Genomic DNA, 121896 nt, shown 5'->3' with positions numbered 1-121896 from the left:
ATGATCTCAACATAGCAAATACTGAGGATCAACTGTCAGGCATTTTTAATTATAAATAAACGACTATCAGATAACACGTAATGTACTATCATTATAGCAAACTGCGTTTAGGTACTGCGATTTCGGATACTGAAAGCTGTTATTAAAGTAACAGTAAGTTTGTGTTCTGGGGTGGCCGCTTTTCTAAAGGAGACAGCGGACAATCAGGGACGGTGGTCATGGTGTCTGTTTCTGGTGGAATAAGAGGACACGAATAATCAAATGTGTGGAAGGGAACACCGTAGTGAAAATAAAAAATTGCCATGTCTTGATCGGAGTTCGTCTTCCCTTCGTGTAGGTTGGTGGCTAAGTTAACGAGAGGCGCCGGCCGCTTCGGTGGGTCCCGCCCCGTGGCTCAGCGCCGGCCGCTTCCAGAGAGCCGCGGAGAAGCTTGCCGCTGCCGCTGCCTCGAGCCGAGCTGTCGTGGCGACCGGCCTTTATAAGCTGCCGACGTTTCGTTGCGCCTGCGGCAACAGTCAGTCGCTGAGGCAGTGAGAAAGCCCTGTCGACTGTAGGAGGCGGAGAATTCGCGGAGAAATAAATCCGGCTTATCTAGTTATAGTATTTCACACTTGTGTTTCAGGCAGAAATATTTGTAGCAGTGTTATCAGCGCAAAACCGAGCGATAGAGATTTCTTTGTATCATAAAAAGAGCTTTACGTTTTCTGTCATCAGAGAGGCCGCACAGATCAGATTTGGCAACAATAGTTTCAACTTGGACAGTGGCTGCTCTACACAGCAGTTCGCCGAATCATTTACGCCCCGAAGCAGTATTGCCAATTTAGCGACTTTGTCGCTAGAAATGGCGACTTTTGCCTTCGTCTTAGCGACCAAAAAAAAAAAAACTTTCCAGCGATAAAAATTACTTAGCGATTTATCTGGCGACTTTTGGAGTACTGACGACTTTTGAAGTAAAATTCAAAACTATTTTTGGCCAGTATTTTCATTAACAAAACTAAGATTTTAACTACAGAATGGGTACTACACTGACTTTGTTCTAGATTTACTAAGTTAAATTAAGTTCTTTTAGCAGATCATGTAGCATTGTTCAGCATTTAGTAAACCTGAATGTGGGAATTGCCTACAGAGTAAGAAAACCTTGACTATAGAACAATTCATTATTGATTACCCACTAGCCTGTTATAGTCGATAGCGTATCGATCTATAATTCTTCAACTTTTGAACTCCCTTTATTTTTCAAACTGACAAAAAACGTACGTAATGTTATGTATAATAAAATACATTTCTGTCCAGCAACCTCTAATTTTTCGAAATGTTATCTTGCAGTCAAATTATTACCACATGCACAGTGGTAACGCAAGAACAATTCGGTGGGGGTATCTCAGACATTATTACGTTTTAAACAATGAACAATATGACTGATATCGAGTTACCGAGTGAGTAGATTGTTTCATGACCTCTAGTTCTCCTGAGTTTTAATGTATTTTCAGTGATTACAAACTCGTGAAACTTATGTTGTGGTGCCTGACATAATGGATTTACCGCAGAAGAAGCAGTACGCTCAAAAATATCGGGATGCGTGGGAAGCAGAACCTGAATTCAGTGGGTGGCTGAAACCAGTCGCTGGAGACTTATCCAAGGCAGGATGTCAAGTACGTGCAACAGAGTTTTGTGATAAATTGTGTGATATTAGAAAGCATTCGAAAACTATTACCTGTAAAAATTCTTCCGAAAACTACAGTTAGAATAGCAGGCAGAGCTGAAGGCGCCCTTTCTTTATTTATTGCCTAACATTGTTCTATTTTAGCTCTAGATCATTTAGGAATACTGTGCAAGAAGGTGTTTTCCGGTGATGACATGCAATCACATGGTACAAAGTGGACTAACGTTATAACTGAAGTTTTGGCTCCATATTTTACACAATCATTGGTTGAAGATATAGGTAACCAAAAATACAGCGTACTAATAGACGAATCCACAGCTGTATCAATATCTAAAATGCTAGGTATCGTTATACGGTACTATAGTGAAAACAACAACCAAACCATTAGATCAGTATTTATCAAACTCGCTGTAGTAGAAACTGCAGATGCAAGAAATCTGGCTGCTGTTCTTGTGACTTCTTTGAAAGATCTCAAACTTCCAGTCGCTAATATGGTAGGAATTGGCACAGATAATGCTTCTGCAATGGTTCGAATAAACAATGGGCTTTTCGAATAACTCAAGAGAGAATATGGTTTGAAGGGTTTGATACTGATCCATTGCATTTGTCACTCTCTTCAGCTTACAGTTTCGCACGCCTCAGTGAATACCATACCTAGAAACATAGAGTTTCTTGTACGGGAAACCTACAATTGATTCTCCATTTCACCAAAAAGACAAGAGGAATATGTCTGTGCAACACGTTGGCTTTTAATTGAACCAGCAATACGAAGAATTCTGGAGCAGTGGGAAGAACTACAGCTACATTTTTTCATTTCCCATGGTTCAAGACAATTTTTACACTGCCAATATTTTGTACAAGATGTATTGTGACAACTCAAATCATCTTTACATGATTTATATTAAACATGCTTTAAAAGACGTACAAATAGCAATAAAAGCTTTTGAAGAAGAAGACAATAAACCCCACTAAATTACTAGACACGCTTGTATTTCTCATGCAGTCACTCGGACAAAACATAGTTTTTCCAACTGTTCATTTGTTGACAACACCAGTCCCAAGCGAATGTATGTACACAAGTCCGAAGCTTGGCTTTAAACAGAAATTGTCTGAGTCAAGTTTGTCTGAAGAAAATGAAGTTTATTTGAAGAAGAGATGCATTCAGTTTAGTCTGAAACTCATAAAAGAAATTCAACAAAGACTGCCGAGTAACGTTACGATCCTGAAAAAAAAATGTCTATGCTGAATGTTGAAGAAACACTAAAAGTCAATAAAAATAATGCTGTAGCGGATGTAGCCAAATAATTGCGTTTTAGTGGCGATTTCACAGACGGTATGCTGCAAGAATGGCATAATACCAACTTCATGAGGTGGAATAACACTACTAGTACTGTTCGACTTTGGAGTGAGGTTTTGCAGTATAAAAATGCCGCAAGGGAGAGTCCTTTTTCTTTGATTTCACAGCTAGCAATGACTGTTCTATGCCTACCGCATTCAAATGCAGAAGTGGAAAGAATATTCAGTTCTATGAACATTATAAAAACTAAACAACGTAACAGATTATCGTTGAAGACAATGCTTTGATCATATTAGGAGACCAGCTGAAGAAACAAAATAAAGATCGTGCATCTTTTGACATGTCGTCAGACGTATTGGAAATGTAAATAAAATAGCTAACATATGTACATATCCCAGGCCACTGATGATGCCTTGCAGAAAATAAAGGCGAAACGCGTATGGCACTAAAATTGTGTTTTATTCAGTTTCTGTCAGACGGTCGATAAGTAAAAATTATTAAAATACCGTAGTATTGGAGCTTATTGGAGCGAACAAAAATTACTCTTTTGGGACAAAACCAGTCGAACTGCAACATCATCTTTTGAGCGACGTTCAACCCTCTACATCAACTACAGTTCTGTCAGAGCATGAAACAGAAGAGTTATTCGATCTTCCGAGTGACGACGATGAATAGCTCACATACCGGTATGTGTATATTTTGTAACCTAATTTTAGTTCTTGCTTTCTTCTCTTACAAATATAGTTGTATATTTCTAGTTCTATTTGACTGCAGTGACTGAAAACAACAATTTATATGTTGCGTCAATTATGATAACATGTTTTATTAAACGTTAGCGTATTTTATATGTACGTTGTTGCAAGCGATGCGTCACTTAATTAAGACAATATAGCAATTACGTATGAGACACATATTAATATTTTATTAACCCCCCCCCCCCCCCCCCCCACTGGCTTATTGCACCATTCACAGCACGAAATTTTCAGTACACCCCTAGTAAAATAACTTTTAGCGACTTTCTAACTAATTTTGATATTTAATCTAGCGAGGCAACACTGCCCCGGAGTGTGGGCACGGCGTCGCAGAGATGGACATATTTCCTGGCAGCACGACGACAGTGATACGGTCCAGGAAGAAAAAGGTGATGGCCATTTTCAAAATAATCTTGAACTGTTACTAAACTCGGCGAGAAGACGGACAGCTTCTGCTGCAAGAATGCCGTCGCGAGCAACTCCGTTCCCAGATGTAACGGAATTTTCTGCCCACGGCTGTTTTCGTGGCAATTTATAAACACCGTCTCATCATAATTTATGAGATACTGAGTAATTGCGTTTACGATGGTGTGATGCAGGCCTTTTTGCAGCTGTAGCTTAATGAAAGAACGCAACATTTGTTATCGTGTTTTCTGTGGATTAGGGGAGACAACACAATGCAGTTTCAGTCTATTCTCCTAAGCAATCAAAGAAAAAAACAGAAGATTTACCCCGCGTTGGTCAAATCACTTCATTGCCTCGCTAGTAATGGTGACCTCATTTCACAGCGTCTCTGGTTTGGAAACGGAGATTCAGCTGTGGCCAAAAGTTTGCTACCGTCACTAACTACTTACTCACTTCCCAAAAGAAGCAGGTTTCTAGCCCTTCACTACTATCGACCGTCTCTCAGACCGCTGCTAATTTTTCTGCCGAGATATTTCTCACACCCCTGCAAAGCCAAATGGACCCTTCCACGTACCTTCCTATTGGCTGTCAAGCTACACGTGCCAGCATTCTTGCATTGTTGCTGCTCTTTGTTTCGTAATTATTAGCCTTGAGAGGTCTCACAGACGTACCGTAGTGTTTGCGTGCCGCGTTTTTATTGCATGCTACTGTTTCTCCATGGCGGGGAAAGCAGCGCTTTCTGTGCAACGTGTGTTATGTGAGACAGATGTCTTCACTTGCAAGATGAGCCTCAGACACTGAAAGAAGAATTCGAAAATCGAAAAACGTGCACCTTTTGCCCTCCTCGTCTGAAGAGGAAAACAAGGTATCCATGGCAACAGCGCGGTGTTCCGATTTGTTTGGAGTGTTCCAGGAAGGTCTGCGTGAAGTGTTTGCAGGTGGAAATTGACTGAAGTATGATTCAGTGGCACATGAAAACAAGTATTTAGTTTTTACTTGTAATTTTAGAAGTAAAGTGGTGGCAAAGTTTCTCCATTCATAGACTTATGGACTGAAATATTCGCTCTGCATTGCAAAGTGAGTCGTAAACTGAAAAGTTGACTTGACACACAATTCATCGTTAAGTCATGTCGGATTTTTCCACCTAGTTATATTGCCAGTTTGTAATATAATCCCTCTGATGAAAATCTAACTGTGAGTAGAGAGCTAACTATTTGCTGTTATTTTCATAACTCATAAAATAAAAATACACTCCAGATTTCGCTTTGTGTTAATTGTCGAAGTGTTTAAAATACCGCAGTGTTTTTAAAAATGAAATTTCTACAAAAGCCACTTCTAAGAAGTGTAATGAATGACTGGAAGTCAAGAAACTATATATATTCAGCAAAATTCTGGTTTGATGTATAAAATAGAAAAATGCGGTCTGTGAGACCCCTCCATAGTAATTGTGTTCCTGTGAATGACCATAGTAGTTAAGGGCTAGTACGGACTTTTCAGACAAGTCTGAGAGTGGACATCAAACTTTGTACGAGCACCTACTACTGATAAATTTCTTCCCTGTCGTCATCAAGGCAACTTTCATACTGATTTGATACGTGGCTTGAACGTGTAAGAAATCACAGCACTACTTTGCAGAGGACGCAAACTACAACGAAAACTCTTTGACAACAAAGGTTCCACGATTCGATTGTCGATGCAGAAAACAAAGCGATGGAAATTTGTGTGTTTCGCAAATGTAAGCCCCCGTGTTCCTAACGGTCTTTATATGTTTTGAGAGTACATTAAAGGTTTAGCTGAACAAAAAGTACACCACTTGACTGCTACAGCTTAGTAACCGAAGAATTTCTTCAACACTGGGGTGTAAATTTCATTCTCTTCAGAAAGCGGCGCTATACCCTGTTCGTCATAAGAATAAACCTGATGTAAACATTACGCCATGTATTCTTCCGCGTTTGCTCGAATCTCATTGGATTTCGTTTCACGTGGAGCGGAAGCCAAGCTGTGTCCAGTACAGTCAAGTGCGATCACAAGGGTACGTTTTATGCTGCGTTGCACAGACATACAGACTGAGCTATAACTCCGTACAACAGCTTCACCGGCGCATTAAACTCGGACAGCAGTGGCCAGCTAGCGGTCCAACTAACCTGCACTGCTGAGACCAGATGCAGTTGAGACGCAGAAAGAGACGGGCAAAGAAAGCATATAGCTTCAAATGTCACTTAATTTTTAAAACGAATGAAATAATATTCGGCAAAAGTCCGGCACTGCCGCTCGCTTCTTAGGCGGCGAGACGCAAAGCATAAAATGCTCTCGTTCTTACCTTACATAGGATTCTGATTACAAACTAGTGTGATGAAAATTCCCAACTCATAACGTAAACGCAGGGTAATTTTTCTGAGCGAACTGTGTGTGATGCAAAAGCGCACTGCAGCAATTTCACCGTAATGTTGAATACTGAAGCTAATGAAGGTGTTGATTGCAGTCCGTCGTCAGGGAGACTCTTAGCTCCTTCCCCACCCGTATCCGAGAAATTCACTACTCTGACGACGAGTCGATCAGCAACAGAATCCACGAAGCCAACCAGGCGCCGCACTTCTCCTCTTCTTTTCTGCCGTCCTGGATCCCTCCAGCGTTCGCCACTGACATGTGAAAAAGCTGCGTCTGTTAGTTCCAGTACGTGTGGCAGCTTAACAGTGTTTTGTTATTTCTCGGGACAAATCCCTTAACTTGGCTCCAGATCAGCTCTGTTGGGTTCATACTGTAATGGCACAGTGGAAAACGTTAAAAGGCAGCATTTGTATGGTGTGCTCGATGCTGTGAAAGTGATTGTTTTCCTTGTTCCCACGGTACTTATCTACATCTGTGGTATAAAACAATCCGGATAGTCCAAATAAAGAGTATTTGGCGTTTCATTTTTGCCTTAAAAATTACATTGTTATGATTTATTAACATTTATTAACAATGCTTCATAGAATATCGATAATTAATAATATGTATTTGAAATGAAAACAGGAATTTCGTGTGTAATAATGTAATTAGAAAGAATAAGGCGTGCATCATTCATAAAATATGACAATGAATTTTACAATTAAGAGATGTAGCTATTTCAAATTGAACAAGAAAAAAAAGTGACTTGGACGAGGCTTGAACCAGTGGACCATGATATACAGAGAATAATAATTACTAATCTGCTAGGTTACCGATATTTTTGATCTCATTTTGTTTGTTGTATTCGTTCGTGGCGGACGTTCCACGGCTCTTGTTCAAGTTCATCGTTTGTCCACTGACTCAGTTAATATTATTACAGACGGCAGATACGACGCTCACCGAACACACTTTTTTTTTTAATATCAGTTTGTTCGTTTTTGTTCGTTGTATCTGCTCGGGTCGTACGTCGCAAGACACCCGTTTCAGTTCGTCGTTGATCCATTGACTCAGTGTTTTTATTACAGGGGGCAGCTAACCCTTTGACCGAACACGCAGAGTTACCGTGCCGGCAACACACTGAGATACCATGCCGACATGGCTTTGAAACTGAACTGTATCTAATAGAGTATCTTGGATATCTTGGAAGCCGATTACTTCTGTAAATTTACGAAAAACATTGAGAACAGCCTATTTCTCGGCACTTTTTAACTGTGTCCCACACGCGTGTTTCACCACGGAACAGGAAGCAGCCTCGGCCACTAACAGCGCGGCAGTCAGGGCTCCCCAGTACAGAGGCAGTGACTGTACACGGCTTGTGGAGTAAAAACTACGCAGCTAAAGCGTGAGTAACAAACACATTGATGGCCGGTTAATGCATTTGAATATCTTGAAAGTTTCATTTAACGTAACTTGGTAATAAGATACCTGATACATAAGTAGGAGCTACTTCCAAGAGTGTAACAACACCAGTGTGTGCGTGCTGCGGCTTCTGACCAGTCATCCCGTTTGTGTTTGTTTACATCAGGTTTATTCTTATGATGGGGTACAGCAGCAACAAAGCTCTGTGGGCTGCAGGAGAAGGAGAATTAACTGAAAGGAATTCAGCTTCTACAACTATGTGCAAATGTGGTCAACGTCTAAATGTCTTCAAAATTAGTACAGTGTAATTATGCGGGTATGACGCTGGTTTCGTCATTTTGAGTGTCGCGTGCTGGCGTTCCTGTGACGTGGCAGGATATAGTCGGCCGACCGGGTTGGGAGCCATTCGGTGACATACAGGATGAGTCAGGAGCAAAGGTACCTGCTTTGAGGGGTCATAGTATTAGTGATACTGAATACTACTCCGAATGGTTTACGAGGTAGAACACACTGTTATTTATTTTCTGTAGTACCATACATTGTCACTGTTCACAATGTGCCACAGTAGTGTAGAGCAAGCTGAGACGAACCGTTTGGTACGGGACACTTGTGGCCTATCAAGTCAGGAAACGGCCTCAAATTCGTCTACAAAAACTACATAAACTACACCGCATGCGCGTCGAGCGACTTTTCCAACGTTCTGGCGCTCTCTTCGCACAAACCATTAGTTCTAGATAAAAAAAATGAATAGGAACTCTTCTGTAGGAAATTTAATATAGCTTAATTTTGTACTGCGACGCGTTTTCACTGGAGGCTGCGGTTTTCGAGTTATTCAGGAAAAACGTACAAAAGTGATATTAAACGTGTTCTATTTCGGAAACCATTCGGAATAGGGCATACGTCCGTATGAAGTTTTTTGTTGAGAATCACTAATACTGTCACACCTCAAAGCATGTACCTTTCCTCCTGACCCACCCTGTCTGTGTAGCGTACGTAAAAAATGAGTAATTTAAGCACCGCTGGTTGAGCGAGGTTTGCAATCCAGCTTCGTTATACAGGTTGCGGAGAAGCAATTTGACCAAAAGTGTAGGGTGAAAAGGCAGCGTGAAACATAGGAATTTGAGTAGAGCAACTAGGGGTCGCAACTGCGTATTTTCGGCGCTACGGGGACGTAATTCAAATCTCACACACGGACGTCTTTGCTGTAAATGATCGGTAATTTACAGAAAATGTGTGATTAATCAGGCTGTTAGGACTGACCAACCGTCACGATGGCAACAATATAAACTTACGGCATTATTTACACGTGTATCGTACTAAGCTGACGTAACATGCAGCACTTCTTCACAGACGAAGAGAATCAAACCTCCATGTTTCATGTTTGAACATGTCTTTAAGAGGTCAAAATGAGTGAAGAACGAGCCAACACTTAATTAATATAGGTATGTGTAGCAAATGTTCAGTATGACCACCGTTTTCATGTTGGCATAGTGCCGTAAATATTCAGCTGCCACCTCAACTCGCAATGGCGAAACCCCTTTACTTGATGCTCTCTTTCTGGCCTCCACTTTTGGTCGAGTTCTTTTTCCTCTTCCTGTATCTACCAGACGTGACACGACAGACTAATTGTCGAATTCTCAGAGGTGTAATACACTTCACCTGTGGTAGAAAGTGTCAAAAACAGCAGAGTGACAGAATGTGTTGGTAGAGATTTATTACGTTAAAGTTCAGTAGACGGAAGCTATGTAAAAGGAAATGCGATACATTTAGCCAAGCCGCCGTGAAGTAAGGTGTAAAATACGTTTGTTGGTTACAAAAAGTCCTCTAGTAAAGAAGTGAGTGTCGTGACAAGGGTGAAGGTCCCGCTACGATGCGGCGACATCTGAGAGCCTACAGCATCGGTGTTAATGAGAGGAAAGACTGCGCACCTTTGGTCAACTGTCTAAGCAGTGAAAATGAAGCGAAACTTTAATTGGGTTGATCACATCCCTCCTATAATCGGGAGTAAATGTGAAATAATTTTATAGCGTCTGCGATGTGGAAGTGATGTCTGAGAGACTGACGGCTAGGCTGATATTAGCTGCTCTTTGTATCTCGTCATATACCTACGACACAGCAACCTATGGAAGCAAGTAACCCTCATTTCTTCTCTTGACCGGAACCAAACCATAGTCCACTTATTTACCTTTTGTCTGTAATGAAATAGTAACGCAAATTCCGGAAACTGTTTTTCTCTAAGTGATTTTGTTACATTAGTCGATTCCACTAGGGTCAAGAGACGCCCCGATCTTTATGATTTTTGCACGCATGGTCTCTGCAATGCAACTGTGCTTGACGAAGTGAACTCGCCAGTCTTTATGTAACACGGAGAGGAGACACAGACAGACAATGCAGAGCACGAATTCCTTACGGACGCCAGAGAAATCGTGAGTTTGGGGAGTGTGAGAAGGAGGCTGGCCGTAGGGGGACGTTCAAAAGTCTCGCGCACGACCTTTGAGGCGTTCATAGGCGCTTTATTAAGCGGCCAGGATTACGCTGGTTGCGGAAACAAGTGCTGGAAGCATATTTCACAGGAAAACCTTAGGAGTTCAGGGATGGGACCAAACTCCTCATCGAGTAAAGACACATTCCCACCTGAGTGCAGAATTGCCACTGGCAGATCAGTTTGCAGAGACTGCCCCCTGTAGTCACACTACTTGACCTTCACAGAAACTGACTGAGGACCAGATACGCTTCCCTACGTACGTATATCACTGTAATCGGAAATTCGAATACTAGAGAACAATTGTATCATAGCAAATGTCTCGCAAAAGTCTTTCACTCACACTGAGGAATGATTTCGAGACAGTATGTAAACATACTTATCGCGCCGAATTGTGGAACAACTTTGCGAAGTATAGCATACTTTATAAGATGAAATGAAAATGGTTGCTATCGTTTTTGGTGGTCATCATCAAATTGCGGGACTGTTTTATTATATAGCAAGAATGTGAAACACACTACTGTAGAATTTCGAGATGGAAGACGCTACAGAAATATTATTAGCATGTTGTGAAAAGAGGACACGTGATCCGTTTATCGAGGAGAGAACAAAGCGATAAAAAATTCTAGTTTCTCGTCTGATGCCCGGTGAGCTACACACGATCGGACAGATATCGGCCATTTACACGCTTTCAAAGTGGATCAATAACTATACTCGAAAAAATGAGACGTATTAAATGGGCAAAAATTCTTCTCTTCAGAGAAGCACGGATCATTTTAGGGTACTTGTATTCTAATAAGAAGAATGTAAGGCCAGGCTTTCTCGATTACAGGGGTAGCATTTGTGGCAGTGCAGAGCCGTTCGTGATGAATGAGATGCGAGTGTCGATGTTACGACGTCATCATAGTGTAGCAGCAAGACACGCCTGCCGTGATCTTTAGTTAATGAGGCACTGTCGCAAGGAAACTGCAGAAATGTTCCCTCAGCCCTTCATAATACGAGATAAAATAACGACTTTTTCATTTCCATTATCAGCACGACAATTATAACAGCCGATTAATATGTGGACGGAATATGTAAAGGGCGACAGAACCACTTGGCAATGGAAGAAGCCGCAATAAGGAAAACATGCCAAGCAGTCAGCTTGTAAAACACAAATAAGGCGACAAAAATTATACGTAAGCCGCAGAGTTGCAAACGGTTATATATACACCACTGAGGTGTTTTTACAGTGTGTTGATGCTAGAGCCACACAAAAGTGGACCCTTGAAATTCCATAACTTCCTGAAATGACGAAACTTTTCGAGTGCTAAATGTATTTTCTTAGTGAGGTCAATAACAGACCAAGCTCTGTCGGTTCTAAAATATATGTAAACTTTCATAAGTAGCTTTCTACGTAAGCAAATTCGTCTCCGATGCTGGTTTGACGACTATTGTCTTAGCGTTAACAGTCTACAGTCATTTCCAAGCCTTGTTTACATTTCAAGCATGCTGGAAGCAGTGTCGCAGACATCGACACCCTCTTTGGCAGCACGGCTGCAGTCAGCTGGTCCAGAAGGAGACGGCTGAGAGTTTCGTCCGGATCTTGATTCGTTATTCACGTTTAACGCGGCAAGAACGCCGAAAGCGTGCGTCACAAGAATGTCGCTGCGAAATATTCCTTTTACAGTTGCAACGAAATTTTTCGGCACAGTGCTGTTTTCACGGCGTTTTATAAACTGCACATCTTATTAATTGTTCGTTTATGCACTGCTAGAGAACTGAAAACCCTTGAACTGAGGAAAAATGTAATTAGAATGAAGAGCTGAGCAAACGTTTAACTTTGGAGCGAGAAAAATTATTGCCGCTTACATCAGTAAGTATCATTTTCTAGTGAGGAATAAGGCAGGTAGTTTCTGCTGGAGTGAACGACCACTTTTGCGATACGCTTTCCACGTCTGCATACGAGCTCTAGCCGCTGTTTCACAATAATAAATCATTATCACGGCATGTGAACAAACCGCTGGTCGACGCTCAAGTAACACGTTTGAATGCTGACGTGATAATTAAGAAGCCAGGAGATGACAAGTTTTTATATCCCGTCCATGGCTACTGCGAAAATAATGAACTGTTTTTATATGCCGACAGATTGCGCAATAGAGCACACAACTGTTTGCTGTAGGGAGGTGGGAGTGTTATGCAAACATGACGCCACAAGTGGTTAGTGGAACTCAGTGTCGTTTGTCAGTAAAGAATACAATACGTAACCTCATTTGGGAAGAAAGATAACTTTCCCGAATTTGTCTGTGGAGCCATACCTCTAAATGTGTCCTTATGCAGCCTAATCACAATTTTGTGTGCCCCACCGACGTAATTTATCGTTTACAAGTTTACATGCTTATTACCGTGCTATATGTAAAGTCTCAATGCTGTTTGTACATATATTAACATTTTTTCCCGTTTTCATTTACTTCATAAAACGGCCATTGATCGCGAGGAAGTTAAACCGCCGACATTCCGGAGCGCTAGCAGCGACAGTCAGTCGCTTGAGGCAGCGACAAAGCTCTGTGGGCTGCAGGGCAAGGAGAATTCACGCAAAAATAAACTCGTCTTCTTCATTACTGCGATCTGCTAGTTCAGTTAAATGTGCTGAAAATCAAAACAATGTCATTACGTTTGTAAGTCATTCAGTGGCGTATCTGCAACATATATAACTTGAGCAGTGCTGGTTGAGCGAGGTTTTGTCATCCAGCACCGTTACACATGACAGACGTGACGGGACAAAGGTGCTGACCGCATTCTCAGGAGTTACATACTTAATCTTTGATAAAATGAATGTGCTTAAAACGGTAAAATGATGGAATGCCGTCGTATTGATTTTTACCTTAAAAACACAGTAGGAAATTCGGCATCGGTAATCGCATTACCAAAACCGATTTGATACTGTTTACAGGACGAACCAGAAGGGGTCCTTGCACATGGGTTTATGAAGAGTGTGTTTATTAGCCGTATGTAGGACTGTTAAGCAAGTTTCATATTTCCATTGAAGCAGTTACATTGAATATTAACATATCGTTCGTTTCCCAGAACGGGATGACAAAAAATATTTTTGCACTTTACGTTTCTTCTCTGTTCTATATTTATAATTTTATACGAAAAGCTATTAAAAGACCTATCGCCATTATAATGTACTTCATGGTTGTGTGACACAATGGAGACGTATTACTCTGTTTATTCTTTTTAGCGTCTCATTGTTACAGAAATTCCAGAGCCAGTACTGCGTAAGTAGACCACAGCCCCCTGTGAGAGGCTGGCTGCAGTTGGTACCTGCCGCCCTCTCAGCAGTTGGCAGCACTGGCAGCGTGGCAGTCCCTGCGCCTTCTGTTGTCTGCCGCATTTGTAGCGAGCTGTTTCCAGTGTGAAGACGTGCGTCCGCATTTTGTGCTGCAGCTTCCGAGTTGATATCTACTTCTCCGTTAATAAGGTAAAGGTGACCATTTCCATTCGTTCCCGCTATGTTGAATTATTTACGTTTGTTTTTGAAAGGCCGTGGTAGTTGTGCGGTTTCTGTGTTCTCCATCGAGGCTATTGCGTATAAAGAAGGTTACTATGTTCTCAAAATGCTAGCGAATTACGTATTAAAAATCTTGGTATTTTTAAGCGCTATCGAAATTCCAGTTAAATCTGCTGTTATACTGACTATAGGCAAGAATGAAAAGCACAGTCACGGACTAGATATTTTTGTCATTTTCGCGCCATTTTGTTGAATTGTTTTCTCGAAATATTGCGTTGTACTCGTTACGTCTGATGTATACAAGAACTACCCTGCTTGTAGGTGGGGAATAACGTAACGGAATGGAGCTTGTTTCTCCCTGTCCTGTATTTGCAAACAGCAAGTTGATATTTTTACTTTTGTGGGGTAATGTTTTCGGCGACAATTCCGCCTCTTGGGTAGTCAGTCAGATAAGGTTGTGCCCCATTTCGTCTCTATTGTATTTGTGTAATTGCAGAAATCAATGAATTCTTACGTTGACCTCAAAATGTTTGCCGTTATGGGTTTAGTACTGCATACACGTAGGCTTATAATCGTATATCTTCAGACTGACTGTGGCTTATTCTTACCAAACTGCAATCCTTTTTCTAACAATGTAAGTATTTGAATGAGGAAAACAATACCGTACATTAAGCGCCTAAACTGAAACATTTTTTTGCTAAAACCAGTCGTCCTCAATGTATTTTCTGAAAAGACTTAATCGTTGGTCAGAACGATATAGAAATACGTGGTGTGACGATTACAGATGTTACTGCAGCAAACTATTATCCATATTCGTGATGGAGCAGTGCACAGGCGAACTTCTGGTTCACAGTATGTCCGTTGGACTCACCAACTGGCAGTTCGCTCGTGGACTGATCTACAACAAAAGGTTGTGAAGTGTCTCTTCCGGGGTAGTATATTTATTTATTTCTATTTTTCTCATTAGTTCGGAGTCTTCAAATAGACGCGCGAGTGTAATTCTGTGGCCCAAGATGCAAAATTTGTTGAATGCATTATTAGCTTCGGCGTATTTGTACTTTCAGAGCATGGACTCAAATATTGAAATCATTCTGGACCCACGCAACATGTTCAGGCTGTGGTAGTCAAATCCTGGCTCTCGGCGTAAGCTGGAAAGTAAAATCTCAAAACTAGTCTTGCTCTCGTCTGCAGCTGACTGCTGTGAAAAAAATTGTTAAACGTTAAAGCGGGCTATCTGAGCTTCCGCATTATTTCGCATTATAGGGCGACGCGTAATGGCGTGTGTTGAAGCAGAGGCCGCTAAAATTGTGGAGCTGTAAACGTCTTAAGGAAAATTAATTCGATGCGAGGAACATGATGGCTCACTGTACATCGAAATAACGCACATTTAAACTTTAACGTACAGTATTAGCAACATCTAACTTACGTGGTACAGTATGTCTTCTACCTATTACAACAATAATCAAGGAGCGTTATTCTCCCGTATTAATTGCACAGAAGTTTACATTTAAGAAGTATACTCTTTGATACGAAGAGCAAATTTAATATTTACTATAAAATTTTACGCCGTCTTTGCGGTCGGTGATATACGAGGTTCGTGTGCATTTACTTCGTCGCGAGATAAATTTATCGTCCAAAGTTTTTTAAATGTATTTACGACACAATTGTCGCTTGGTAGAAACTGAGGCTTCACATATATATTGTTGTTACATAAAACCACAGGAGTTGAGTAACACTTCATTAGGTTAAGTAAGGAATTAATCAACTGCTGCTGCGGTTTTAACTAGAATACATTCTTATATCTGTAGTTGCCTAAAATGTAAAGTGTATTATTACGTAGAGCAAGCAGTGCAGTTTATATCACAGCAAGCGGATCTCTTGATACTAATACGCAAAGAGTAATTTCAACGTCTTTTGTTGAAGTAAACGAAAAAATAGGAATGCGAACAGTAGACAAACGTCCAGGTGCAAGGAGTGATATAACCTCCTCACTACGTCCCTGAAACCCTGGTTACGCTGATAGGTCAGTAGCACAGGTGTTCTAGGTTAGGTTGGAATAAGACGGTATGGTTGGAGACGAGTAATCCATTGGATGTGAATGGGCAACGGATTGCTATGCAGCATCGCCTGACGTCCACATTTGCAGTGTAATTAAGGCACTTTGCCATATACAGGGCGAGTGAGGAGGAAAGGTACATGCTTTCAGATGCGGTAGTATAAGTGATACTGAACAAACAACTTCAAGTGGCCATATGGCATATTGCGAATGGTTTCCGAGATAGAATGTTTATTACTTCTGTACTTTCTCCTTTAATAACTCAAAAAGTGCACAATCCAAGGAAAACGTGTGTTAGTACACAATTAAACTAAATTTGCTGCTAAAAAGTCCTATTTATTTTTTGTCTATGACTAACAGTTTGCGCGGAGACATCGCGAGAATATTGAAAACCTGGCGCGTGCGCTGTAGCTTTTTGTAGGCCAGTTTGAGGCAGTTTTCCTACCTGATAGACCGAAAGCGTCCTGTACCAAAATGCTCGTCTCCACTTCATCTGTGTGTGGCACGTTGTAAAAAGACAATAATACAGAACGAAAATAGAAATGTACCTTAAGTGTTCTATCTCGGAAACCATTAGGAATAGGCCATATATCCACATCAAGTTTTTTGTTCAGAATCACTAACGCCATCACCCGTCAAAACACGTACCTTTCCTCCTGACTCACCCTGTGTATCGTACCTTCCAAATTGAAACCTAAAATGCAAGGTAACTTCAGCAAACGTTAGAACGATAAAAGAATTCTCCCGTGAGTGCCCTGCCGATGCCAGATATTTACTTTGACCTATGTCGTAATTTCACGGGATGTCCTGCGTGCACAGACAGACCACATTTATTTTCCTCCTACATTCTTGCTTAGGCACAGTGTGCTGGAACTGTTAAGTATCTTAGACTGAAAGGGAAGCTTTACTTGGCAAAGCATGTGAATGTCTTGTAAGGGGAGTACATTAGTTTTTGTTGCTAAAGGTTTTTCACGCATACTGCATTTTGGTGATCGGTCAAACTAGATGGGTAGGGGTACTAACAGGTACCACATTTTTGAATTGCTAGTTTCGACACACCTTGTAGAGTACTGCTGGTACATTTTGTTTCACGAAATTCGTGCATCAATCATGTCCAGTTTAATATGTTTTCTGTCTAAGTCTGAGAACAAGATCTTTACTAGTCGTTCCTTACGTGTTTCTAACCGTATGATCTTCGACTGCAAATGTGTAGTGTTATAGGGAGGCCAGAATTCAGATGAGAACGTTCACTGGTCAGTATGTAGATGAATAGACGGTAATAAATTTGTCGTCGGGATGGAAATTTCATTGTTACCCACATAACGCACACGAAGCTGTACGGGGAATTTTCCCGTCATTAACAAATAGTGTGACGTCAGTGACTCTTCTCATGGCAACAGTTGTCCTGTGCTGTGATTGGCCGAAAACAGCAGCCAGAACAGAAGCCAGATTATATTCAATTTTCGCGAGGTTTAGGTGGCTTGTTTCGGAGTAATTGCTTATTAAATTGTACTCTACGAAATTAAGTTCGTGGTACGTTTTAATGGACATAGATACTGGAAAACGAAAACCACCTTCGCTTCCATGCACTCCAGGCACGCGATACGAGCATAAGACAGGGTTTCCAGTACGTGGAGCTGGAACAACGGTTCTGCTTACGTGGTCCTGTGTTGTGAAGACAAAAAATAAATAAATAAGTAAAGGAAACCGCGGAAGAGAAGACTTGATGTGGCGTCAAGGCTGTTTAATAGAACGACCCGTTCAGTGACTTACCATTTCTTTGGGCAGGGGGAGGGGGTTCATGGAAACCCATTTGCAGATTTCGTCTTTTTGCAAAACCGTTAAGAAAACATAAATACCGACCGTGTGGGAAGGTGTTAGGTACTCACCGCTGTTCTACAGAAACAACTCGTTAAATAATATGGACCCAGTTTTAAGGTTCGTCCTCTGTAAAATTGTCTCGTTGCTTTAATTTTTAAAAATTAAAAAGACCTTGGTCCTACTTTCTTTAGACCATTTACGAATAGGAATACCTATTTACTGTAGATTATGGATAACAATCGGGTAGAGAAACCTTTTATTATTATTATTTTATAAACACCGTGCATCACATCATAATGGAAGAAGAAAAACGTATTTTGAAATGGACATTTATTTTGTTTTTATTTAGACAAAAAATTTGTAGGTAAAATTTGCAAATGTAGTTTTCCTTTCTACGGTTCGGGAAACAAATTTTTTCGTGAAATGGATAAGATTAATTATTCCAGTCGTGTCTTGATGAATATGGAAGAGGAGTAAAGGGGTGACTGGATTGAGTCAGCGTTCATCTGAGGCAAGTTTTAAATCGTATCAAAGCGCCGAATGATCTCTGAGGATGGTGACGGGCAGAACCAGAATGATGAGGCAAATAACTTCCTGGAGGAGTTCTTTAACCGTAACAGGTTCAGCGGTAAGTTTTCTTTCAGTATAGGGTACGTTACATGGTTGTATACCAGTCGTAATGGTTCACATCATTTCGAGCTGTGCAGAAAACCTGTCCAGGTTGAAGTCTGTTGTATTTACTCAAAGCAATTCTTGCAAACGTCTTGTAGATGGAGGACGTACTTGGGAGAACGTAATAACCACCGCTTCAAGATGGAATAGTCTCTTTAAATCCTCTTGGTTGCCCTTCGATCATTTTTTCAGATTGAGATCAAGAATTTCGAACGAATCCTTTCTAAAATTTCGTTCCGAAGACAATTTTTTGGATACATGGTGTTTCTGTGTGTTGCAGTTCAGTTGGGTTCGAGTAGTAGATTCTCCCGCTTCTGGCTACAGGAATGTGGCTGTTGGCTGTGCAGGCAGTCGCAGCAAGCAGCTAGATGCTACCGGGAAAAGGGGGCGCCGAATTCATACTCCTGAGCAAGAAAAACTTCACAAAACGCCTAGCATCCAGCTCTCGTTGGTCTCTAAGATTACTCATATGATTTTGAAACGCGTCCCTGTTGGTCTTGCAACATTTTTGAACACATTTTAAATGGGTTTATGAATGAGTCATAAGTTGATTTTTGAATGCGTGCATAGTGTACGTGATGTGTCTGCCAGGAGAATCCTCGTCGCATCTAGAAATAAACTTTCCGCAGACAACAGGGGATGGGGCTATACGAGCTGAACGGAGTAAAGCGGAACGAATGAATGCCAATCGCTGTCTGATTATGTGGTTAATTGGGTTTGCGAAAGATCAGCGTTGTTACAATTACTAGCGAAATCCATAGATTCAGAGTACCAGAATGGAAATAAACGACTGACAGGAATAACAGATGAGAAACATTACGTATTATCTTCTCGGTGTATCCATGAAAATGAAATTTGGACAGAAATTTTTTGGCCAGATCGCTACAATAGTAAGGACCAGTAGTACAGTCCCCGGCTAGCAGCCGCCCAAGTTCTATTCTCGAAGTAACGCGGAAAACGTAAAACGCCTAACTGGAAAATAATCGCGGGATAAATAACCTGTGATTCTGGCAGGGTTAGTGGAGTTAATCGGCGAACAAATTTTGAGAATAGCAGGAATAGCTACAGAATTGGTGATGACAAGATTGTTTGTTAGAACGTGGAAGGAGAAGAAACGGGGACATCACACAATTTTAGAAGAATAAGACGAATCCAGATTTATATAAAAACTTCGTAATACTACTTTTCGATCTCGTGCTTGAGAATCCGGTGCGTATAAATAAAATGTGAAACTGTTTCCTAAAATGAAGCTTTTTGCTTGTAGTAGGCGTAATAGACGTGTGATAATGGTACTTCGTAAATTATATTCTTTCGTGTTATAAAAAATGGCCATTTGTGCCAAGACATTAGAAAGGCCTATTTTGTTTTATCTAGCAGACAATGTCAAAATAGACGTAATCAGATCGAAAAGCCATACCAGTCTTGGGTATTATTTGTGTTTAAAGCTTTTTCAGTATAAGCTAACGACATTTCGATTTTTCATGTAGCAAAACGTTTGATGAACTTTGAGGCAAGAGATTCTTTCACAGAAAGGAAAGCACGCCATGTGAAGCTAGAGCAAGTTTAGAGAGAAAAAAATGCTAGAAGAAATGTATACTTTCTTGCTTACCTCTTGTTTTTATTGGTTTTATGTATCCTATATTTAATTTTATGCCACACAAAACAGCAAGTTATTAACTAATAGGGAATAAAGAGTGTAAATTTTCTGGAGAGTTCTTGTTCTCCCTATTTCAAATAATCCCATTCTCTGTTAATTGCGAGATTTTTTTAAGAGAGGCAGGCTGTCAAACTGGGAGCAGAAGAGGCACCAGAGGACATTTCAGTTTCCACTGTCCTGAATATAGTTTGGTGGCATCCATTATAAAATATTCACGTTTCAATTCCACAGAGCGAAATACAGTGACGTGCGGTAGAAGAATGCTTTATGAAGAGGCGTGGCACTGCAATTTAGCACACTTCAGACCAAATAATGTCTTACGTTTCCTCGAACACATGTTCTATGTTTTTCATAAAGACGTGCGCTACAAGATGAACATATATTGACGACATGGACAAAACTAACAAACATCTAGAGATTTGTAAAGTAGATATAATGCAGGAACACGAGAAGAAGCCTAGCAACCTTTTTTGTCTGCTTTCTAACTAAAACGCCCTCAGAATACTTTTCGTAAAAGCAGTCGCATCTTTCATGAAAGAATTTTAAATAAAACCATCATCTTTACTCAGAATGAAAAAGTCCTGTTAGGAAAAGGACTAAAATACGTCAGGCCTAACCTTTTAGACAGAAATGTGAGAGAAAATATGCTTGTTGATTTAAACATCGGTCTCATTATGAGAAGATTGATAATGCTTCTCAAGCCAGAATTGCGTGTGATGTAACCCGCATGCTAGAGCAAAATACATCTACTTTGCCTAATGCTACGCATAACGTAAGAATTTTAGTAACTTCCATTAATAATAATCTTAAAACAGCAAATGCTTTAATAACTAAATCCGATAAAGGTTGTTGTCTAGTCATTGCTTATATTTCTGAGTATATTTCTAAAACTGAAAATTTCTTCAGTGGAAACAACATATCGGAGCTGCATGATGATCAGACTCCTAAATTACAGAAAGAAGTGAGGTCAGCCATTAACAATGCAAAATTTCTTATAAAACCTTTCCAAAAGAAACTACTCATTAATATGAACCCTCAGAGCACTAAACTTCGGTCCCAGTTCAAAATTCATAAACCTAATCACCCAATACGTCCAATTTCCAATAGCATGAATAGCGCATATCACAATTTGGCCCGATTTCTGCACGAAAGTTTGAAAAATCTTTCGTTTTCGAAAATAATTATTCTGTTCCAAACAGCTACGTTTTGGTTCTAAATATTAAAAACTTAGTATGCAGTTCACACACCAAGGTCTTTTCCTGAGATATTAAAAATCTTTATACCAATGTGCCAGTACATGAGATGCTCATCATTGTGGAAGAAAATTTACGTCAATTTAATAAAGACCTATCAGATGAACAGATTACCGATTTTATGAATCTCATTAATGTCGTTGCCAAGTACAACTACTTGGAATTAAACGGACAACTGTAGCAGCAGTCTGATGGGCTCGCTATGGGCAACCCTTTAGCCTGCATCCTTGCCCACATCTTTATCAATTCCTTGGGAAGAAAGATGTTTAACCGTTTCTCAGCCGCTTCACTACGTATCATTTCTTACACAAGATACGTTGATGATATTCTAGTCATCTATAACGGACCCGCCGATAGCACTGATCATATTTTTAAACTTTTTATCGACCTCCATGAAAAATATTCTTTCACTATTGAACTCGAAAACGAAAACCGCCAGTTACATTAGTTAGACTTCACGGTTGCAATAGAAGACAATATCACTTGCAATATTTTTCGGAAAGAAACGTATACTGACCAAATCGTGCCTGCTGGTTGCAACCCGTGTTCACTCAGTCAGGTACGAGCAGCCCTTAGCGGCTCGCCATCTTACCGTATTTGCAACTTCTCATGACGTCGCCTTTCCTGCTTAGATTTTTTAGAATGTGAGTTCCAAGTACTGCATCTCTTTCCAGTCAGTGCACACTTTCGTTTATTAATGTTTTATATACCTATTATGTTTTAGAACAGTTAGTTTAATTCTGAAGACGACGCTCATAGTAGCGTCGAAACCTGGTCAATTTTGACTTAATATTTGTGACCGAGGGCTTATTTGTTGTAATATAATTCTGACACGGTCACTGAACCTTAGCAGCTATGTTCAAAGTTTTACAATGAACTTACTTTTGTCTGCTCGCAAAAGAAATTTGACTTTTATTAACCTTTTCCGCAGAGGCAGTCGATGTATTTGAAACGAAACGTTTAATTCCCCAGTACTGGCTAGTTTCAACTGTTCGCTGCATTTCTGGTGCACGTTTTCACCCTCCTAGCACGTACGGCATTAAGTCATAATAATGAACCAAATGTGATACAGTACAGTACTGGTGCTCCAGGAAAATTTACACCCCGAAAACCACACCGCAAAGCTTAATATCTGGTCGAGGTCTGCTTCATTGGGAATCTGCACACACGAATGTGCATTTCAAGCATGCACTTCAAATGTGCACATTTTAGTATGGTTCACGAAATTCCGATGCTCTAGGAGTATCCTCTGATGTCTTGTTTCTTTGATGACATAATGTATGATCCTTCTGTGTTTTACACGTACGCACATAAAAGGGCTTCCTACATCATGGTAGCTGCGCAAGCGCGGTTTCTCCTGTTATCTGCGCTCTCTGGCAACTGCTGAAACGAACCTATTTCTAACAGGTCGCGGGAAAATATTGCGAATGATGGTTTGAAAAGCGTTACTTTCAGAGTAAATATCCTTTTACGTAAGTTCAACTAAGTGCGAGAATGTACCATGAATTTATTAAATCACAGAGCCTTTGACTCTCATTTAAAAACCAACTCTTCGATGACGAGCCATTTAGAAGAATTTCGAAACTTGAAGATCGGACATTTGTCATTATTAAAAATATTTCTGGCACATTTGTGAGATACATATAAATGTGTAACACGCGCAAAAAAGATCAATATATGTGAAAGCTTTGATTTTCTTGCAGCAACACTATGTATAGTAATTTAAACTGTTAACTTTCCCTGTTTGTGTGTTCGTGCTACTTCACAGTGGTGTTGCTGTTGGCTGACTACATCACGTGACCTACGCTCTGAATATCTGCTGTCATCGGCCGGCGAGATCACGTGACACGAGCTTCATGACAGCCTGCTATATAGTAACATCTCTGAACATACACCTCACTTTTCTGGTCCTGCCACAACGGTGGACTATATCTTCCCGTGGAATAAATGGATGATCCGTGTGTACTGTCATAATGCCTGATTTCATGACCAGCTGCAATGGGTTATGGAGGGATTTGTATGCAATACTACACCTGGCTCAAACGCGTGCGTCCAAATACTAATTTTCTTCCAACTTACAGGAATTATTCCATTACAGTTCTCGATACTGTTACATGTATATAGTTTGCGTCTTTCTGCAAGAATTTCTTATATCGTTACATACTGGTTACCGACATCTTTACGTCTGCTTGCTTCGTTGTAGTGGTAGGGAATGCTTATTCACCAATCGTTATTAATTTTTTCTGCAACATTTCTTCGCTTTCTCCTGCTTGAATCCTTGGGCCTGACCTGTTTGCCGCTGATACGGATGGTCAAGAGTTCTGATTACCCCAACGTAGATCCAACGACGGTTTTCTCCCGTTTGGATTCAGATTTGGTGCCCCCTTCAACTCAAAAGTATTTCCGCTGCATCGGAAATAATGACACCTTTTTGTAAAAACTTTCGTGTACGTCGTAGCTCCACCCCCCCCCCCCCCCTTCCCATAAAGGTCTGTCTGAGAAGTGGGAGAATATAGTTACAAAACCTGGATGAATTGGCTCTGAGCACTATGGGACTGAACATCTGAGGTCATCAGTCCCTAGAACTTAGTACTACTTACACCTAACACATTCATGGCCGAGGCAGGATTCGAACCTGCGACCGTAGCAGCAGCGCGGTTCCGGACTCAAGCGCCTAGAACCGCTCGGTCACAACGGCCGGCTCAGATTTCTTGACGCAGCTTATTTAATTCATTTTTTAAAATGTAATCCATTATGGAGTCGAGGTAGCAGTTCTCGCTGTACTGGTTATCACTGTTAGTATTCAACCGCGATTCTTATATATATATTTTAACAACTCGTTTCAGGAGACAGTGCTCTCATCATCAGGTTGTAAAGTCTGTCATGAAATTAAACGGACTAAAAAGACAAAATACCATCACAAATAGTTGGGAAGTCCATAGAGTAAAGCAGAATTAAAAGTATATTGGACTGTGGGTCCTCGTCTTACGTTGAAGTTGTTGACACAAGCCGCTGGCCGTCACATAGCTACCAAGTGTGCTGTCGCACTGCGCCGGCTCGGGAGCTGTTGTGGACTGACGTGCGTAGGTGTCGTGGCGTGGTTACAGCCGTGTGCTTGACGGTAACGCTATGCTATTGGGCGCCTTATTTCCTTATTGCATTGGTCTGCCACCGTTAGCCTCTCGCAACTCCGTCAGTGACATGCTAAAAGTTTAAGGTCGCATACCTACCCTAAAATAATTCTAAAAACACGCTAAAAATCATTTCTTTAAAATTATCTTGTGCATTTACAATATTGCTTCGTTTCTTTTCATGGATAGCTATCTCGAATTCCTGTAGTAAATCAAGTTTCCTCCCTTTCTTTTCTACGTGCAATATTTCTACGTTATCTTCTATGCTATTAAGAGGATGGCCTGTTTCATATATATGGTTCGCAACAGCTGATTTGTCATAATTTCCTAAACCGAACGCATCTTCATGTTCCTTATACCGGAGCGCGAATGATCTTCCTGTCTGCCCTGGCTCTGTCCGTATATGAAATGAGTCTTCAAGCCAATTAGTTTGGGGGGGAGGGGGGGGATGGGAAGAAACCGTATCTCCCCCCTCCCCTTACTTGGAAGTGGGAGGGGAGTGACTGCCCCTCCTTGCCGCTACCCCCCCCCCCCCTCTCCCCGGGTGGTTGATACGTCGTTGCATGTGCTAACGGTGCAGTGGTAAATGTAAAAATGCAGCAGCATTTGTATGGCATGCTCGATGCTGTGAAAATGGTTTCTCATGTTTCTAATACAGTTACCTGGTTCGTGTGAGACTACATCTGTGGCATGAACAATATTTGATTTTTCATTGTTTCCTTAATTTAAGCAGCCCTCACTAACGATCTTCCATAATATCGACGACTGAGAATATATATGTGAAATGAACACAGGAATTGTGCGTGGTGTGTGTAATTAGAGGCAAGGAGACGTGCATTATTCATGAAAATGATGGATTTTAGAGTTACCAGATGTAGGTATTTCAAATTGGATGAAGAAGAGGATGAGCAATACGGGACTAGAACGAGCGATCCATGAGCTGCAACAAACTAACCATCCGCTATGCATTCAATGTGTATTTGTATGTCAACTGCGTCAAATTTTTTCTCACGAAAAACATTAAGAGCGACCTATTTCTCGGCACTTTTTAGCCGTGTTCCACGCGCGTTTTTCACTGCAGAGCAGGAAGCAGCGTCAGCCATATTCGTACTGCTTAGTAAAGGTGTGACATCAGAGGACACCAGTACAGAGACTGTGACTGTACACGATATCTGGAATAAAAAGTACATAGGCCCTTAAGAAAAATGTCAGTGGCTGGTAGTTCGTTAGAATATCTTAGTTTCGTTCAACATAACTTAGCAATAAGATAAGCAGTACGGAAGTAGGACCTACTTCAAAAAGCGTAAGAACACGTGTGCTACGTCTCTCGACCAAACATCGCGTGTGTGTTTGCTTACATCAGGTCTGTTCTTACGATGAACGGGGCAGAGCAGTGGGGTCCCAACGCCAGCCGACCGCCAACGCTTCGACGCTATCGCCAGCGGACCGAACTCCAGCCGAGGCAAAACGCTTCGTCGGCTGCGATTTGCCGCCCGCACACGATAACCAAGTTCCGGCCAACGAAGCAGTTGCTGCCGTGCGTTGGCCTAGGCTGTTGTGACCACATCTTCACGCAGTATCATATCTCCCATTTCATCTTCATCTACATCCTCTTCCATTTCCATAATATTGTCCTCAAGTACATCGCCCTTGTATAGACCCTCTATATACTCCTTCCACCTTTCTGCTTTCCCTTCTTTGCTTAGAACTGGGTTTCCATCAAAGCTCTTGATATTCATGCGCGTGGTTCTCCGTTCTCCAAAGATCTCTTTAATTTTCCTGTAGGCAGTATCTATCTTACCCCTAGTGAGATAAGCCTCTACATTCTTACATTTGTCCTCCAGCCATCCCTGCTTAGCAATTTTGCACTTCTTGTCGATATCATTTTTGAGACGTTTGTATTCTTTTTTGCGTGCTTCACTTACTGCATTTTTGTATTTTCTCCTTTCATCAATTAAATTCAGTATCTCTTCTGTTACCCAAGGATTTCTACTAGCCCTCGTCTTTTTACCTACTTGATCCTCTGCTGCCTTCACTATTTTATTCCTCAAACCAACCCATTCTTCTTCTACTGTATTTCTTTCCCCCATTCCTGTCAATTGTTCCCTTATGGTCTCCCTGAAACTCTGTACGACCTCTGGTTGTTTCAGTTTTCCAGAAAGGGACACTAGGCAAAAAGAAAACCTTTGCATAGATACTGAAATACGAAGGAAACTGGTATAGGCGTGCGTATTCAAATACAGAGATACGTAAACAGGCAGAATACGGCGCTGTGGTGCCAATGGCTAGATAAGACAAGTGTGGGGCGCAGTTGTTAGATGGGTTACTGCTGCTACAGTGGCAGGTTATCGAGATTTGAGTGAATCTGGACGTGATGTTACAATAGGCGTAGGAGCGATGGAACACAGCATCTCCGAGGAAGCGTTGAAGTGGGGTTCTTCGCGTACGACAATTTCACGATCGTACCGTGAGTATCAGGAATCCAGTAAGACATCGCTGCGGTCGGAAAAAAAGATGCTGTAAGAACGGGACCAATGGCGACTGAAGAGAATCATTCAACGTGACAAAAGTGCAACCCTACCGCAAATTGCTCCAGATTTCAATGATGGGCCAGCAACAAGTGTCAGCGTGCGAACCATTCGACGAAACGTCATCGAAATGAGCTTTTGGAGCCCAGGGAGCAACCCTGTACGCCTGTCCTGGCCCGTCAACACCGACATTAGAGTGTCGATGACTGGAAACACGTTACCTAGTCGGACGTATACGGGTATGGAAACGACAGGAACCCGTGGATCCTGGCTGTCAGCAGGGGACTGTTCAAGCTGGTGGAGGCTCTGTAAAGGTGTGGGGCGGGTGCAGTTGGAGTGATACGTCTGGATACGTACGTAAGCATCCTCTCTGACCACCTGCAGCCTTTCGTGTCCACTGTGCATTGCTACGGGAAATTCCAGCAGGACAATGTGACACCCGACACGTGCAGAGTTGCTACAGAGTACCTCCAGGAACTCAATTCTGAGTTTAAACACTGCTAGCCACCAAACTGCCGAGAAATGAACACTACTGAGCATATCTGGGATGCCTTGCAACATGTTTTTCGGAGATATCCACCCCCTCGTACTCTCACGGATTTATGGACAGAGCTGCACGATTCACGGTGTCGGTTCCCTCGAGCACTACTTCAGACCTGAGTAGAGTCCATGCCACGTCGTGTTGCGGCACTTCTGCGTGCTCGCGGGGTCCTACACGATATTAGGCAGGCGTACAAATTTGTTTGGCCCTTCAGTGTAGGACTGCATCGCTTCGCAGAGATAAATAAAAACTAGAATTCCCCTGCCAAATGACATTAGCCCTTGTGTGGAGTAGCGAACATTCTCAGTAACGGAGGCGGAGAGACAAACCTCTCTCCCACCAAGAGTTAAAACTCCCAAATAGCGGACGGCGTGGGAACGGCGGAGGTCGCGAGTCTGCCGGCAGTGCAGGCCTTCAGAAGGCGCGTTACGGCTTTGATGTCGCCGCCACTGCTGCGCCTCCTCCTCTCTGAGTGAGGAAGGCGTGTGTGGGGGCGGCCGGCTAGACCAGTGTTCCGTGTGGGGGAAGGCCGCCAGAAGAGCTCAGAGAGTCCGTGTACCGCTGGGCTGAGGTGCCGCGAAACCGGGCCCGGCTAACGCTGAACGAAGAGGTAGGGATAATTCGTGCGGAAAGGGAGAGCTCGCTGTAGAGATATGGCTACGAGGTTTGTTGTAGGAAAACACAGATCAGTGACGTTTTGAGAAACAAAAACGGCGTTCCGAAATCGTGGACTGGAAACGATATCTTTACTAGTAAACGCGCCTTTCCAAACACACCGGGCTCAAAAGTTGACAATTTCACACCTCAATGGTTCTGCCGTGCTCGCAGCAATAACTTGCCACATAGTGGACGTCTGATGCGCGAGAAAGTACTCGGAATCTCCAAGAAGTTGCGGCTTATCGATTTTAAAGCCAGTACGTTGACCGGACAATTTAAGGACTAGCCATTACATCTCTTGTGTAACGGTGTGTGGTGGATACAGCTCAGCGGACGAAAACATAGTGTCAGACTGGAAGTTTTGGGTAAGAGGAACTCGTGAGGCTTATGAAGCAGGAAACTTCTGTAACTGTAATGAGACTGGGCCTTTGAGCTCTTCCTAGTGAAATAATGGCCCTGAAAGTTGAAAACATTCACGAACCAAAAATCGAAAATCGACTAACTGCTGTATTGTGTGTCAATATCATAGATAAATTTGAAAAGCCTTCAGTTACTGGTGAGGCCGCTAAACCTGGTTGTTTTGAGGGTATTGGCTTAGGTAAATAGAACGTGGAATTGTTTGCTCAGAAACCATCTTGGATGACGAGAGTAACAATGGCAGAATGGTTGCTGCAATTTGATAGTAGAACGGAAACACGGAGATCATTTTTATGGATATGCCACTTCCCGTTGCGACGCTGCGCTAAAAAATGTCAAAATATTTTTGCCGCCAAACTCAGCTTAAAGTTGTCAAACACTCGATCAGGAGAATTCAAAATTTCTAATTGTTTCACAGAGAGAAATTGTTGACATGGTTCGTTTCTAATTGACAGTCTTGAATCTGGACATGAACTTGAAAGATACGTTAGTAGTTCTGTGGATTTCTTCAGCCTTAAAACGAGTAACACCCGCTAGTCACAACTGTTTCAAGGAGGAAGGCATCGTTTTTAATGACTGAGCTTCAGGGACTAACTATGGTGACGCAGAAAACAACCTCAAGGCATATGAGCATGAAGTTCACAGTTTAGTAGAGGAATTTGGTGGAACTGACGGATACAACAATATATCGATGATGCCCTATTCACAGAAAGTACGTCATCTAGAGTAAGTGAACTCAAAAAAGAAGGGTGTCATGACAATGTCGAGAATGGACAACAAAATGAAAGTGAAGATACTGTAATTTAACAGGACTTCACTCCACTTTTAAGTAAGCAGGCGGGAGAAGAGGTAAAATAAAACTGAAACACTGTTTTTAATGATAAGTGACGAAGAGAATTCAATTTAACGTTTTATGTTGAAACACACATGAAGACAATTAAAAATGACACTCTGGCTCAGAAAGAAAGATGTGTTTATTTCCAACAGACGTTCCAGAATGCATGAAGGGAATGCTAATACTGTATTGTACTGTAATCCGTTCATCATACGGATAAACCCGATGTAAACATTGCACTGTGTATTCTTCCGCGTTTGCTGGAACCTCGTTCGATTCCCGTTTCACGTGGGACTGCAGCCAAGCTGTCTCGAGTACTGCCAACTACGATAATGAGGGCACACGTTGTGCTGTGCGTCACGCGCACATCGGCTGGCCGGTAATACGGGACAACTGCCTTAGCGGCGCATTTAACTTGGACAGCGCTGGCCGGCCAGCTGGTAAAGCTGCAGGTCACACGTAAAACGAGACGAGCTGAGGAGCAATACAGCTTCGTATGTCATTTGAATTGTAAGCAGACTGAAACAATACACGGCAAATCTCGCACAATATGCTCCCTAGACGACTAGACGAAAACCGCACAACGTTATCGTTTTTAGCTAACGTAATATTGTAATTGAAAACAAGAATGATGAAAGGTAATTTTTCTGCCTAAGCTGTGTGTAACGTAAGAGTATTGAAGTGTTTCACAGTATAGTTAAATATTGAAGCCACTGAAGATATTATTTAGGCAGTTGTCTGGTAATCTCTTAGCTCCTTCCTTATCCGAATCCGAGAAATACATTTCAGTTCTGGAAGTGTCACCTGCTAAATTGATAACCAGCCTATCGACAACAGAATCCACGAAGCCCCAACCATGCGCAGCATTTTCTCCTCTTCTTTTAAGACGAGCCGTCCTATATCCCGCCAGCGTTCGGCAGTGACGTGTAAAGAACCTGCGTGCGATATTTCCAGTAAGTCTGGCAGCTTGACAGTCTTGTTACTTGTCGGGTGAAATCCCGCAGCTTGGCTCCAGATCGGTTCTGTAGGGTTCATTTTGTAATGGTACAGTAGCAAATGTAAAGATCCACCGTGTGTGTGTGAAGTGCTCGATGCTGTGAATATGATTGTTTTTCATCTTTCTGCGATACTTATCTACTTCTGTGGCATAAAACGATGGACATAGCCCAAATAATGAGATTTGTTTTTTCATTTTTGCCTTAAAAATTTCCTTCATTTAAACAACTTTTATGAACAGTCTTTCATAAAACATCGATAATTAAAAATTTGTATTTGAAATGGAAACAGAAATTTCATGTCCAATATGTAATTAGAAACAAGACGTGCACTATTCATGAAAATGAGATTTATAATTACGAGATGGAGCTATTTCACCATGAACAAGGAAAAAAATTATACTGGGGAGATTCGAACCAACGCACGAATAACGGCACTTGGTTCACATTTTTACAATCACGCTACCGACTGCAGTACTCGTTTATTGTGTGTGTGGTTATCAACTGCCTAATACAGAACGCTGGGAAAACTCCAAAGCCGATTTTCTCCGTAAATTTACAAAAAACATTGACAGCCTATTTCTCGGCGCTTTTAACTGTGCTTTACTCGTGCGTTTCACTACGGAACAGAAAGTAGCCTCAGCCATTTTCGTACTGCGCATTAGCAAGGCGATAATCAGAGCACAACGCAGCTGCACAGACTGTGACTGCACGACTTTCTAAATGAAAACTACGTAGCTAAGGCGTGATAAAGAAAAACGTTGATGGCTGTTGATACATTTGAATATCCCAAGTTCCGTTTAACGTAACTTAGTAACAAGATATCTAACACATAAGTAGGATCTACTTCCAAGAGCGTAACACCAGTGTAAGAGTGGTACGGCCTCTGACCAATCATAGCGTTTGTGTTTGTTTACATCAGGTTTATTCTTACGATGAGCGGATTGCAGTTGTACGGCTACCGCCCAGATCCGGACACCGTCTGAAGTATAGTCAACGAATGTGACGAAAAGAGTGTAAGAAAAATTTAACGCCTAACTTGATTGCTACTTACGCTCGGCAAGAGTGTGAATGGAGCACTTCTTTGGCGGAGCGGACACAAGAAAGAATGATAATATGGGGGACCGAAATATATACTTCCGTAAAATAGTTCTCTGAGCACTAAGTATTTAACAGCACGCGACTCGCCGCCTTGTTAATATAGGGTTGCGTGAGCCGCTTTTAGAATCCTTTAAAATTGATGTCCCCGTGGAGCGTTCATGCAGACAAAAACGTAAACGTAATCTCAGGGATTATATTTCGTGTTACCACATTGTAACATTGCTGCAGGATATCTCTACCGTAGAGAAATTTAATTAAAGGGAACCTTTGTATTAAAGTATTTTCTTTTTTAAACGGAATAATCTTTGTTTTGCCGAGAAGCTGTGAATGTACTGAACTGAATGTTAGTTTTTGCTTTAATACGAAATAAATTAATTTATGCGCTTTCTTGTCTTTACTAATTATGATGAGAGTATTGTAAAGCGTGCGTTGATGACGGCGATGAAGTTAACAATGAAATTATTTCTGTGCAAGATGTGTACCAAGAATGATAGATTGTTTGGCCGTTCTTGTTTATCCAGCGTACCGAAAACCTTACAAATAATGTTTACTTCTGCACATGAAAGAAAAATGCTCAGTCAGCATAAATTACCATATATTATTTAAAATTCACAACTCGCAATGCGAGGCGGCCGCATTAGCGTGCGTTTGCTTTTTGGTTTCTTGGGGCAGCTAGTAAAAGAACAATTACGTTGCTACATACATTCTATACAGTTATCTGATTTGGTCTTTTGCTTCATTGTTATTTCGTTTCGTGACGAATTACTGATCTGACAGTTAAACACGTATTCTGAGTCTTATATTTTTAATTTTTCATTGTTTTGTGTCCGACTTGTCGCACGATTTAATGTTTTGTACCTCGTATCGGTACAAGGGCCCTCTGGTATGAATGGGCCAAACACACACGTGGTTTGCGAGCAGTCATACCACCACTGTAACACCACATGTCACTTCTCACACATTTGTTTTTATACGCGTGTCACTTTACGTCTGTTTTTTTACATATATAAATGCACATAAAAGCTGACAAAATCTTCAGCCACACGTGTCACCTGGTTGTTGTTTGTGTATGTAGTTTGTTTTGAATGTCAGTAGTGCAGCACTTCACAACATTTAGGATTACGCTTGTACTACCTCACTGTTTAATAAAATGCAAAGCTCATAGCTTGTCAACACCTCCCGTCACACACGCACTGCATTCATACAGTCGTCGTGTTCCGTTAGGGTTTTCTGTTGTATGTTTGTCCACCTGTCACTTAAAGCGTCTAGATGTCCCGTGTTTACACGTTACACACTGCAGTTTGACTCTACATCCAACACTTTTATGCACGTGATATTTCAACAGCTTCGTACATTGCATATAACTATTTTGTACGTGAAACTTTACATTAATGCTTAGATATTTCTACGCGCTAGGGACTTCGGCCATAAATTTACATACTATTTACAGATTCTTTTCTGTGTGTCACAGTTGTTATTCCATGCTGTGGCTGCGCTCACCTATTTTATGCAACTACACAGTTCGTGGATTTGTCGTTTGTTGAAAGGTTTTGGCCTTTTTACTGTCGCTACTTTAGCGTCCTGATTGTTAGATACTTAAAATGCACATTCCGCACGCAGTTAGTATTTTGTACGTGTGAAGGGTCCATTATAAGCACCTTAACTTTTAAATTATGTAGCACACATGGTACATATTTTACAATAAAAGTCTTTATATTTCGGTGGGATTCATGTAGCCAGTGTCGCCTCATGCAGAAAGTTCAATCAATTGGTCACCGGGACTATTTAGTTCAGTATATTTAACCATCATAGTTGCTCTCAACACTGATTCATTCTCTAGTGTTTACTTTACTTTCTGACAACAGGGTCTGAGCACATTACTGCCAAATATCTAACGTGTGAAGGATTTATACCTTCCATCGTGATAGTTTAATATCGAAACTTCTTTTTGAGAGTTCTGTCATTACGGTTATTCTAAAATTCTTTGATATTGGTATATGATTTAGAGGCGCACATTAGTCACCTAGGGACCATGTAAATTGCCCACATTTCCTTAGTCACACACACAGTGTAAATGTGAATATATTGAAAAATGTAATTCAATACAGTTTCTGTGTCAAAGGCAAGAACGTGTGCACGTGTTTCAGCTTCACGTGGGATGCACGGCCGATGCTTTCAAAGTTCGTCTCGAGAACACTGTTCAGTTAGGAGTAAACATTGCTTGTTCCTGCCCTCTTGCGAGAACCAAAGCTGGTATTAGTTATATGTGCACAAAATGTGCCGATCTTGTCACCTATATTTTTCTTTTTAAAAATATCCAGACTACACCCAACGAGTCTTGAAGACGGGTTATTTTGCACCGAGCACCTTTTGGAGGAATGAAACAACTAGCTGGAATCGTCACCAGCTTTAACCTTTCGTCATTTGATTCATCGACCATGACACACACACAATTAGCATGTTGAAATTCTCGCTGAACTTCATGCATTGCGTAAGGCGGTAAAACGTTCACTATAATTGACTCACATTTTGTCCTGGAACATGCGAATTTCTTCTCGAATAGGTCTCTGATGAGAAGAGTCGTGCAGTTCATTGAATGGGAAGGAGGATTGTATGGAACCCAAACAGCACTTGTTCCGCGTTAGTCTTCGTGTGTTTGTAGTTCATTCGTTCTTACAGAGGAAGTGACGCAGCTACAAGTCCTCTCAGAAACTGTCAACAGGTGCTTCATTTTCTTTGTGCTTCGTTGTATCGGTAAGTCCTCAATCTCAATGTTCAGTGGAAAACACTGAACGACTGAGCGTAGATACCACCTTCGTACTTGCGGTTTGTCAGGTAAAGGAATCCTCTTTTCAAGAAAGAAACTTTATTTTCCCCATATTAACGGGCAGGAATTACTTTCACACACAGCGGACTGAGGCAAGCACGCCAAACCGAGTGCCGCCTACTTGTCACTGTTGTGTGTAACAGTGCGAAGACATCGTGTCGGTTGCATCCACTGCAAAATCGCGAAACTCACGCGTAGGTGACTGGGAGTAAACATGATGACGGGAAATGTTCTGTTCTCACCTCATCCCGTGATCAAAATAAACCTTCATTCAATCTTTGCCTTCAAGACTGAAGAAAATGTTAAACTGTCTATGACACTATATTAAGGTCAAAGTAAATAAAAACGAAAGTGAAGCAACAAAAATAAGATTACTTCTGATACGAAAAACCGGAATATTTGGCAAGCCGTTGAATATTCTGCGGCTATTTCCCTTCAGTTAGACGAGGTGTAAATAGCTTTCGTCAAATATTTCTACTTTTCCTTCACTGTACAGAAAACCACTCTGGCCACACTAGCCGAAAATTTTTGAAAAAGAGACGAAACCTATCAGCCCCAGGATTTTTCAAAACCGGTTGCGTTTACATGGGACTGAAAATTGATTGCGCAGTTCGGAAAATCGGCAACTGGAGGCGGATTTCCAGAATAGATTTACATGACTACACAGAAGCGGTATTCGGAAATGTGATTACGAAATCCTGTGTTGGGAGTCCCATGTAAACGGGGACGGGGTTTGTGTTGCCAGCTGTATACGGCAGTACGAGACAAACCGGTGTGGGTGGAGGCAGGCGGTCCGGTCCGGTCCGGCAGTGCGGACACCGACGTAGACGCCTCGCCGGCTCTGCCGCAGCCGCTCCCTCGCCTGCCGGGGGCCGACCTGGCAACGCCGCAGTCGTGTCAAGTCAGCACCCCTCTCACGACACATTTCTTTCATAGTTCTCGATAGATGTGCCATACTTCTAGAGTTCTTTGTACAAAATTTGAATTTTCCTGCAGAATGTAACGAAGAAAACAATACTCGAAAAAAATTTTCGTACGGAAACATTGTCAGTTTCCGCAAAATGTAAATAAGTACAACAGTTCTGAACAGAACCCCAAGAGTTCTATCGAATATCCTAATAAGTTTTTTGTGCAGCTAATAGGCTACGAGATAATTGCGATTTAAGGAGGAAACCTCTTCACTTACTGTGAAGTTAGCACCCCTTTTACGAGAAATACACATTTTTTCATAGTTATTGATAGAGTTGCCATAGTTCTAGAGTTCTTTGTACGAATTTTCAATAGTCCTGCAGAATTTAGCGAAGAAAAAAAGAATACTCGAAAAAATTTCGTATCGAAAACATTCTTTTGTCATTTTTAGCAAAATATATATTCGTACAACACTTCTGAACAGAACACAAAGACCTCTATCGAAAATACTAATATCTTTTTGTGGTTTATACGGTAACTGCTTTGATCTTTGACCCACTGTCTCCACAGGAAGAAAGAAATTCGTACAACAGTTTTGATGAACACTTCTGGATAACACCCCAAGACTTCTATCGATAATCATAACATTTTTGTGGTTATAATAGTTTGTAAGATAATTGATTAATTGTGGGGCTCTCCTACTCTACAAAAAATTGTCTATTCGTACGTTCTGATGACAGCTCTGGATAGCATTGTAAGAGTTCTATCGAAAATACTAGTAACATATTCTGTGCAGGTAATTGTTTACGTTGTAACGGAATTTAGTAAGGTTCGCTTATGAGCATTTCCCGTGAAGTTTGCACCCCATTTACGAGATATATACATTTTTTTCATAGTTCTTGATATGTATGCAATAGTTCTAGAGTTCTCTGCTCAAAACACGAATAGTTATGCAGAATTTCGCGAAGAAAACAATAACTCTGCAAAATTTTGGTATAGTAAAAAATTAGTCAATGTAGAAAAAAATAAATTTGTGGAACAGTTCTGTTGGCAGTTCTGGATAGCACCGGAAGAGTTGTATTGTAAATGATAACATTTTTGTGGCGATAATAGTTTATGCGATAATTGTTTTAATCAGATACTCACTTTCTCTACGAAAACAAAATTCGTAGAATAGTTCTGATGACAGTTCTGAATAGCACCCATAAAGTTCTACTGAAAAATATACCATTTTTTGTGACGATGACATTATGAGATAATTAATATGGGACTCACTTTCGTCATGTGAAAGTAATTAATTCGTACAAAAGGTGAGATGGCATATCTTAATAGGACCCTAAGAGTTCTACCGAAAACTGTAATAACATTTTTTGTGGGGATAACAGTTAATGAGATATCATTTACGAGAGACCCACTTGGTCTACATTATAATAAATTGGCACATCCCTTTTGCTGACAGTTTTGGATAGCACCGAAAGAGTTCTTTTAAAAACCGTCACAACATTTTTGTGGTGCCAATAGATTATGAAATAGTGTGTTCAGTCTGCAGTGGGTGTGCGCCGATGTGAAACTTGGTGGCAGATAAAAACTGTGTGCCGGACCGGGTTCCGAACCCCAGGCTGTGACGAAGCAATATCGTCACAAAATCCTTTCTTCCGGGAGTGGTACTTCCGCAATTTTCGTAGGATAACTTCTGCGAATTTTGGAACGCAGGAGATGAGGTAGTGCTGGAAGTACAGCTGTGAGGACGGATCGTAAATTCTCATTTTTATTTTGGAATTATGAGAGATATAAACAGTTTGCAGTGACTACAACTAATAAGGTCATCTGCGTAGGCGACAATTCCGTCTGACCTGTCATCCCCATCCAGAAGTTGTAGGAGGGGTTCGATTGTTATGTCCCAGAAGATGGGGCCGCAGATCGGCCCTTGAGGAGAGCCTTCGGTAATTCTTTTAATTACTTTCCGGCTGTCCATCTGCCATTCGACTGCTCGGTCTTTACAGTAGTGTACAGTGATAGCGGTACCTCCAGATGTCTTAGCCTCTGAAACAGTGCGGGCCACCAAAGATTATCAAATGCTCGGGTAATGTCAATCATTATTGCCATGGCGTATTTCTGTTTTGTGGTGTTAACTATGTGCAGGGCCTGGTTGATGGCATCATCTATTGATCTGCCAGATCTGAAGCCGAACTGGTGTTGGCTCATACCCCTGAGAGCTCTGTGTGTTTGCAGGCGCTTACACAGTATCTTCTCCTGAATCTCTGCTAGGGTGTTTATTAGACATATTGGCCTGTAAGTCTTTGGATCTGAAGGATCCCTGTCCGCTGCTTTCTTAATAGTGACTGCTTTGGAGGTTTTCCGTACTGTAGGTACCCTGCCCAGCCGTAAGGCAGCGTTCTGTAACGTTGTTAGGTAGGTGGTGATCTGCGGTGCTAGTTTTCTCAGTGTTTCCGAGTGGATACCATCTGGTCCAGGTGATTTTTTTTGTTTTTGAGCTCTGAGATTGCTAGCGCAACCTCTTCTTGCACAAAAGGACGGGTGACAGTTGCAGCGTTGTATGGTGTGTGTAGGTTTTCTCTTAGTGTTGCATGGTATTGTGTGTCTGTATCGATAACGTCGCCAGGGAGCAGTTTATACAGCAGAAACTCCGCTGTATTCCTCCATCCCCACATCATCGTGCCGTCATCCTGCCTTAGCGTTCCCAGAACTAGTGGCGTTTTTATCTTCTCTGTCAGTATTTTGTATGGTTCCCCCCATATATTTTGCTCTGTTTGTGTTGTTTCAAATAGCTCCCATTGTTGTCTACGCCTGTTGTATAGTGTCTGTGTATATGTCTTGTGCAAGCCTATATGCTTCAAGTCTTATTCGTCTCTCAGTATCTGCTATCGCCCTTCGATATAATTTTCATTTGCGTCTTGCGTGAGTCTCGTGAGTTCTTTGGTCCATGCTACTGGTGAGCAATTTGTGTTCTTTGCTGTCGGTATTGAAGTGTTTTGTGCATGTTGTATCACCTGTGTTAACTTGTGTGCTCTATAATCGATACTTCCATTGATGTTTTCTAGATCGTGTCGTTGGATAATTTCCGTTAATTTGCTCCAGTCTGCTTTGTGCAACAGCAAGTGTCTGGTGTGTGATTTGGTCATTGTGTTCTTAGTCTGAGTTAGTGTGTATGTTATGACATTACGATCTCTACTGGTTATGTTGTCGTGTACAGTCCAGTTTGTTACGTATGCCATTGCTGCATTATTTGCCAGCGTGAAGTCGATATTACTGCTCGTACCATCGAACCCAGCATATGTTGGTATAGGTCCTCCCGTATTCATTACATGTAATTGTGTTTCTTGTATTAGATGGGTGATTATGCGTCCTCTGTCATCTGTTCTGAGTTCCAGAGGGTCGATCTGGAATTACGTCAGCACGTATCACTAATTTTTTGCCTCTGGCATACATTACTGGTTCTCTGATGTAATCTGCGTACGGCTTTGATGGCTGTATTGGGCGCACATGGACCAAGTGTTGATTGCATAACTGTGTTACCCTAATTATAAGTTCTATTTAGAATTACTATTGCAGCCTTACAGTCATTGCTGCATGTTATTCTGGTAGCATGTTTCTATTATAGGGTCCTTGTAAGCACATGATGTCTGCCTGCAAGTCTCGTGCTATTTTAGGGATTTCCGCGCCGACTGTCGTACTGTTTTTTGTTTTATGTTGTAAGATATTCATTTTTTGTCTATGTTCACTCAACGCAACAACCAAAAGTGAGCGCAAAGCACTTTCAGTATCACGAAAATCTGTCATGTAAATATGGGCCAAAACTCGAAGGTAAAGTTGTTTGACTTGTGATTTACCTCTTGAGAAGCATTTCCACCTCGAAATCATGACCATAAAATGGTTTAAATCTATTCTCGAACGACACGAGGGCAGAATTACTCTTTCATGCCAAACAATATGACTATAAAACCTTTTCAAATCTGTTAAGTCCGAGCAATTGGCTATTGCTTTAGAAATGGCAACCAACAAAGCCTTACCAAAATCAGTTACCATGATTTTTGGTTAGGGAGTTCCAGATCTGACGATTTCCATAAAGAAAAATGACAAGAATGATGCATCATGTCTAGGGGATATCTGATAACTTGGGCAAGTGATTGATGATATTTGGATCTTTACTAGTGACGTTTACTTCGCGGATGCGTATGTACTCATACAGGTATATGTACTTTGACTTAATTTCCACACAGTCAGCCCTGTTTGACAGATCCCCAAATCGTGAAATAACTCGAAATACAACGCCACCCGTAGCATCTACTGAATCGTATTCACTGCTATTCATTTGATGACAGTTTTTGTGCAACTGACTTTGATCTTTCAGCCAATATATACAGAAGAATGGTTCCAATGCGATTGCGTGAATTTCGTCCCGATGGGTTGTATGTTTTGCGATTTGCAGGTTTTCATTGGGCTTACCAGTTGTTATACCAAATCGTTTGTCCCTTTACTCATCTTTAGCCTTCCTCAAGACATCGGCATTGGGTAAATTTGGAGGAATCATGTCTGGGAAAGACATGTTTTTCGCTTCATCATTTCGCCAAAGAGCTGCAGGCATCTTGCTAGCAACCAATTTAGCAGCTACCTGTTGTCTTCTCGTGCCACGAAGTTGTCTTCTTTTCAGGTGATTTCTATCGTCTCAAAAGTTTGAAAGTCTGCAGTTGAGAATAATATCGTTGTCCTTTTTTGGCTTTTTCAGAGCAATGCCTTTGAACGTGGCTCCACATTCTGTACATCTTCCTTTGATATTCAAGAAGTACTTCGAACTACCACACACACTTTCGCGTATTTGAAAGAAAAGGCACATGGAATTTTGTGATGTTCATAAATTTGATCAGCCATCAAATCGGTCCATTTCCCTATTTCCAGTCTTGAAAGCTTTCCAAGTTACCTCTTTGTTGTTTTTACGGTAGACCATTTTTTCTGCTGACAGTAGTAGGTCAAATTGCTTTGTCATGCCCTTGTTGCACGAAGAACCAAAACATTCCACGACTCATCTTTGCTGTCGTCGTCTTTTTCTTCAACGAAACATTCCAGCCTGAAGGTGTTTCTAACAAAAGTAAGCAGATCATGACAATCTTCAATTGTTGTGTAAATATGCTTTGAAGACATTTTCGGACAGTTTTTGGAAGATAGGATGAGACGGAGTGAATTGAATGCCTGTATCATCGACTACTTTAAATTCCTCCATGCTGAGAAGACGTTTCAATTCTGGTAGATTGTACATTTTTTATGGGTATTTCGGTTCATAAGTATCACTTACACAACAGGCAGCGACTGCACGAGAGCTCTGACTGTACGAGCGTAATGATCATTCGCACGAGTGAGTAGTTTAGTTACGTTTAGTCATTAGGGGCAGATCAAGGAGAGAAATGCAGCAGTGGCGGGCGCCTTCACACGACGCGGCGCGCGTTACCCAGAAAGTGCAGCTGTTGCTGTCGTTAGCTTTGACGCTACCTCTATTGTAACTGCTACGCTGACGTCACTTGCCGATTGTTTAAAAGACGCAGTTCACGTGTTCATTGTTTCCAGACGTAGTGCCACGACGTTTGCATAGTTGCTGTGCTTCGTTTGTTCTTTGGTCTTGAGAGGTCTCAGGGACGTGTCATAGTTTTTATTATCCTTCCGTCGGGCGCAGCTGTTCATATTGATACATGTGGGAATTTTTTGTAAATTACTATTCAACAATTTGCAGTATTGGCGCCTTCTCGTTATAGCTTCCTTTCTGTGTATGCCTTTCACTGTTGTATGATTCAGCATGGACGCTAATGCTCTCCTGATGAGATATGAGCCGATTGCTCGTTTTTATCCACTGTGCCATTTCGTATTTCATTTCAGCAATTTATTTATATGTTTATCGACGTAGTAAGTAGTACAAAGCTGATCCAGAATGTAAAATGCACTTAAATTCTGTTTGAACTGTCTAATCGTCAGTGTCCGTTGTCTGAACGTCAAATATCAGATTAATACACTGCGCCTGGTTGCGTTATTTTATAGGAATTTTATTATTTTAAGTGGGATGTAGTAGATCATGTTGAAGAAATCCAAAGCATATTGTTCGACGAGGATAATATTCGAAATTTACCTGGACCAATAGGCGCAGCTAAAGCAGCGTTTGTGATGCTGTAATTGCCTCATAGATGTCGATATTTGTCTATTGTAGTTTTGTATTCCAATCAGCAATTGGAGAGCGTCAAAGCTTAATTTCAGCGTGAGAGGAGGGTAAAATCAATAGATGTTATTGAATTGAAAGCCTTCATCAGTCTCTTGTTTTTAATTTTTGTTAACAAAAATAGCAGATAAATCGTGGAAGATCTCTGTGGAGGTGATTGGGATGGCATTGAAAAATTTCACCTCACAAATGAACATAAAAACGTTTCAAATTTATTGTGGGGTGTCTTAGATTTTACAGTCGCGCTATTCGTGATGAAAGGAGACAATTTGAGAAGCTAACAGCAATTCGGGAAATATTTACTGTTTGTACGCAACTACCAAAAATCTTATACAGAGAAAATGTTACAGTAGACAAGAAGCTGGAAGGATTCTGTGGAAGGTGCAGTTTTCGTCAATATGTAACTATCAAAACAAACAAGTATGGATTTAAAATCTATGCTTTTGTGGATTCTTAAGTATTTTACCTGTACAATTTGGAAATATACGCTGTGTTGCAACCAGAAGGATTTACCAACTGAGCAATAAACATTTTGATGTTCTGTGACTGTGTAAACCTACATATGTCAGGTCGAAATGTGAAAGCGGACAACTGGTTTACTAGTATTGGAATGATGATAGAGCTATGAAGGGAGAATTTTTCTTTTGTTGGCACGATGAAGAAAAACAAGCGTGAGATTTCTCTAGAGTTTGCTACCAGTAAAAGGACTGTCCAGAGTTCCTGTTTTGGCTTCCACAAGACTGAACTCTGGTTTCCTCCGTACCTAAAAAGGGGAAGTGTGTGATCCTGGAATCACGTTTGCGTTAAGGTAATTCGATAGATGCTGACTCTGTAGATGAATGGAAGACATCCATTGTAAATTTTACAATAGCGTCAAGTGTGGTATTTTCACAGCGGGTAAGCTGAATGCTTTTTACAACGCCACAAGAAATGTGCGTCGTTGGTTAATGGTTATATTTTTGTAATGATCAATACGGTTGGAATCTAATCACAAGTGATTTATTGTGGCAACAGTGATAATTTAAATTTTACAATAGCGTCAAGTGTGGTATTTTCACAGCGGATAAGCTGAATGCTTTGTACAACGCCACAAGAAATGTGCGTCGTTGGTTAATGGTTATATTTTTGTAATGATCAATACGGTTGGAATCTAATCACAAGTGATTTATTGTGGCAACAGTGAGAATTGTATCAGAAGGAAAGGGTCCTGAATCAGCTGTGTTATACATTGTTGTTTTCTTCGCTATATTCTGCAGAACTATTCAAATTTTGTACAAGGAACTCTAGAACTGTGGCACATCTAACAAGAAGCGAGAAAAAAAGTATATTTCTCGGAGAAGGGTCGCTTACTTCCCCCGACTCAACGCGGCGTGCCCCGGCGGTTTGCGCGGGTCAGCCGTGGAGTGGGGGAGGAGCCAGGCGGCCAGTGTCGGCAGGTCGTCAGGGCGTCACTTCTGCGCGGGAGTACAGGGGGAGGCGGGCAGCTGGCCCCGGCTGCAGTTTCCGGGAGCCGCGGCTGTTCCCTTGTTTTGGTCGCTTTTGTGTCGTCCGTCGCGTTAACTCAGGAGAAAGCAACGTCAGAAAACTGCTCCTCTCTAATACAATGTCTTACGAATGAGGAATAGTGTGTTACATTACTGATTCGAGTGTTTCATTGCTCGTTATTTATCGCCGTTCTGGTCATTTAAGCGCTGAAAACCTGAGAGGGAATAACGTCGAACGAGCGGAAAACAGCGCCACATTCAGTCGGACATTGTTTCGACGTGCGAGTGGAGATTCCTTCAGAATTCTCTCACGACACATATTTAAAATGAATACAACACGTTATTTATTATGTCACTGCGTGGAAATAACGTATCTTCATAGGACACAACTTTTCGAACGCCATCAACTGCAGCACTTTGGACTAAATGAGTTTTGGAGCGACAGGGCGTCTTCAGATTCCGTCAGCCGTAGTCATGTCCATTACGGAACCTCCAGCAGAGATGTTTCGCGTAAACTGACCGAATTTAAACATCCAAAATGCTTTGGTAATCCACGCGTAAAGTACTATAATCTTAGGGTACGGTTTTCACGCAGTAAGAGAAGTATCAGTTGGAAGCTTAGCTTGTCTCGAGGAAACGGAAATGAAGGCGTTGAAAAACCCGGACATTATTCAAATGGCTCTAAGCACCATGGGACTTGACATCTGAGGTCATCACTCCCCTAGACCTAGGACTACTTAAACCTAACTAACCTAGGGATATCATACATCCATGCCCGAGGGAGGAGTAGAACCTGCTACCTTATCAGCAGCGCGGTTCCGGACTGAAGCGCCTACAACCGCTCGGCCACAGCGGCCGGCGGACATTATTCAGCCAGCATTTAAGAATGAGGCATGTGTCAAAGGCTTTAGGAAGACTATGCAGTGCTTCATAACAACAAATTGCCTCCAATGAGCGTGAAGTCGCAACTGTTAACATTCGATTTGTTTTAGCAGTTACGCGCGGGCTCATGCGCATGCGCAGTTCGAGTAGTAGATTCTCCCGCTTCTGGCTACAGGAATGTGGCTGTTGGCTGTGCAGGCAGTCGCAGCAATCAGCTAGATGCTACCGGGAAAAGGGGGCGCCAAATTCATACTCTTGAGCAAGAAAAACTTTTTCACAAGACGCCTAGCATCCAGCTCTCGTTGGTCTCTAGATTTTCATATGATTTTGAAACGCGTCCCTGTTGGTCTTTGAACATTGTTTGAACACATTTTAAATTGATTTATGAATGACTCATAAGTTGGAATGTGTGCATGGTGTACGTGATGTGTCTGCCAGGAGAATCCTCGTCGCATCTAGAAATAAACTTTCCGCAGACAACAGGGGATGGGGCTATACGAGCTGAAGGGAGTAAAGTCGAACGGATGGATGCCAATCGCTGTCTGATTATATGGTTGATTGGGTTTGCGAATGATCAGCGTTGTCACAATTACTAGCGAAATCCATAGATTCAGTGTACCAGAATGGAAATAAACGACTGACAGGAATAACAGATGAGAAATATTACGTATTATCTTCTCAGTGTATCCGATAAAACGAAATGTTGACAGAAAATTTTGACCAGATCGCTATACCAGTAAGGACCGTTGTACAGTCCCCGACTAGCAGCCGCCTAAGTTCTATTCTCGAAGTAACGCGGAAAACGTATTGTTAGGAACGTAATAAGGTCTAATGGGAAAATAATCGCTGGATAAATGAACCTGTGATTCTGGCAGGGTTAGTGAAGTTAATCGCCGAACAAAATTTGACAATGGCAGGAATAGCTACAGAATTGGTGATGACAAGATTGTTTGTTAGAACGAGGAAGGAGAAGAAACGGGGACATCACGCAAATTATGGAAGAATAAGACGAATCCAGATTTATATAAAAATTTCGTAATACTACTTTTCGATCTCATGCTTGAGAAGCTGGTGCGTATGAATGAAATGTGAAACTATTTCCTAATATAAAGCTTTTTGCTTGTGCTAGGCATAATAGGCATATGATATTGTTACTTATTGGATTATATTCTGTCGTGTTATAAAAATGGCCATTTGTGCCAAAAGTGTCTCCAATATTTGGTGCGTTACAAAATTGCTACCATATTAGAAATGCTTATTTTGTTTTATCCAGCAGACAGTGACAAACTAGATGTAATTTGGTATTGTTTGTATTAACACCTTTTTTAGTATTGGATAACGACTTTTCGATTTTTCATGTAGCAAAACGTTTGACGAACCTTGATGAGGTAATAGATTCTTTCGCATTAAGGAAAGCACGCCATGTAAAGCTGTAGCAAGATTAGAGAGAACATTCTAGGAGCTAAGGTTTGAAGAAATGTGTAATTTCTTGCATATCTCTTGTCAGTATTGGCTTTATATATCCTATATTTAATTTTGTCACACAAAACAGCAAATTACAAGCTATAAGGCAATAAAGAGTTCAGATTTTCTGAAGAGTCCTTGTTTTCTCGATTACAAATAATCCCATCCGCCATTAATTGTGAGATTTTTTTAAGGAGGGGCAGGCTGTCAAACCGGCCGACTGGGAGCAGGAGAGGCACCAGAGGACATTTAAATTTCCACTCTTCTGAATATAGTTTGGACATACGGTAGAAAAAGGCTTTCTGAAGAGGCGTGGCACTGCACTTTGGCATACATTAAGACCAAATAATGTCCTCGAATACTTGTGTTTTATGTTTCAGACTTTTCAGAAAGATGTGCGCTACAAGATGAACATATTTTGAAAATTCGATTTTTTTTTAAAATATTGACCCGGTTCGCAAGTATCGTAGATCCGGGGCTGATGCGCAGAGCAGTCAGTTACAGTGGGTAGTCTCCACGTGACCCGTGTTTACATTCAGTGATTTTGCTGTTTCCCCTTCGTTTACTCTCACGTCAAATGAAAACAAAACGGATATCTGTGAGCGGGAGCTGTCAAGTGAGTTAAAACACATTCACATAATTACGGGAGGCCGAAATGTCATTAGTTTCAGATTTTATTTTATCTCCACCTTTCTGACAGTCAAGCATTAATCGCCTTCCGGAACAATGAAGTTATTTTTGTCTGTTTGCTAAAGAAATTAGGGTTTTGTTAACCTTTCCCGCAGAGGCAGTCAATGTATTTGAAACGAAATTTTTAATTCCACGGTACTGGCTCGTTTCAACTGTTCGCTGCATTTCAAGTGCACGTTTTCATTTTCTAGCACGGATGCCATTATGCTGTAATAAAGACCCAAACATGATATAATACAGTACTGGTGCTCCAAGAAAATTTACACCCCGAAAACCACACGAAAAAGCTTAATATCAGGTAGAGGTCTATTTCATGGGGAATCTGGACTTACGAATTTGACCTTTACGTATGCACTTTAAATGTGAATATTTTAATACTGTTCACGAAATTCCGATGCTCTTGCAGTATCCTCTGATGTTTTGTTTCTTTTATGACATAATGTATGATCTTTCAATGTTTTACACGTACGCACATACAGGGGCTTCCTACGGCGTGGTAGCTATCCAAGCGCGGTATCGCCTGTTATCTGCGCTCTCTGGCAACTGCTGAGACGAACCTATTTCTAACAGGTCGCGGGAAAATGTTGCTAATGGTGGTTGGAAAAGCGTTACTTTCAAAGTAAATATCCTTTTACGTAAGTTGAGCTATGTGCAAGAATGTACCATGAATTTATTAAATCACGGAGCGTTTGACTCTCATTTAAAAATCAACTCTTTGATGACGAGCCAGTCAGAAGGATTTTGAACCCTGAAGATAAGACATTTATGTCATTGAAAATTTTACTGGCACATTTGTATGATATATCTTAAAGTGAAAGACGCGCAAAAAGATCAACAATATATGTGAAAGCTTAGCTTTTCTTGTAGCAACACTATCTATAGTAATTTAAACTGTTAGCTTTGCCTGTCTGTGTGTTCGTGCTACTTGAGTGATGTTGCTCTTGGCTGACTGCATCACCTGTCCTATGTTGCTCTTGGTTGACATCACCTGTCCTATGGTCTGAATATCCGCTGTCATCGGCTGGCGAGATCACGTGACATGAGCTGTGACTGGCTTACAAAAGCGCATCGAAATCTCGATTTCAATGATTCGGAAAGTAACATGCGGCGTTTGGTGGAATTCCAATGTGTGCTGTTGTAATACGAAAATACGCAGCGTACATGTTGCTGCACACCAAAGATACTTCCAAATAGTGTCGTTTCCCATGAGTTTCGTTTTCTAAAGTGCCTGGAAATTGTATGCCCATGTATAAAACTATAACCATTCAAACGATTGATAAGGGAAAATATACTGTCACCCAGGAGAAAGTGTATTTTTAACCGGGAAATCCAGGAATTTTTTTCCTTGTCCATGTATACGCACTGATTAAATTCGTTTAGAAGACAAAGTTTAGTGCGTAGCCTCGCCTTGAAATGAAACGTACTTTTTTAAAAAGGGATAAAAAGTAGCACGATGGTCGGGTTAGGAACTGCAGAGCGGTCACACACACCAGTGGGTGTTTAAAGGAAATAGGAAGCCCGGGATCACAGGTGATGGACAAGCTTGTGATTGTTTCACAATTTTAATTTCACTCAAAACAGACTTTGTTATAAACTTCCGTTCGGACATTCGCCCTCTTACTGATGCAATATAAAAAATTTCACTTTAACTGAATTGCATAAACACGAAATAGAATCATATTTTGCATCCGCAACCAAAACATGGATAGCAGGCACGGTGAATAATCAGTCATAAACAATCGTTCTTGTTTAACCGTATCTCAAAAGGCTAGTAACGCTATACACTTCCAACACAAAGTTAAACAGCCACATAATACCACAAGTTCATCAAAAAAAAGAAAGATCTTAAAGATTAGTAAAACTGAACTTCCCACATAAAGGTCCACAGTGAACATGCTTATACTAAACATGCAAAGTAGGAGTAGGCAAAATGCAACAGGGAATAACAATATTAATGTGCTAATAGTAAACTGCAGGAGCGTCTACAGAAAGGTCCCAGAACTGCTCTCATTAAACGGTCACAACGCTCATGTAGTACTAGGAACAGAAAGTTGGCTGAAACAAGACGTAAGACTAAACTCACATTGGAATGTATACCGCAGAGACAGGCTGGACAGTGAAGGGGGAGGCGTGTTTATAGCGATAAGATGTGCAATTGTATCGAAGGAAATTGACGGAAAACCGAAATGTGAAATGATTTGGGTGAAGGTCACGGTTAAAGCAGGCTCAGACATGGTAATTGGATGTCTCTATAGGCCCCCTGGCTCAGCAGCTGTTGTGGCTGAGCACCTGAAGGATAATTTGGAAAAATATTTCGAGTAGGTTTCCCCACCATGTTATAGTTCTGGGTGGAGATTTTAATTTGCCGGATATAGACTGGGAGACTCAGACGTTCATAACGGGTGGCAGGGACAAAGAATCCAGTGAAATTTTTTTAAGTGCTTTATCTGAAAACTACCTTGAGCAGTTAAACAGCGAACAGACTCGTGGCGATAACGTATTAGACCTTCTGGTGACAAACAGACCCGAACTATTTGAAAATGTTAACGCAGAACAGGGAATCAGCGATCATAAAGCGGTTACGGCATCGATGATTTCAGCCGTAAATAGGAATATTAAAAAGGGTAGGAAGATTTTTCTGTTTAGAAAAAGTAACAAAAAGCAGATTTCAGAGTACCTGTTGGCTCAACACAAAAGTTTTGTCTCAAGTGCAGATAGTGTTGAGCATCAGTGGACAAAGTTCAAAACCATCGCACAATATGCGTTAGATGAGTATTTGCCAAGCAAGATTGTAAGAGATGGAAAGAGCCACCGTGGTACAACAACCGAGTTAGAAAACTGCTGCGGAAGCAAAGGGAACTTCACAGCAAACATAAACATAGCCAAAGACTTGCAGACAAACAAAAATTACGCGAAGCGAAATGTAGTGTGAGGAGGGCTATGCGAGAGGCGTTCAATGAATTCGAAATTAAAGTTCTATGTACTGACTTGGCAGAAAATCCTAAGAAATTTTGGTCTTATGTCAAAGCGGTAGGTGGATCAAAACAAAATGTCCAGACACTCTGTGACCAAAATGGTACTGAAACAGAGGATGACAGACTAAAAACCGAAATAGATGTCTTTTTCCAAAGCTGTTTCACAGAGGGAGACTGCACTGTAGTTCCTTCTCTAGATTGTCACACAGATGACAAATTGGTAGATATGGAAATAGACGACAGAGCGATAGAGAAACAATTAAAATCGCTGAAAAGAGGAAAGGCCGCTGGACCTGATGGGATACCAGTTCGATTTTACACAGAGTACGCGAAGGAACTTGCCCCCCTTCTTGCAGCGGTGTACCGTAGGTCTCTAGAAGAGCGTAGCGTTCCAAAGGATTGGAAAAGGGCACAGGTCATCCCTGTTTTCAAGAAGGGACGTCGAACAGATGTGCAGAACTATAGACCTATATCTCTAACGTCGATCAGTTGTAGAATTTTGGAACATGTATTGTGTTCGAGTATAATGACTCTTCTGGAGACTAGAACTCTACTCTGTAGGAATCAGCATGGGTTTCGAAAAAGACGGTCATGTGAAACCCAGCTCGCGCTATTCGTCCACGAGACTCAGAGGGCCATAGACACGGGTTCACAGGTAGATGCCGTGTTTCTTGACTTCTGCAAGGCGTTCGATACAGTTCCCCACAGTCGTTTAATGAACAAAGTAAGAGCATATGGACTATCAGACCAATTGTGTGATTGGATTGAGGAGTTCCTAGATAACAGAACGCAGCATGTCGTTCTCAATGGAGAGAAGTCTTCCGAAGTAAGATTGATTTCAGGTGTGCCGCAGGGGAGTGTCATAGGACCGTTGCTATTCACAATATACATAAATGATCTTGTGGATGACATCGGAAGTTCACTGAGGCTTTTTGCAGATGATGCTGTGGTGTATCGAGAGGTTGTAACAATGGAAAATTGTACTGAAATGCAGGAGGATCTGCAGCGATTGACGCATGGTGCAGGGAATGGCAATTGAATCTCAATGTAGACAAGTGTAATGTGCTGCGAATACACAGAAAGATAGATCCTTTACCATTTAGCTACAAAATAGGTCAGCAACTGGAAGCAGTTAATACCATAAATTATCTGGGAGTATGCATTAGGAGTGATTTAAAATGGAATGATTATATAATGTTGATCGTCGGTAAAGCAGATGCCAGACTGAGATTCATTGGAAGAATCCTAAGGAAATGCAATCCGAAAACAAAGGAAGTAGGTTACAGTACGCTTGTTCGCCCACTGCTTGAATACTGCTCAGCAGTGTGGGATCCGTACCAGATAGGTTTGATAGAAGAGATAGAGAAGATCCAACGGAGAGCAGCGCGCTTCGTTACAGGATCATTTAGTAATCGCGAAAGCGTTACGGAGATGACAGATAAATTCCAGTGGAAGACTCTGCGGGAGAGACGCTCAGTAGCTCGGTACGGGCTTTTGTTAAAGTTTCGAGAACATACCTTCACCGAAGAGTCGAGTAGTATATTGCTACCTCCTACGTATATCTCGCGAAGAGACCATGAGGATAAAATCAGAGAGATTAGAGCCCACACAGAAGCATACCGACAATCCTCCTTTCCACGAACGATACGAGACTGGAATAGAAGGGAGAGCCGATAGAGGTACTCAAGGTACCCTCCGCCGCACACCGTCAGGTGGCTTGCGGAGTATGGATGTAGATGCAGATGAAAGTGGGCCAACCAAGGTCGCAAAACTGGAACACAGGAACAATGAGTTGCACATACACAAATGATCAACACAAGTGTTGAATGAGAATGGCAAGTAATAACTTGTAAAATGACTTACAGAAACGCTAATATTGACAAAGTGGCCTCACCTAACTTTAGAGAACATCGTGAAAGCCCACAGCAGTATTCGGAAGCAATACCGCTGCGGCAGGCAGGCAGTCCGAGCCTTCACTCCCCACGGCTTCTGCAAGGCCTCACTGGCAGGCGGTGTATGTCTATATATATAGCCCGACCAGCCTCACAGTGAGCTGTCCTGACGAGAATCCAAAACCCCACCGACGCCACGAAACGAGCAGACTCAACAAATGGCCTGCAGCACAAATAGACTGCAACGAAAACAAGGTCAAATCACAGCCACACTCGAATATATAGTAAGCATGCCCCCAAGTTCTTGTGGAGCAATACTCTAAAGGACTCGTCTCCGACTAAATTAGCTGGAAACTTAAGAGATCACTTCCAATTGCCTTGAGGCACTTTCAGCATCAAATACACACACCAAATCCTGCCGTGACAAATAATTAAACCATTAACTGTACGGCTGTCGGGCGCCTACACAACGGCAACCAGTCCCCAAGCGGCCACTATGGCCTAAAACAATACTTGCATGAAAACCACTTAAAACACTCACTCCACAGACGATGAGAAGCGAAATGAGGAACATCAGCCTCCTTAAAACAGCCACTGTGGAACCAAGTTGAGAACCATCTCCGGCAGCTACCCATGCCACAATAAGTTTCAACAACCGCCATAGTTAAAGACAGAATAAGTTGGAGCTTGCAAGTTACGAGCTGGGAAGCTGTTCGGCGTGAGACGACGAATCCACAAAAAACTCGCACGTCGAGGCGCCCAGTGATCGCCACCGTACATCCGGCGCGACAAAAGACGAGCGCGGCGAGGCCCGTGCACCACGGTTAAGCCGTCGCCACACGGACCGTGCTGTCGAACGTGAACGTTGAGCGTGCCGAGTTCAACGCGCTGCTGAACGCTCAGGAACGATGCGACTTGTGCACACGGTACGTGGGCCCCAACGTGGTACATGCGATCGCAACGCATTCCAGCGGCAGTCGAGGGATGTTTCTAGTTCGTAAATCACACTGTTTACTCAGCGGGCGCGCGTAAAATTCCCACGTTAGCTCTATTAAAACGCACGTTTCCTCCATCGTCCACGAAAAAGGAATTACCATGTCCAATCAATAAGGACACAGGCTTAGGAAAGTTGCATTACAAACAGTGCGGTACAAATTTGGGATCCTTCTCCGCATAAGATAAACATTCCCACATTTTAGTACAACCCCAAGGTCAGTCTTACTTAATCACGGTTCCTACCCAGTAGCAAAAGCTTTGCAACATGTGAATTACGAAGTGGAAAAGAAAAAGGTGCAAAATACACTCCTGGAAATGGAAAAAAGAACACATTGACACCGGTGTGTCAGACCCACCATACTTGCTCCGGACACTGCGAGAGGGCTGTACAAGCAATGATCACACGCACGGCACAGCGGACACACCAGGAACCGCGGTGTTGGCCGTCGAATGGCGCTAGCTGCGCAGCATTTGTGCACCGCCGCCGTCAGTGTCCGCCAGTTTGCCGCGGCATACGGAGCTCCATCGCAGTCTTTAACACTGGTAGCATGCCGCGACAGCGTGGACGTGAACCGTATGTGCAGTTGACGGACTTTGAGCGAGGGCGTATAGTGGGCATGCGGGAGGCCGGGTGGACGTACCGCCGAATTGCTCAACACGTGGGGCGTGAGGTCTCCACAGTACATCGATGTTGTCGCCAGTGGTCGGCGGAAGGTGCACGTGCCCGTCGACCTGGGACCGGACCGCAGCGACGCACGGATGCACGCCAAGACCGTAGGATCCTACGCAGTGCCGTAGGGGACCGCACCGCCACTTCCCAGCAAATTAGGGACACTGTTGCTCCTGGGGTATCGGCGAGGACCATTCGCAACCGTCTCCATGAAGCTGGGCTACGGTCCCGCACACCGTTAGGCCGTCTTCCGCTCACGCCCCAACATCGTGCAGCCCGCCTCCAGTGGTGTCGCGACAGGCGTGAATGGAGGGACGAATGGAGACGTGTCGTCTTCAGCGATGAGAGTCGCTTCTGCCTTGGTGCCAATGATGGTCGTATGCGTGTTTGGCGCCGTGCAGGTGAGCGCCACAATCAGGACTGCATACGACCGAGGCACACAGGGCCAACACCCGGCGTCATGGTGTGGGGAGCGATCTCCTACACTGGCCGTACACCACTGGTGATCGTCGAGGGGACACTGAATAGTGCACGGTACATCCAAACCGTCATCGAACCCATCGTTCTACCATTCCTAGACCGGCAAGGGAACTTGCTGTTCCAACAGGACAATGCACGTCCGCATGTATCCCGTGCCACCCAACGTGCTCTAGAAGGTGTAAGTCAACTACCCTGGCCAGCAAGATCTCCGGATCTGTCCCCCATTGAGCATGTTTGGGACTGGATGAAGCGTCGTCTCACGCGGTCTGCACGTCCAGCACGAACGCTGGTCCAACTGAGGCACCAGGTGGAAATGGCATGGCAAGCCGTTCCACAGGACTACATCCAGCATCTCTACGATCGTCTCCATGGGAGAATAGCAGCCTGCATTGCTGCGAAAGGTGGATATACACTGTACTAGTGCCGACATTGTGCATGCTCTGTTGCCTGTGTCTATGTGCCTGTGGTTCTGTCAGTGTGATCATGTGATGTATCTGACCCCAGGAATGTGTCAATAAAGTTTCCCCTTCCTGGGACAATGAATTCACAGTGTTCTTATTTCAATTTCCAGGAGTGTATCTTTATACAAGTAGCGCAAGCTGTCTTGTAGATTAAGCCAATCGAACAGTCACCCTCTCCGAAAAAGGTGAACTTGTATTTACATAACATCAAATATTATAGTATATACTTAAATGAAACTAATTATAAAGTATCAGAACCTAATAAAAACGCGAATGTTAGGAAATAAAATTTAGAAATGTCAATACGCGGCCCAACCAACAAACAATACTAGACAATGACGCTGCTCTTTGCGCTAGACCCACAACAGATCCATAGTAGGCAATGATAGTATGTTACCCCTTGCAGAAAACCTTATCGTAGATATGTTACTAATTAAAATTTAATTATAACAAATTTAACCAAGAATAATGCGTTCTGGGTGGATCTTGAGTGTGTCGCTGCCTTCAAATAGCCTAATCTCATAAGACGCAAGTTACAACAATTCTTTTGCCACGAATATATTTCTCATTATTTTATTGCAACGAACCACACAGTCAACAACGGGTTTTCCAGTGATTCTCGATTTGCTGGTGCTCAGAAACGGCATACATACATATAAGCTTGAAATGAATGCCAATATGGCGCCTCACAACTCTGTAATGAATGGACACGGCGTGAGTGTGACGTAGGTGGCGTTGTGACATCTCATTGGTCAACGCTCAGAATATCTGACATGCCAGATACTGCTCTGCACGCTCGGAAAGACTCCAGAACGTGCTATTCCACGCTATGACGTCAGAAACTCGGCACGCCCAACGTTGGGATTCACGGTCCGTGTGCCGACGGCTGTAGGGACGCCGGCTGGCTTCCAACGCGAGCTGGCTCGACCAGCGCCGACCGGAGACTCTTCCGTCACACGGGATATCGACATCACGTCTCACAAACAGTAGATGGATAGGATTGACAGCAGCGAGAGGAGGCGTGAAGTGCGGCAGTCTCTGGGAAACGTTCTGCAGATGGCCTCAGACTGCAACGGACACACCGTGTGTCGACGTCGTTTCTGTTCCCCTCGCACTGTAGTGTGATTGGGATCGCCACAAAATCGTCGTCCTTTGTCGCCCGGTTCATTTCTCATTTTTCTTGTCGATTGTGATTACGTGAATTGAATCGTGATTACGATGATGCTTCACAAAGAATTGAAAAGTACTTTATAGAAAACGTGCAATATTTTTTTATGAAATATACCAAACACCTTTGCAATTAATAAAAAATGATTTCGTCTTTCGAAAGGAAATTAAAGAACCAGCCCACTCCCTGCGTGAATACTATGGGTCCCATAATACGAAAACATAGGGCTAATAAATGTTAAATTTATTTTTTATGAAAAATTACGTAATTTCTTGTTTAGCATAAATTCTGGATTGATTGTTTTATCACAAATACTCGGTGTTAACGATGAATAAAAACAAAATCTGTAAACTGTTTTCAGGGATCCGTTGGATAACGAAGTGAACAAAATCGTGTGAGAAACTCGGATGAATTCGACGAAATACCTACTTATTTACAAACTGACGATAAAGTGTCACCTCGGTAAAGCTAACAAAATTCACTTTTGAGTCTCGCGTGCAGTAAATTACGCGAAGCATGTTTTGCTGTAGGAATACACCTATAAATAGGATAATTCGCTTCATTCCGTAAAAAATACTAAATTTATTAAATAGTAACGTAAAGTATAGCAGCGTACATCCTTTTTCACAAGAAAGGTGTTTGTTCTTCCCTACTTTCAAACATGAGTCTGAACACTGAAGACGGCTAATTGACCGGAACTGATATGTGCAGATTCGTCGAATTCGTGTCGGTTAATGACGACAAACCTATAATGAAATTCATAAATTGCGACTTAAAGGCGCGAATCACCAGCAGTGATTGTGCGTCGTAAGGAGAGTCGGCGACGCCCTGGAGGCCAGCGGTGTCCAGCTTGGAGTCCAGCAGGAGGAGGGAGGGAGGGACTCGTCCTGCGGGCCACCCTCTGTGTACGGGGGCGTCTCACGAGTCTGCTAAACTCCGACGAAAGAGCGCAACATTTTTTGTGGCGCTTTCGCAAGTGTGATTATTCCAAAGGTGGCGTGAAGAATTTCAACGGTGCACATCTTACAGTTCACAGAATTGGTCAGTGTACCGAATGCGACTGAAAATGGAAAGTTTCGTGCTGTTGTTAAACTTTTTCTTTCATTAGGAGGGTTGGGCTGCCGCACAAATCAAAACAGAATTGGATCGAGTTCCCGCGGAGTGTGCAGCATCACTGAACATACGGTAATGCAGGGGCGCCAAATAAAAGTTGGACTGCCGAGACGGTATGCATTTCAAGAGTGTGTGTGTGTGTGTGTGTGTGTGTGTGTGTGTGTGTGTGTGTGTGTGTGTGTGTAATGTCCTACACGGGTAATGGGGTATTTGAGCGTTTTCGGGAATTTGTATTGAATGATGGTCATTTTACGCGCTTAACATGCTTCCTTTCCTCTTTAGTATCAGTATTGTTCTATAGAAATTGTATTAATTATAAACGATTACGTGCGCAGTGTCGTGTTATTAAAGAAAGCAAGAAAGCCAGCTGGGTTGCTTTCACAAGCTCGTTCAACAATTTTACTCCTTCTGTTGTCTGGGGTAGCCTGCGCCGGCTATCTGGCACTAAGGTCCACTCACCAGTTTCTGGCTTGACGGTCGCGAATGACGTCCTTGTGGCCCCTGAGGATGTCTCCGATGCCTTCGGCCGCTTTTTCACAGAGGTTTCGAGCTCCGCTCATTACCACCCTGCCTTCCTCTCCCGAAAACAGGCAGAGGCGGCAAGGCCACCTAACTTCCGCTCCTCGAATCGTGAAAGTTATAATGCCCCATTCACCATGCGGGAACTCGACAATGCACTTGCCTGGTCACGGTCCTCCGCTCCAGGGCCTGATTCTATTCAGATGCTGAAGAACCTTTCTCCTGCAGGTTTTCTTCTTCGTACTTACAATCGCATCTGGATTGAGGGTCATGTTCCCCTGGTGCGAGTCTATTGTTGTCCCGATTCCTAAGCCGGGTAAGGACAAGCACTTGCCTTCCAGTTATCGACCCATAACACTTACCAGCTGTGTCTGTAAGGTGATGGAGCGAATGGTTAACTCTCGTTTGGTTTGGCTGCTCGAATCTCGACGCCTACTTACCAATGTACAATGTGGATTTCGTAGGCGCCGCTCTGCTGTTGACCATCTGGTTACCTTGTCGACCTTCATTATGAATAACTTCTTGCGGAAGCGCCCGCGGCTGTGTTCTTTGATTTGGAGAAGGCTTACGACACGTGTTGGAGGGCGGGCATTCTCCGCTCCATGCATACATGGGGCCTTCGCGGTCGCCTCCCTCTTTTTATTCGTTCCTTTTTAATGGATCGACAGTTCTGGGTACGTGTGGGTTCTGTCGTGTCCGACGCCTTTCGCCAGGAGAATGGGGTGCCACAGGGCTCAGTTTTGAGCGTCGCTCTCTTCGCCATAGCAATCAATCCAATAGTAGATTGCCTCCCAGCTGATGTATCAGGCTCCCTTTTCGTGGACGATTTTACCATCTATTGCAGCGCACAGCGGAGATGTTTCCTGGAGCGCGTCTTGACCGTCTTTACTCCTGGAGTGTCGCCAATGGCTTCCGTTTTTCTGCTGAGAAGACGGTCTGTATTAACTTCTGCCGCTACAAAGCGTTTCTCCTACCGTCCTTACGACTTGGTAAGGACTTAGCTGGTCGCCACATGTTTCATATTTGGCTGCCCGTTGTATCCGTTCTCTAAATGTCATCCGTGTTCTCAGTAGAATGTCGTGGGGAGCGGATCGAACCGTCCTGCTTCGTCTATATCGGTCGAAGGTCCGCTCAAAGCTGGATTATGGGAGCTTCGTGTACTCCTCTGCACGGCCATCCATCTTACGCCGCCTCAACTCTATACAACACCGGTCCCCCAGGGGCTCAGCATTCATTTGCTGAGTACGGACTTGGCGACCCCGGGGTCCTGAGCTGGGGACTGGTCAGTGCCGCCAGTCTCCTGTCACCGTAACCCCCGGACATGCTTCAGCGACCACCGCATGGCGCGGCGGTGGAATGTTGTGTGCTGCGGGTAATGGTAATTTTGGCTTGACCGCCTGGATTGCGAGGAAGGTAAACCTTTATAAAAACCCCTCAATCTTATGGTGTGCTGCGCGCCTATAAGATGCATGGCTGTTGGGGTGGAACAGTCGCAAGCGGGCAACCTCTGGGGCACCTGCCGCGCCCCAGTTGTATAAGGCTTACCTAGGCACGTGGGGCTCTGTCTAGGTGGACTTCTAGTTCCCTAGCTGCTAGTGGGACCGAGATGGAACCCTCGAACTTTTATTCTTCTCCGGCCAGTGGAAAGGGTGGACCGCTGGTGGGTTCTAACACCCAATCCAACAAGAGGGCTCGTGTAGCCAGTCCTCCTGATTCAGGTAGTAGTAACAGAACGCATGCTGCTTCGCAGAATGTGTTTTTCATAATTAAAAGATGGGAGTTTTGAAAAAGTTTCTCAATTTTATATACAGAAGGGCTTAGAAGGTATTGCTGGCACATTAAAATCTGTAAAGCACTTGCGAAATGGCACCTTGTTGGTTGAAACATCTAGCTTCCAGCAAGTCCAGAACCTTCAGAAGGCACAATTTCTTGGGGAGTTTGCGATAGAGACTGAATTTCACACCACCTTGAACTACAGCAAGGGTGTTGTGACTTGCAGAGATCTCGTTGACATTCCCCAAGACGAACTGAAGGCTGAATGGTCCCGGGAAGGAATTGTCGACGTGCAACACATTATGAAACGGGTGGATGGTGCTCTCATAAAGACTGACATTTATCCTTACATTTAACACCACCAAATTACCAGAGCATGTGAAGGCAGGTTTCCTACATCTCAGTGTACGGCCTTATTACCCCAACCCCATGCGGTGTTTTAAATGCCAACACTTTGGACACACTACTCTCGGCTGTAGAGGGGAAGCCACTTGCGGGAATTGTGGTAAAGCCGCCCTTGAGGGAGTTGGTTGCTCCTCTCCTCCCAAGTGTGTCAACTGCTCTGGGGATCACCCTGTGTGGAGTAGGGTATGCAGAGTTTTCCTTGAGGAACGGAAGATCCAGGAACTAAAAACTACAAAACGCATCCCGTATGGTGAGGTGAAGAAAATCTAAAAGTCCATGCAGCCGCCCACGTTCGCTGCTTCCTTTTCTTCCGTTCTCAAACAACCAGTCTTGAAAACTGATGCCGCTACACAAACGGAGGTTGCTACTGTCAGCACTAGCACCTGCGCTTGTCAATGTACGTGTGCTGCTGCCGTCCCTGTGAAGCCTGCTGCTCCCCGCCGGCCTTATGACCAGGCCGTGGTAGCCGACATCATGGAACTTCCTGCCCCTTCCCGGGTCCAGTCTTGTGCACTGCCCAGCGCTGCTACACCCCCTACTGCTTCTGAGGTTTTGGCTCCAATGCCACCTCAGTCCAGAACATCGAAGCCAAAGACAAAGGTGAAGACTCGCCCACTAAAGGAGACTGCAGTTATACAGTCTCCTGATGTGGATGTCATTCTCTCTGACATCTCTCTCGACTCCTCTTCTGAGGCGATGTAGGTTGATGTCAGACTGGGGCAATCATCTCGCCCCAAAACTGAGCCTCCACCTGTTGCGGGCTCTGCTCCCCAACAGAAAGTGAGAATGAAGGTACTCCCACCCTGATAGATGGCTCCCATTATACAGTGGAACATGAATGGATTCCGGGCACATGTGGAGGAACTGAACCTCCTAGCACGGCAACGCCTCCTGTGCTTGTGTTTACAGGAAACGCATTTAAAACCATCTGATGCTCCTGTACTAAGGGGCTATACGTCATATCGCAAAGATGACCTGACTGGAGAAAGGGCCAAAGGCGGAGTCGCTGTGTTTGTCAATAATGACCACCACTCCTCTGCTCTCCCCCTGGATACTGACCTGCAAGCAGTTGCAGTTGAAATTCATTCACCTCGGAGGCTTACCGTTTGCTCCCTTTATTTACCCCCTCCAGATGCAATGACCTTAGACGCTCTCACAGATCTTATCGACCAACTCCCCCGCCCATTTCTCCTCCTGGGAGACTTCAATGCCCATCATGTCCTGTGGGGCTCCACTTCTCTTTGCGCTCGAGGTCGAATTTAGGAGAGCCTCCTAACATCTCAAGTGTTGTGCATCCTCGACACAGGTACTCCGACTCATTTCTCTAATGCTACTGGGTCATTCTCAGCCATTGACCTATGTTTCTGCTCTCCAACCCTCACCGACTCTGTTCACTGGGAGGTCATTGACGACCTTCATTCCAGCGATCACTTCCCTATCCGCATTAATTTCCTGGATGGTGTATCACTGGAGCAGCGGCCACCATTGTGGATGATTGGCAGAGCTAACTGGCCACTGTTCACTCGGTTTGCTGTCTTTGACCGCCACAATAACGTACAGGAATGGGTGGATCACATCACGCTTGTGGTCCATCATGCTGCTGACCTGTCCATACCACAGTCTTCTGGCACTCTTAAGCGGCGCCTTGTGCCTTGGTGGACAGAAGAGTGCCGTTCAGCCATCCGGGACAGGCGTGCGGCTCTTCACCGATTTAAATGCCGCCCAACAGCGGTCAATCTTACCGCCTTTCGAATCACGAGAGCCAGGGCACGCCGTGTCATTACAGAGAGCAAGAAAAGGTCATGGCAGGAGTTCCTGGACTCATCAACCGTTCCACTTGTTCCACAACAGTATGGGAAGCCAACCGGAGGATTTCCGGTAAACATAGCCGTTTACCAATAGCTGCTGTCCTGAACCAGGGATGCCTCCAAACGACACCCAGAGCCATTGCTCAGACGCTGGCAGAGCATTTTGCACAAAGTACTGCCACTGCAAATCAGGATCCAGCGTTTCGTCGCTACCGTGCGACTGTCGAAACAGCGATCTTCGACTTTCAGTCGAACAGTTCTGAGGCCTAAAATTGCCCTTTCTCCATGTGGGAACTTGAATCGGCACTTACTGAGACTTCTGACACTGCACCAGGTTACGACCGCATCCGGTACTCCATGCTTCGACATCTGCCAGCGGCGTCAAAGGAAATCCTCCTCGAATGTTTTAATCTCAAATGGCAGACTGGTGTTCCCCACCTCGTGGAGGGAGGCAATTATCATCCCTCTCCTCAAACCAGGAAAGGACCGCACATGTCCCGGTAGTTATCGTAGTATCGCCTTGACAAGCTGTGTCGGAAAGACCCTGGAACGGATGGTTAACCGTCGTCTGGTCTGGCTGCTAGAGACCTGACAGCTCCTTAGCCGCTTTCAGTGTGGATTCCGAAAATTTCGGTCCACGGTCGACAACCTGACCCTCCTAGAGGCGGCTATTCAGCAGGCTTTTGTCTGTCAGCATCACTGTATCGGTATCTTCTTTGATATCAGTAAGGCATATGATACTACTTGGAGACACTGTATTCTTGCACAAATGCATCAATGGGGCTTTCGTGGCCGCTTCCCGATTTTCATCCGGTCTTTCCTGTCTCAGCAGTTTTTTCGGACCCGCGTTGGTAACACCCTGTCTGATTGCTTTGAGCAAGAGAACGGTGCCCCCAGGGCAGTGTTTTAAGCGTTACCCTCTTTGCCATAGCCATCAACAGTATAACGTCTACAGTGAGGAGTTCAGTACAGTGCTCCTTATTTGTGGACGACTTTGCTGTTTTCTGTTCCTCCTCCAGTGTTGCAACCGTGAGCCGTCAGTTGCAGCTAACAGTGCGGCGGTTAGAGGAGTGGGCTGCAAAGACGGGTTTTCGGTTTTCTGCCGAAAAGTGTGTTTGTGTTCATTTTAATCGTTCTCGTCATCTTTTTACTTTGCCTGCCTTGCATGTGGGGGATACTGTCCTACATTTTAGAGACACAGTGCTGTTTCTTGGCCTAATTTTTGACTCCAGGTTGTCATGGCTGCCACACCTACGTGACTTGAAAGCCAGAACGCTGAAGGCACTGAACATCCTCAAGTGCCTCAGCCACAGGTCTTGGGGCGCGGACAGGGCGCGTCTCCTACAGTTTTATGGAGCTTTTGTGCGTTCACGGCTGGACTATGGGTGCACAGTATATGGATCAGCGAGGCCATCTTATTTGCGGGGCCTTGACGCTGTTCACCATGCTGGGATCCGACTGGCCACGGGTGCTTATCGGACCAGTCCCGTACCCAGCCTCTGTGCTGAGTCTGGCGAACCGCCACTTACCATCCGGTGGCAGCTCCTGCTGGTGCGCCAGGCTTGTAAGTTTCTTGCAGCTCCCAGATCGCCTGCTCACCATCTTGTTGCCCATGCACCTCTGGCCCGCCTTTTTTCCCGCCGTCCCCGGGCTACGTTGCCGTTTGGGATCCGTGTGCAATGTGTACTAGAGTCCCTCGGTGTGGAGTCTGTACAACCCCAAATTCAAGGTTTTAACCGCCTGCCACCCTGGTTACTGAAGAGGCCCGGAGTGATTTTAGATTTATTGCAGTACAAGAGAGATTGCACTCCTGCCACCGTTTTTAATGCAGCATTTTTTGCCATTTTATCTGAGCACCGCGACTATGTAGCTGTTTTTACGGATGGGTCGAAACAAGGGGATTCTGTTGGTTGCTCAGTTGTTTTTCCATATCGTGTCCTCAAGGTCCGACTTCCTCAGACTTTTACTGTCTTTGATGCAGAATTGTTTGCGATCCTGCGGGCACTGGAGCACATGAGACATTCTTCCTCTCCTAAATTTCTTGTCTGTTCCGATTCACTCAGTGCCCTTCACTCATTGCAACGTTTGTATGTGGCAGGCAAAATTGTCCAGACCATCCAGGATGCTCTCTTCCAACTACAGCAACTGGGGAAGGTTGTAGCTTTCTGCTGGGTTCCGGGGCATGTTGGCATTGCTGGGAATGAAAGGGCAGATCTTGCAGCCCAGGAGGCGTGTCTCGCCCCACAAGTATCTCAGTGTGCTATCCCCTTGCACGCACTCACCTCGCTGTTGAGCTCACGGGTCATGCGTCGGTGGGAGGATGAGTGGCTGCAAGTGACTGACAATAAGCTCCGTATAGTCAAGCCGACAACGCGTGTGTGGTGTACTTCCTTCAGCCCCATCGACGGGACGAGGTTCTTCTCACTCGGCTTCGAATAGGCCATAGCCCTATGACGCACGGCTTCCTTCTCCGGCGAGAGGACCCTCCAATTTGTGGTACTTGCGGCGTCCAGGTCACTGTGCGCCACGTTTTATTGGATTGAGTTTTATTTTCTGACCAGCGGGTCGCGGCTGACTTGCCAGCGGACCTGCCATCTCTTTTAGGCAACACTCGGACGAATGTGGTTAAAGTTTTAAAGTTCTGTGCCCTGTCAAATGTTTTTACAAAGATTTTAGGGAGAGGATTTTAATTTGCTCACTGTGTGACAAACTCGACCATATTTTATGTAAGTGGGCAGCCAGTAACAATTTCCTGTGACATTCTTGTTGCCATGTTTCCCCTTTCCGTAGGTTTTACTTTCTTAGGTAGCATTTTCCTTCTTTTCCTGCTTTGTTTGAGTGTGTGCTTTAGTTTTCTTAGGTCTGTCCACATTCGTTCCTTTTAATGTGTGTCAGGGCGCTGATGACCTCGATGTTGAGCGCCCATAAGCCCCAACACACCACCACCACCACCACCGCCACCACCACCACCATATACAACACCGGGGTTTACGTCTTGCGATGGGAGCGTTCTATACTAGTCCCGTTGAGAGTCTTCATACTGAAGCCGGTAAACTGAATTGCCACTAACCTACCAGTGCGATATACTGCTTTATCGGTATGCCTGTCGGCTATTGTCAATGCCCGACCACCGGTCTTATCGTTCCTTTTTTGACGACTCTCTCGACCGTCAATACGTGTTGTATGTCTCTGCCCTGCTACCCCCTGGAGTTCGCTTTCGTCGCCTCCTTCAGCACCTTGATTTTTCACTCCCTGCAACCTTTAGAGTGGGCGAGAGCCAAACGCCACCTTGGCTCCAGGCTCAGGTTCGCGTTCGCCTTGACCTCAGTTCGCTCCCAAAGGAGGTTACCCCCGCTTTGGTATACTGCTCCCGTTTTATCGAACTTCGTTCAAAGTTAATTAATATGATCTTCACTTATGCAGATAGCTCTAAGACCGATGACGGTGTCGGGTGTTCTTTTATTGTCGGGGCACGCAGAGTCAAATACCGGCTCCATGGCGATTGTTCGGTCTTCACAGCTGAGCTATTTGCTCTCTACCTGGCTGTTCTTTACATCTGCCGCCACTGACATTCTGTTGATGTCATCTGCTCCGATTCCCTGAGCGCCATCCAGAGCCTCAGTGATCTGTATCCGGTTCACCCTTTTGTGCACCGGATCCAACGCTCTCTTCAGCAGCTGTTGGACGACGGTTCTCTTGTTACATTTATGTGGGTTCCTAGCAGTGTCGGTAACCCTGGGAACGAAGCTGCAGATGGCGTGGCCAAGGCTGCGGTCCTCCAGCCTCGAACAGCTTCTTGTTGTGTCCCTTCATGGGATTGTAGCAGGGTCATTTGTCAGCGCATTTTATCGCTGTGGCATGCCGATTGGGCTGCACTTACGCCCTTCTCGGCGGCAGGAGGTCGTTTTGGCCCAGTTACGAATTGGACACTGCCGGTTCAGCCATCGCCATCTGCTGATGGCTGTGCCGGCGGCGTTCTGCCCATGTGGGGAATTGCTGACGGTATGCCACATTTTAACGTCCTGTCCGAATTCTAATACACTGCCCGTTGATCTTGGCCTGCCGTGTACTCTGGATGCCATTTTAGTGGATGACCCAGGAGCAGCTGCTCGCGTTCGTCGTTTTATCCACTTGACAAACCTGTCTAAGGAGATCTGATTCTGCTGTTTTTTTAATCCTATGCCTGTCAATCTGTCTTTTATCGTGTTTTCCATTTTAGTTGCTGTTTCAACCTTGTGCCTCGCTGTGCATTCCTAATGTAGTCTGGGTGCTGATGACCATTGTAGTTGTGCGCCCTAAAACCACAAAAAAAAATTAAAAAAATTAGCAGCTGCTGTACTGGTCTGCACGTGCGCCGTACGAGTGTGGAGGGTGCCGTGTAAGGTGGGCTCGGTGGCGCCGTGTTTCAGGACCTTCCGCCATGTCGTCAGCTGCTGAGGTTCAGAGGATGGCGGCCGTGGACCTGGGCGCCCTGCTAGATGCGGGCGACGGCGCGGTCGTGACGCTGGTGGCGGGAGAGACGCGGCTGGCGGCGCACCGCGCGGTCCTGGAAGAGAGGAGCCCCGTGTTCCGAGCTATGTTCCAGCACGACACGCTGGAGGCCAGCTGCGGCGAGGTCAGAATCGCGGACGTGGGGGGCCCGGTGCTGAGGCAGCTGCTGTCTTACATGTACACCCTGCAGGCACCCCAGCTGACCGACACGGCCCCGGAGCTGCTGGCGGCAGCCGACAAATACGGCCTGTCCGCGCTGAAGGCCGCCTGCGAACAGCAGGTGGCGGCACAGCTGGAGGTGGAGACTGCGGCGGCTGCAGCTGTGCTGGCGGTGAGGCACTCGTGCCCCAGCCTAACTGCAGCCACCGTCCAGTTCATAAGGGCCCACGACTACAAAGTAATGGCGACGCAGGGCTGGGCAGACGCCGTGCTCGAGTACCCAAAAGACATCGTCGAAGTCAGTCGGCTGCTTGGTGAGCCACCAGCAGAAGCCAGGTGAGCCCGGGGCAAGACGTTATTCTGTCTTTAACAATAATGTGTGTGTGTGTGTGTGTGTGTGTGTGTGTGTGTGTGTGTGTGTGTGTGTCCTTACAGCTCACAATGCTGTCATTGGCCTGTCATGACTGGTTTATCAAAGCTCCATATTCAGCTCTTTTTGTTAGCAGTTATGTTAAGTAAACAAATCATTGAGGGGATAATTTCAATGGTTAAGGAATCTGTCTACATTTGATTAGTTCTCTTATAAAGCATGTGTAGAGCCCACTAATGTAGATTTTAGCATCAAGTCATTGAACAAAACTACTAAATTGTGATCTGCATCCGTATCTGCTTCTGTGTACACCTTACAGTCCAGTATCTGATTTCTGAATCTCTGCCTGAAGATGATGGTATGTAACTGAAATCTTCACATATCTCGCATCGTTTCCCAAGTGTACCACCACCTCTTGTGAGTCTCAAAGAGAGTATTTGCTATTGCTAGCTGAGGTTTATTGTACATCTCAACTAGTCTTTCTTCTCTCTCATTCCTAGTACCAGGTCTGTCTTCTCCTGTAACCCTTTCTTTTACTCTTTCCCCTACAACTGCTTTTTTGTCCCCCCCCCCTTCCTCCGACTATTAGATATTTATCTCCCTTTACGTACTGGATTAAGTGTTGAGTATCATCATATAGTTCTTCTACATCTTCATTGTCAACTTGTGATGTCGGCATGTATACCTGAACGCTCGTTGCTTGTGCTGGTGTTGGTTTCCTGTCGATTCTGTTGAGAAGAACCCTGTCACCGACTTGTTCACAGTAGCTCGCTGTCTGCCCTAGCTTCCTACTCATAAAGAATCCTACTCCTGTTCCGCCATTTTCTGCTGCTGTTGATATTACCCCATTCTCTTCTGGCCAGAAGTCCTTGCCTTCTTTCCATTTCACTTCAGTGACCACCACCGCATCCAGATCGAGCTTTAGCATTTCCCTTTTGTTATTGTCTGGCTTTCCTATTGCATTCAAACTCCTTACGTTCCACGTCTTGACTCATATAATGTCATCCTTTTGTTGGTCATTCAATCTTTTTCTCGTGGTCACGGCAGTCTCCCCAGGTATCCAAATAGGCACTAGTCAGGAATCTCTTGCCAAGATCATCATGATACTTTTGTCAGTTACCGGCCACATCTCCTGTTGATGCACTTCATGTGTCTAATGCAGTGCTTTCCATTGTCTTCCCTCATTCCTTTTATCATTGCTGATTCATCTGCCTTAAGTGGAAGCTTCCAAACCCAATGGCAAGAGTGTCCTGAACCTGTCTGCTGCTCCACCCACTTTTGATAAAGCTGTTGACTGGGGGGTCTCAAGATTCTTTCATGAGTACTTGCTTGGTGAGCACGGGGTGCCAAGCTAGTGCAGTCTTTCTTCTTTCCAGGGCTGCATTTCCTTGCCCTTACCCTCCTTTCCTCTCCTTGCTCCTTTGCCCCCTCCTCTCCCTCTCTTGGTGTCCTTGCTTATGTTGGCCCCGCTATCCTCCTGGTTATGTTGGTTTTGTAATTTGGCTTTGTTGCGTAATCACCTCATCCTTATGGCATTCCCTGGTCCCCCTCTGGGGATTGGCCTCCATTACTAAATTTCTATTGCGTCGTGTGAGCCATTTGGGTAAGAGCACCTTACCTAGTGTCTCCGACGTTTGCCCTCCTAGTTCATTCAGCCTGTTCTTTCACGTCGTCATCTGATGATAGGGTGCATAGCCTGCTCGGTAGCCAGCCCGTGTGGTGGGGTCGCTATGTACCCTTTTGGTTGAGCCCCCTGAACACACAGGGATCACACTTCTGATATCTGTGCTGTGACCACCTCAGGTAAGGCTAGCAGTGGTAGCTTGTCATCCTGGTGCATTCGATCTCCCGGCAATGGCTGCTGTGCCAGACGGCCCTTGCTGTGGCTCGGTGGCGCACGTGAGGAGAGCCCCTGATTGGAGTGGGTGATATCAGGGCGGACACTGCATACGGATCCAGAACTCGGGCCGTTCTTTTGCGGCTGTCTCTCCCCGTGGAACTGATTCTTTTAGTGCTGCTTCTCCTGCCCCTTCGGCCTTCCCTCCCGTGGCTACACCCTTGAAGGAGGGTCAGGCCCATCGGCTAGGGGTGAAACCTTTTCCCCGCTATCTGGTTTGCACCAGGACTGACGGGGATACTTTCAGCAATGCCAAACCTTTATTTTTATGGAACACATTGAAGATAAGTTTGGGGAAGTGGACTCCCTGAGCAAGGTGCGGTCGGGTTTGTTGCTGATCAAAACCGCTTCAGCTGCCCAGTCTGCAGCCCTTCGTGCCTGTAACCATCTTGGCACATGTGATTCTTGAGTTTCTCCCGGCGTATTTGATAGTCAAAATATCCACGGGTGTGCTGCCGGTCTACAGTGTCCAACGGGCACAATATTTCGGCGATCATACATGTCGCCATCATCAGGTGAACTGACGGACTGAGCTCCTGTGAACGTGCCGGCACGGAGATCCGTACGCTATGGCTGCTCAGAGGGAACTGGGTTCGGTCGCGGCGGCGGCTGATTTAAATACCCTCCGCCCGCGGCGCGCTCCCTCCGCCGTCCGCGCCCCGCGCCACGGTCGCGCGGTGGAACAGATTGCGACGGCGTCTGAGATGACGTCGGAGTGATGGCTCTGTCCGCCGTGGTCGTCACAACTATACGTTTGCTCGATTTACTCTTGATTAACCCGATCGCTGGTTCCCAAGCCTTGCTAAGATTATAGCCACAGTCACGGTTTATGAGGTCGTCATTGGTGCGAATTTCGATGGCCTCTCTAACAACGCTGTCCCAATATCTCGACGTCTGTACCAGAATCCTCGTGCGGTCATATTCCATGGCGTGATTTTCCGACAAACAATGTTCAGCGACCGCCGACTTGCTCGGATACATCAGACGAGTGTGCCTCTGGTGTTCACGGCATCGATCTTCGACGGTACGCATCGTCTGACCAATATACGACTTGCCACATTGACACGGAATCTGGTACACGCCGGCCTTCCTCAAACCGAGGTCATCTTTGGCACTCCCCACCAGTGCACGAGTTTTATTTGGAGGACAAAACACAGTTCCGACCCGGTGTTTCTTCAGGATGCGAGCGATTTTCCCCGAGAGTGCGCCTGTGTAAGGAATAAATGCAGTGCCTACCTCCTCCCTCGTGACTTCATCCATCTCAAGAGGTTGTGCTGCAGTGGTTGGGCGGAGAGCACGTTGAATCTGCCACTCTGAGTACCCATTTTTTCGAAATACAGTTCTCAGATGTTCCAATTCCTGGGGTAGACTCTCTGCGTCAGAGATAGTGCGCGCCCTATGTACTAGAGTTTTAAGTACCCCTTTCCTCTGTGAAGGGTGGTGGCAGCTGTCTGCGTGCAAATACAGATCAGTGTGCGTAGTCTTCCGATACACCCCATGACCTAGGGTGCCGTCAGCCCTTCTCTTGACCAAAACGTCACTATGGAGACTGAAACGGAGGGTAAATTACCTTTCCTTGAAGATATAGGAGTATAAGTTCGTTGATCGTTTAACCGACACTGAGGCTCGTAAGTAAGCATGTCTTCAACCAGTGTCCATGACGCTAGTTCTGCTTTAGTTCCATTTTCACCCCTTCCTCACCTGTCCTCACCCTTCCTTTCCCCAGTCCTGAATCCCTCTCCTCCCTCCCTCCCTTGTGGCTCCCACACCTCTGTGCACTGTTCCCCCCTCTCCAGCCAGAGAAGTGTCCCACGTCTTCGGTGTCTGCTGCTCAAGGGTGCCCCTCCTGGGATATCCCTTCCAGGCCAAAATTATGCTGCCACGCAACCAATGCTGCCACGCGATGACTGCGAGAACCACAGTCTGTGGGGCCCCCAGGTTGCCCGATCTCTTTCTGTTCCCGATCTTGCTGCAGCTGGCTCCTTTATGCCACTCAGCTCTCCTCGATCTCAAACAGAAAAGAAGAAGAAACATAAGTCCCGGGACAAGGAGCCTCTGGTGTCTCCAGAGATCCCATCCTTGGCTTCGCAACCCGATTCTGACTTGTTGTTCATGGATGTCACCCCCTCCTTATCGGTGACAGTTGGTGACTGGCTTTAGCCTGTTCAACCCCCATTTGAATCGTTGTTCTATGGTTATCCAATGGAATTGTAATGGGTATTACAATCACTTACCAGAGTTGAAATCCGTTATTTCGTCTTACTCTGGAGCTTGTTTGGTTCTACAGGAATATAATTTTACTGATGATCACTCACAAACTCTCTCTGGGTTCCGTGTTTTCTGTCGAAATTGGGTTGGCCCCGTGCGGGCCACTGGTGGCGTTTTTACGTTGGTCCGTACAGACATTGCTAGCACGTGGATTCCTCTTCAAACTACATTGGAAGCGGTTGCTGTTAAAGTCCACCTGGACGGTTTGCAATCTTTATCCCCCCCCCCCCCCCTGACAGGACACCTACACCTGCTGGCATAACAGCCCTTCTTCTGCAACTTGTTCCTCCCTTCCTCCTTCTAGGGGATTTTAATGCTCACCATCCCTTTGGGGCAGTGCATTTCCATCTAGACGAGGTCTTCTCATAGACTAGTTTCTTGCAGACCACGACTTGTGCCTTCTTAATGATGGCTCCCCTATTCATTTCAGTGCCAGTCATGGTACCTTTTCTGCCATCGATCTTTCTCTTTCTTCTCCCTCCCTCTTCCCTTCATTACACTGGTCGCCACACGACGACTTTGGTGATTGTGAGCATTTCCCATTGATTCTTTCACTCCCTTCCTGCTCCCCGATGGGCAGGCTACCTCATTGGTCTTTCCAACGCGCCTTTTGGCATCTATACACTGCACAGGTTGTGTTTTCTCCCTCTTTGTCAGGTTGTACTGATGACGTCCTACATGAAGAGTGACGCGATTGTTTGCGCTGCTAGTTTTGCTGTACCTCGCTCATCTGGACCATTTCACCGCCAGCAAGTCCCGTGGTGAAGTACGGCCATTGCCATTGCCATTCGTGATTGGCATCGAGCTTTGCAACACCTTAAGAGGCACCTTTCAGTTGCCAACCTTATTACCTTCAAACGCCTTCGTGCTAAAGCTCGTTACTTAATCAAACAGAGCAAACGGATGTGTTGGGAATGCTTTGTTTCTTCCCTCGCTCCTACTGTCCCTACGTCACGGGTATGGGCTATACTTCGCTCTCTCCAAGGTTGCCACTGGCAGTCCACCCTCACAGATGGTCTTCGTACGGACCCGCTGATTCTCGCGGAACATTTGGCGACCCATTTTGCAACAGCATCATCATCATCAACAACCTCCTAACCGGCATCTTTCCTGCACCAGAAACAGTGGTCCGAAGCTTCCACCTTAAATTTTACCCGTTGTCAGTCAGAATCTTACAATGAACCTTTTATGAATGGGAATCTCTTTTCACATTTTCTTCTTCTCATGATACAGCTCCTGGCTCACTCAATTCATAACCAACTGCTTCAACATCTCAGTGCTCTACAACGGCAACATCTTGTCCAGTTTTTAACCGTATTTGGCTCCAGGGTGACTTTCCTTCTCAGTGGAGGGATAGCATCATGGTTTTGTTTGTCGTAAGCTATCGTCCAATTATTCTGACAAATGTTGTTTGCAAGTTATTTGAACTGGTGGTAGCCCGTCGGCTCAATTGGGTCCTTGAATCTCAGAATCTATTGTCACGTTACCAGTGTGGCTTCTGAGAGGGACGGTCTCCGATCGATCATTTACTTATTAAGCTTGGAATCGCCAGTTCGACAGTCTTTTTCCCAGCACCGCCATTTGGTTGCAGTATTTTTTGACCTTTGCAAGGCTTATGACACGGCTTGATGCCATTACGTCTTCCTTAACACTTAATCAGTGGAGTCCACCCCCCCCCCCCCGATTTTTATTCGCCAGTTCCTGTTCTACCGATCGTTCAGGGTTTGGGTTGGTACTGTTCTTAATTCTCCATGGACCCAGGAGACTGGCATCTCACAGGGTTCTGTATTGAGTGTACTTCTTTTCCTCATTGCTATCAATGGACTTGTGGCCTCTGTCAGTCCTTAGGTCGCCCTTGCTCTGTATGTGGATGATTTCTGCATTTGGGCTTGTTCCTCTTCAATGGCCTCTGCAGAGCAGCGGTTCCAGGGAGCTATACGGCATGCCTCTGCATGGACCCTCTCACCCAGGTTTCAATTCTCTCCTTTAAAATTGCGGGTGGTACACTTCTGTCGCCGTAGTACGATCCACCCTGATCAGAGCACTACCTCGATGCACAACGATTACCTGTGGTCCCACAGTTTCGTTTCCCAGGTCATCTTTTTGACAACTAGCTCACTTGGCTGCCTCATATCAGACTTCTGAAGGATGTTTCCGTAAACTCAGTCCTTCCCTTCCTTGCCCACAACTCTTGGGGTGCAGACAGCTCCATCCTTATCCGCCTTTATCGTGCTTTAGTGCTGTCTTGCTTGGACTATGTCGTCAAGTTGGGCTGTCTTGCTTGGACTATGTCGTCAAGTTGGGCTGTCTCGCTTGGACTATGTCGTCAAGTTGGGCTGTCTCGCTTGGACTATGTCGTCAAGTTGGGCTGTCTCGCTTGGACTATGTCGTCAAGTTTATGGTTTGGCTGCTCCTTCCACACTGCACCTGCAGGATCCGGTCACCATTGCAGTATCCGTGTGGCCACTATTGCCTTCCCTACTAGCCCTGTTGATAGTCTCCTGGTTGAAGCTGGGATCCCCCCCCCCCCCTTTCTGTTTGGTGGTCCCAGCTTCTGGTTTCTTATGCAATCGCTGTCTGTTCCTCTCCCACTCATCCTTCCTTTTCTATCCTGTTCCCAGCCCATGGATGTCACTCATCTGATTCCCACTCTCGGGCGGGTTTACCGGTTGGGATCCCCCTTGCGTCTCTCCGTGATTTTCAGCTTCCTTCTGTGTCCTGTTTTCCATGCTCCCTTCCCACCACCCCCTCTTGGTTATTTCTTCTTCCCCAAATTCGGATGGATCTCCGCTGAGGTCCAAAAGAGTCCATTCCCCCCATGGTGTTCCGTTGGTTTTTCTGCCAAATTTTATGGGAGTTTCGGGATGGTGTTTTTTACACCGATGGCTCTAAATTTGTTGACCGTGTGGGATATGCTTTCATGTCCTCTGTTCGCACGGAAAATCATCTGCTGCCACCTACATGTGGGGTGTTTACTGTGGAATTGATGGCAATTTCCCAGGCCCTTACTTTTATTAAACAGTCCCAGCACAACCGCATTTTGTTATGTACGGTCTCAATGAGTGGCCTTGTGGCTGTTGACCAGAGTTTTTCCCGCCATCCCTTGGTCTCGGCCATCCATGACCATCTCTCTGATCTTCACTGTGCTGCTTGTTCCATTGACTTCCTTAAGGTCCCTGGTGATGTGGGTATCCCAGGTAATGAGCTTGCTGATTGTTTGGCTGGAGGAGCAGTCACGCCCCCCCCCCCCACCCCCCCACCCCCCCCCCCCCCCCCAGTTCTCTGTAACTCCTCCTGCAGTGGATTTACGGTTTCACATCAAATCCAACTTCGCATAATCATGGGCCAACTCTTGGGTGGCTACCTCCGTGTCTAATAAACTTCGTGCGATTAAGGTGACACCTGGCCCGTGGCGTTCTTCCTTCCGCCTCTCTCAAAAGGACTCAACCACACTGTGTTGTCTCTGCATCGGCCATACCAGACTGACCCACAGTTTTCTTTTGCGTAATGAGCCACCCTCACTTTGTGGTCGTGGAGCCCGTAACCCACATTTTGGTGCAATGCCCCCTTCTTTTGTACTAAGTACAGATTTCCCCGTGCTTTACCTTTAACCTTGGATGAGGATTTCTGGATAGTCGAACTGGTTCTCTGTTTCCACTGGGAAAGTGGTTTTTATTCTCAATTTTAAGGTTTTTAATCCCCCTTTGGTGTTGGGGCATGGCAGTGAGGGTTGGGGTATCTCCCACTGTAAGCTGTGTTTGGAATTCCCGTTTCACCTCCTTGGCCAAGATCCTCTTTTTTTTCCCCTTTTTACTCTGTTTCACTTTTTAGAATTTGTTAGTCTCCTTTTGCCATATGCACTTCTACATTCTAGCGGTTGAATGCTTTCAAATAGCAGGTAGTCTTGACCCTGCTGCTTCAGACGTGGGATACTTCCTGCCTCTAGCATAGCCATGGGGTCGCTCTCTTGCTGACAGCACTCATTTTATTTTTACTGTTGACGACACGACTGCTGTTTTACGTTTTTAGCCTTCTCCCTTTTATCGTTCTGACTGTCATGAGATGTCAAACTGTCTGAATGGACCACATTTGAAACAAGGGACTGATGACCTTGCTGTTTGGTCCCTTCAACCTCAATCAACCAGTAACCATCCAGTCATATATCCAGTACAGAAGATGTGAGCGCTGACAGTAATTCAGTCAGCACAGTACCGTGGTCACACACAATGCTGGGCCTGACAATCACAATCTCGTCTCTGTTCCAGGTATGGTGTGCTCTAGTTCTCACTGTACTTGATGCTGGAGGGGCAGGTGTCAAATGTCTACCCTTCTGCCAGGGGTGCAATTCTCTCCGGCATTACCGGAGACCACTCCAGTGAATCACATCAGTTTCCTTGCACTAGGGTGCGGCAGATTATATTTCCTATCTGTGTATTTGAGTCTCCAGCATGTTCCACACCGTCAGTATTGGTGTGACGATTAGATCCAAGTATTATTTGTTACCCTCTGTCTCTCAGATTCATATGCTTCATATTAAGACTTTCTTTTCTTTTTGGAGTTTCTTGAATGTGTTACACTACTGGTAACTCAACAATTTATAAACATTGTTCGTGAAACAATATTGCCTAGCCTGTGTAATCCATTTTTTCTTCTAGCGGTAGCCTGTACTGGAATCTTCTGTCTGTTTTGTCCAGCTTAATTTAACATGAAAATTGATGTTTGAGGAAGAAGTACATCACCTCTGCTATCAAGAGACATTACATGCATATATGGTTTGTCTGCTTTAGTCAGAAGCAAATTTTGAAACAACTCTTTTGTAAGTTTCACAGTATAGCTGTTGTAATTCCTGGCCATCATCTCCTTCATTCCCTCAGGCGTCAAAAAATACTGTATGTTAGTTATCCACTGTTAATCTAAATGGCAGTTTATCAAACAACTCCTGTGTATCTGTGACAAGCTTCATGTGTTTTTCATTGTACGAGGGTCGTTCAATAAGCAATGCCTAAAAATTTTTAAAAATGCCATTAATATACATAGACAGATGTCGTTGTTGGTGCCTCCCATTTGATGTTTTTTGTGTGCCATTGCAGTTTCGAACCATTCTGGCAGATGGCAGAGCAGTAGTACAGCGTCAAAATGGCGTCTGCATATGAGTTCCATTACAAGCAGCATGCTGTTATTGAGTTTTTGTGCGCAAGAAAAGAAACCGTGGTGAACATCCATAAACGTTTGTTTGCAGTGCGTGGCAATGCTGCAGTTGATAGCACAGTTGAGCAACGGGTGGTGAAAGTTGCGCGCTCAGGAAATGCAGAAACAAGCTCCACGATCAGCCACACTTGGGACGGCCTGCTGCAGCCGCTGCTCCAGACATGCTTATTTATTTAGCGTATGGCATTTAGACACAATTGTTATTGCAATCAATATGCAAAATTGTAATAATTTGGCATTAGATATTCTTACAGTTATTACAATAGTTATACAGAATTATACAAAATTATACAAAATTACACATAATACACATGTTACAGTAGTTATACAAAGTTATAGTAGTTTGGAAGTAATTACAAACAAACATCTAATGAGTTAATATATGCAATTGATTCTGGAGTCGCCATCAGGAAATCTTCTGGAGTCCCATCATAGGCTGTCCTGGGGCAGTCTTCTATTATGTGCTGGATAGTTTGATTTTCTCCACATTGACATAGCGGCGATTCTGTCATGCCCCACTGGTAGAGGGAATAGGCGCATCTGCCATGTTTAGTTCTAATTCTGTTTAAAGTTGCCCAGGTTTTGCGTGATAAGTCAAAACCTGGAGGCTTCTGGGAGATACATGGAAGTTTGCTGATGTTCTTTAAGGACCATTCTTGGTGCCAGGCGCTGGTTATGTTGAATTCTTCCTCTGTTGCAGACGTGGCTATTGCGGTTCTGATGGGTGACCTTCTGGAGCGTAGGTGGCTTTGGGTGGCATCTTCAAAATTCTCATGGATGGGTAGATTCCGATTGCTCATTATCTTTTTGTACTCTCTTATAAGAGCGTTTGTGCGGCGTAGGTTAGGGGGTGGTATGTGGCTTAGTACTGGGAGCCATTCCACGGGTGTAGTCTTTATTACACCAGCGATCATTCTCATTGTGTTATTGAGCTGTGCATCGATTCTATGGGTGTGGGGGCTGTTTAGCCATACCGGCGCACAATATTCGGCAGCTGAGAAGACGAGACTTAAAGCTGATGTCCGTAACGTAGTAGCTGCCGCTCCCCATGTCGTTCCACAGAGCTTCTGTATAATGTTATTCCTTGTTTTTGGTTTCTCTGCTGTTTTCATTAGGTGACCTTTGAAAGAGAGTGTTCTATCGAGGGTCACACACTCTCTTTCAAAGGTCACCTAATGAAAACAGCAGAGAAACTAAAAACAAGGGTGTAAAGCTAGCTCGCCTCCACGTGGTGCACCCCGGGTAACGCTAAATGAGCTAGCACATAATGGCAGTCGGACAAACCGTGAAAGGTTCTCCTGACTATGCAAGTAGACACAAAAAACGTCCTCCTAAGGATATGCCAACAAGGAAACTTGGACCTACGGTCCGAATCTGCCATCTCAACATAGAGAGCATAAGCTATTCTAAGTGCCAATACTTATCCAGACACGCTGAATCGTGCAGATGCCATTATTCGTGCCGACCGGTGCATCAAAACGTGACAGTTGGCTCTACAGTTGTCGGTCAGCATTGGAAGTGCGTCTGCAATGATCAGGACTCTCGGTTATTCAGATAGCGGTGCTCGCGATGGATTCAATTAACGCTCACAGCGGGCTACACAATTAAAAGAAGGGCCATTTCATCTGAACTATTAGAGCGTTTCGAGACAGATGGAGACGCCTTTCTCTAACGGATTGTTACGGGAGACGAAAGCTGGGAGCACCACTTTGTGGCAGAAACAAAAAGGCAGTCCATGCAGTGGCGTCAACCTTATTAGTGACAAAACAAGACATTAGAGACAAGTGCCAGAAAAGTCACGGTGACAGTCTTCTGGGATTGTGATGGCGTCATTTCTGTGGATGTGATGGCAAGAGGGTCAACCATCAATTCAGGGCCATATGAGATGACTCGAACACGAGAACCGTTACCGACGTGTTCAATCGGACAAGAATCCATCAGAAATCTTGCTCTAATATGATAATGCACGCCCACACACAAGTCCGAGAGCCCGGGAACGCATTGCCTCATCCACGCTACAGTCCGGACCTGGCACCCTCGGACTTCCATCTCTATGGGCTGCTTAAAGATTTTCTATGGAGAACAGACTTTGAAGAGGACGAGTGTGTCAGTCTTTCAGTGGACACGAGCAAGACGTGTCGATGTATGTCACCAAATTCTGACTCTTAACAATACATACATTATGGGGAAAAAAAGTGGGGCATTACTTAATGAACGATCCTCGTAAGTTAACAGAACTTGACCGATTGTTTCCCCTATGTCCCCTTCCCCTCTCCCCCCTGTTACTGATATTCAGCTTCCATACATTAGGTTCCAAATAAACTCACAAGCAAGTCACAGCTAGCTGACTTCAACTGCTTCCAAAGTTCTGCCCGGCAGTTGCCCTGTCAGTGCAGCACAGTCGCTGTCCCCTATGTTCGGGCTGTGGTTTGCGCCCCACTCTGAACAGCCGCCCCCTGTTTGCAGCGCGGGCCGTGGCTCCTGGAGTCCCAGCACCGCCACGCGGCCACTCGGCGACCCCGGACGCTCTCCTGCCGCGGCTGCCCGCCACACTCCGCCGCCACCAGACGACGCAGCCGTGTCTCGCCTGCGGTGAGTGCTGCCGACTTGTACACTCGGTGCCGCATCAACCAAATGTTACACTAAAAAGATCTAATTTAAGCATTTTTGAAATTTCCGATAAAGCTGAACTTACAGTTGTCAGGAAACACTATTTCTTCATTTAATAGGTGTGTTTAATGTAACTGCTGCTCTTGATGGTGTTTAAATATCTTAGAAATTAGTTCCGAAGGAAGTGGGCTAGGAGCCACTGTGTCAGTGCACTGTTATTCAATGAAACCTACATGTCACGTGAGTGAGTATACAACTGTTTGGAAGTTCTCACAGGGAACCTCTTGAGAGCGAGATCACAAATTCAGTCATCAGTGAGGCTCATTGGATAGTATTAATAGTTGTGATGGGGAAAAATATTAGCTGCTAATGTTTCACCATCTTCATGAGGAGGGCTACAGAAAGTGAGTGTCCAAGAGGTACAGATATAAACCTCCTATGAGACACACGTATTACACATAACAAAATAGACATCGTTGACGTTAGAAAAATGTTCAGGACAGATAATTAACTTGAACCACAAGCACCAAATGAAAAACAGCGCGTCCCAGTGGTCACAAAGGTTCGCACCATCGAGATCGAAGGTGAACACTGTCGTAGACCTTAAACCGTGAAACTGGTCTTCCTTCGAGGTGCACGTTCAGATAATGCGATAATACGTTTTATAGGCACAGAACAAACAAAACATCTAGAGGCAAAATCTTCCAATGATACAAATTACAATATTGCACTCCTTTCAGGAGGGATAGTTTACTCTGAGGGAGTATCATTTCTGTACGCAGACCAGGAACGATCAAAAGAAACTTGCTTTAACCAGTCATTGGTCAGAAGCAGTGCTCATACTGCATTTGTAGTTCTCTTATGCCTATTTTCCTGCTCTCGTTTGCTTTGAGGTAACTACTACCTACTGCCCTTGCAAGATGGCGCACACGAGAAACAATCGTAGGGGGCAGAGCACCTCCAGCTTGTCGCAGCACAAGAAATAGATTTCCAAAAAATTTACCGACTAGATTAACATTCGACATAGTTGTGTACTGCTGTGTTAAGGCATTGATATTACGAGAGTGAATTTTCACTCTGCAGAGGAGTGTGCAGAATTTGGGAGGTAGGAGACGAGGTAATGGCGGAAGTAAAGCTGTGAGGACAGGGTGCGAGTATTTGAAATTTCGTTACCTGATTTTTATCAGTTTTATAGCACTGTTTCAAACTATGCCAGTAGTATAGGCTTTGATATGGGACACCACATGTTTTTGACTTGAAAATATTTCGACATATTTTTGACTTGAAAATATTTCGACATATTTTTGACTTGAAAATATTTCGACATATTTTTGACTTGAAAATATTTCGACATATTTTTGACTTGAAAATATTTCGACATATTTTTGACTTGAAAATATTTCGACATATTTTTGACTTGAAAATATTTCGACATATTTTGGACTTGAAAATATTTCGACATATTTTGGACTTGAAAATATTTCGACATGTTTCTGACTTGAAAATATTTCGACATGTTTTTGACTTGAAAATAATTCGACGTGTTTTTTTCTGAAAAAATATTTCCACGAAGGTTTCTTCTGAAAAAATATTTCCACGAAGGTTTCTTCTGAAAAAATATTTCCACGAAGGTTTCTTCTGAAAAAATATTTCCACGAAGGTTTCTTCTGAAAAAATATTTCCACGAAGGTTTCTTCTGAAAAAATATTTCCACGAAGGTTTCTTCTGAAAAAATATTTCCACGAAGGTTTCTTCTGAAAAAATATTTCCACGAAGGTTTCTTCTGAAAAAATATTTCCACGAAGGTTTCTTCTGAAAAAATATTTCCACGAAGGTTTCTTCTGAAAAAATATTTCCACAAAGGTTTCTAAAATATTTCCACAAAGGTTTCTAAAATATTTCCACAAAGGTTTCTAAAATATTTCCACAAAGGTTTTTTCTGGAAAAATATTTCCACAAAGGTTTTTTCTGGAAAAATATTTCCACAAAGGTTTTTTCTGGAAAAATATTTCCACAAAGGTTTTTTCTGGAAAAATATTTCCACAAAGGTTTTTTCTGGAAAAATATTTCCACAAAGGTTTTTTCTGGAAAAATATTTCCACAAAGGTTTTTTCTGGAAAAATATTTCCACAAAGGTTTTTTCTGGAAAAATATTTCCACAAAGGTTTTTTCTGGAAAAATATTTCCACAAAGGTTTTTTCTGGAAAAATATTTCCACAAAGGTTTTTCTGGAAAAACGTTTCCACATATATTTTGTAAAAAATATTTTTGTCTTATAAAATTTCCACTTGAATATTCTGTTACATATTTCCAATTTCCTTTTTAAAAATTCGCCGTTTGTCTTGAGAAAACTGTATCGACAAGACTATTTTCATCATTTCCACGTGTTTTCCACGTAAAAATATTTACATAGTCTCCGCATAAAAAATTTCCACATCTTCCCACTGCAAATTTTAAAACATTTTGTATAAAAGAGTGGTCCTCTCTTTAAACTCACATCTTTTTGCGCAAAAGATGGCAGCCACTTTTTAGCAGTCACTTTTTTGCGAAATTGTGGCGATTTTAAGTAAGGGCAGCGGTATGGCACGAACCCGCATTTTTTAGACGAAAAGACGACAGCCACCTTTCTGCAACGACTTTTCGCATCCACTCTTTTGTGGCTACTTTCTTGAAATTTCCAAGGAGCGTTCGAGTCGTCACTCGGCAGGCACTTTTTTGTGGTCGCTGTTTAGCTACCAGTTTCTTGCGAGCGCATTTTTGCAACGACTATCTGAAACAACACTCGAAAATTTTAAATGGTGTCCACCCTTTAAAATCAGACAGTTGTGTTGTGCTTACAAGTCACCTCAATTATTTACTGGTTGATAGGTGTCTCTTCAGTTATCTATATTTTACCATCCAGCAACAATCCGTAGCAACAATCTGTACCAACAACCATTATCATCAATGCATTCTGTAATCTCGCGGAAAGCATAGCTGTATTCTATTTATACAAGTGGATTTTATTTCATTATTAATTGCTAACTCCCCAGGGAAGTGTATCGATTATTCTGTATTCTCTTCTAAAGCCATAAGCTTATTGTAGTTACAGTTAAATTCCTTACCTGTAACTGTACTTACAAAGTTCTTTGTTTCTTGTGTGTTGTTATATCGTTGGTTATTATGACTTTGTCTTGTGAACCATGTACCAGCTCGGCCATTGTTCCCATATTCAAAACCTTTATCACTACGGTAGTTAAGAGTGAAGCTTTGTAATTTTGGTAGTCTCTTTACCTCTGTACGTTTTGTATGCACAACCTTTTGGTCCTGTTCCTGTCCATTGAATACTGTAATCATCTTTACCAAATTCGTCAGTCGATTCACAAAGCGTGCAACCTGTTTCTACAGTATTCGTACCATCGTCAATATAAACAAGAGTGTCGGTGTCGTAGGACACAATTTCATCACCTAATCTATCGAGCATATCGTACGGCCTCATTCTAGTGTTGGAAGTGGTGAAAGTGGACACAAATAGGTTGGTACGATCTTAGACATAGTACTGATATATAACTTGGATTACACAGGTCTGCGACATAAAAATCGTACCAAATTTATCAAGTGGTTTTCATAGTGTTTTCAACACTGATTTCAGGGAAATTGGTGAAAAAATTCCATCACGTACAGTTATTTCACAAACGTCTTCTCTAGTTTTAGCTTTTTTCTATATTTCAGCACTCTAGTGAGTTTGAATTTTGGTTTTTAGGGTCTCCGTAAACTGTTATTTAGCCGTTTTTATGCTAAATATACGCAAAATAAAGAGTAATCAGGAGAAACCAGCAGTATTTTCAGGTCAGTGCCTGTCTGCCATGCTGCCCCTTCCCCCGCCATCACCGAGCAGTGAGCTTCTGCTATTGCCCTTCAGTTCGCAGTACCTCTCCACTCTGTGCTGTTCACGTGTTGTTGTTGCTGGTGCTTTAAACTAGTGACTGTTTCCTTGTGCTGTGAAGTTGTTCTATGGACAGTGGCTACCAGAGGATATATAAATTCGCCACATCGCTTGTGCTACATTTGTGGTGCAACAAAGAAACATTTCCGATTTTGTTGAAAAGGTATAGTTCGCCTATTTTTGTATAAAGTTAGGTGATCAAGATAAGCCTTGGGCCCCACACAAAGTTTGTTCAGTGTGTGTTGATGAACTGAGGCAATGGTTTCAACATAAAAAGCAGTCCGTACATTTTGGAATACCAATGGTTTGGAGGAGCCCAAAAATCTTAGTGAAGACTGCTATTTTTGTTCTTGCAGTGCAAGAAGACAGAGATTGCTAAGATTCTGGCACAACTGATCCCGTTCCATTCTCACAAACTGAACTGAACGATTTAGACCTAGGCCTTTCTAAAGAATCGGCAGAGGTTTTAGGATCTAGATATAAATATATATTGGCTCCGGGTAGATCCTTTTCTTGGTATCGATCGAGGGAAAGGGAGTTTGTATCTTTCTTCCCTCAAGGAGGTGACATGGTGTTTTGCAGTGATGTTCCCCCCTGGACTTATGGCACGTTTCAAAATAGAATATGCTCCTGATGAGTGGAGACTTTTTATTGATTCTTCAGAACAAAAAAAGCCTTAAAGCAGTACTTCCACACAACAGCAATAAGTACTTCTATAGCAGTTGGACACTCAGTTTACTTAAAACAGTGTTACGCAGGCCTTGAACTGGCTTCAAGCAAACACTGCTATTCAGACCACAAACGGACATTATGTGTGGATTTAAAAGTGATTTCAATGCTGTTTGGTCAACAAAGGGCTCTACAAAGTTCCCTTCCTTTTTCTGTGAATGGGAGAGATAGAAAGCAACACTACATCAAAAAAGGTTGGCCCTTCAGAAAAACCTTACAAGTAAGGGTTAAGAACGCTGATAGGAAAAGCCTTGTGGATCCCAAAAAGGTGTTACTTCCACCACTTCACATTAAGTTGGGACTGATGAAACAATTTAAGGCATTGCCAAAAGAAGGGGAATGCTTCAGATAGCTTTGTGGAGAGTTTCCTGGTTCATCAGAGGCAAAGCTAAAGGAAGGAATCTCTGTCCGACCAGACATTAGGAAACTAATGACAATCCCAAGTTTGTGGACAAAATGGAAACATAAGAAAAGACAGCATGGACATCTTTTAAATTAGGTGTTACAGGTTTCCTATGAAACATGAGAGATCCAAACTAAAAGACAATAGTCGCAGACATTACTTTAAGAAGTGGGCTGTAACGTGAGCTTTAAAGTTCATTTTCTCCACTCGCGTCTTGACTACTTCCCTGCAAACCTTGGTGATTTAAGTGAAGAGCAGGGCGAAAGATTCCATCAAGACATCCAAGAAATGGAAAGAATATATCAAGGAAGATTGAACGTCAACATGATAGCGGACTACTACTGGGTGATAAGTGGTGATCCTCAACGAGCCCACAGCTGGAGAAGCAATAAGAGGAGCTTTGACAGAAAGCGAAAGCGTTATTATAACAACTTGTGAGATTAAAGAATAGTGGAAGTGTGCGGGAAATGTAGTTTAGAACTTATTTATAAATAAAATAAAATTTTATTGTTACTATACTTAAAAATACTCCTTATTCTGGGAAAACCTGACGTTACAGAAAAAAATTGGATTGCATTTTTGAAATTGGCGTTGAAAAGTACATCTGTCAGTTATCAAATTTCAAGCAACTTCCAAAAAATATTTTTTTTTCAGACCTGTGTTATTTCTTCGTTGATCGGTATAATGTTAGTTGTCCCTCTTTTATTTTGTGTAAGAGCTCGTACCATTGCTCAATGTTGTCTATAAATTCTGTTTGTGACAAGTTCTGTCTCTGGCCGAATTTTCCCCAGAGGGAATTCCATATTTTGGCCACAGCCCGCTTGCCAGCATTCAGTTCAGTATTGTTAAAGCCGTGCGTGATGTCTTGCTTTCCCTCGATAATTGGACCGTATTCTTCTTTAGACTTCTGATTACCTTCCCAAGGATTAGTTTGACCTTTATAAAGGTTTTAACGTAGTTTGTGAACAGTCAACTACTTTCCCATTCAAAGTGCCACACCTTGTAAATTTCCTGTATTGTGTAGCCTTCTCAATGGCTTTGTTGAGCTCTATAGTTGTCAAAGTTCGTACGAAAGCTCGCTCATCGTCACTATGGTTGCAACTACTATCAGGCTTTTCTTCTACACTTTTCTAACGTAGACCGAACAAAAGCTTTTCGTGCTTAACTGGAAGCACAGAGTGGTACAAGCCGTGAAGCACAAGCACTTTGCATTTAACAAAACGAAATCATTCGTCGTTATATTTTTGTGGCCTCAATATCTGCACGGGATGACCAACATATAATCGTCGTAAAACATCACTGTTGGATATAGCCTGCCCATGTCTATATATCGCAGCTTCTTGCCTGAAACCCTGAATTTAGCAGCGTTTGTTCTTGCACTGAAAAAGACATCTCTAGGATTCAGGGGTTCTATGACATTTACGTTCTCTTTTGAAGTATTCCACTTACAGCTCCATATTTCGACACAGTTACAACCGGTGTACCCTAACTCTTATGTGAGTTCTAAGAGATACATGGTTTCATTGTTGACCGTTGTCGATAGTATCGGGCGAATAACACACTAGACAGCTGTGCCAGAAGCAATTGTGATACTGGTAAACTGTTTTTGTGTTTGCGTACTAGCTGTCAACATTTCCGCCACATTTTGTAACTTCTCCACAGTTCAATGCATTTTGTACATTAGGAAACAATTTAACCACACAATTTACTCTTCGCTGAACATTTCCTTCTTTTGATGTTTGACTACAGCAATTAGGTTCAATGTATTCTGACCTGTAAATAGCCATACAAACACTAAAAATTATGTACTGGAAAGGATCAATGTTTCTAATGTCCAGGAAATATCTCCTAAATTCAAGGCAGCTGCGGCGCAATATGTCGTCAGAATGGAAATACTCTGAAAATTCCTTCTGGAAGTCAAACACTTAATTTTCACCCACTTCCTGAGCGTGCCATTCTAAGAATGCTTTTCTAGCCTTACATATCACAACGTCAACACCGTAGTACTTGTTTGCTGGAAGTCGCCCTACGTAATTTTGATTTGCTTATTGAAGAAGTGTGGAAAGTAACCTTTTTTCAGCTCTTTCAGACTGAATGTCTTGGAAAACGTCGCGAGATTACCTTGGATACCGTATTTACTGGGATCTAAGCCGTACTTCCGGTTTTTGTAATTCAGAAAACCGCCTGCGGCCTAGAATCGAGTGCAAAGTAAGCGGAACTTCTGAAAAATATTGGTAGGTACCGCCACAACTAACTTCAGCCGTCAAATATATGTAGCGCTACTCAGGCATGCCTTGCAGGCACAAAGATAAATACTGGCGCCAAAACCTCTGCGTTCGTAAATAAATTAAAAGAAAAGGTAGAAGAATGTAAACATTACGCCATGTATTCGTTTGTGTTTGCTGCTGTCTCACTGAAATTCTGTCTGCCTAATAAACTACGAAGCTAGAGTGAGACAACAGCAAATGCGGAAGAATATACATATCATGTCATGTTTATATTCGTATTATTCTTATGCTGAATAGTGATAGACAGAAATGAACCTGAGCAACTGACTAGATTTTTAAATCTAAGATGACGTTGATTTCTGTGCAGAATGCAATGCACTAAAGAGGCGTCTGCAAAGATTTTCAAACGGAGAAAATTTTCACTAAACTCCAGTTCACATCATCTTCTCTCATACGCTGTCTATTATTTGGTTCTTGTTGGTCATTAACAAACAAAGCAGCAGTGTAAGAAACAACAAATAGCAGTCCCCCCAGGGGGTCCACAACTCTTTTGTGGACACGTGCGTAGCGAGCACGGGACCCCGAGCTAATGTGGCCCTCCTTCCTTTCCGGGCTGCATACCTTCCCTTCCCTTTCCGCATCCCTCCCCGTCCCCCATCTTCGCCCCCCCCCACTCACCTCTGGCTATTTCCTTCCCTTTCTCCCCCTCTGGGAGTATGGTTTGTGCCTACGTCCGGAGACGGACGCTCGAAACTTTTCCAACTTACTTGCTTTCTACACTTACAAGTCCTCGTCCTTCCTCTGTCCTTCTCTTTTCCTTCCCTCTTCTCCTTGCCCTTTTCTCCGCTGCGGCGTTTGAGACCCCCTCTTCTTTCCTTTCCCTTTCTCTTTTTTCCTCCCTGTGCGTGTCTGAAGGCCGACCCACGCACTTCCATGCGTAGCCGGTGACGGGGTAACGCGTAATTCCCCGCCCCGGGTAGACAGGTAGGACACGTACGTACCCCCTGGTAACGGCCAGGCCCAGGGAGGGGTGATTACCCGAGCTGATACCTTCCAAAAGTGCCGATTGGTCCCTCCGTCCGTTTGTCGGGAGGTGTGACCTGAGGTGTGAACAATCACCTAAGGCGGGTGTGCCCTCGGTGAGGGCCCCCACAAGGAAGGAGCGCGCCATCGGAGACGCCGGTAATCATGGGGGATTCTTCCGCAATGGTTTCCTCACCTTCCACTATGTCTGCTCACAAACGTAAGTTCACTGAGTCTCAGCCACAGACGGTTCTTCCATCGTTACCACAGTTCCTTGTTGTTTCTCGGTCTGACGAAGGTCACGGTCAACCCTTTCATTATTCAGAAAGGTGTCGACGCAATTGCGGGTCCCGTAAAGTCTTGTTCCAGATTACGGAATGGTACCCTGTTGTTAGAAACACACAGTGCCCTCCAGGCTCAAAAATTGCTGCGTACTTCTCTGCTCCACACCTTCCCTGTCCGGGTGGAACCGCACCGTACCTTAAATTCCTCGCGTGGAGTCGTTTATACACGCTCCCTCGATGGATTGTCTGACGAAGAAATTCAGCACAACCTGTCTGACCAGGGCGTCACCGCTGTTCATCGGGTTATGAAAAGGGTTGACTCGAACATCATTCCGACCCGCACTGTCTTCTTGACATTTGACAAAGTTCAACTCCCATCAAAAATCAAAGCAGGCTATGAGATAATTTCCGTTCGCCCTTATGTCCCAAACCCTACGCGTTGCTATCGATGTCAGCGGTTCAATCACACCAGCCAGTCCTGTTCCAATCCGGCCAAATGTGTTACGTGTGGCAAGGATGCCCATGAGGGTGCTTGTCCACCTCCATCCCCTCACTGCATCAACTGTTTGGGTGACCACGCTGCTTCCTCTCGAGATTGCCCCGTTTTTAAGGATGAAAAGGTGATCCAGGAAATAAGAGTGAAGGAAAAGGTGTCGACCTTTGCTGCTCGAAAGTTACTCGCCAGTCGACAGCCCACCGTGCTTGAGAAAGGAAAATACAGCGCTGTCCTTGCTTCTCCTCGGTCAACAAAGGAGGCGGCCACGCAGACTTGCGACCTCACATTTAGTACCACAGTCGTCAGATCGGCCAGCGCAAAGATCGCCCGTTCAACCTCACCACTTTCGCCTGCCCACTCTATGGCTCACCCTTCGTCGGGTTCTGCTAAATCTCGAGCCCAAAAGTCAGACGCCAAGTCTTCAAAAAAAGAGCATTCTCGTGAAGAGTTTTTACGTACTACAACTTCACAACCATCGGTTCCTCCTTCATCTAAACATACCTCCAAGAAGGCTACGAAGAAACACAGTTCCTCTACTTCTCCGCCAAGCCGTGTCCCATCTACAGCACCACCTGGCGGAAATCGCCCTCGGCCATCTTCTGTGTCGCCGAGGCGCACTGTTGGTGGCCGGTCAACTGGCCGATCGTTGGTGGCAGGAGCTGCTCCTGACCAACCTATGGATCAGGATCTTCTGCCTTCGACTGAATGCCATTCCATGCTGTCGGTCGCAAGCTCTGAGCAGTCGTTGAGTTGACAGCACCCTTGGTCACGTTCCTCCCTTTTCTGTTCACCCAATGTCCATTATCCACTGGAATATCCGCGGCATTCGCGCCAATCGGGAGGAATTGTCGATCCTCTTACGATCCTACTCGCCGGTCATCTTCTGTCTTTAGGAAACAAAGCTGCGTCCCCATGACCGCTTTGTTCTCCCTCATTTTCAGTCCGTCCGATATGACCTCCCCTCTGTTGAAGGCACTCCAGCCCATGGAGGACTCATGATTCTGCTCCATGATACTCTCCATTATCACCCAATCCCCTTAAACACTTCCTTCCAAGCTGTCGCCGTCCGTCTTTCCCTTTCTGGGTACACGTTCTCTCTTTGTACGGTATACATTCCATCGTCTACACCAATGGCACGAGCTGATCTCCTTCATCTTCTTGATCAGCTTCCACCCCCCTATTTGTTGGTTGGGGACTTCAATGCCCACCACCCGCTTTGGGGATCTCCACATCCTTGTCCACGTGGCTCACTATTGCTAGACGTCTTCCACCAAGCGGATCTAGTCTGCCTCAACACTGGGGTCCCCACATTTTTATCTGCCTCCACGGCAAATTTATCCCATTTGGACCTTGCGGTTGGTACTGTTCCGCTAGCTCGGCGCTTCGAATGGTTCGCCATTGATGATACACACTCGAGTGACCACTTTCCATGTGTTCTTCGACTGCAGCCTCAACTGCCATATATGCGCTCGCGACGCTGCAAGTTTGCCCAAGCCGATTGGACACTTTTTTCGTCTCTAGCGACATTCGATGACCGTCGCTTTCCCAGCGTCGACGATGAGGTCACACATTTTACCGACGTTATTCTCACAGCTGCGGAACGTTCAATACCACGCACCTCCGAATTGCCCCGGCGCCCCCCAGTTCCTTGGTGGAACGAGGCATGCCGTGACGCAATACGTGAGCGGCGACGTGCTCTTCGCATTTTCCGTCACCATCCAACTTTGGCCAACTGTATCCGATATAAGCAGCTCCGTGCGCGATGCCGTCGCGTCATCCGCGATAGCAAGAAGGCAAGCTGGAAATTCTTTATTAGCTCATTTAACACCTTCACTCCCTCCTCGGAAGTTTGGAGTCGGCTTCGACGGTTCTCAGGCGCGCCTAGTTTCTCCCCGGTCTCTGGGCTCACTGTCGCGCATGATACCTTAGTGGACCCCGTCGCAATTTCTAACTCATTGGGTCAGCACTTTGCTGAGATTTCGAGCTCTTCAAATTACCCGCCAGCGTTTCTCCCGAAGAAACGTGCAGCGGAAGTGCGACATCTTGCTTTCTCCTCTCAAAATCGCGAAAGCTACAATACTGTTTTCTCCATGCGCGAACTCCAACATGCACTCTCTTCTTCTCGCTCCTCCGCCCCAGGACCGGATGGTATCCATGTCCAAATGTTGCTGCATTTATCAACCCATAGCCTGCGTTACCTCCTTCGCCTTTATAATCGAATTTGGACCGACAGTACCTTTCCCAGGCGATGGCGGGAAGCTATTGTCGTTCCCGTTCCGAAACCTGGAAAGGACAAACATCTCCCCTCTAGCTATCGCCCCATTTCTCTCACGAGTAGTGTCTGTAAGGTTTTGGAGCGTATGGTGAATTACCGTTTAGCTTGGTGGCTGGAGTCCCGCAGTCTTTTAACACCAGCCCAATGCGGATTCCGAAAGCATCGTTCTGCTGTTGACCATCTTGTTGCTCTCTCCACTTATATCATGAACAATTTTCTCCGGAAACGCCAAACGGTAGCAATATTTTTTGATCTGGAGAGAGCGTACGATACCTGTTGGAGGACAGGCATCCTCCGCACACTGTTCTCTTGGGGCTTTAGAGGCCGGCTGCCCCTTTTTCTTCGCGAATTTATGGCAGAGCGCACATTTAGGGTGCGGGTGAACACTACTCTCTCCCGTACTTTCTCCCAAGAAAACGGGGTACCCCAGGGCTCCGTGCTGAGTGTTGTACTGTTTGCCATCGCCATAAATCCAATTATGGATTGTCTCCTTCCTGATGTCTCGGGCTCCCTCTTTGTGGACGATTTTGCGATCTACTACAGCTCTCAACGGACCAGCCTTCTTGAAAGACGTCTTCAAGGATGTCTCGATCGCCTCCACTCGTGGAGCATCGAAACCGGCTTCCGTTTCTCACCCAGTAAGACCGTTTGTGTTAATTTTTGGCGACGTAAGGAGTTTCTTCCGCCCTCCTTACATCTAGGTCCTGTCAACCTTCCGTTTTCCGACGTCGCTAAATTCTTGGGTCTTATGTTTGACAGAAAACTGTGCTGGTCCTCCCACGTTTCCTATCTTTCGGCTCGCTGTCTGCGTTCCCTTAACACCCTCCGTGTCCTGAATGGTACCTCTTGGGGAGCGGACCGAGTGGTCCTTCTCCGCCTCTATCGCGCCTTAGTGCGCTCGAAATTGGATTATGGAAGCATAGTCTACTCCTCTGCTCGGCCGTCTATTCTTCGGCGTCTCGACTCTATCCACCACCGTGGATTACGTTTAGTGTCTGGAGCTTTTTACACCAGCCCTGTGGAAAGCCTTTATGCTGAGACTGCTGAACCTCCGCTGTCCAATCGGCGGGCAGTCCTTCTGAGTCGTTATGCTAGCCATCTGTCTTCCATGCCTGCTAATCCAGCCCATAACCTTTTTTTCGACGCCTCCTTTGATGTCTGGTATGCAGGCCGCTCCTCCTCCCTACTACCCCCGGGAGTCCGCTTCCGTCAACTGCTCCATTCTCTTTCCTTCCGCTTTCCTAAAACCTTCTTGACAACTTGGGGTACAGCACCGCCTTGGCTCCGTCCCCGGATCGACTTGCTCAGAGACCTATGTCAATTTCCCAAGGATGGTACCCCTACACTTGTTTACCGTCGGGCATTTGCTGCTCTATGTGCACAGATGACGGAAGCCACATTTATTTACACCGATGGCTCGAAAACATCGTTAGGTGTAGGGAGTGCCTATATTGTTGGCGACACCCCAAATCACTTTCGGCTTCCCGACCAGTGTTCGGTTTATACTGCGGAGCTTTACGCTGTTCTCCAGGCTGTCCACTACATCCGCCGCCATCAGCGGATACAGTACGTAATCTGCTCAGATTCTCTCAGCTCTCTCCTAAGTCTCCAAGCTCTTTACCCTGTGCACCCTCTGGTCCACCGGATTCAGGACTGTCTGCGCTTGCTCCACCTGGGGGGCGTCTCAGTGGCGTTCCTCTGGCTCCCGGGACACGCTGGTATCTGTGGAAATGAGGCGGTCGATATAGCGGCCAAGGCTGCAGTCTCTCTTCCTCGGCCAGCTCTTCAGTCTCTTCCGTTTACCGATCTACGGAGCGGTTTATGTCGCCAAGTTACTCATTTATGGCATGCGCATTGGTCAACACTTCCCCACAATAAATTGCGGGAAGTGAAAGCCCTTCCTTGCGCTTGGACCTCTTCCTCCCGAACGCGTCGTCGGGAGGAGGTAATTTTAGCTCGACTCCGGATAGGGCACTGTCTTTTTAGTCATCGACATCTTTTAAGCGGTGATCCTCCCCCACTCTGTCCCCACTGCTCTCAGCTGTGGACGGTCAGACACCTTTTAATTGAATGCCCCTATTTTAATCCATTACGCTCCCGTCTACAGCTCTCGCCTGATCTATCGTCGATTTTAGCAGATGACACGCGCTCAGCTGACCGCGTTCTACAGTTTATTAGTGACAGTGAAATGACGTCAGTCATTTGAAGTTTTTTTTTGGGGACAACCAACCCCTTTCTATAGTGGACTTTTAAGCATTCCTTCTGCCTTTAGTTTCTCAAATTTTCTGACTTTGTTTCCATTGCTGCTGATTTTAAATTTCGTTTTTTTTCCTGTTTTCTACGTCACGGGCTGGGCGCTAATGACCATAGAAGTTTTGCGCCCTAAAACCACCAAAAAAAAAAAAAAAAAAAAAAAAAAAAAAAAAAAAAACAAATGGCAGTCCCTTGCCATTGTTTCCCATATGAGACAATTTCTCTTTTTCTTTTTTATTGTAAGCCACGGAAGCACGCACAAAAGCAAGCCATGCCGCAAGCGGGGACAGGTTGTAAACACTCTTTGTCAGTGTGCGACAAACAGTGCATGACACAGTACAATAATGCATTTTCAGCTTAGAGTGACTTAAACACCTATAACAAAGAGAACAGCACTAAACAGATCAAAGCAAAATAAGCAATCTGTTCAAATCAGACGAAGCACGTGAAAAAGGAAGGGTACCTGTATAATGCCTGACACACAGCAATGAATGTTCAGACAACATTATTGCGTGGAGATAGCAGCGATTGCTTGTACATGATTACTTACTGATACTATAACCTTACAGTGGAGATTGCCCTGAAGATGACCCCCATGTCAGGTTGAAACCGGTTGGCGACAAAATAATGTGGCTGTGAGTGTCGCTTTGATTAATTGACGTAGCAATGGCTACTTGATAAAGCTTAACTGTTAAGCCTATGACTCGGACCACACTACTGTAGCTGTATCGTCATCTATTCGGCTTCAATTGTGTCTCACGTTAGGGTGGTCAAAAAAATTTTTTTTCATTGATTTAGTCTCATTCTTTGAGTGCGGCTTAGATTAGATTCGAGTGAATACGGTAAGGTTTATGCTGTCAGTTATTCTGAGCCTTAGGGAAGGTATTTTTAGCACTATAATCTTCAGTCCTTGGTAAATGATTTTGATCTTCATTCAGTTATTTACACAATACTGTAAAATAAAGTATGAATCATAAGTCTTTGTATTGTGTGCTATACACGTATAGCCCCTGTTACTGTGTGACAGCAACCATTCGCAAAATTCATTGTTTTCTAAATTCGTATGTGTTTCCTTTGAAGTCGTGCACGGCCACAAAGTTTGGCGTGTGTATGCCTGTATCTTGTTCTGCTTCGAAATCGGAAAAGTAGTACCTCTCTTTGTAAGTGCATTTTTAAATTTTTTAGTGCCACTCCCATTGCAAGTATATTTATTATCGCAGTAACCACCACGTCTTTTTCTCCTTTGCATGTAGCATTTGTTTTCACTTACCTTCACACGCTCATCGCCGCAATTTTGGCAATCAGAGAAGCCAGGGTTGTCTGCCGAGGCTGCTTCTGTGTTATTTTTTTACACTTTTCGCACTCTAAAATCTTTTCAAACGCTCACTTGTGATTACCCATGCATTCTTCACCAAAACAATACAGAAGAGGCTTGATAGTGTGAGTTTCCAATAATCCGAGCCTCTTTAATAAAAAAGAAAAAAAATAGAGGTTGCAATGATCTACTTTCTTTTTTTCACAGACATGATAAATAATGGAAGAGAGAGTACAGCTCAGTGACAAAGCTGACAACAATTCAGTCAACACTGACAGTTAGCTCGCTGCCATGTTGCACGAACATCTGTCGTCAGTATGGCACGAAATACCCCGACTGCTGCCGGCTGCTACCGATCAAAACTGGGCAGTTCGTACGCTGCTGTAGTTCCCAGCACCTGTACTGTACAGTGCTGTGTGTCGTTTTGTTTGTTGACTGTGTGTTCTATTATTGTAGAATTTAAAAAATCATAAGTGACGAAAATTTGTCTAATGAACAAATATATAACTGTGACGAAACTGGGCTAAATTTTAAAATGTTACCAGCGAGAACACTTGGTTCTTGAGAAGGAAAAATGGCTCCTGGGCACAAAAAGAAAAGGAAAGAGGGGCTCACAGTTATGGCAGCTTCAAGTGCAACTGGAAACCACAAACTAGAACTAGTTGTGATTGGAAGTTTGCCAAGCCAAGAGCATTCAAGAATGTATCTATCATAGCTCTCCCGGTTGTCTATACATATCAGAATAATAATGCCTGGATGAATCAGGAAATCTTCAAGAACTGGTTTTTTAACTCATTTGTACCTGACTGCACGAATTTTTTAAAAGGAAGGGGACTGCCATACAAAGCAATTTTGCTCACGGATAATGCGTCCTCATATCCGAGTTCAGGAGAACTGCAGTGTGACGGTATCCGCGCCTTGTTTTTCCCACCAAACGTCACCTGTCTCATTCAGCCCACGGATCATGGCATTCTGGAATGTCTAAAACAAGTATCGACGGCGATTGTGATTGCTACAGTCAATGCTGCATTCCGAAGACAACGAAAGCATTGTAGGAGCTTTGAAGAAAGTGACTTTGAAGGACGTCGTGTACTGGATTAGTGAATCTTGGAGCGAACACAATTTCTAAGTCGTGGAGGAATATTCTACAGGAAAGTATGCCGGACACAGAAACTGAAGATTCAGCAGATGAGGACGATCAGCCACTGTGTAATTTAATCAGTGGATTGCCAGGGTGTGAAGAGGTGGCAGGAGGCGAGTGGAGGTGGTTAAATCCGGACCAGCAGTTGGAAGTGACAGACTCTTCTGTAATTGACACGGCTGACATTCCACGGCAGTGCGAGGGTGACGAGCCACCGGCTGCACCGGTGACGAGTCACACGGATGGCTGCGCTGCCCTCGAGGCCGCCATGTGCTCCGTGGAACAGCAGCCTGAGGCGACACCGGTGGCGTCACTCTGCCACGAGCAAACGTCGCACACACTTCACTATTACTTGGCTAAATAAATAATTCTGCCAATGCAAATGCATGTGTAAATACCTTAATTTTAATAAAGTTCATATTTTGACCTGTATTACTTACAATATCATATTTCTTTTTCCCATTTAAATTTCGGTCGTCCGAGTTTTTGACAGTTCGAGGTGGTTCCGGTCCCATTTACCTCGAACTATCGAGACTCTACTGTGTGTCTTGCACTTTCTGCATTAAATCCTTGGCTGTTTACCTTTATGCTTTGGTCTTAAACACAAGGTGCACATTTTTCCTGTATCTTTTTCGCAGAAGTATTTGTCCTTGTGATTGCAGGATTCGTCACACATCTTGCAATAGAAATTCTGCCTAAAAGAAACTCTTCATATTGTTGAAGCCATTGTGGTGGTCATTATTTAAGTACAAATAGTGTTGTTCCCTTTTCGCCGCCAGAGGAATGCATAACTGTGTTAAAATTAACAGCGGAAACAACTTTAATCTGAACATTCAAAAAAAGCTGCTGCATTGTCTATATCGTCCAGACTGAAACCTTCTTCACAGTTCTATGAGTCTCGCTCACAACTCTTTTGCTAATCCTTCCTGCGGAGCTCTCCCTTTCCTAGTGTAGAGAGCGTCATTATCTGTCAGTTCATCGCACAAGTATGTTTCTAGTGATCATTGCTCGAGGACCGCACAGGCTATCGTTGTTGTTTATTTTGTTTATACTTCTCTTGCCAATTACATCTTTCGTAATATTTACTATTTTTGTTTCACTTTGAACCTCTACCTCCACCTATTTCGTAGACCTGAAAGTAAAATTTGGTGGTGTTTGTGTTTATATTTTCATTGGATCATTGGACGTTACTATTCTTTCAATCTGATCAAGTAGGTGTGAATCGTTGAATTTAAATTCCTTTTCGATGAAATTGATTGATTAAAATAGTTTTCAGCAACTATTTTCATTTCGTCTCATTGCTTGAAATCGGGCAATTTTCTTACTGCATTTGTATAGCCTTTCTAACAGCTTTCATTAGTTACTCGGGATTATCTTTCTTAGAGTCTTTGATTGTAACGATATTAGTTGTCTGCCAAACGTTATTTCCTTAACAATACTGTACGATCACAGGATTGAATCTCGAGCGGTAGCTTCTTTTCTTTCACTGAAGTGAACAGTTCTTTTTTGAACAGAAAGATTTGGCCTAGTTTTCCTGTTTTCGTGGAGCCGCGCCGTTATTTTTCTTCGAAAACCTCTGTAGAGAATTGAATGTGCCGAATTGCTTCCAAACGTTCCTTTTCTGAGTTCACCAAGTCCAGTAGGCCTTTCTTTGTATGTACTACAGAGTAACCTTTGACCCTACTTTTCCTTGCTATTTTTTTCAGCTCACGAGAAGTTTTCGGAGAAAAGTCTCCGTAGTTAAACAAACCACTATCATTTGCTGCTGAGGAAACTCATTCTATAGCTTCAACAAGTGCTGCTTTCTTCATTTTGTACAAACCTTTGATTGTGAAGTCTTATGCAAGGGCTCTTAATTCCTTAAGTTTTATTTTCTTTAACCTTCAAGTTTTTTTCTTCATTTGGCTCATCTAAGGACCACGCACCAGTTTCAGTGCCTCCTTCTTTGTTGTTCTTTCTTTTTCCTTTAGTATTCTTTCATCTTTTAACACTACATATGCTTTTTCTATCCTGGGACCATTTTGACATGTCTTTTTCTCCCTCTTGCCTTGGAATCCTTCAATTTTTTACGCTTCCCTCTTGAAAATCTTTCTGTTTCATCTTTCTCACTCATGTTGTTTCTTTCCATATCTTTCCTAACTTCCTGAGTCCAGGCTATTGTTGACTTCTTGTCCCAAAGATATCTAAAAATCTGTTTGGTTAACCTCTTGCTGTTCATTTTGTGTAAGTGTCCAAAAAACAGCAATTGCCTCTTTTGTAGTGTTCCGTTTTTTCAATGCTACGATAAACTTCTTCATTGCTTCTTGATTTCCATACCTCTGTATTTTTTGGTGGCCCAAATATTTTTCGAATTTCTTTCTAGGACTTCAGTTTTGCATAACTCGTAGTTCAGTACTAAACATTAATTTCCATAAAGAAACTCTGGTTTTTCTACTGTGTTGTAGTGCTGTGTCTTCAAATTTTTAGACAGGCATCTTTTGGTGCAGATATTCCTTGTTATTTCACAAGTGCAAATATTTAAATTTATTTACCATCTTTATCTGGCCAATATCTGTTGCTATGGATTCCAGAGCATTTTTTATATTTGTCATAAATTTTATTTGTCTAAGATATTCAACCTGCTTTGTTGGCTATTTCTTCTAAGAGACTGATTTGTATTCCAACATTTGTTAGATTTTCAGAAAGAATGGCGAAATCATTCGCAAATGCTAAACAGTGAATTTCAATACCTTTGTTTTTAGTTCCCAGTCTGACTGGTGATAGCTTCTGCTCTTTCAGTTTTTGTTTCCACTCTCTTACTAGTTTTATTCTTTTCTCTAGTGCACAGTTAAGAGGAGTGGAGACAAGCCATTACCTTTCCTTCCACCTGTTTTTATGCTGAATGCCTTCGATATAGCACCCCGAAAATTTACTTTTGATGTGGTGTTTGCAAACGTTTCAACGAATAAGGTTTGCTAATTTAGATTTGATGCCAGATTCTCTGTTCATTTATCAAGTGTTTCGCTATAAACCGAGTGAAATGCATTTTTAAAATACATAAATATTACAACTATATCTTTGGACTTTGTAAATCTATGACGAATTATGGACTGTAGGTTGAAAATCTGTTCTCAGCAAAATCTGCAGTTTCTAAAACCAGTCATACTTTACCAAATGGTTACCAAGTGTTGCTCCTTCCATGTTTAATAGTATTGTTGAAAATTTTGTTACACATTATATATTTTTTTAATCCGTGTTTCTGCTAATTCAGTTTTCGTGACACTGTTTGTGCGCACGAACCGCTGCGAAGCATTCCCTGTTGTAATCTGTGGCACACTAAGAGAAGCAGGATGTGGCGGCGTTGTCAGCAGCTGCTCTCTTCCGTCAACAGATGTCGCCGAGGTTTGCGCCGTGTAAATTACTGCAGTACGTGTTCTGCTTTACTCGTTACGGAAATGCATTGCGAGTGTAAGATTCTTTTACCACATTGATACAACAATGTGCCGAATTATGAGGACTATGAAACGCTGAAAGGCACACTTAAGATATATAAAGGTTACAAGAATGTCAATGGCTGTGACGTTGACGATATCGAATTCTGTTAAATTCTTACGGTTTATCGATGATAAAAATCACAGTAAACGTGAGACTTTAAAATTTCTCCTTAAATATATTTGCAAAGTACGATTAAAAGCTTGTTAAACAAGCGAAGAAAACAGGACGTTTGAACAGCTGAAAAGTTAGTTCGAGTGGAAGACGAAGCTGATATTAGAATACGAGTATAAGAAAGGCATCCAGCCTGTGGCGGATAAACTGAATGCTTTAGAGAAAGAAGTTACTGGTGCTATAGCGAAAAATCGAGAGGTTGAAAGAGCTAGTTCCTTAGGAAGGGAATTATGACACTGTGTGTCCTATTCCGCCTACAACTGAGGAATAACCTTTTGAAAGTTTATTTGTGGATGATGATCCGATCACGCGAAAGACACGTAAGAGGCTTGAGCCCTCGTTGTAGCAAATTGAGGAAGAAGACCGGGAGGACATGAAGGCTGTTAGAAACTAAACAACACATTATGTTGGGCTGAAAGTGTCAAAATGCTTGGGTGGTGTCGTCGTACAGTATTTGGCTTAAGATTTGACAGTCGAAAGCACTACATGGGCGGTTCCGAACTAACGTTTAACAATGACACCATTTCTGTCAAAGGTAGCAGTTTTCAGTGCCAGCAATGAATTCATGAAACTGCTAACCCGAAAAAAAACGTAGCATTCGAAGACTACACGCCTGATGACCGTGAAGCATATACAACTATGCTGAAGGAAACTAATGCAATATTTCACCACTATGATCCAAATACGAATAAACCCAAGTCAAACCGCAGTGAAAAGTACATCATCATTATTCCGATGTAGCAGTCGTTTGTCTTGTGTAGTAATTCTACATCAGTGGCCAGTCACCAGTCAATAGCAAAAGAACCTGTTGAGTATATAGAATTCATTCTAGAAACATCCCCCAGGCTGTGGCTAAGCCATGTCTCCGCAATATCCTTCTGCAAGGTTCGCAGGAGAGCTTCTGTGAAGTTTGGAAGGTAGGAGACGAGGTACTGGCGGAATTAAAGCTGTGGGGGTGGGTCGTGAGTCGTGCTTGGGTAGCTCAGTCGGTAGAGCACTTGCCCGCGAAAGGCATAGGTCCCGAGTTCGAGTCTCGGTCCGGCACACAATTTTAATCTGCCAGCAACTTTCTGTTGAGTATGTTTGGATGAATGACCTCAGATCTAATCGACTAGGTGATGGTGGTTCACGGTGAAGAGAACGCAGCTGGTAGGTCGCTGGGGTTTGCAGAAATGAAATAACAGGGAAGCGGGCATGAAGTGTTCCGGACAAACCCGATGTGTGACTAAAGCGGACGATGGACCCATCAGGCCCCTTTCATTGTGCCACCTGCGTGCAGGTACCGTTTTTAGCGAAGTGTTTATCGGTATGCCTGAACGTCCAACGTTCTGCTTTAAAGGGGATAGGCAGGGTGCTAGCTCAGGGTGTATACGACCCGGGAGATCCGCGAAAAACCCGGGAATTTTTTGATCTGTCAGGAAACCGGGAATTGTTTAGAATTGCGGGAAGTTTTCGTTGTTTTAGTTTTCAGTTAAATTTTTGTCATTTTGATTGGTGAGAAACAATTCTCTCATCCTGCTACTGCAGAATAATACTGCAGCAACAAAACATGAACGACAGAAAAGAAACGAAAATAAAAGTTTGGTTGCGAAGGAAATGCGCCACATACAACAACAAAACACAGTGCTCATACAAGCTTCTGCCAACAGCAAAGTATGTCGAAGGCTTTAGGAAGACTGTGCAGTGCTCGATAACAACAAATTGCCTCCGACGAGCGTGACGTGACGACTGTTTGAATTGGATTGCTTTGAGGAGTTGCGGGCTGCCTCTCGCGCATGCGCAGTTGAGTGGCGTGTGAGCAGTCCCAGCTCCCTGTTGTGGTTACAGAAGTGTGGCTGGGAGCCGCCGTCTGACGTCGCCGCCCTTGGGAAATGCGGTGGATCCGGGGCTGGTGCAGAGAGCAGCCCGAGCTGTGGTGGGCGGGTGGGTCGCCTCCACGTGGCCTGTGTATACCTTCAGCGGTTTTACTGTCTCCTCCTCGTTTATTGCTCTCACGTTAAATTAAAACAAAACGGATTTTTGTGACAGGGAGCTATCAACTGAGTTAAAATACGTTCGCATAACCAAGGAAGGCTAAAGTATGTTAAGAGTTTCAGATTTTATTTCCACCTCTCTGACAGTCAAGAAGTAATCGCTTTGCAGAAGAATCAAGTTATTTTTCAAGGTTCGCTAAAGAGATTGGGCTTTTAATAATCTTTTCCGCTCAGGCAGTCAGTTTATTTGAAACAAAGTGTTTAATTTCACACTATTGCCTAGTTTCAACTGTTCGCTGCGCATCAAGTGCACTTATGGCATTATGGCATAATAAAGAACTAAACATGATGTAATGCAGTACTGGTGCTGCAAGAAAATTAACATCGGAATCTCGACTTGGGAATGCGCGCTTTAAGGCGAATTGTGCATTTTAGCGTGGTGCACGAAATCCGGATGCTCTTGAAGTAATCCTGTGATGTCTTGTTTCTTTCGTAGCATAATGTAAGATCTTTCAGAGTGTTTCACACGTAGGAACATGAGGGCCTCCTGCGTCATCGTAGCTGCGCAAGCGCGGTGACTCCTTCCACCTGGCGCTCTCTGTCAGCTGCTCAAACGAACCTCATATTTCTAGCAGGTCGCGGGAAAATACTGCGAATGGTGGTTCGAGAAGCGTTACATTCAAAGCAAATTTCCTTTTACGCGAGGTGGATTGTGTGCGAGAATGTACGATGAATTTATTAAATCACAAAGCGTTTGACTCTCATTTAAAAATAACTCTTTGAGGAGGACCGTTTAGAAGGATTTCTAGTCCATAAGATCAGACATTTATCGCGTTATTAAAAATTTTACTGACACGTCTGTGTGATGTGTTGAAGTGTAACACGCGCAAACAAGATCAAGATTATATGTGCAAGCTTCTCTTGCAGCTTATTAATCTTTGAGACAAATATTGTATGTGAACGCTGTGTATATTAATTTAATCCATGAGCTTTTCTTATTTGTGTGTTGGCGCTACTTACGAGTGATGTTGTTATTGGCTGACTACATCGCGTGTCGTGTGCTGTCATCAGCTGGCGAGATCACGTGACTTGAGCTATGGCTGGCTTACAGAAGCTCACCGCAATCTGCATTTCAATGTATCGGAAAGTGACGTGCGGTGTTTGGTGGAATCCTCCATAATAGGAACATATGGACGACATCAAAGGTCTTGCAAAACGTTTTTTTTTTTTCCCGCTTAGTTTCGTTTTCTAATGTGGCGGGAAATTGTACGTCGGTATAACAGTCAGAGAATTGTTGAGTTCTACAATGGCGAGGAAGAGTATAGTGTCGCTTAACACGGAAAAAGTGTATTCTGAGCCGGGAGAAAGTCTATTTTTAACCGAGAAGCCGAGGAAAAATGCGTGAACTTTTTTCCCCTTGTGCACGTATACACGCTGTATAGGTTGTTGATGTACAGAACATGTAATAATAAGTCGATAGTTGCACAACTCTAGAACCAGCAGTATATTTACAATGTGCAGCCGATATTTTTATAGGCAGTAGTGTCCCGATATTTTGCCCGCCGATACACACTTTTTTCAAGAAATCGAGTGTCGATATTGACATTTTAATTAGTATCGATGTATTGGACACTCCATATTTTTAAAAATATCGACAATCCTGGTGTAGCGCCGACTGCCGTTCCGCAGCCGAAGTCTGTCAATTGCGGCCGTGCGGCCATCAGAGAAGACGGCGGCAGCCCTTGCAGGCGAGCCAGCCGAGTACAGGGGGCAGCCCGGCCGACGCTCGGCCCTCCCTGCAGCTCGCGTGCGCCACGCCGCAGCCGCCTGCGTCTGCAGACACGGCTGTCGCACGGCTCAGCCTAACATTCGACCTGGTCTCTGCTCGAAGGCACGCGGTTGCTTCCTGACGGTGAAACACCTGGTCTCAGGTCGAAATTACAAACTACTCGCAATTGTACGTAGACGGAATACACTTTATTTAAATACTTTGAGCACGTACTGAAGTGTGTTGGACAGTCGCTGACAGGCGGTAGGGGGCGTCGCTTGTGAGGGTCGCCTGCCCTGGCCGCCCTCTGCCCTGGACGCGGTACAGTGTGTCCGTCAAGTCGTGCGCCCTCTACGCTCCGCAGTGCTGTCCCGGCGACCCAGTCTGGCCACACAGCCTGGCGCCGCTCACTCCCAGCTCAGCGACTGCCCTGTCCAGAAAAACACGACATTACGGAGTAAATTGCACTAACACGGGAACAGGAATCAAATGTCAGCGTTCCCGTATCTCTTAGAAATATAAAAGTGGGTGCCTGTTCGTGTGAATGCGTGTTCGTGTACAACTTCATCCACAATTGGCGCATACATTCCGTCTGATACGGTTTTTAAACAACACATACTGCAGGTGTACTGGAGAATTTAAGCCTTTCCTTCGATGTGGTCTGGCCTGTGTTGCGATCTACGTTTTGTTAACAGACGAGGAAGTTGTATTTCTGTACTTAGATATCTGATTAGTTACCTATGTTTCCTTCCCGATTGTCGGGAGGGATTGCTCCACACACACGTAACCGTTAGAGGTGTGTTTCTCTGAAGCTCAAAGATCGGTTACCAGCAGGATGCTGAGGTCACAGGAGGTGACTCCTCAGAGTGAATTAGGAGAGAAAGTTAAAACAGCTGGTAATGAGATGCAGTGCACAAATTTTTTAATGGGAAGCGGCTGCAGATTTCGATAGTGGGATACTGGTATGTGTCTGTCATACGCTGGTTGATCTGTATCGTAGAGGGAAGATTTCTACATTTGTAACTCATGGCTAGGCAGAAGTGTATTGAGGGCTGCTGGAAGTTTCGCGTCTGTGACGGTTTCTTTCATTCGGTGTGTGTGTGTGTGTGTGTGTGTGTGTGTGTGTGTGTGTAGTAGAGTGAGAGAGTGTCGATGTTTTGTGCAGGAGCCTCTCTCAACAGGAGAGAGGGAGGAGGCTGATAGAGGCGGCCAGGCAGGGCGCGGCGGAGCAGCTGCGCGAGTTACTGGCGGCGGGGGCGGACGTGGCGGCGAGGGAGGAGGGGGGGTTGGGGAACAGCTGGACCGCCCTGCACCTGGCAGCAGGCGGGGGTCACGTGGCGGCGGCCAGCTGCCTCGTCGGCGCCGGCGCGGAGGTCGACGCCAGGGAGAGGTGGGGGCAGGAGACGCCCCTGCACCAGGCTGCATACAATGGCCACGCTGGTGTGGTGCGGCTGCTGGTCGGCGCCTCTGCTGACCTCAACGCCAGGGATTGGCGGGGGCGGACGCCGCTGCACTTGGCGGCAGAGAGGGGCCACGCAGGGGCGGCGGCTGAGCTCCTCCTGGCGGGGGCGGACAGGGGGGCCCGGGATGAGGATGGCAGGACCCCCCTGGACCTCGCCAGGCAGAGGGGAAAGCAGGAGCTGGTGGATACGCTGACACAACGCTGACATACGGCATTCAGGAAGCACAAGCAGTTACACCATATGCGTTGGTCTTTCAAATAAAGAATACAAAAAATCAATCCTTTGTTCATTTATTTGTACATACCATTTTGTGCTGCGTATGACAACTCTGGTAACACCGGGACAACGACGAGAGATACCTGTAAACTAACGTGAGGAGCCCTTCAGTCTGTAAAATACTTCACGATCAGTTTTTGCAAAAGCTGAGTAACAACTGACAAACACTGCACTATTACTAAGCACCACCTGTCTCTCTCAAGATAACGTCAGCACTCAATCTCTTTGAAGACACGAATGGCGCAATACTGTTGGTTGCCTACCACATCACGCAGCTGCACTAACGTTCGTTGTTCGGACCAGACCACTGCATTACCCCATTACTGGAAACTATATGCTGCTAGCGTGCGTGGTGCTATGTTACACCAGCATAAACTGCACCATACTCAGATTACTGGCACACAAGTCGTTCAGTCAGAATGTGTCTTCAGTTGCGATCTCACGCCGAGTTCACTTATGTATCTGCAGTACGCAAATACTTGCCGCCTTTAATTGCAGCCTCACATTGGTAGCAAGAGTTACACCACATACCAGGCAGCACTGCACACGGAATGAGTCACGCATCAGGCAGATTCGTAGAGGTGACACTGTGACGAAAAGTAAAATAAATAAAATTCTCTACTTTGGCCCACTAATCGAGCAAGTGCTTCCAGCTGCTGGTGAGATTCTAATGAGCGACTTGCTGTTACGTTAATTCAAATCTGGATGTGACTGCCGATGTAAATTACACACTTTCCCATACTGTCGCCATCTGTACATGAGCGTGTCGTTATTTCCTAACTTTCGTCACCTGAGTCTACGACGTTTAATAAAAATGATGCAACGAGCAGCGGGGATTTCAAAAACGAAACGCACTACGACAACTAACTTTTAAAACACGGTTCCTCTGACAGCAGTGCTGCACTGAAGCGAATACCTGGTGGTTACAGAGATGGAAGAGATACATGTCCAATGTGCACAGAGGGGGTTCTTATAAAGTGTCAAGCGATGTGAAAGACTCATAAAATGTTGACGTCGAAAGGGAACTGGCCGGATTGAGCGTATGAGGTTCCTTTCCCTATCGACAGCAACTTATTTTTCCAGGTTTCAGGTTTCAGTGTGACGCTGCAGCTAAGGAAACAGTGCAGAATACAGCAGCAGTGGCGGCGGGGAGCGAGAAGGCGTTCCCCGCGCATGCGCCGGCAGCGGCGTGACGGTGAGTGGCTGGGGTGAGGGCTCGCGAGCCAGCCGTGGGGCCGCGACAGAGACTCGCGCCCGCCAGCCTCCAGTACTCGGTTGCGAGGCGGACCTGCAACTTCCCCTCAGTCAGCACCGGCCGCCAGGGCCCACCTGTGGCGCAGCAGGCGGTCACGTGTGTAACCGCTACACGGCGAAACAAACAACTTACACCCACACATTCACACCAGGTTATGATCGGAAACAGGAAACACACTAAATTTTCTGAATCTCGCCGTTCGAAAGAGAAACGCCACACATGGCTTCACAATATTCGGGAAACCGACAGCCACGAAGCATCGCCGTTCACAAACCGCCGAATCACCCGGTGCCGCACAAGCTTCAGATTCTGACTCCACAGACTGAACAGAACATCCGTAAGCAAACACCATCACACAAAGCAGCTACACACAATAAAACATATACCAGAGGAAAATAGTGGCAAGTCCCATATGATCCAGAAATTAAACCAACAAATTAGTAGGGAGAAAAGAAACTGGCGCACACACAGACAGAGAGAGAGACCGATAGTGTAAACAAAATTCAAATTCGTCGCCAAATACTCTCGAGAAGAGTTGAACGCTAACGGCTTTAACAAACACAACGTGTGTTTGTGCGTGCAGTGCCCTCAGAACGCAAAAGAATGATGCCGCAAAAAAATTGAGCAATTACATGTATACGCTAAATGTTTTGACGCCAAAATTACATCGCTGAATAATCAAGAGGTGTGCAGTGCAGGACACCATACAGATAGTCCTGCAAAACTGTGTAATGTAAAAATCACGGTAAGAAGAAAAAAAAACTTTCTTTAGGCCTGTCTTTGTTAGATCAATTAAAACATAAAATATGTTCACTTTCTACAGCTTACAATAATCAGATGTCCACTGGGTATGGCACAGAGGTGCCTAAACATGTTTGGGTAACAAGAGAAATTACTCTTTCTGCATAAAATAATGTATTTCAATAATGTATGTAGATATTCGCCATTTACTGTAAGAGTTATTTTCACAACTGCAATGTCGCCTTTGGGCTCTGAACAAGATTTCATCTCGGCACATGTCAGACTTCAAACTCCTCCGACACACACACGCACACACACACGTCCCGATTTTTGTAACTTCATGTGGTGAACCGTTTCACCTATTCAAATGCAAACTGTTTTACTGCTACTCTCACCACCAAATTGGACACACAGATCGCCTGCTTGCATCTAAATAGCTATCCGTTCTGCTGCAAGAACTGCCCAAGTGGCCATATCAGCGAGAGACGTACGAAGAACAAGCAGGAGGGATTGCGGTGCGTCGGCTCATTAACATCGTACAGGAAATAGTTAACTGTAGCTGTCTCGGGTGGGAAGTTACGGTGTCTTTATTGCTTCCTTCGGAGTCGTGGCTACATTCAGAAACATGTACGGAGATTTCGTACCAAATGGGGGTCTTGCGCGTAAAAAAGCGTTCGGAAGAAAAGTAAGGAGTAAATATTTGTACAAAGAACGGGGGTTCAAAAATTACAGACTGTATACGACTCAGGACAACCGGAAATCTGGGAAGAACCCGGGAACTTTTTCATTGTTTTAGTTTTCAGATAATTTTTTGTAATTTTGGCTGGTGGAAACTGATTCTGTGGCAAATTGTATCCCGCTACTGGAGAAGCGGTGTAGGGACGAGGGAAGCAATCTTATCTTTAAGACTAATAATTGAGAAACAAATTTCCAAAAACAAACAAGTATTTATAGCCTTCGTAGACCTCGAAAAGGCATTTGACAATGTTGTATGGCCAGAAATGTTTAGAATTCTGAAGAAGGCTGGTCTGAAATATAATGATAGAAGGATAATCTTTAAAATATACCAAAATGAAACAGCCTTAGTTAAGAAGGAAAACAAAGAAGAAACAGCAAGAATAAGGAAAGGAGTGAGACAGGGATGCCCACTATCTCCAGTAATTTTCAACGCATATATCCAAGAAGCAATAGACAAAATAAGAGAGAATATTGAAGTAGGAATAAAACTTAACGGAATGAAAATAGATATGTTGCGATATGCAGATGATATCGCCATAATTACAGAAAGGAAAGAAGATTTAGAAGCCGCACTCAATGAAATGGAAAACACCTTAAAAGAACAGTATGGAATGAAAATAAATAAGAAAAAGACTAAAGTGATGGTGAGTGGCGCCCTGAACTACAATGAACCCATACGAATAACAATAAAGGGAGAGAAACTAGGGCAGGTTACAGAATTTAACTACTTAGGTAGCAAAATAACAGCAGATGGAAGGAGCAAAAGTGACATTAAAAACAGAATACAACTTGCCAAAATAGCATTCAATGGAAAAAGAAACTTACTGACGAGTAGAAATGTTAGTTTAGACGTAAGAAAGAGAGTCATGAAAACCTATGTGTGGAGTACAGCCCTTTACGGATGTGAAACTTGGACTAGTGGAAAAGAAGAAAAGAGAAGATTAGAGGCATTCGAAATGTGGTGCTACCGGAGAATGGAAAAAATCAGCTGGCGAGACAAGGCTACAAACGAAGATGTCCTCAGAAGAGTGAAAGAAAACAGATCTCTTTGGCGAAATATACAGAAAAGAAGAATAACCTTCATAGGTCACATTTTATGGCATAACAACTTCATTAAGAGAATATTAGAAGGAATCATTGAAGGAAGAACTCGCCGAGGACGACCTAGATTAAGCTACATTCAACAAGTAATAAATGACACCGGGTGCCAGACCTATGCAGATATGAAGAAGAAAGTTGACAAAAGAACGGAATGGCGTGCTGCTGCCAACCAACCTGTGGGTTGATAACCGAAGAAGAAGACTGGAGAATAACACTGCAGCAATGAAACATGAACGGGAGGGAAAAAAATAAATCTTTAGTTGCAAAGGAAATGCGCCATTTACGACAAGAAAACACAGCTAAAAATGTCAATGGCCTTGGGGCGAAGACGATGTGATACTTTGTAACAATAAACTCCTTTCTGTGAGCGTGACGTCACAGCTGCTTACGTCAGGTTCATCTGGGCAGTCGCCAGCGGGCTGTTGCGCATGCGCAGTTGACTCGCCCGCTGCTCGGACTGCTCCGGCTGCCGCATTCGCGCATGCGCAGAGTTATCTGAGTTGTAGCGAAGGGGCGGAGGGGGGGGTAGTGTCCACGTGACCCGTGTTTGCGTTCAGTGATATAATTCGCTGCTTCCTCTTCATATACAGCTCCCACGTCTAATGAACACAAAACGTATTTCTGTGGCCGGGAGCTATGAAGCGAATTAAAATACATTAACATATTTATTGAAGGCAAAAATATATTGTTAGTTTCACTTTTCTGGATTTTATTTCAAAGTTTTTGGCAGTCAAGCATTAATTGCTTTGCAGAACTATGAAGTTATTGTTGTCAGTTTGCTACACAAATCTGGCGTTACTATTCTCGCTGAGGAAGTCAATTTATTTGAAACGAAGTGTTTCATTCCACAGCTGTTCGTTGAATGTAAAGTGCACGTTTTCATGTTCTGCCATGTATGGCATTATGTCATAATGAAGGGGAAAAAACATGAGATGCTACAGTACTGCTACTCAAAGAAAACTTACGTCCCAAAAACCACACCGAAAAGCTTAATGTCAGGTGGGACCTACTTAATTGTGAATCTGGACAGTGTGCACTTCAGACCGAAGTATTCACGTTAGTATAGTTTACGAAATTCCGATGCACTCGGAGTATCCTCTGACGTCCTGTTTCTTTTATGGCGTAATGTAACACCTCTTTGTGCTTTATACACATAAACACGCGGCCTTCCTACGTCACTGCAGCTGCGCACGCGCAGTAATGCCTGTTTTCTGGCGCTCTCTGGCAACTGCTAAGTCGAAGGTATTTGAGACCGTCTCGGGATAGTTTTGCGAATGGTGGTTTGAAAAGTGTTACTTTCAAAGTAAATATGCAAAGTCCGAAATTCATGCGTATACTTCGAGCCTCAGTTCTTTCGTAAGCAGGGAATTTAATCCCATGCATTTGTCGCTTCTTTTCAACCAGGATCGAACTCACCAACAACATCTGGCTTTCTGTTTCCGTCGCCGTTCTGCCCCAGTCCAAATATTTACTGTCACTGCCAGGGCAACAGCTGCAAAAACAAGTGGGTCCTCCATGTGCAGAATGCTGTATGAACACATATAGCTGTGTAACCAAGTGTCGTAATTTAAAACTAAGTGTTGAGTCTGTAATTCAGAACAGTAGTAACCTACATAAGAAATTAACAACTACTTGATAAATAATGATACACAGTTTCTTATGAAAGAGGAACCTTGAGTGACACGAATAATTCGAACGGATGACGTCCCAATACGTCACACGGTCCCCCTCGTGTTTCACGCGGAAGAACGAACGACTCGACAACAGATCAGACAGTCGTGTTTGCAATTCGCGCGTTACCACTGTCTGCTGCGCATGCGCGCCAGGTATGTCCCACGTGGATGGCGTAACAGCTCTACGTGAACCTGCATGTAGTACCGGATATGCACCGTTGGGTCGCTGGTGCATAGGTCTACGGTTTAGGGGCATAAGTGTTCAAAAATGGCTCAAATGGCTCTGAGCACTATGGGACTTAACATCTGAGGTCATCAGTCCCCTAGAACTTAGAACTACTTAAAGCTAACTAACCTAAGGACATCACACAGATCCATGCCCGAGGCAGGATTCGAACCTGCGACCGTAGCGATCGCGCGGTGCCAGACTGAAGCGCCTACAACCGCTCGGCCACCACGGCCGGCGGCATAAGTGTAATATTGGCTTCTAGGGTGTGCCCCCAAGGGAGTGCTACAGGACCGTTACTTTTCGCTATATATGTATGACGTAGTAGATGACGTCAGAAGTTCCGTCATGCTTCCGCTGCTGCACACGGAGGAGTCGCGGCGGTGGAAAACTGCAGCGGAGTACAGGAGGACCTGCAGGGAGTGCAGGCTTTGGTGCAGGGAGTCGCAGCGGACCCTCGACACGGACAGGCGTAACGTAGTGCGAGTACGTACACAGGAAGACCAGTCACTGTAAGATTACAAAATTACAGAACAACCACTGGACAAATTGTTGCAGCAAGTATCAGCTCTTAACTTCTCGAACTTTCTCGCTGTGGCCATTTCGCGAGATGTGAGAGGGGGGAGAGGTAGTGTGTAGTGCGAGTCTTAGTGGAAAATGCTCTCTCGCAATGTCAGCAGCAGACCTCTCCCTGATGCACAACGCCTCTCCTGCAGCGTCTGCCGCTCGACTTTGTTGGCCGTCTCTGTGACGCTCTCTCTCGCGCAGACCAAAAGGTCCCGTGACGAAACGCGCCGCTCTTCTTTGGATCCCACCTGTCTCTTCCTCCAGTCCCACCTGGTGAGCGTCCCACACTGACGAACAGTACTCAAGAATCGGTCGCACAAGCGCCTTGTGAGCCACGTGTCTCGTGGATGGTTTGCGTTTCCTTAAGATTCTCCCTACAAATGTGTCTGGCATCCCCTTTTGCTGCTAATTGGTTTCCATCCTCATTCCACATAGGTTCGCTGTGGATAGGTACTCATAGATTTACGATAGGTAACTTACTGCTTCCAGAAATTTGTCATCAGGTATGTAGTTTTAGAGCAGTGGATTTCTTTTCCTGTGTTTGAGCAATGTGTTAAATAGATTTACGTTCAGCGTCAACTGGCAGAGCCTCCAATGTTCATTAATCCTCTGCAGGTGATTCAGCAAATCTGCACCGCCTTCTGGCGTCGCTGCTTCCTTACAGACGACCGCGTCATCCACCAACAGCGTCAGAGACCTTCCAGCTGTAACACTGTCACAGCAGGGCTGCAGAACCACTTGTTCAGAAACGTAGTCTACCACTACTAGTCACACATCCACGGACAGGGATGCCAAGTCTAACTCTACGACAGCAGACAGGGGAATGAACGTTGGAAATGTCGTCTGCCAGAATACGTACACGGGGACGCACACTGATGCTACGAGTGATTTAGATCTGCAAGTCCAGTGCGTCCACCGCACACTTCTCGTAAGTTATTTTTAGTGTTTTTTCATTACCTCCCACCTCACAGCTGTTGCCCCAATAAGTTTCTTCTCCGTCGTTTGCGAGCTGTAACGCATGTACCGTAAACACTGCTCAATAGTGGGATGACTACGTACGTTTTAAAGCTCAGCATAACAAGAACCGTAAGATGCTAGGATCCCACCTAATTTTGTTGTATTTCATCAATCACAAAATCAGTAAGACGATTTCTACAGCCAGTCTATTGTTGATATTCATAACAAGATTCCCAGTCACTATTCAGTAGTTCCAGAGGAGAGCAGCGCGTTTCGTCACAGGTTCGTTTAGCGAACGCCAAAGCGCCTCCTTCTGCTGGAAAAGTTATGGCTATGGTATTTCTCGATTCCAAAGGACTCTTGCTTGTGGACATCATGCCAAGTGGAACCACCATAAATTTTGGTGCATATGTGATGACACTGAAGAAACTTCAAGCTCAATTGGGTCGTGTTTGACCACATCGGCAAAAGCGGCATGTTTTGCTGTTGCACGAGAATGCACGGCCACGTCAGACAAAAAACCGTGGAAGCGATCACAAACCTGGGAGGGACAACACTGAAACACCCGCCTTACAGTCCTGACCTGGCTCCATGTGACTATCATCTCTTTGGGAAACTGGAAGGCTCTCTTCGTGGAACAAGGTTTGAAGATTATGACTCCCTCGTGCACACTGCCAAACAGTGGCTCCAACAGGTGGGTCCAGAATTTAACTGTGCGGGTATACAGGTGCTGGTTCCAAGCTGGTGCAAGGCAGTTGAGAGGGATGGAAATTATGTGGAGAAAAGAAAATGTTCTTCCTAAAGGATGTATCTACACAGTGTACAACTTTCAAACATGTAGAATAAAAGATGGATATTAAAAAAATGGTGTGCATTTCTTTTGGAGTGACCCCCACATAGCAACTTTGAGTTAAGTTTCCTGTATCAGCATCATAAGTTAACTTTTGTCACTGGCCTCACTATATTATCTCAGTATGTCTGACCTGGAGTAGTGTGCAAAGTATGCACTGTGGCCACATGCTTAAGCAATAACTACGAGTTACAAACAGTACAGTTATGTTTGTGCATTAAAAATGTTGCCGTCAGTGATATTAGTGATTCATGTTTTCCTTTCGAATATTTCAGTTGCTACTTCTTGCAAAACATCTTGTTCCCTGCAAATAACATACTCAAAATTGAACAAAATGAGAGATGTGAGAAATTGTTTTTCTGTCTGCGATTCTCTCTCAGTGCTGGCTACTGGATCACACGTGTCACTGAGCAGTGAGAGGCCATGAGTGTGAGTGGCCCACCTGTTATTAAGTGCACCCCTATAGAACTCGTTACAGTGGTTTAGCCAAGTATACAACATCAGCACATCTCGTAATCAGAAAGCCTTGTCTTCTCAAGGCAAGGCAAGGCAAGGCAAGGCAAAGCATACACTGTCAAAGGGAGAGCCACCTGCGAAATGACACACGTCATATACCAGCTGTTAAGTAAACAATGTCTTCTACATCGGCAAGACTACCACCAAATTATCAATTACGATGAATGGGCGTAGGTGTATACTGGCAACTCGCAATATCCTGTTGCAGAGCATGCTCTACAACATGACATTCGTGACCTGGGGACCTGCTTCATCACACGCACCATCTGAATTCTTCCTCCAGACACCAGTTTCTCAGACCTCCGCAGATGTCCTTGGTTCTCATCACCTGCCTGGCCTTAATTTATGTTAATTTCTTCTGTCTCAGCATTTGTTCACTGTAACTACTCTTTGCTTCACTCCAAGTTGGTTTTCTACATTTTTCGTTGCCTGACCTGTCAATTTTTCACTGCCCTCTCCACCTCTATTATGTACAATGCACTTGGCTTTTTAGTCTTATTAACTCCTGGATGATGATTAAGCAGTAATCTGTCTGCATATTACCCCGTCTTCCATCTTCAAGCTCTCCGGTTTTCGAATCTTGTCCGTTGCAGTCCCCAACAATAAGTATTTCCTTTTCATCCTGTCCAATGTATCTCCCCTAACCTTGGGTACTGGGTGACTTTTCTGAACTATACCCCTTCTATAAACCTCTCCAGTACTTTTCCTTCACCCTTCTTCCTTCCCCTTCAACCCTTCTGCCTGAAGAAGGAGCCACTGGCTCCAAAGGCTTGTAAGAGTAAATCCTTTGTGTGTGTGTGTGTGTGTGTGTGTGTGTGTGTGTGTGTGTTCCCCTGCCACTGCTTGGTGAGTCAATTTTTTATCTATCTGTTTATACTATAATTGTATTTCTGCATTTGTCATCCTGATAAGACTTTCAAACCAACATTTTTCTTTGAAAACCCTAGATTCAAACAAGAACAAAGAACTGTTTAAGTTTGTAGGACTTTGATTCCACCTTGCCAACTTACAGAATTGAACATTATTTTTGTTGGTTGAGGTGTATCAATCCTGAGAGAATTTTTAACCTTATATTTTCATATCAGTATAACATGTGTTAATCAAGAAAGCCACAAGTTTTATTATCACAGCCAAGTGCACTTCCAAACAAAAAGGGGACACATGAAAATAATTTCTGTGTATCATTTGGACAGTGAAGCACTTAAATTAAGTATAATTGGCTCTAATGTATTACTCAACAAAGCAAACCATGGACCTGGGCATAGCTGGAACTGGAACACTTACCCTGTGATGACAGTGTCATTAAATTTGTTGGTAAGAGGAAGTCACAACTGACAAAATGTGAATAAAACAAAGTAAAGAAAACAAAATTGAGCAAATATGTTTCTAGATACCAATTTTTTATGATTAATTGTGCTTCCATTCTGTGCACCATATTTCATTGATAGACCCAGCTGTCTTTCACGTGCTCAGAGTTTTGCTGTTGTGTGCTCACTGCTTGGACCAGACTGAAGTATTGTTTAGTCTCTCACTTACTTGTAGCTGAGCTACATTCCTGAACTGTACTATACCATTTGATGGATATGTCCTTTTTTTTTTTTTTAAGAGCTAGCATTGATCCTGTCAACTGCAAATTCAGAATTTCTAACTCTGGAAAATGTTATGGGCACTGATTGCCATATACCAAGCATTATTTAAATTGATCCCCCTGTCTAGTGTAACAGGTTCCCTGATGTCTTTATTTCAATATATAAACTATACTGTTCCCACCACCATACTAGTTTCATATTTCGTTTCACAATTATATTCGAGGCTCTGCTTGGTGACAGCTGCTTTGCTCTGTTTTAGTCAGATATATCACTGGTGTTCCTTGCACCTTTCTTTACCTGTTCAGGCAGTCTGCCACAGCTAACAGATGCAACATTCACATGGAATATAATATGCATCCAGATTTTGGAGACCTAGGTCATCAATATTACAAAGGATAGCTTCTACCTTACGAGGAGAACATAGCAAGTGCCACACCCTGATTTCCCAGAAACTTCATTCAGTTTAAGAGTGGTCAAAATAAGCAAACACTTTACTTACCTGTGTAGACACTCTACTGTTTTGAGTAAATGACAGTCAAAGTTTCAGGAACTTTGTGTACCTTTTAGTGCATAAGTAATACATGTAGTGGTGGCAGAGTGGCAAGCATCACAGCTTCACATTTTGTGCCCTGTGTTTGAAACCCCACTTACTTGTATTTTTGTTTTTCTACCCCGACCCACATAAGTTTACTACACAAATATATTCCACTGCATACTGAAACAGCATTGGCCATGTTTGCTGCTGAATAAATTTGAGGAAGAAGAATAAATCAATAAGAAAATTGTTTGAGACTTTTCAGTGAAAATCATGTTGTGTATCTTTACCAAAAATGATTAACAAGTGGATGTTTCTAGAAAAGTGATGATCCATTACACATGGTTTGCAAGTCAATTTATTGCCCATGTGTGAAATCTTCAATCTTAATTCTGTTTCGTAAGTGAAATTCATATGGAGAAATGTCACTGGCAAACCTGCATTCTTGCAATGCTCATGGTATTCAAAATGTGTTTCAAATTTTTCTATGGTCAGCATCATTCAAGGGAGTGCTCCAAGTCTTTCTGAAGACTAGACACAAGAATAAAACATCTCATTCTTATATTATGAGACTAAAAGGATTGTAACACCTTCAAATACTGTGCAAACATTTAACTGGTTGTTACTGACAGTTATGATAAGTCTTAGTTTGCTACACAGTCATGGTGGCACATCAAGTAGTCCCTCGTTCATTATGTCTGAGGAATAAAATTCTGCTAAGGGGTTTACCAATTAAAAGTTAATCTAGGCCTGTGCTACCCCCACAGCAACTAGTTGGGGCCTTATGATTCATTGAACACCCAAGGGCCACTGAGTACCATGTTATAAATTGTGACTATACACATTTTTATCCCTTCAATTATATCACCATCAGCGACAAAATGAAGAAATTGCTTGAGATAAAATGTATGCAGATTTTGCTTTAGAATCTTAATCTGAAATATTCAGTGGGAACTGCAGATCATTGCAAAGTAGGTCCCTGCCACCCACACACAAAAGGGGGCAGATCGAGTGGGGTATTGTTGGATGTTCACTCTTAAACAAACTGGAATTGTAACTTTTTTGATCTAATGTGTAGTTTGAGATATTTCAATGTCATCACTTAAAATGAACACCCTGTATAATAAATGTGTGACGCAAATCCAGTTGTAACTTTACAATTAATGTAACTCTTTTACTACTCAAATGGTTATCACATTTGGGAATACCTCATGGAAAAAGAAGAAGTAAAGAAAAAAAATCTGGTTTTGATCACAGGGTGGAAAACAGGCTGCAATACTTGCTACTGTGTTACTATTTTGGCTGAGATTAGTGTACTTTATGACACATAAATTACATCTACAACTGTTTTTTACTCAGCTACTTTCAGGTATCTACACATAAGCCAACATTCTTTCCCTTATTTTGCTCTTCTTACTCTGAATTTACCAAAAATTTATTTCATTATCTGTTTTCAAATCAGATGGAAACATAAATAACATTTAATATTGCAGAACAAACGTCATTACATTCCTAATAAAGTACCAGAATGTGTTAACACTAAGAACAAAATATTTTCATGTAGCAGGAAAATAACCTATGTCAACTGCATAAACTACGACATTATCCATTATGTTAGCACCTCATCATGTGAATTAGTGTCCTGTGTCATGATAGCACCTTTTGGAAGATTAAATTGATGCAATGTTAATGACATTTAGCAGTAATCATGACATTTCAGAAATTTTCAGTGCACTGTTATCTTGAAACAGGGTACTGCAAGTTTTAATGCAAGTATGTTCCATGCTTAGCTACCAGTAAGTCATACAATCAATTGTACCAAGGATGGAGTGTTTTTATAACTTATACACATGAATGAAGTCTTGTGAGGCCCATATCTCATGCTAATTAAAGTTTATGGCAGTTCCTGCTGCTGTTAATAGAGGATCTCTGTCATTCTCTCTGTCCAGAGGCCCCAAGTTGCCACGTATTGGAGAACTAGTGTACCTGCCAATGAATATAGACACAACCATCCCCCCCCCCCCTCCCCCCCGCTCAATGTCAATAGCAAATGTTATAAAATCTGTCTATAGATACTTAGCTAACAAAAACATGCTTGATAATAGTAAGTGAGGGAGAACTCATTCCCAGTGAAAGTTTCAATAATTGTGTGTGGGAATGCATGCCTGTAATAGTGTTTGTGGCAAATGTAGGATAAATCTTGCAATTCACAACCATATTACCCAAAATCTGAATAATTTCCATGTGAATTATGCATCCCTTTTTAGGGGTTCATAATGGAAATTTTTATACTTAGGCACACGTCACATGCTGCTAATAGAAATTGTAAGAGTAAGGTGAGACAATCTTACCGGTTTTATAGCATTTGTGATGCCAGTTTAATTTTTCCTTTTCAGATTTTGTCAACAACACATGCACATTATTTACAGGAAATTTCTTGTTTTAATCAATTCAATGCACTGGCACAATGCCATTTGAATACCTTTTTGTACTTGCGCTTAAGTAGTTATAAAACACTAAAATTTTTATCTAGCATTACACTAACACCATCACTACATGCTCCACTTGTCATTCAAATACCTTGAAGAAAAACCATACTTAGAAATTTCGAAAGTTCGAGGTCTATTGTTTCTGCATATATTTTCTGAAGTTCAGTGAACTACATATATCAGCACATACTGGAATTCTTTGATATTGTGAACGGAGCTTGTCTCTCAGTTTCTGCAATGCAGTTATTGTGTAGTAATCTGTTGAGCCAACAATGCTTTGCCTATGTGGAGGCTGTTTTCATTTTGCAAACCTACAAGGTTTTGGAAGACCAAATATGGTTAAGCTGTAGCTACAAAATATACTGTGTGAAACATATCTTGTACTTTTAAAAAATTTCTTTCCCTTGTTCTGCTACAAGGTCCTTTACAACATTCTTTTTTCTTTGTCTGTATGGAATTAAATAAACTTTGGAATTCCTATGTTTATGTATCTTAATCAGTGGTGTTAACTGAGCTTGTTTACTTCCACAGATTGGACCAACCCAAATACACTACTCTTTAGACATGGACACTCTCTCTGATTTACTCATTCTTACATTCTGCACTTCTTTCCACAATGAGCCACCCAGCTTGCCTTCCTTACACACCCACTCATATTTTGTCACAAATTATGTGTGTACTGTTGTTGAAACGAGTGAGATATGTAGATATTTTGAGACTCCAAATATGAAGGAATTACTTCATATGATTAGCCTGTATCTTCAACACCACCTGTTCGAGTGGTACTGTTTATATATGGTGCAGGTGTACTGTTACCAGTTACACACCCTTAGAACTGTGCAGTCAGTTTTCTGCAGCTGAGACTCTGGAACTCACTGAAATAATTTGCTATACTGTTTCAAACTGAAAAAATGACACCTTTCAATTATGAGAACATTTTATACACTTATCACTTTAAAATGTAATAAATCAGGAGTGGAAACAGGGAAGTTACACACAGAATCACAGAAGTAAATGGAACTGTCTGCTTCTGTGACTACCTCTTTGCTGACAAGAAAATTTAAACAGTACCCATCCCATCCTTCCATGTTGTGACTAATGATTAAAGCTGTTAATCACACTGTAAATACACAAATGGAAGACACAGTGACTGAAAATAAATAGCTCTACTACTTACTGCAATAAATCATAGTAGATGAATAACATCTGACATTAAATCTTCCATAATTAAGGATGTACTATCAGTGTATGGAAGCAGGAAATGTTTTTATTTTACCAATGCCTTCTTATAGCTTAAATTTCAGATAAGAGTGAAGTTAGATTACAGCATTAAAGAATGCAACACCAGTGCCAGAAAGCACTAAGAAGTGAGTTGTCATGAATTTTCATTGATCATGTTACATACTGGCTCTTGTGCAGTATTCATTCCATTCACTTGCTTGAACACTGTTCCATAAATCCCATCATAAAACAGAGCCTTATATTTTCCCTCTCTTCTTTCATATTAAGATGTTCTGATTTTAATCTAAAATGTGGTCGGGATTGTTGGCAAAAAAAGTAAAGGATATTTATTACAATGTTGGAATCACATATATTCTGCACAGTCACAAATACAGTTTACATTTATGCTAATGGTAATCAAGGTTGCTATGGAGGCACAAGTATTAGTAAAAATGGATAGAGTTTTGCTTGTAATGGTTTAATTACATTAGCAAAACTTGCCACTCGCTAGAAGATATCAGAAGTAGCCCGAAACTTTTACTGTTATTACCAATTAAATTAGTTGTTGTGAAGAGAGGCAACCTATGTAGAGTAAAGATTTGTACTCATGAAAAATAAGTTTATTCATAGCAAGATGGCATTTGATGTTAAGCATTTCCGTGACAGAAATAAATTCAATTGTGATCTCACAGACATTGTGAAATAAACCAAAGTCTTGTTGCTTACTGCAGTTAAATATGCCCATGCAAGCCCATAAAAATTCTGATAAAATGAACTTTGCAAATATTAATGCTTGAAAATTATAAATATGCAAAGTATTTATAATGTTAATTTGAGGGTGAAGCCAATATTTAATATCTAATTAAATATTTTGTAGTGGCTGATTGTGCATCATTACAACAAAAGCCAGATGGCCAACCTTCTACAGACTACACTTTCAATTATTTTTCACTTAAATGTTTCCCCAGAGAGGAAGAGATTTTGAGTAGGAACAGGAGAAATTCACTTTTAACCATATATTACAAAAGAAAATACGTATGTCAAATACCTAGCGTGTCAGAATACCAAAGCGATTTAATTCTTAAACATCACAGACAAAAGTAGTAGTCAGTCTTTGAAACAGCTGCTTTATTCAATTTTAATGAGATTTGATAATAAAATACATTTTGTTTACATTTTTAACAGAAATATCACTGAGTTGCAGGTTTTATAGTTACTTGTTGTATTAGTTATGGTTTTCATCACAGAAATACAGTTTTGTGCTTTCTTTACACTGGACATTTAGACATGTGGTATACGTTTAGCTTCATTTTTATAGGGCTTTCCAGGAGAAGTCACACCCTTCAGCAAGTGTGCAAAGTGTAGTAGTCACTAACAGGCAAAAGCCACCATTCGAAGCAGTTTTTTTATAAATACACTAAACACAAACTGATTAGTCTAAGGATAACTTTAAAAATTAACAGTGGACTTCAAAAAACAACTCATACAGATTCAGATTCAGCAAATATTTGAGAAAATATTTGAAACACTACACAGGACACTATCATCTGTCTACCTACTGGAAAAATCAAAACTACTCTGCGTTAAACATTACAGGTAAGGGGAATTTACATCCTTAAGTTTGTGTTCTGGAAAAATATACAAAAAGAGTCTAGTAAGATAATTTCTGAAAATTCATGGGTACTGCAGAATGTTTCTGCTTCATGTTGTAATATTCCTAACTTTTCACATTTTGTAGTTCTTGTTGTAAGTCTTGAAAAGATGTTTGTTCACCATCCAGTGGTGTATCACAAGTTCACTTTCATTCATCAGTGCTCTAATCCTAAGATTGGATTGTGTAGAGTACTTTCCAGATAAAATACCACAGGTCAACACTTCACATAATCTGAGAGGCTTAACACAGCTTTTAAAGTGTTAACACAGGCATTATAAGGCGTAGTGAATACCAGCTTCACACTCTCTGAAAACTACATGTTTACAATTTTGTTCTGGGGCACTGACGAGTTACATGAAGAAACAGATTGTGCATAAGTTCATTGCTAGGCCCCAACTCTGATAGATTTGTACGTCAACAACTGTGTGATGACTTATGCTTTGTGCATGATCCCTATTTATAGGTGCAAGAATTACAGAAACTATACATACACAAAATACTCATCTATTACATTTTAGCTGTTAATTAGAAGATAGCAAACTTAGAGGGTCCAAAGGTGCTGTTGTTGTTGTGGTCTTCAGTCCTGAGACTGGTTTGATGCAGTTCTCCATGCTACTCTATCCTGTGCAAGCTTCTTCATCTCCCAGTACCTACTGCAACCTACATCCTTCTGAATCTGCTTAGTGTATTCATCTCTTGATCTCCCCCTACAATTTTTACCCTCCACGCTGCCCTCCAATGCTAAATTGGTGATCCCTTGATGCCTCAGAACATGTCCTACCAACCGATCCCTTCTTCTGGTCAAGTTGTGCCACAAACTCCTCTTCTCCTCAATCCTATTCAGTACCTCCTCATTAGTTATGTGATCTACCCATCTAATCTTCAGCATTCTTCTGTAGCACCACATTTCGAAAGCTTCTATTCTCTTCTTGTCCAAACTATTTACCATCCATGTTTCACTTCCATACATGGCTACACTCCATACAAATACTTTCAGAAAAGACTTCCTGACACTGAAATCTATACTGGATGTTAACAAATTTCTCTTCTTCAGAAACGCTTTACTTGCCATTGCCAGTCTACATTTTACATCCTCTCTACTTTGACCATCATCAGTTATTTTGCTCCCCAAATAGCAAAACACCTCTACTACTTTAAGTGTCTCATTTCCTAATCTAATTCCCTCAACATCACCTGACGTAATTCGACTACATTCCATTATCCTCGTTTTGCTTTTGTTGATGTTCATCTTATATCCTCCCTTCAAGACACCATCCATTCCGTTCAACTGCTCTTCCAAGTCCTTTGCTGTCTCTGACAGAATTACAATGTCATCTGCGAACCTCAAAATTTTTATTTCTTCTCCATGGATTTTAATACCTACTCTGAATTTTTCTTTTGTTTCCTTTACTGCTTGCTCAATATACAGATTGAATAACATCGGGGAGAGGCTACAACCCTGTCTTACTCCCTTCCCAACCACTGCTTCCCTTTCATGTCCCTCGACTCTTATAACTGCCATTCGGTTTCTGTACAAATTGTAAATAGCCTTTCGCTCCCTGTATTTTACCCCTGCCACCTTTAGAATTTGAAAGAGAGTATTCCAGTCAACATTGTCAAAAGCTTTCTCTAAGTCTACAAATGCTAGAAATGTAGGTTTGCCTTTCCTTAATCTTTCTTCTAAGATAAGTCGTAGGGTCAGTATTGCCTCACGTGTTCCAGTATTTCTATGGAATCCAAACTGATCTTCCCCGAGGTCAGCTTCTACTAGTTTTTCCATTCGTCTGTAAAGAATTTGTGTTAGTATTTTGTAGCTGTGGCTTATTAAACTGATTGTTCGGTAATTCTCACATCTGTCAACACCTGCTTTCTTTGGGATTGGAATTATTATATTCTTCTTGAAGTCTGAGGGTATTTCGCCTGTTTCATACATCTTGCTCACCAGATGGTAGAGTTTTGTCAGGGCTGGCTCTCTCAAGGCCGTCAGTAGTTCCAATGGAATGTTGTCTACTCCAGGGGCCTTGTTTCGACTCAGGCCTTTCAGTGCTCTGTCAAACTCTTCACGCAGTATCGTATCTCCCATTTCATCTTCATCTACATCCTCTTCCATTTCCATAATATTGTCCTCAAGTACATCACCCTTGTATAGACCCTCTATATACTGCTTCCACCTTTCTGCTTTCCCTTCTTTGCTTAGAACTGAGTTTCCATCTGAGCTCTTGATGTTCATCCAAGTGGTTCTCTTTTCTCCAAAGGTCTCTTTAATTTTCCTGTGGGCAGTATCTATCTTACCCCTAGTGAGATAAGCCTCTACATCCTTACATTTGTCCTCTAGACATCCCTGCTTAGCCATTTTGCGCTTCCTGTCGATCTCATTTTTGAGACATTTGTATTCCTTTTTGCCTGCTTCATTTACTGCATTTTTATATTTTCTTCTTTCATCAATTAAATTCAATATTTCTTCTGTTACCCAAGGATTTCTACTAGCCCTCGTCTTTTTACCTACTTGATCCTCTGCTGCCTTCACTACTTCATCCCTCAAAGCTACCCATTCTTCTTCTACTGTATTTCTTTCCCCCATTCCTGTCAATTGTTCCCTTATGCTCTCCCTGAAAGTCTGTACAACCTCTGGTTCTTTCAGTTTATCCAGGTCCCATCTCCTTAAGTTCCCACCTTTTTGCAGTTTCTTCAGTTTTAATCTACAGTTCATAACCAATAGATTGTGGTCAGAGTCCACATCTGCCCCTGGAAATGTCTTACAATTTAAAACCTGGTTCCTAAATCTCTGTCTTACCATTATATAATCTATCTGATACCTTTTAGTATCTCCAGGGTTCTTCCATGTATACAACCTTCTATCATGATTCTTAAACCAAGTGTTAGTTATGATTAAGTTGTGCTCTGTGCAAAATTCTACCAGGCGGCTTCCTCTTTCATTTCTTAGCCCCAATCCATATTCACCTACTACCTTTCCTTCTCTCCCTTTTCCTACACTCGAATTCCAGTCACCCATGACTATTAAATTTTTGTCTCCCTTCACTATCTGAATAATTTCTTTTATTTCATCATACATTTCTTCAATTTCTTTGTCATCTGCAGAGCTAGTTGGCATATAAACTTGTACTACTGTAGTAGGTGTGGGCTTCGTATCTATCTTGGCCACAATAATGCGTTCACTAAGCTGTTTGTAGTAGCTTACCTGCGTTCCTATTTTCCTATTCATTATTAAACCTACTCCTGCATTACCCCTATTTGACTTTGTGTTTATAACCCTGTAGTCACCTGACCAGAAGTCTTGTTCCTCCT

General features: G+C 43.5%; 1 protein-coding gene across 1 annotated transcript; it reads left to right on the top strand.

Moving 5' to 3' along the window:
- The first annotated feature begins 13754 nt into the window (after positions 1–13754).
- On the top strand, positions 13755–102406 carry LOC126427156 (poly [ADP-ribose] polymerase tankyrase-1-like). Its single transcript, XM_050089382.1, has 4 exons — positions 13755–13848; positions 64688–65264; positions 77138–77263; positions 101905–102406. Exons 2-4 carry the CDS (start codon positions 64699–64701, stop codon positions 102404–102406), a joined length of 1194 nt encoding a protein of 397 aa, XP_049945339.1. The 5' UTR covers positions 13755–13848; positions 64688–64698.
- The last annotated feature ends 19490 nt before the right edge of the window (positions 102407–121896 follow it).

The sequence above is a fragment of the Schistocerca serialis genome, chromosome 11 (assembly GCF_023864345.2).
Source record: "Schistocerca serialis cubense isolate TAMUIC-IGC-003099 chromosome 11, iqSchSeri2.2, whole genome shotgun sequence".
NCBI classification, from domain to species: domain Eukaryota; kingdom Metazoa; phylum Arthropoda; class Insecta; order Orthoptera; family Acrididae; genus Schistocerca; species Schistocerca serialis.
The sequence above is the reverse complement of the archived record's forward strand: the minus strand, read 5'-3'. Positions and strand labels throughout refer to the sequence as shown.

Excerpts from the sequence above, each read along its gene's own strand:
- LOC126427156 (XM_050089382.1), top strand. The coding sequence starts at position 64,699 with ATGTCGTCAGCTGCTGAGGTTCAGAGGATGGCGGCCGTGGACCTGGGC. Across the intron at positions 65,265-77,137 it reads GAGCCACCAGCAGAAGCCAG|CGCGGGCCGTGGCTCCTGGA; the intron begins GTGAGCCCGGGG and ends CCCTGTTTGCAG. Across the intron at positions 77,264-101,904 it reads GCAGCCGTGTCTCGCCTGCG|GAGCCTCTCTCAACAGGAGA; the intron begins GTGAGTGCTGCC and ends TGTTTTGTGCAG.